The following is a 144,179-nucleotide window of genomic DNA, read 5'->3' on the forward strand; positions in this document are numbered from 1 at the left end:
ATTTATCCAGGACTTCAACAAATAGTTATACTCGGAACGTGCAATTGTGACGAGGGGAGGTATAGATGACCCGAGCACAAGTTTTAAGCGGCTTCTTGAAGCTAATAATGAGCCTTTCACTCGGGAACGGGTTTAACTCATTATTACTTGAAGGTAAAACACTTTTAGGTCTCTTATTGCCTAAACCATCGAGTGCAACAGGTGGGAAAAATTAAACTTTTTCTGGCCGCCACGTACTCCTGCTACTCCACTGATTTCAATAAGAAATTTCTTACTTTTATAAGCCTCGATCACCTTTCTCTTTCACAATTGTTTTAATAAGTGGCAATAAATATCTTTAGCTTAGATAAATGACAATTTATTAAATGAAACACTTGTTTAGCACTTTTCTCCCATTTCATAAAGTATTTATAAATATTTATCCTTTTTCTGACTATTTTTATCCTGAGAAACTACAAGCAAATTTTTTTCTAAGTAAGAAATTTGCTTGTAGTTTCTATTTTGTCATAAATTAGTGAGAATAATATGATGAAAAATGAGAAAAATTTATTGCCTAATTATGAATATTTAATGTGCCGCAGAAATCTATTTCTCAAATAAACCATGAAGAGTTTTTAGAAAATATATTTTGTAATGTAATCTTGAAGTGATGAATTTGTTGCATAGCATTTTAAGAGCATATTTAGAAACTCAATGCTTCAGTCGAAATCTTCATCGCAGCACTATCTTTTATAAATTCCACACATTATCTAATTATTTATTCCACACATTATATAATACAACAAACGGAATTTCACCCGAAGTTCACTCTTCTGTCCTCTGACAAAACATTAATAAATGAAATCAGAGCAGAAAACTATGTTTGAACCATTTTATTAAAATCTTGCAAATAAAATATATTTTACTATTTTTTCTACTTTTTATAAATAAATACTTCATTTATCAACTGTTCTTTTCTCACTTATGCGCATTAACATTCCGAAGTTACTTGATAAGTGGGACTGAAGACAAGCGCATTATTTGGTCTCTTTTATATCGGAATCAGATTTCGGTATTCATGAACATTTTAATTATTTAAAAGCAAGACATAAAAAGAGTGTTTCTTGGTATAAAAGTATGCAATAAAGATATCAGTTTTCAAAGGCATCAATACAAAATAAAATAAATTAATATAATTGTTTCACAAAACGGATTTATTTCTATGTTGATGACTTTGTAAAATCTAACAAATTCGTCTGACAACTTCGTGATTTTTTTACGTAAAATTTCATTACATGCTAAAAAGAATTTCTTGCCTTCTAGAATATATTTCTTACTAGAATCTATTGTTTCCAGAATTTGTCGCACTTTCTTAAATTTAAGTGGAAACATCTGTCAAGCTCGTATGTGTCATTTGCTTTTTAGGTGGATCTGGCTCTGAGATATCCACTTCTGTTCGAATTTTGCATTTGTATTTTGTTCTAAAATCAGAAAAACAATAACGGATGTAAGGGGAAATAAAAGAACTGTGTAACTTCAAGTTTATGTCAATCGGCTGAGTAAAAATAATTCTCATTCACAGATTGAGTAAGAAATAATTTTGCAACTTAATGTTATCGTAAGTGGAGAATTTTTAATAGCCTGGTTTAAAGTTCTTTTTGCTAAAAAAAAAAAAAGAAAAGAAAAGAGCGTAAGAGCTGGGTTGGGTTGTTTGACACTAAATCTAATTCAGCGGGGCAGACAGACTCTTTTGAAATAAACATTCCAGCAAGATTAAAAATATTTTCTCAATGAAAAATTAGTTCGACTAAATACCCATACCCATAGACATATTTGTATATATAAGGCTACTGTAACAGACAGAATTTGAACTGCAGAGAAATGTATAAATAAACGATCATAAAAACGATTAATATGAATGCTGAAAGAATTAACTCTACAGATCAAAAACATATAAAACCAGCAAAACCTTGCATGAAGTTCACCCTCCTGTTTCTGACACAAATGAGGAGCCATTTTTCAAATCTTGCTCATATTATTACAGTACATTTGCTCATAGCAGCATGCAATGACGACTACAAAGGGCTTTCGTAAGTTATTATATCTCCTCAAATAGCCAGAATATAAGAGAATATAATTTGTAGAAAACAATGTAATAAGTCATAAAGCAAATTATGCTGAAAAGGTTATAAAGATAAGGAACGCGCTTTATAAAGTATATTCCCACTTAACATTCGTTTCAGCGAAGAAAAAAAAAATGAAAAAGATGCAAATGAAAGACCTTCTAAGTCTCTAGTTTTAGTCCTATGCATTTGAGTAGGTCAAAAATTATACTTATTTATTTTGTATTTAAATAAATTTATATAAATGACTTTGTCTTATATATTTTCCTCTCCAAAATGTAAAAGATTACCTCTTTTCTTGTATTTTATTCGGTCCTTTTTTTTTCTATTAGCTTAATGAATAAATTTTCAACAAAAATTTAACTGCAGAGTTAGAGACTGTGTTTTTACTGAAAGAGTTGGCCTAATCAAATTTAAATTCTGTCACTCTCCATCCAGCTCAAGATAACATTTGATTTGTGAGGCTTGGTATTTTCCTAATAAACTATCTCTTTTTTTCCAACGAAAATGCAGTCAGTGTTAAACTCTTATGTGGATCTTTAATTAAAATAAATGTGAGGTTTATAAAAATTTACATATGATTTCCGAAATTTTAATTGAATTGTGCAAAATATTCAACTTTTTCAATTGAAAAGAAAGTTGCAGTGATTCGCGCCACCATGTATAAATAAAATAGGGCAATGAAATATTATTTATAGATAAATGCAAGCAGATTTAGTGATAAACGGTGAATGGAAAACATTAACAAATGACTTTGAATTGAAATAATTATCTTAATTATTTTTCCTACTTCTTAATTGAAATAATTATTAATCTATCCTACTATTTTTCCTACTACTAAAAATTCACTAACTTATCATTATAAAGACAATTATCTTTTGGTTTCAGGAATTGTATTCCAATATACCCAACATGTAATGGGCGCAATCTGCTTTTTTGCAACTACAAGAAAGTAGAGAGAGAGAGACAGAATATTTTACTATGTATTTCTTAAGCTATAAACGAAGAACGGTTCTAGGAACCAAAATATGCATTACAGAATTAAGTAAATGTACTAGAAAATATGTCTAGGTTAAATTAACGATATAATAAATTTTGGAAATTAAAAACTCCATCAAAAATTTTGAATTTTTGTTTTAAGATTTTATTGTCAAAATTAACACTTATATGTGAATAAAATGACATTAAAACATGTACTGTTCAATAAAAAGAATAATTAATGGGTTAAAAAAACTATACTTTAAATGTTTCTCAAAACGATATTTTTAGTTAATGAGAAAATTAATTTAAGTTAGTTAATAGAAGAAGCTCTGAGTTAATTTAGAAAAAATAAACTTGACATTAAATTTCGGTTTGAATTCAGTACGCTTGCATAAAAATATATCTAAAAGTAGAGTACTGCTTATTTTTTAAATCAGTTTATTTAACTTGTCATAAGCATCTGTCATAACGAACTTTCATCATTTAGTTAAAATACATTAAAAAAATATATGATAAAGGTGTGTGTGTGTGTTTTTTTTTCTTTCAAATTTTTATGCATGCAAAATTTTAAAACACTAAATCAGAAATTAACAAAAAAAAAGTACAAAGGAGTTCATCTCCCTTTAAGTTAGGTTAAATTAGCCATAACAAGAAGTATTGGAGGTAAAAATGATTGCTTAATATGTTTCTTGGAGAAGAAAGAAAAATATTCATACAATGTAACAATTTTTATCAAGATAATGAACTTCTGAGGTTTCCTGAACAACCAGCTGAAAAATCGCAACTTAGGCAAAGAGTACTCAATGAACCCAAACAAATCCATTATATTGCCTAGAGGTAAAAAACTGGAAAAAGTAAAAGAAATGCCCCTTGTTTTCAGAGAATGAAAAGAGAACCCGCTGGTGTCGCTGTAATTTAAGAAGTGCGCTTCTTTTTGCTTCCTTTTTTTTTAGCTTTATTTATGAACGAACTGTCCGCAGTCTTAGAAACTTCTCTCTGAAGAAGCAATATCGAGCTTAAAAGAAAAAAGAACCAAACTTAAGAAGGAATTATCACATGAATTAGTTCGTAGTGAGAGTTTTTATGGTGGACTACGAGCCCGACAAACTGGAGTCTAATGAATGACCCCAGAGTCCCAGAGAAAGTTTCAGAAAGATTAATTGGCAGCATCAGTTTTATTACTATACAAGCCGTCCAAACCGATTTCATAGAAACAACCATATCGGATTTTTAGAAAAACACAAGCTTCTTAGTTCCCACGTTTTTCTGTTTTGGATGGTTCGGACGATAAAGGCAAAGGGTAATTAGATAATCCATAAAACACAGCTAACTAGAGTGTGGTAGTGATGAGATCTTTACAATAAGCACAATTAAATTGTGGGTATTTCTGAATGAACCATTTCAAGTATTCTTTGTTCATTCCCTACATTTCTGAATAAAAACTAAGTTTAATAAGACTTTCTTATTAAAACGTTGTAAGAATGAGAAAATGGAACAATTATATTTAAATAACACAGCATTTATAAATTTTATTTTATTGATTAAATATTACTAAAATTCAAAACAAATACAAAAATCAAATAATTTTCATAGAATGTTGATTTTTCTTTTTTTTTTTTAAGTGGTAAGACCTATTTTTAAGCATCTCTTTTTAAAAAGACTGCGCATAAAAATTTATACTAATTGGTCCATTAGTTAAATGTACTTCAGTTACTCACTTCCACTCAACTCTGAAAAGAGAAAACCAAGGCACATTTATAATTACAGCATTTTTAGTTGAAAAATCAAAACAGGCTTACTAACTTTCATTACAAAAAAAAATGCTCTAGACGTTTTGAACATCCCTAACTACATTAGTGGTAGCTAAAATCTTAAGGCTTCCATTAAAGAAGATTTACCGCTACATTTTTAGTTCCGACGAGTTGAAAACCGTGAATGAAATTTCATGCCAATCAGCCCATGTGTTATACGATTGACATTCCGTATCTAGAAGAGGGTTAATTGGGGTTGATTTACCCTACAGCATTATAGGCTCGCCAATGAGGAACATGAGTACCAATTTGCATCATAATCGTCTTAGCTGTTCAGAAGAAAGGCTTGAACAGACACACACAGATCCTCATTGCGTTAAATAAAGTTCTCAAAATTATATAGATAGATGATTTTTTTGAAATAACAATTCAAAAATATGTTATAATCGGGAAAATAAGAAAATGGAATCGGAATATAAGTGTGTATAACAAATAATATTTTACAGAATTCTTGTAAAAAAAATTTTTTTTTAATAGACCGTCTCAAAAATATATGGATATTTAGTATTTGCATTTAAATTCAAATTTTGGATCAATTCCTTTAAGTTATCTTAAAACTCCTATGAAGCATGCTTCGAATTAGAGTTTCGAAAATGTGCTGCTGTACTAAGAATCAACTTTGCTCTTCTTGTTACTTTAATTCCTTAATAATTGAAAACTGACAATCATGGGAATACGCTTCTCGTACACGTACTTCCCATATATTTTCGATTGGATTCTGGTCTGGGCTAACGATTCGAAAATCTATAACAGTCTCTGGATAATAGAAGCACATTTGTTTCAACATCAAAAAATGGAACTGATAAAAATTGCTTAAATAAACTTATTAAAATTATTTAAAATCAGAGGAAAATGGTACGACAGTAAAATGAATGCCTCTATAAAGTTAAGAGAATAGTAGAAACTTTTTAATAGCGCAGTTAATCCTTTTAAATGTTAAGGAACATGTGTGCACAATTTCGTTCGAGTCTGTCAAGGGCTGTGAATTTGTACAAACTAACATACTTTCAATTTTATGTTTATAAATTCGATCAACATTTCAAACTCTCATGTTGTAATTATCTCTTCGTATTTTAGTAATACATTCAATAAGGACAGTAGAGTAGTACAAAGCAAGATGTACATAACTTTTCATATTATATTATTTTAAGACATTTGAATATTTTTCAAAAGTATATCCAAAATTTAATATTCCCTTCTTAGGATTGTATTCGAAATTTTAAATTATACTTTTTAAGCTTTTATTTAATTAATACTAAAGAAGATCTATGTCTGCATCATAATTATGAAGAAATGTTACAATCTGTCTTTTCAGGAAATATTTGCTTCATAACTATAAAAGATCCGTTGTAAAATGTTGAAAGTGATATTATTTTATTCAATTTTTGAAGTTTTATACATTTTTATAAAGCAAAAATAAAAGATATTATAAGGCAGAGTAGCAAATTTATCTGCTAGGTATGCATACTGTTGTGAAACACTTGATATTGTTTGAAAAATTACATAATGAGCAATGCGAATCTTTTACACATTCAGTTAAAGAGATGCAGAGAAAAAACAATATTTAAAAAATAAGGATTGTTTCTTATACATGCTTATATACATATTTGATGCTTAAATTTATAAAAATATTTATTACGAAAATTTTTCAGACTTTTTCAGAAGATTTAAAACGTGTTGTTTATATCACCTAAGTAGCAATAAAAGTTTCGGAACTCAAAATGAAAAACTAATTAGTTTTGCAGTAAGGTTGTAACCTCTGCACGAAATCGTCACCAATCGTTGCGGTGTTGAAGAACTGCTGGATTGACCCTCACTCTGGCCGTGCACATGAGCCATCGGGACCACTGAAATGAAAACATATCCTACATCCCGACTATATTGCTTTCTCGGGGGTCCGACTTGGTGCATCTAAAATCCATCAAGGTCAAGTATTCTTCTGGTGTTTGGTGCTGATATGTGAAGAGAGATATGCCAATACAGGTGTCGTCTAGATCCCAATCAAAATTGCCAAGTTCATCCCAAAACAGCTTTATACAATCAAGCTATTAAAAATTTGACTGTGAAATACTTTTTTAAAAATTAGAAACTTTTGAATCCATATAATCGCTAACAAATCAAGAAACACAAGACCGGCAACTGATTTTACAATTCTTCTCAACATAAAATTTTTAACAATGCATATGATGACTTAAACTAAAGTGGTTCCATATATATTATGACCGAATCATTTTATTACAAAAAATGTACACACATTTAATAATTTTCAGTTTTTAAAAATTATTATTATTAATTAACCCACGCATCTCGAGCTCCTGCATTCTGATTCAAACCACCATTTCATTAAGAGCCTCGCTTTTGAAGTTGAAATGAGTTTTTGATTTCAAAGTGAAAACGATAATAGAGCTCATATATTCTGTTATTTATATATATATATATATATTTCCTATTTTATGAATTTAAAAATCGTAAATTTTCATAGAAAAAAACCCAGCTGATTTTCTCATAATATAGTGCATTTTTTGAGATAAGATTTTTAAGAAAGTAATCGAACATGCATTTTGGATAGCTTTTCTAGATAGAGTAGGTCCGAATTTTGAAAGAAATCTAGAGTTTTATCGTTAGGACCATATACTAAATTTTTTGCTTTCTTATTGAGTCATAATTTTCATTTGCACAACAATATACGAGACGACAGACAATAAAACCATTAACGAATTTGATGCAAAACCTGATACAGTTGATTTGGAATAGATGCAGATTGGTGGCTAAACTCAACGCTAAATTACATCCATCTAGCTCGTTGCATTGTTAAATTATCTTGTACTTATGCGCATGAATAGGTAAACACAAAAGACTTCAGGTCAATGAATTTCATTTACAATTTGTTACAGATTTACAATTTAGGAATAAATACTACATTCCAAAATGTAGTCAGTTTTCAGTTTGTACATGTCCATCCAATAATGTCCATGGACAGATAGAGAGATGATATTCCAAGAATGCTTTTTTCGGATTTAGTTCTAAAAGAAAGAAGATTATCACAGTCTCGAAGTTGGATTTTTGATGTTTATAATATTTTCTCTTTGTGTAGTTTATATATATTGTGTAAAGGGGGAACGTAAATGGAACCTTAAAAGGCTGAATGCAATGAAAAATTTTGTATTGAACTTTTTAAGGATATTTTTTTCATTTTATTTTCTTCTTCTTCTCTCTCTCTCTTTTATATATGATGTTATTGCACAAAATAAATTTAATCAAAAATAGTTTTTAAAAAGACACTTTTATTAGAATACTAGACAGAATTATTTTTATTCTAATTAATTTCTAATTTTTATTTTGATATTCATCTATTCCCAAACTTACTATCAGGCGACATTAATGGTATTAAATCAAAATAGAATTTAATTACTGACAAATTGATAATGAAGTCCTGAAAATATTTTTTTAAAAAATAGAGCATTGTCATCGAGAACACATAAAATTTCAAACTTCTAGTACATCAGAAAATAAGAGAAAAATCAATTACATCTTCACAAACATAAAACAAGTCCAGTTAAATTAAACTTTTTAAAATGTTAAAAATGGCCTGATACAAAAGTAAGAATCATTTCAGTTTCCACTTTTGCAATCATGTCCTCCGAAATGGGAAAGAAAATGGCGATTACCGAATGCTTTTGTAGCAATTTATAGCATTTTAACTTGACTTAAAAAGTCTTATTTTATTTGGTGTCAGAAGACAGACAGGAAAAGCAGAACATTCTTTATGGTTAGAGATTACAGTGTCATAGATAATGAGAAGGGGAGATTCTTGATCCTGCTTTTGGCGCCGAATCCCCTAACTACGCGGGGAGGTTTTACATTTGTAGTATTAGATTAGGGCTTAGAACGGCTTCTTAAATTCTTCACTCCCGAATTTCTTTTTCCCCTACTGGAAGAAAGTTCATCGACCCCATGTGTGTGAGAATATTTTTTGGGGGGTGGGTGGGAGGGAGCAGGATTTAGTACAACCTTTGACTCAAAAGCAATTAAAAAAAGTTGGTGAAAGTGTCGAAGTAAGATTTTCTTAAGTCATTTTTTGAAATGTTACAAAAAGAATTTTAACAGATTAGTGATTGTAGGTGCTTTCGTTTAATTCAAAAGCAGCGGCGTCGCTACGCGGGGGCAAAGGGAGCATTGATGCCCCAGATGTTGGTCACTTAAATATCACGTAACAGCGTCGAAAAGCAAATACACGAAGTAGGTAACTACTTACAGGCTCATCTACTTGGGAGGGTCCGAAAATCGCGAGATTATTTATATGTGGTAATTTCTGGGTAATTTAATTTTGCGCTTTCAGTTGAATTATATGGATATATATTAGAACGTATTTAGATTAAAATCTTTTGTCATTTTCAAAACATAACTCTTAGATGTTTTTTCTTTTTCTTTTCTTTTTTTTATGTAGCGAAATTTGTTTGCAGATTACTTTTTTTCTCTTTTGGATTACGGATTCACAAGTCAACAGATATAGCAATTTTTGAATTAAAGTACTTAAAATATGCCGATTTTTTTTTTTTTTTTTTTTTTTTTGCAATTTATTTCATTTAAAAAATTGCACGATAAATACTAAAAGCAGCATTTTTGAAGGGCACTCGCAATTAAATGTCTTCTTATTTTAGCAATCCCCATAACATTTGCTACTTAAAAACAGCTTATATACAGATTAAATAAAAATCAATAAAACTGTACGATTTTTACAACTTAAGGGAGGAGAAAGTGGGCATCAGATACTTTCATTGTTTACACGCTCCTACAACGCTTTATCCGGCCCTGACATGTAGACAAAACGTTGATGCGTTTACGTCACTTTTTAAAGGCAAATATGATGAAGAGGTGAAAAAATAATACTATGCCCAGGCACCATATACCCACGCTACACCACAATTCAAAAGAATGAATTCCTTCCAAATTTTGCTAGCGATCTACAATTTTGGCGTAAAAACTAGTATCAAATTTCATTCGTTTTAGCTTTTGCCGTTTTTGAGTTACGCGTTCGTATAAAGATATAATTGCAAACAGAAAATTTTCAAAATTCGAGAGATTTAAAGTGGGAAGAATCATCAAAATATATATTTAGTTCGAATCTTCTTTGATGATTGTTATATTTTCTTCTGCATACTTCGCACACTAGAAAAGTGGAAAATACAGAATTCGATATTATACTGTGAATGGAACTGAATGAATTTTGCTGCACACTAGCATGAGTCTGATTTTAGAATTAAAGCACGCTTCACTGCTCACTAGACCACCTGGTGCACAGAATATGCCTTATATAAGAGCGCAATTCTAGATTATTTATGAGTAATAAAATCCCACAGGGAAATATCGACATGCATTCATTGAAGGTTTTAAAAGAATTCCCTAAAAAAGTTTTTTTTTTTTTTAAACCGAATACCTTTATACTAGTCATTTTCCTCTTTTCATTTAGAGGGTGACTGAATCTCGAATGCAAAATACATAGCAACTCTACTAAAATTTTAATTTCATTGCTTATAAATGAGTAATTTAATTCAATAAATTAATTTTAAAAAGGATAATTTCACAAAAATTTAAATAAAATTACTAAATTTTCTGAAATTTATTTCAGAAGAGAGGTAGGTACAGGAAGTATTGAAAAAAAAAAAAACTGAAAAAATGTGCAAATAAATGTATAAAAGATATCATGAAATAGTTAACTATTTTAAGTAGTAAAAAGAGATTTAAAAAAAATATTTTGCTATTGCTTTTAATACTTTTTTTAGATCGATTCATTCACTTGACTGTATTCTTTGTATGATAAAAACTGAGAAGGGAAATTCTTCTAAAAAGTTAAACTTTTTTTAAAAAAATAAATTAATATTTTAAAATGACATATTTATTAATAAGTAAAAAAAGTGCACATTAAATTAAAACTGAGAACACTTTCCAAATTCAAGATAAAGACTTTTCTGTCAAATCCAGGTCATTGGGTAAAAGCAAAAATTATGGATTTGAAAATATCTTTTTATCTAATCTTTTAAAAATGAAATCCAGTGAATATCCTTTTAATATGAGTTATTTGCTTGAAAGGGAAATTCGAAATATTCCGTAGCATTTAATTCAAATTCAGGATAAATATGAATTATTTGGGATTATTCCAACTAATATGAAATCTTTGGCAATCTTAATTAAAGCCTCATAGATTCTTTTAAGAATCAGTATAACTGAAAGTCCTCGACTTAAAATTTCCATTCTTGCATTTAGTATCAATTTTCCAGTTATGAAATGACAGGAGATAGTAAATTTCATTTTAAAAAATTTGAAAGCACATTTTATTAACCATTCTGCCAAACGGCCGAAGTCTTTTTATTGTAATTAGTTTTTACTTTTAAATCTTGATATCTATTATTTCTCAAACTTACTTCCAGATGGCGCCAATAGTATAGAATAAAATTAAGTTTAATTAATATTTAGTTGATAATTAAGACTCAAAATAATAAAAACGATTGAGCACAAAAGTGCACAAGCTTTAACACAATCGCACACACAAAGTGCACAAAATTTGAATCCTTTAACACATAAGAAAGAGAAAAATCAATTATAGAATCATCTTTCCAAACATGAGACAAGTTACGATTTTTTTTTTAAAAAAAAGGCATCATTTGCGCCTTCTAAACCTTAAACTTGATCAAGAGGGAAAAATTTTATACAGATACGATTACTTTTAACGACATAAAAAACAACCTTTTCCCTTTCTGATGAAATAGCATTTCCTGCACAAGTAGAAAAGGAAAGAAAAAAAAAAAAAAAATAGAGAGAGAGAGAGAGAAGAAGAAGAAAAGAAAGGAGAATGAAGAGTAAATATTTCAACTGAAAACAGTTAATTCGCACAAAATAACAATTTTCTTCCTTTTGACATTTTTTCCTGGAAAACCTAAAAGCTTTACAATTTTTTTTCGATTTGATAATATATATATATATATATATATATATATATATATATATATATATATATATATATATATATATATATATATATATATATATATATATACATTAAATTCGGAAAAATACATTAGCAAAGTTGTAGGATTGCTATGAAAGCATAGTTTCTCTTTTATAAATACAAGTGTTGCCAATTATTGCTTATGCACAAAAAAAAAATCCGAATAATTAAGTATATTTCCTATATAGTTTTTGACCTTCAGAAAAGTTACCATCATACGATATAAAAATAATTACATTTATTTAATGAAATAAATGATTGATTAAAATTTATTAAATGATTATGCAATATATTCTTTGCACCAGCTTTAAAAATACAACATTTTACTTAAATTGTTATGAAATAAAATTTTTTTAGAATTCTAAATTATAATTATATACTTTGCCTGAAAATTTCTTTTAGGTGCCATTATTTTAATGTCTTCTTTGACATAACTTGTTTGCAATGAGATGAAGACTTATTCAAACCTTCATAAGTTATGGTTGTTTTTTATTTAGTGTATTTTTTCTCTCTCTCAAGGTAAACATCGTAATGTTGAAATAAATATTTTTGGCATCTTTCTTCATAAGCTAGGAATGTTTTAAATAAAAAGAATAAAATAATTGAAAATTACAGTTTACTTTTATATGCATTTCAAACTTTATGATTATGAACACGCATTACATTAAAATTACAAAAATTTCAAATGGAATTGATTCACGTGAGGTCACAGTCGCATAACAAATGTGACTGCTTATGCCATTTAGTATTCAACTGCGCATTGTCTTTCAATCTGATCCATAATGAATTTACAAATAAAGCTGGGGTTCCCATTTGACTTCGATCATACTACTATTGTCTGATTTGTTTTCCCTAAAAAAGATTGCACTATTGCAATTTTACAAAGAGACAACTTATAATTTTTTTGTCTTAATTATAATTCATTGAATAAATAATCGCCAATGAAATAAAAAAATACAATAAAACTGCTAATACTTTCTTCATGCCCAACACAGCCTGACTTGGTAGACATTTTAAAAATTATTAACTTATTGAAGTAAAGGCAATGTATTCTTCGACGTGCAAAATACCTATTACAAGCAAAATGCTAATGCATGCTTTTTATGTCAATGCAAGGTCGAATTTTAAATAAAAAAAATGTATAATACATATGCAACTAATACATAAAATAATAAGTGTAAGATATGCTTAAGTTTCATGCATACAGATACTGCATTTTTTTAAATTCCAGTTGGAATAGGATTTTTCATATTAACTCATTTGTAAATGATCTAATTTTACATGAAAAATATATTTTAGAGAGAAAAGCTTTACAAGAAAATCGTAAGTTCTATTTTCATGAATAAATTACACAAAAAATGAATTGATTGATCTATCTTCGGCTCGAAGTCATTCGTGAAATTTCGATCGCATTATTCTGGCAACAACAACAAAACCGGATACGTAAATGAATTGTCGAAAATTACATTGAACTGTTTTAGCTCAACGTTTTTAACCAGGTGACATCTCTATAAACTTTTTACTACTCTTAAATACTTATAATCAAAAAGAAAATGACAGAATTTTTCAAAGCAATGACGACAAAAAAAAAAAAAAAAAGCAAGAATACGCATTTCAACAGGGCTCAGGAGTAGACGATAACTTAAAAAAAAGAGTTCCTCTTATCAGGGCATCAACTCTATGTCAGCCCTCTAGTTGAAAGGTTTAAGTAACTCTGAATAGGCTTACTTGTTCTCAGCCTTGAGGGGGGACACAAGAATGAAACCGATTTGCGGCTTCCTCTCTTGCTTAGGGGAAGCCTTACTGCAATTTAAAGTACTTTCATAAACAAGTCAAAAGACAGAATAAAATAGCACCATTTATTATGAATACTGATTTCGGTGGCTAAGAAAAAGCTGCTTTTACAACGTGTGAATGAGAAACTGTTTTGCAAAAAATGAGGAGAAACACTTCAGGAAATGGAAAACTTTCAAGTTTGAGTAATAATTTAACCACATTTACTGTAGCTATGGACCAATGAATTTGTTGATATTCTGGAAATTTTGGAGAAAGCAAGCAGCAAATCAACACAGAGTGATAAAGAACATCTTTTTAGTGACTCCCAAAAATTTAATTGCTAAGTAAGATTTATAGAAAATATTAGTAGATTTCCGCTTTTGTTAATCGTCAGTGAAGAACTTGTGGATTTTTACAAAATAGCTGTTTACTCTTTACAAATCCATTATAAAAGATATATTTTTCCCCTTTTCTATCAACAAGAGTTGAAAAGGGCTGTCGAAAAAAAACGGAAAAGATAAATAGACACAATAAGACCTCCTACACATGATACTTTGTTTTTGAAGCGATTAGACAAAGACTTTCCGAAATTTTTACTCTCTACGCATGCAAATTGCTGGACAATAAAAGCCCACAACTGAATAAAATTTTTTATTTTTTTTAATAAACGGTTTAAACTAAAGGTTTTTATTTTATTTCAAAGAATCATTCACATGACCAATAGTGAATGATAAAGACTCGAAGAAGATGCGATATTAGAGATATGCTAATCTTTGGAACTAATATCGATACTGCATAGCAGTTATCTTTATTACATTGGTAATAAGTGCTTACCTCAGGGCAATATTGAAATAACCTAATAGTAGTAATAATCTAATAGTAGTGACTTTTTGTACCTTTACAGCGAATGATTACACAATCTATAAAATTTAACACACAACTGTGTTTGCTTTCATTTTCTTTTTTCCCTAGCAATTTATATACTTAAAATAAGTTCATTAAGGAATCGATTCATCTATCGTATACACTTTGTGAAAAATGACATAAAACATAGTGTTAAAAAATTATTTATCAAATACTATATTTCGCATCATGATAATAAAATAAAACATTATAAGAAAAGTCTTAAAATTCGAGAAAGGTTTACTTAAAATAATATTTAGATAACTTTGAACTGTACCTGTAGAAACAGAAAAAATCCAAGATTTCACAGTAGTTTAATTGTGTAATTCAAAGCGATCTTATCATGAAATTAATTAAATTATTAATTAATTTCATGACAAGATGAAATTAATTAAATTCAGTGGATAAAAATATTGGAAAAATATAATGAATTAAAAGTATCACATTTGTAGAATTATTAGTTAATAAATTCTACGAATTTCATAAAAGAATAGATTCAATATCCAAATCTTCAACAAACTGGAATTTTTTTATACATAATAGTATTTTCATGTCAGCATATTTTCTGTAAAATACATGATGTAAAAATCGTATAGACAGAATCCGCGTAAAGCACAGATTTTAACACTCTATTGAATTTGGAACAGAAGAATGAACCTAGAACTACCGAATTCGACTTATACTTACTTCTTGGGAAGTAAGTATTCACTAAGAAATATTTTTAATTCTAATTAAATTTTAAATAAATTAAAAGTTCGGGAAATTTCATAGTTTTTCCTTAATAACTCCGGAGCATATTCCAAAAAAGCCATTTTACATTACTTTATAATTTAAAAATAATTAGCTTTTCAGTGACATCAATTTTTATTTCCCGACAAATTTACGTCTAAATTTAATTAATTTTCCAACATTCATTTTAAACACAATATGCAGTGACAACTTTTATTTTTTTAATGAGATTCAAATCAATTTCTTCGTTTCATCAAATTTTTCATTCACGCTTTTTGTCAGTATTAAATTAGGGTTAAAAAATGCTTTGTTTGGACATTAACTTCAAAGTAGAGAGTTCACTTTCGCTGATTTGAAAATTGTTACTCACAGAAGTTTCAGTTTCAGTTTAGTTATATTAACGTCCCGTTGTAAAGCAACACTAGGGTTATTTTGGGACGGACCTCGTAATTTTGAACCGCGGTCAGATGACGAGGACGACACCTGAGCTGGCGCCCCCTTCCCCACACCACACCACACCAGCGGAAGGACGGTTACACACAGAAGGCAACGGCTAATGCCATCAAGTTGATGACAATACAGCGTCAAAAAGCCTAAAACAACATCGGGCCGCGGTTGCCTGGTGGTAAGGTCTCGGCTTCGGAACCGGAGGGTTTTCAGGTTCGAGACCCGATTCCAACGAAGAACCGTCGTGTAAGGGGGTCAGTTGCACGTTAAATCCATCCTGACCAAACGTCCTCCCGCTGGTGTGGTGTGAAGATGAGGATGCCAGCTCAGGTGTCGTCCTCGTCATCCGACCACGGCTCAAAATTAAAGGGTCCGTCCCAAAATAGCCCTAGTGTTGCTTCAAACGGGACGTTAATATAACTAAACTAAACCTAAAACAATATCAAGTTATGAGGTTTCAAATTAGAGATTTAAGATTTAATCTTTTTACTTTTTCATATACGCAGTATGCAAAGAGGTATTCGAATTCGAGATTTTGATGAATTTCCGTATTTCAGACCTCTCTGAGTTCGAGAAACACATTTTTGGAATCACTTCTGTCTGTGAATACGATAACTCATAAAACGGTTTAAGCTAGACAGATGAAATTTGACTCCTGGACTTGACTTCAAATTTCTATATTTTTATCAAATTTTAAATGAAATGCATTCCGAGTAAATCCGGTTGTCCGAATGCAAGCGAACACGTTAACTAGAACTTGTAAACTAGGTTGAACATCTAAATTGTAGATCTGTATCGTATTTGGAATTAAATCTCTTTGTTGGTCGTCTGTCTGGCTGCACTTTTGCAGGCATGTAAATGCGTTCATTCAAAAGCGCTACAACTTATTTGAATGAAATTTGGTTCACAATTTTAGCGCACCATTTAAGTATAAATTCTGATCAAGATTTTAATAAGCCCCTTTAATTAATTGACCATCTGTTGATGTATACATTGGCATCCATATAAACGCAGTGACTTAAGTATGTGGAATTGGTATGTGATCGTGTTACTTCATATGCAATTTTATGTTAAATTTTTGTTTCAATTAGTCGAAAGAAAGGCGTTCAAAATACATATTTGATTTTGTGATACTTCTGTATGAATTACATATCAGTGATTAATCGCCAAAAAAAAATGATCGTCGCACGCAGGGATCAGTGAAAACACTAGAATTACGCCAAAGATCAATATTTCGTAACTACTGATCTCCAATGGGATGCAAATAATGCACACAGATTTTTATTTCACTACGAAGCACACAACTCTCAGGTGTGAGACTCTGAAAATAAAAATCTGAGAGCTCGATGAATTCAAAGTCTTCCCCAAGATCCACCGTTGTTTGAGAGTAAGAGAGGAAGTTTTTGGAAGATCACAATGTTAGCACACCATTTAACACCATCCCGCTGGTTTTCTACAATAGCTATATTTCGTTGTCATTTAATGGTATGTTTTCTAAAATAGGTCTTTAAAGCAAATACTCCACTAGCAAAAATTAATTATTCGCTTTTAATATTTTGGTGTCATCTATTTAAGACCATAAAGAATAAAACAAATATGTGTATACAAATTATTCCCAAGAACTATAAAGTGTTCATTTTATTTCATTTAAGATCTGGTGGGGATTAGACACTATTACAAGAACATCACATCACATCCCTATTCCCAGAGCGTAGAGCCTAGTCAGTTGCTGATGCTCCTGAAAAAAAATCCAAATTTTCATAAATATATGCAAATATAAAAAGTTCACCTACAACTTAAATATGTTTTATGGAATAATGTAACCAGCAAAAATGGAAATTTAAATTTTAAAATCAATTGAAAATCAAGAAAACGGAAAGATAAGTAAAAAGAGTGTGAACTATTTAAATGAATAAATATTGATGTGAATTGTAGATCCAGTGACGGATTTCCAGCTAGACAGACTACACAACTGCCTACAGCCACTATAAGCTGAGAGGGGGCCACAAGCAGGTGGATTAAAAAACTTGTTTTCCCTAGCTGCCAAATATAAAAGTTTGTAAAAAATACACATTCTATGAATGATAAAATATTTGGATAATATTACCACTTTATCAAGTATAATTTATTGTTTTCTTTTATGCTTCATTGTATTTACTTCTTATTAGAATATTTATGAAACCGAACATCTTCTTTAATAATATTGTATAAAAACAAGGATGCCGGATAGACTGGACAACAATGAATAAATAAAAACATATAAATATGCATACATTTAATAAAACAAAAAATATTTACGTAAAATCAAAAATATGTTAAAAATGTGCTAAAATCTGAAATTAAATAGATCATTAAAGGAAGAATCTCATAATGTGAATCTCATCCCCCTAGAGCCATAAAATATCGAAATCCGCCACTGTGCAGATCCCCAATGAATGATTACAAACATAAAAAATTCGTTAAAAATTTTTTTTTCTTGTCATTCAGATTTGTTCTCGGTGTTGTTCCATTTAGCCTTACCAAATGGTTTCCAAACTGGAACAAAAATAAAATAAAATAAAAGTCTAGGCTATAGTCCAATTATTTAAGAAAAATGAATAGCAACATAACATTTTATAAACTAAAAATAATAATGGATGTATTTGGATGACATGTAATAATGAAACATATTGCAATACAAATTTAACCTGGTTGTTAAAAGACTGGATAAAAAAAAAATTCAGAATAAATGAAAATATAAATGGAATGAAACGATATTTATTTTATTTTATTTATATTTCTATGATAAAATGTTTAAAAAATAAATAAAGTACCGATTCACTATATACGTAAAGTGATACATCTCTCGGAATTTCTAATGCTGCAATAGTCTAATATTAGGGTCTCAGATTCGAAAACCAGAAAAATTGGAACTGATACTAGAATATATTAATGATCAACGGCGTATACAGGCCTGGGGCACTCTAAATTCGTTAGGAACAAATGTCCTTCCATTGGTATGGAGAGGAAGTTAAGAGAGAGGTAGTCACCTAAGGTGTCTTAATCACATTCAAAACCTTGAGAAACATTTCCCAATAGCCTCCATGTTGTTTTAAAAAGGGATTCGACTCTAAAATGTATTGTGTGATTTGAGACTGTTTCCTTAAACAATAAAGAATATTTTTATTCTCAAACAAACAAGCAAAAAAAGGGAGAAGAGATTTCCTATACTTTATACTATTCACATTCATTCCTTCTCATTTAACAGCATTTAAACAAAGGTTATTAAAATAAAAAAAATTAAAAAAACGAAGAAGCAAATATCTTTTCAAAACGAGAATAATAATAAATAGCATAAACATCGTAACTGCAGATCTTTAAAAATGTTGCAATATCTTTTTGCATCGTAGTTAAAATCGTTGCAATTAAGAGTAATTGATCATACTCTCGTGATACATCAAATTCTCTCCGCCACGGATTTTCCCTAAATTCCCTACATCCTAGTGCTTTTTCCCATCTGTAAGGTCATGTCAATCTGTCTGCGGATCTCAACTTAATTCTGACACGCATGCGCGGTTCGAGTTAGAAAACGGAGGCCTACGCAATTTGAGGAACTTGAAAATGTTGTTTGGCTGCAGTGAGAGTTGCTTTTAATTCAAACGGTTTTGCCGCTGGAACCGGTCTATTAACAATGACAAAGCGTGAGGTAAGATTCTTTAATTAAGCATATCTTTAATTGATTTATGCATTTTCCTTTAATTGTATAACGAATTGTTTCGCATCTAGTTGTCTCTATTTTGAAACCAGTGTTTAAATGTTTTCTAACCCTCTCTTGGTTTAAAATTAGATAACTGATAAGAACATCATCCGTTGCACTAGCTGAAGTTGATTGAAAAGAAATACTGCAGTTGCTATTAACGAATCCCCTTGTTTTCCGAGATTTGATGTATATAGCCGGTTATTTTCCTTTGTTTGCATGAGCGTACTGTGTGCATAAGATTACAATTTGCTAGTTGAATATGAAAACATTTGTTTACTTGAACACAAAGCTGTGAATGTTAAATGAGTTGATATCAAATTTTTACTGAAAATTAGATAAACAATATTAGGATATGCTTATCCCTCAGACTTTCGCTGTTCTCAGTTATTAGTCAACTTTTTTTGAAGATCATTGTCAGTTTTATTTATCTTCTTGTTTTGCTGTTTGTTTTTAGTTTAAGTTTATAGTCGTAAGGCTGTATATACAACTATATTTGTGTAAATGTATCCAATTTCACAAAATATCCAATTAAAAATCCGGTATGATGTTAATTTCATTTCTAACTAAATTGCATGATATTGCTTCCTTTCATATTTTATTTTCTAGTGTATCGATAAAATGAACAAACCCCATGATATTTGTTGATTTTGTTAAAATAATCGTGTTTTGATAATTATGATAGTACATTAAAAAAAATAAGATTTTAATATCATACAATCGTTGATGGTTGTACTTAAAATGCATTCATTAGTTTTTACAGCTGAAAAACAGAACTTGCAGGAACTATTATTTTATGACTGGGCAAGTCTTTCAATTTTAAATTGCGTCCCAGTATGGTATCGAGAATGGAAGTTTTGGGGGGCGTTTTCAGGATTTTTCAGTATTTAATGTACTTAAAATATTAAGGGAAGCCATCTTCAACAGAAAATTTCATTTTAAATTTATCAAATAATTGCAGTTTCTGTTTTACACCAATTTATGCTTTAACTTCTCCATATTTCTATAGGCGATAAATATATAATATGGGTTTGTGTGAAGAAATTTCAAGTAGTCTTAGAATTTTATGAGCAATAATTACTACTTATGGATTACAAATTTAAATTCATTCATAATTTCTCCTTATTTTATAACTACTTCGATTTTGTTTTCACAAAGATTTTAAACGATCGAAATATTTTAATTATTATTACTTATCATAGTTTTCAAAGTTCCCTTGCTAATGTTTACTGACGTATAACACTAAAATTACATTTAATTACTTCAGAGTAATTCCTGAACAAAAATTTTTATTTACACTTGAATTGCCCTCTCTCGATGTAACATTTAACCGTTTATATCGTTCAAGTTCGGAGCGGAGAAAGACTTGGAATTTACCCAAATGCTTCTTCAGGGGCAACTTAAGGGGAGCCAACATCCTTCCCCGTCTGAAAATAAACGTTTCAGTGGGTGGGAAGACAAGACGGTCTGTTTATTTATCTCCGCCGTCGCATTCAAATTCCGAGGACTTGATTGTGCATCCATTACCGGTAGATCTGCTCGAAATCGTTTCCAAAACGAATTTTGACTGTACGAATGAGTACTGAACCAGAATTGCTATTCAGAATGCAAGTAAGTATTTTTGATTTTCGAAAATGTCATAAATTATTGAACTGATAAATCTCCTTGGCGAAATTAGATTTTATTCAAAAGACAAAATTGCACATTAATCGTACAAAATTCCATAACCAGCTTGTATAATACAGTTTTGGACTGATTTTAACCAATTCAATGATTTATTCTGAATCATGTATGCAAAATGGAATTAAATTTATTGATTTTTTGAAGAATTATTTGTATTATTTGTGGAAACCATTAGCGCCCCCCCCCCTTGCATTCCTTACAATAGCTGTCACACGATGCGGTTTGAGTTCCGCAATTTAAGAACGGAACAAGAGCATTTTCTTTCTTGTTTCCAACCACCACACTTATGAATATGCAACTCGTTAAACCATTTACCCATATTGGGGTAGTGTTCCGTCCATAAGTATTTTTACATCTCATTGTATTGGCATTTTACATAAAGGAAGCCTTGATTTTTCACGGTCGAAAATTTCCTAGAAGAGTACTTTCAACCTTGAAGACAAGGGTCTGTAATTATGTAGTGTCTGTCTGCTTTTAATTGATAGGTTCGAATTATGAAAAAAAATCTTTGGTTTTTCTCCCGAGATAACTATTATAGTTCCAGCGTTTTACTGGAAAATTTGCTGAAGTGCATATTAATGTATTTTTAAAAGGTCTGGCGTATTATAAAGGAACAATTTTGTATTTAAAGCTATTAATCGTAGATTTCCGTAAACGTGTTATAATTACTTCTTAAATTATGTTCTATAAAATTGGATAGTTTATAGTTTTTTTGAATACTGAAATACTTTTAACCTGATCTTGTTTCTATGAAAATTCCATTAAAAACATTATGTGAAAGCGAAACAAAATATTGGAAACTAAAATCTGTGGCGAAAAGAAACATAATCAAAAGTCACGGATTTAAAAATTGCATAGAGAAAGGGGAGTCATCTTTTACGACTTCTGTATGAATTGTTCTAATGGTATAATTATTGAAAGAAACAATTATTAATACATTACTGAAGTATAGATCAATAATGTTGAGATGTCATTTTTCCATTTGTATCGAAGGAACTCATGGATTTTCTTGGATAATGTGATATTCTTATGGGAAGTGCATTTAAATCATTATCAGTAGATGTGCAGGAAGTGCATGCTAAGGTGAAAAAAAAAAGATTTCTGAAAAGATAAAATTTAATTTCGCGAACGAATGAAGGTCGCTGTTCTAGCCTGGTAGACTACAACTAATGACTACTAACGATTTACATTTTTTCTTACGAACAATCGTTTATTTAGTTGAGTTCCTGGAAAGGCTCCTTATGTAAAGGGTAAATGCTTTTTTCATGTTAGAATGTAAAAAGTTTTGTATAAATTTCACTTAAGAAATCATTATTGGATAATTAATTCAAGAACTGTTTTTCAATATCAAATTTCTCTTACTTCGTTTGTATCGTTTAAGTATCATTAAACTGTATCTGTGTACGTGAAAATATAGATAAAAAATTAGAATGGAACGTCACTAGGTTTTGGAATCGAAAAACTTGAATATTTCATTCAAATATCGCACGAGTTTGAATCAAGGATTTGCAATGAGAAAATTAACTTCATAACCTGCAATTCCATTCAATAATATAGTCTATGATTTGTAATAGATAATAGATAACGTTGTAATGAAAAAAAATTTTTATGGCCATCTTTTTATAAGGTTCTTTTAGAAATTTCCTTTGACGAAAACGCATTGTTAACTTGACTCGGCGTTGAATTTACGACTTTCTTTTTGAAGATCTGAAACCAATTGCATTGAAAATAGAAGGAAAAAGTACAACCATTGACTTTTCCTGTGAAATTGTTTTCATTTCCTTTTTAAAAAGAACAAAAGTATTTGTACAGTCGTTTCATTTTATCAAGTGTGACAAAGACTGGTATGGAGGGGGAAGAGAATTGCAATGTTAAAAACCTTGAAACTATGAAAAGTGACGAGTTTTTTAAAGAGGAACGTTCTGCTAAAATGAAATGCACATCAGGTTTGTTGGCACTGACAGTGGAAGTTTGCGTGACTTAATCAAATCATCTACTAATTTTGCAGATGAACTCACAAACTCGATGTATTTTAATGAGACATTTTCTAGTAAAGAACTAACTTCATTCTTTAAATTTTGATTGTTGAAATTTTGAATGAGGATCCTTTTATGTTACTTTCATCACATCTGATAGTGTTTTAAGATAATAACGTGCCATTCTAAAATAATTTTCTGTTTTGATATATTAGAATCGAATGTTGCATTAAGTAAATCATGTCAACATCATACAAAACTGTGTAATTTTTTTAATAAGTGAAAATTTCTTTTTCTGTTATACAATTCCATATTTTCCGAGGCAGCTTCAAATTTTTCGCAGAGTTTCAGTAAAACTTGAAATTTATATTCTAATGATGTTTCGGCTTAGATATCAATATTTTGTCAAATTATAGAAAATATTTAGAAAAGAGACAATCAATGAAAATCGCTTGATAGAAAAGAGTGGAAACTTCTATCTAAAATAATGAAAGTTGACTACTTTCTTCTATATCAGAATTCTTTAAACATTTTCCCTCCGATTCTTAACTCGAACATAATATATTAAAAATCCAAATGGAATTCATTTAAAGAATAGTTAATTAGCAAATTTGAATAAAACATGGAAAAATTTTTAAGAAATAAAGATTTTAATGTTTTTTTATGACAGATCACCGCCTCCTATTTTTCTTCACTGATTCCCAAATCTGGCATAACTTGGCTCGATAAATTTTCAATTGTGTGGTAAACCGTTTTATTAATGGTGAATTTAAATTCTAATTATATATAATTTATGCATATTTACCTTGAAATGTTGATTTGATGATAGATACAAATTTAAAATTCAAATGATTACACAATAAGAGTAGATAAAAAAAAAATGATTGCTGAGAGTTTCCGGAGTATGAGAGAAGATATTTTCCATTTCTGTTCATTTTGAGTTTATATATTTAAACTGTATTCGCCGTGTTTATATCAGTACAATAACCTTAAAGTTGCTGCATCATAATATAAAGTTTTTAAAACTATTTTTTCTCTTTAACGATTACTTACTACTGTGCCGGCAATACCATACTTATGCTAAGGTCTCCAAAAATGGCTCCCGTGTTGCTCCAAAATGGACGTTTGGTGTAATTAAACTTTTTCTATCGGCACATCTATCATCATGGCTTAACCCCTGAACCTATTCATTTAACATCCTGATCTGATAAAACATCCTATTTGGGACATTTATTGTTCTTCCCATTCCTATAATAATAAAGGGTATTTGAGATATTTAAGGTTCCCTTGAGATTCTTATAATTTATATTGCTTATGTCAATCTGACATTTAATTCTGAATGATCACTATGAGAACTCAAATTTCCAACTCTTGACCATGTGCATTTCATTATAAGCAGCACATTTTCTTCTGTATTTAATAAACATAAAAATGTAGCAAAAAAATGCTTTTGTCATATTTTATTAAAATTGTGGCGATTTAGCGGCTGTATCATTTTCTTAAAACGAAATCTCCCGTTCAAGACCCAATTTCAAATGGTGTTCGTTGAATCTTGAATCGAATATCATGTTGATGAGATACTATTATTCAAAATATAAGTTTCCGGCTTTAGTTCAGTTTTCATTTGATCGTTAATCAAAATAGTGAGCACTGCCTCGTTAGTCTTTATTTCACTCTGAAACAGGGAATTAATCTACGTATGAATCAAATATTTTTAATAGTAGCATTTCAATGAAACAATACTTACATTTGTTGCCACTATTAGAAATATTGTTTATTGGGATGCTATATGCGACAACGCACTATTTGTATTAATATAACTAGGTAAAAAGTGGCTGAGAAGCGCTGATTTGGTGCAACTCTGGATATTTCCCTTGCTTTCCCAAAGAGGTAAGTGTATTAACCTTACCTCCTTGGGTTACAGAAAAGATTCTTGCGTTTGGAAAGAATTTAATTAGCTGAAGCGCAACACTCCGTCCACCTTATCTGACAGATACACGATTACTTCTGTATTCTATAACTAGATGATGCTATGTATGCGAGCTTTTTTTTTTTTTTTTTTGCTATCTCTTTCTAGTTTGTTTTGAAAAAAAAACGTGTTTTTGTTTGTGTATCTTAAATTATATTTACTAATTAGTAAATAATGTAGCTTAATAGCTATATTTATAACTATATTATTTATTAATATTAAGGTTACAATGCGACCACATTTGCCTGGAAAAAACTAAAACGCTCAACTAAGGGAGTAATAAAGGTAGATTTTGTGTGAGCATTTATTTGAGTGAAATGATGCGCATATTAGAATTGTGAGGAAACGTCCTCTTATAGATTGATACCAATTACTCTTTCCATGTCCAAGAATGTTTAATTTTGATCTAGTTTGAAAGATGAATTAGACTCGCCATCCATAACTTAGGCAAAAAAAGTACATAACGAATCTCAATCGTCAAATATCCCCAAGAGTTTAACTCTCCAAATCCTTGAAAGTTGTCCGATTTCATATGTTTTGTCTTTATAATTTAGATGCATTTCTTCCTAAAAAAGTTAGAATATGCAATTATTATAAGAAAGGAATGAAACATCTTTAAAACTTTTTTACAATTGCATTAAATACGTCTACCAGTTTTCAGAGAGAATTTTCAAAAATCTGTTTAAAAGTTACAAAATTTGCAGAAGAAAGGCGAATCATACTCCTCTTTGCTAAACTATTGACCTTTGATTCAATCTTGGCTAGGTAATGATTCATACCCACTGTAAAAACCGACGAAGTTGCAAGGCAATAATTTCCACTTACTTGCAAGAACAGGTGAAAGACCCAGATCGTGTTTGCGCGAGTTTGATTCGAAGCCGCCGATCTCTTGAAAACATCCCACACTATGCTATGTTGGGTTGACATGCGGAATGGATATTCCGGCTGCTCCGTTAACTGGTTTTTCCTTTTTTATTAGATCGTAAGACAATGATCCCCACCTGTAGTGACACATGCTATCTCCTTAGTGTACATTCAGAACTATTTAAGGATTCGCGAAAAATTCATTTTTTGGCTGAAAAGCTTTTAAGTGGAGCATCAATTATAGCATTATAATATAAATCTGATTAATAAATACTGATCCAAAGGAGTCTTTCTTTTCCGCGTTGATCTCATATGAGAATACTACATCAAATTGAAGCACGTATTTAATGAAGTTCGACGCTCTACGTTCATTGCAGCATGTCATGAAATTCAGCTAAGGATGTTCCGTTTTCTACGTTTGTGCAAGGGTTACCGCAAATTTTGGATAGTATAAATAAGTTTTTAATATTCCATTGCCATAAATGCGCATCAAACTAGATTTGTTTTTTTGTGTTATAGAGCTGAATATGTATGTAACCTTTTTTTTATTTCCTCATTTATTACCAGATTTCATGTTTTACATAAAAAAAAAAAAGTAGAGGACAGTAACAATAAAAAAAAAAAAAAAAAAAACCTTCAGAAATTGCCGTTTTTGAAATAGGCATAGAAATGAGAAAAGTGTGGAAACCAAGTTCCACGATATGAACACTATGTATTAGAGACTAAATGACCAGGTTACTTTGTCACTTCAGTTCGCCTATAACCATTTTTGACAGTTAATCTCGACGATTTCCTATTTGCCCACTTGCTGAGGTAGGTATTTCATTATTCATGCAATTTTTAAAGAAAGAGCACTGTTTATATATGCAGCTGTCTTAAGGGGCGATAAAATTGCCGATATTTTGTTTCGGGTAGATAATCGATTACAAGCGGTTAACCCCTTGAACTGATATTTATTTAAACTTGCAATTAGATGTCACATTTTATTTTCGATATTTATTTCCATCCATGAAAGTACAGAAAGGACCCCTGACATAAATATGTCCGAGTGATTTTTCTTTTTAAATTTTTTGCTGCTTTTAGTTAAATACAAAATTTAAGTATGAAAATCTGTAATTCGATGCTGTACGCAGTATCATTTCAGTACAAGGAGTTAACATGCATATAAATGCATAAACCTATCTCAGTTACGAAAATGAGAAATCGCTCGAATTAATATGAAGTTTGATTTTGTTGTCATCATAAGTGTTTTTGTGACTTTAATGTATCGTAAATCATATAGATTTAAATAGAACAGTTCTACGGGTGATAATTTCAATTCGAGTGTAATTTTAGAACAAAGTGATGGAAGAAAATTACGTTTGCATGTAAATTGCTCTTTATATGATTAAAAAAAATGTAGTACTAAAAGGGTTAACCTCTCTGGGAGGTAAGGCACCGGTGAGATTCGAACTCACGATCTCCTGTTTACTAGACAGGCGCTTTAACCAACTAAGCCACGGCGCCACTTTTTATTGCCTTGTTAGTTCATATTGTATGTTAAAAGATAATATACTTGCATCGATATATAAAGTGAAATTCTTATATTGAAAATCTAAACAGAAATGCTTGTTTTAAAATTCTAGAATTGTATGGGAAGCATTTTATAAGCAACCATAACAAATGGAAACAAAGTGCATCCTATTATAGAAGATTTAATAAAAGGGCAAGAATGAATGTGTTTTAATATTGGTAACGTTATATATAATGCAGGAAGCTTTCTAAATCTAATGAAGTAAATTTCAGTAAAAATAATTCGTCTGGGTTTCAATTTCGGAACTTGGCTGTTATTCAAAAACCATAAAATTCTTTGTAGAAAATATCTATTTCTTTCTCTGGGAAGAATTTCTTGGAAACTTCAGCATTCTCAAGTAGTAAAAGATGTCTTCATGGTGTGGTGTGCTTAAATTTTTAATTTCTTGTATGCAAAGTATAGTAATCTTCAAAAAAAAAAAAAAAGCGAAATTTTAACTAATCTCCACATTTCAAAACTCTCTGAAACATGCATTTGGCACTATCTGTCTGTCCGTCCGTCCGTCCATCCGCCTGTCTCTGAACATAACTTAAGCACTCTTTGAGTCAGACGAATGAAATTTGGTGTATGGATTATACACCAAATTTGTAGTTCTCTAAAATTTTGAACGAAATTTATTTAAAGGAAGCCTGTCTGTCCAGCTGATGGAATAGAAATGAGCACATTAATTATAAAACGTAAATAATTGGATAAAAATTTAATGCACAGGTTTTGCATTTGAAACCTACATTCTTATAAAAAATTTGCACCAAATATGTCAAAGTATTGACCATTTGTCGGGTTTTTTTCTCATGCATGTAACTGCAGTAACTTGCAAATGCAATGATTCAAAGAAATAAAATTTGTTACAGGATTTTTTTAACTACAAATGTAGTTCTATGTGAAATTTTGGTTTCAATCGATGGGAAAAAAGGCGTTCCAAATGCATATTCAATTTTCGTGCATTTTTTTAATAACCATATTTCCAAGATTAATCTCAAAGATCGCACGAAAGATTCAATAAAAATGTTAGATTCACGATTCAATATTTCGTAGGGCCGCGGTGGCCTGGTGGCAAGGTCTCGGCTTCGGAACCGGAGGGTTTCAAGTTCGAGACCCGATGCCAAACGTTCTCCCGATGGTGTGGTGTGGATGTTTGGTGAGGAGGTGCCAGCTCAGGTGTCGTCCTCGTCATCTGACTGCGGTTCAAAATTACGAGATCCATCCCAAAATAGCCCTAGTGCTGTTTTAAAACGGGACGTTAATATAACTAAACTCCATGTTTGGTAACTGTTGTTCGCCAATGCCATTCGAGACATTCACAACCTTAACAAAAGTTCATAGTTTTATCGGGGGGAGATAATACTTTTATTGGAGAGTATGCTAGAAAGTTTTGAGAAGACCGCACTCTCTGGTTTTATCAAAATATCCTTTTACGTGAACAGAACAAAGACTAGTAATAATTTAAGCAATTGCAATTAAAGGAAGTCAATAAATTCTACATGTACAATCGGTAGCTTCAACTGTAACTGACAAATCAGGGAAATCAATTATCTCTAAATGATTACTGGACTATAGTTAACGGCTCCAACACCGATGATGGGCTGTAGTTCTCTAGTAAAGATTTAATGCATAAAACATTTTATTTATTTATTGCTTGGTTTATAGTTCAAATTAATGATTAACGTAGTCGCCAACTCAAATTATCGTATACACATTTGGGGAGGGGGGATCGAAAAAATTCTTTACAATATATGTAGATATTAAAATATATATTAGAATATATATATTAGAAGGAACTCGACAATATAGAGCACTGCAGTGATTCTTCCAGCCTTTTTTTTTTCCCTATTCTGTACACTTTCAGGCTGATTCATTTTTAATCTCAATATTAAATTACCTGCTACTTTGATATGTTTGTTGTTGCTTTTGAAATGAACACCCTCTGATCATTATTTTTTTCATGTGTTCATTTGTTTTTTATTCTAGCATACGATGTGTACAAAGAGTCCAATGTCGTGCTCGGGGTAGGAGGGGCATGTGCCTTGGGTGCCATTATTAGAGAGCAAAATTGAGGAATCGAATTTTGCCTTTAGGAGAGAAGTATTTTACTTTTGATTCTTACATTCTTAAAAATTAAAGCGATTCAAGTGAGGAGAAACATGATAGTTCTTTTTAAAATATGAAAAGGAACTCAAGCCAAATTTCTAAAAATAAAATAACATAAGAATTTTTAATCGAAATCTATTAATAAAAGCTTCATGTCTGAAAAGCTAAAGTACTTTTCGAAGATTTAAGCCCCAATGGGAGAGGGTGGGGGAGGATATACTTGATAATCATAAGGTATTTTAGAAAAGGAACTGAATACTTGGACATCCTAAAAATTCCTCAGTGTTTTTCACAATATAAGTAACGGTAAACTGTTATAACCTACAGTGGCGCACTGGGTCTGAAAATATTGGTTACCAAGAGAAATAGGGGGCTCCATTCATTCCTACAATGTCATCCAATTTTTGTAACGGAGCCGATGAAATTTTCGAAAATGTATGAATGAATTGAAAGCAAAAGTTGCTAATATAATCTACTATATTAAATTGTTATTACTGTTACTATATTAGTATTTTTCACTTCAAAATAATTTTTGAAAAAAGTATTTAGATGCATGTGCGTTAGATCAAGTGCTATTAACTCATACATTCTTACTTTTTTAAACGATGCTTGTCACGTACCCAACTGCAGCTGATATAATTATCTTTTGTCATGCTATATGTTCTTAATATTAAATTGCATAAAAATACAAAATCATTATTTGGTGAGAAGTAATCAGATTTAGTTATTGGCAGTAAATTATGGGAAAATTTTTAAAGTTTATTCATGCAGTTGTTATAACCAAAAAATGGATTTCAATTTTTTTATGATTAATTTTTTATTTTATTTTTATTTTGATATTCTCGATCGATCCTGGTTTTAAGATACGCCGACGTGAAAAATTGAAAATTCTGAGAAGAAAAACAAAAGGAAGCATTGTTGTTGGTATTACAGAGAAAATCTCTATGTTGCCTTCCGATTTCGGCCGATTGAAATCAAATTTTGACACTGAAATAATTGTAGTAAGAACGCATACAAAATTTCATTTAAGTCGTTGCGTTTTTAATGATAACAATCGCGTATGTACGAAACGCAGATCAACACAGTCAGCCTTGTGGCAGATCAAAAGTTGAAACGAATCTATATTTTTAAAGAATAAAATTGTATAATTCTATCCTTTTAGCTTTTCACGCTTTGTAATTATTATTTTCACTTGCGCTGGAATAAAATTCATCTAAATGGATTTAGAGCAAAATTTGAAAGAAATCTATAAATTTGGTGTGAAGACTACATCCGGAACTTCATTTATTTAAAGCGTTTTCGTATTCAGAAAAACTTATTACTGAAAATGTTTTTTCGAACTCTGGGAGGTTTAAAACGCGAAATTCGTCAAAATCTCGAGATAATTTTTTTTTATGACGATTACAGTATTTTCTGTTTACATACTTCGTTCATGAGAGAATAAAGACTTATTTGATTTCAGCTTCATTTCTTAATTAGAGGTCCCACAGAAAATCGCATTTGTTTATAGGATGACTAACTAGCACGCATTCATAACTGCAATGTAAACACTGACATTCACTAAGTGAATCTTTTGATAAGTCATCTAAACATTTGTATGAAACTGAGGCTGAAATTAAGTCCTTTCTTTGTAAAAGCCGAGACGATCTAATTTCAGCGGAAACGTAGCTTTTCCGGCTTCATCGGATGTCGAAAACCGTAATAAATATATTGATGCGATAATATTTGACTTACTTACACAGGATATCTTACGTAAGCTTCGAGTCCTTGTCTTTTTCCTATTTCAGAATACAATCTGATTATATTTACTATGTTTGATGAAAGATAAATTTTAACTTCACAATTTGAGCTATTTGTGGACTATTCTGTTGAAGCTTTTTATGCATTTGCAGAGCTTTGCGAGAAGAGTACTTTGTTGCAGTAACATTGTAGATAAACATTTGCATGTGATTGCCTAATTTTTTTAATAAATATATTATTGCGCTCTCAGTGAATAAGATAATTTCTAATAATAATATGTAATAAAAAAAATTCTTTGACTTGTTTATATTTTATTCGTCTTTGTAAAAATGACTTTTAAAAAGATTTTCTCTCTAACACTTAGCAAAATGACACCAATATTATTTTATTATACATCCTCTTTTAGCATTTACAAACCTTTCCCAACATATAGGTGTTTTTTTCTCGTTTCTGTACGATAACTAGTGGGAGTGGTATACCCAAAACTAACTCGCATAATCTCTAATGAATTTATATTTTGTATTTTAGAATGTGCATTTTAGACACGTTTTTCCCAACTGATTCCATATGTAGTTATGTATCAAATTTCGATTTCAATCAAAAAATCAAATTTGATATTGCGTTTTCGAATGACTGGATTTATATGCTTCTGAAAGTATAGATCGTTCAAACCCTTGTTGGATTTGTCTCAAAATTTGTTAGCTGTCTACAATATAGATGTTAAATATGTGTACCCAATTTTATTTATCTAGCTCTCTTCGTTTTGTAGTTATATGGGAGATCGAGTTTCGCTCGGTAGTTTTTTTTAATTGTATTTTTTTCGGAGAAAATATTTGGATACAAATCGCATACTAATTACATATGACTATTTTTCAATCTTACTTTCATGTGAAGTAGTCATTTAAATAAAAATCAAGAATGTTTACATGTTATTCGGACTTGTTAACACAATAATTGTACTGTTGCTATTGGATGTGAACCGGGACTTATTTGTATTCGGATAATATCATATAGCGCCATCTCACAAAATTTTGAGGTATACCATATAGTTATCATTCTATGGCAACAATGCAAGTACCACAAAAAATTGGAGATGGTGCTATATGACATTGTCAGCATGAGAACAGATAGAAAAAGGCTATAATAGTAAGTTATAAAGTTTTTTCGTGCGTGTGTGTAAAATCGCTTTTGTTCAGGAAAGATGCCTATATAAACTTAAAAAGCAAAACCTTATCTAAACATAAAATTTGATCCAAATCGTAGAGCCATTTCCGAAATTTTTATATGTACAAGAATCACTCGTTTAAAGTTATAAGATTCGAAAAGCCGTACAGTCCTCTGACTAGATTTTGTTCAAAATTTAATAGAAATCTAATTTTGGTGTAAAGACTAGGTACCTAATTTCAGCCGTCTAGCTCAAGGCATTTTTGAATTATCTTTGTCATAGACGGATAGACATTTTTCAAAAGTGTTTTTCGAACTGAGGGAGGTCTAAAGCGGGGAGATTCGTCGAAATCTCGAGTTTGAATTTTTGTGATAATTACAGTATTTTCTCTATACTTCATATACAAGAAAGTAAAAAGTCGGATGGACGTGAAGCCATTTGTGCAGAAATTAAAATTCAGTGAATGAAAATTTTTCTTCTCCGAATGCTTTGTCGAAGAGTCAAAACTAATGACAATCCGAAGGTGCTAAATCTGAACTATAGGGAGGATAAGCTAGTGCTATCTAATGAAATTTCTTTGTATCATCGCGAAATGTCTTGTCAGCTGATATGCCACTGTAACCGCCTTCAACAAAAGTTCATAATATACAGCATTGTTATCTTCCATTAGGGCAATCACGTATTCAATAACTTGTGAATACCAAAAAGCAGCGAGAACTTTTCCCGAGTTGAATGGTGTAAAATTTCTGATTTCTTCACGCCCATTTTCAACTATCCTGTGCAATTTGCATACTTGGAACCTCAATATGATGTTATTACTGAATTTTCCTTGTCAAATAGACTAAACACTTTTTTAAACAAAATCAGTTTATTCTCCGGAATTTCTAAAATTTAAGTATGAATCATGCTTTTTTTTTTAATAAAAAATTTCAAACTATTTTTATTTTTAATTTTTTTTTGTGAAACTTATCTGCCATGTGGTGCTTGATGGTTATCTCGAATCTAGAGAGGGAAGGTTAGGGCTGTAGGTTTGAGGACCGATTACTTGATAGATCCGCCTCTACGCAGGCCTGTTGTACGTTGTAGCTATCGATTGCAAGTATCTTGCGGTTGATATGGTGTGGAAATTTAGAGGGAAGCGCGTTCCATGGGTCTTTCAAGAACACTTGTTCAGGGACTTCAAAATTACGAAATCTCACTCAAAACAAACCACTTGTACCTTCACAATAGAATGCTAGTTTGACCGAACTAAAGTTTGGAAATTTTAATCACTCTAAGAAAAGGAAAATTTAAGATTCGAATCCGCCCATCCGTTTCCATTGTTGTAATTTGTTTGACCCTAAATATTTATTCGCTATGCCAGGAATTCTCTTCAAAAAATTCCAGACTGCCTAATAAAATAAATTTTAGATTAATTTGAAAAAAATTGGAATGAATGAAAAGATTGACCTTGAACTTGCTGAAAAACACAGTTTTCAGTGCTTTATTCTTGCGAGAAGAATGTAAAAAGGGAGGAAGGAATGTTAAAAAAACAACTCATTCTATTAAACTTTATTTAAATAAAAAAAAAGGTAGCTAATTTACTGTCTTTCTAAAGCTTATCAAGATTTAGAATCAACTATTTCAAGGTTTTTGCTGAGTCAGTTTTCACGATTCTTTGAAGAACCTAAAAATATCGTCGCGATTCAGAATTTTCAAGTGCTGACAAAGTAAGAAACTCTAAAAGCCTTTTTTTCAAGCTTTGACTTTAAAAGAAAGATTTCTTTCTGAATACGGGGGGGGGGGATTCGTCATTGTTATAAAACTTAATCTTATTTACGGTTATTTCATTTATACATAGATAAGTTTTGCATCGAAAGCTTTTAACATAAATGCCCTGTGCTTATATATAATATTAAGGTGGAATATTCATAAAAACGATTCCATTTCATTTTTATTGAAATGTGTGGAAACTGATTTTAGGAAGTTTTTGTGTTCTCTAGGAAAAAGAAATCGTTCTTATAGATTGAGTAGAGTGGAAGACCAGCTATAAATAATTTAAAAGAAGCTATAAATAATTTAGCACGAAAATATGTATAAATGGGTTTAAGTTTCAAATTTCCCGTGATAAAAGAAATATCTAATTTATCAAGTAGTGAGCTTTTATCTCTAGAAATAATAGCGAAAGTTTAAGTACATTTGGATGAGAAAATGTATATTCTTGGCGGAAACATGAAGGAAATGCATAAAACAAAAACATTAATATATGCCAAACCTGACAGTTTTCCTTGCTTGAATATTGATATGATAAATAAAATCAAAACAGGTAGGGAAATTGGAAACGTTGGTAAACTTGCTTCTGATCTAATGCGGCATATAAGAGAAAATGTTGCTGATCCAACGTAAAATTCAGTTGCGTTGGATCAGCGAAATTTTCTGTTGTATGCTGAATTTTACGCTGGAGAGAAGGAAAAAGAAAATTCATTTGTTTGGATGCATTCGGACGAATTTTTACCCGCAGTAGATTCATCTCCGATCGGCTGTCTTATTATTATTATTATTATTATTATTATTTTTCTGCTGAACTCAAATAAATGGATTATCACTTATTAGCAAATACATTTTTAAGATTTCACGTAATTTTTTAAAAATTGTTGGGTTTTTTTAATAACATGCAGAGTAGTTTTGAAATATTATTTAACAATTTCAGAATTTGATATTAATGTTTGTTATCCTAAAAATATTTCACTTCAAAATGATCAGTACTTAATGACTTGCAAGCAGAGCTTTAATGTGTTGACATCTCTAATGTGTATATTTCTGTTCGAATTTCAAACATAGGGTTTTTACCATTAGTTTTTTAGCATATTTTCTGTTAACGTATTTGAAGCCGTGTATGAAATTTGGTATATTTGACAGTCAATATATCTGTTAAATGTATAAAATAATTCATGCAAATCTTCACCTGCTATTACTTTCAGTAGCAGATCAGCATTTGTAGACCACGATTTAACAAAGTATATATAATCTGTGGGTTGTAATAAATGGCAAGATTTATGTATTTAACTGTATTGAGTATTAAAATTCACCAAGGAAAATTTTTGGTGCAAATAAAAATAAGCAAGAGGAATCGGTAATGCATACTTTTCTGTTGCGAAAGAATTTTGGAAATAGGGTTGATCACTTTACAGTCGCAAATATCATATCGTTTAGTAATTCGTGACATCCAAAAATTGAGAGATCACTAAAACTGCGAATGCCGCAATTTCTATCCTGGATTAGTGTATTTAGAGTTACAACTTTTTTCAATTTAATCTTCCGAGGTTAATTTCTCCTGCTACAACTAAAATTGCTTCTGAAAAGAAAGATTTTTTCCTCGCGTCGGGGGGGGGGGGAATATACCTTTCCTTTAACAGTGCATTTAGAGCTTTACAAACTGTTGCTTGCCTGATTTTTTGGAATTCCTTTAAACTGTATTAATCGGTTTTACACCCCAGACTTGCGTATTTAAAATTTAATTGCATCATTTAATACATTGTATACGTTTTAACTGTTACATTAAGCTAATCCAAATAATATGCAAAATGGACTTGACTGATCTATGATGTATTATAGTTATTTGTTAATTTGTTAAAATTATCTGATAATATGTACTAAAATATTACTTCTGCGATATTTTTTCAGTTTCCTAATCTATATTTTTAGTTCAGTAGTTTAAAGTGTTCTGTAGATTGTTTGTAAGAAGAATTTTCATAAATTGATGTTTGTAACTTAATCACCTTTTCACTTTCTAGAGAGAACGTGAACGAGAAAGAGAGCGTGAACATGATCATGATCACGAAAAGTCATGTCCGTTGGATGCCAACATCTATGCTACTCGCAAGACAGTAGCTCAAGGCATGATGGACATAGCTTTACTGACAGCTAACGCTTCCCAGCTGAAACATGTTTTGGCTACTGCTGATACTCACGATTATTATCTCATTAATCTTGTTCTCATTGGAAGTTCCATGACTCTACAGGTAACTAGTTCTTGATTTTTAGATTTATTAAACTAATTTTTCTAAAAAATTTATGAAAAATAATAGTGAATCGTTTTTAATATATATAAATTTTGTCATATTGGTGAAAAAAATATTGAAAAATTTTCAGCAGTTCTTCTCGATGTCCAATTTGTTACACAAACCATCAAGTCTTTTTTTTAATTAAAATTTTACCAGCTTTTTGAAATCACTGTGGAACCTTGATTCATGTTCATTTACACAAACTAGATTAACCTGTACCAAATAAAAATTAGAATAATTCGAACAATGCATGTAGATATTAAAATACGAAATTCAAGTTGCATATTAATTTAAGATGAAATTTAATTCTAAAAACTTAAGTATTTATCAACAGTATCTTTCAGATGTTTTGCTTATACACTGCTTAAGAACCCAGTTTCTATACTACCTTTATGACTAACACATACATACTTCCCAAACTATTTTTGTCCCTTGATGTAAAATGGAGGCGAGGTGGCAATAGATTTTAAAATGTTGCGTTTATGTTTTTGACATTCTTGAGTAGAATTTAAAAATTTTAATTTTAAATTTAGTTTTAATTCTACTTTTAGCTTTGGACAAAACTGTTTAATCGATTGTTTTCCCCGTTGTTGCTCATGTTTATTTAAAAATCATGTTAAATATTCTCTTTAATATTAAAGCTGGTTTCCAAAGATGATGTTGGTTGCAATTTTACGTATCTTTTCGTGAAAACTTTTTTTTTAATAATTGAAAATGTAAACCTCTCCTGTAGTTTTCTTTTCTGCTATACTTTATCAAAGTGAAATTAAAGACTATAAATATAAAAATATTTTTGAAATTTAATCTTTCTATAATGCAATTCACTTGAATCCTCAATTATAAAGTTGGTTTCAAAGCAGTGTGCATAAGGGGAAAACTTCAGAATGCCTTAATTTTTTTAAGTGAAGTTTAGATTATCTACATTACTTTGCCCCAAGAAATTATCCCAATTTCACTTCCTTTCCTGCTTTTGTTTTTTATTCCAATATTTCATCGCATTTATAGGTAGGAAATTATAATTAAAACCATGAATGTTTATTTCTGTGGAATGTTTATTTCTGTATTCCAAGTTTGTCGAAATCGTTACTGCGAGAACGAATTCGAAATGGCTTTTTCTGCATATATTTGTTCCATGTTTTAACTGTCTAAACGGTGGGAGGTGGGGAGTCCCATAAATTTTAAACCCCGCCTTAGAGGTAGTCCAGGCGCATAGGTCAGAAGGTTGATAGTCTTCCTTTCTGTAAAGCGGCACCCATGTAAAGTATATTTTAAGTTTTCGGTTCTAAAAGTAAATGGGGTACTGGCGGAACCGATTTTATTCTTCCTATCTCTCTAATCAGTTAGGTCTCAGAAAACTTGCACGGATTTCCTATTTTCGAACCACTTTTATCTGTCCATCTGGAAAACGGCGTTTAGCCATTTGACTGGAGCCATCCGTCCTACACTGAAGGCATGGTGTAGCAATGAGTTTGCTTTGTAGCTTTCAAGATATAGATCCCGCTATTCCTCATGCGCATCAATTTACTGTTAGTAATTAAGGCTTGAAATATTTTTCTCTTTACCAACCATGGTTGTTTTTTTCTGAATCTGAATTATACTTAAGGCGCCATTTGTGATGTTTCGAACTTTCTTTCAGAGTGGGTACTTCTTTTAGTAAACAAAGCAGTTCTTTTTAAGTCTACATTTTATCTTTTACCTAGCAGAAAACGGTCTGACAATACTTTTAACTGGCTTTTTTTGTAACATTCTGCAAAAGTGGTAAATATATTTAAAATTTTCTTTCCACACTGCACTTTTTAGTTTGATCTTTGCTTCAACTTGACCTCTCAACCTTTTCAGTTTTTTTTTTTTTTTTGCCCTGCAATTTTTTTTATTAATTTTGATCATTTTTCTTAGAAATTGATTATTTTTCTTTAATAAAACATTATACTCGTTATTTGAAATGTTATTTTAGCCGTTGGTTTTATGAGAAAACATAGGCCGGTACATAGTACGTTTCCATCCCTTTCGGTATATTTGGTTTTACGGTGAAATAAATGCCTCGATACCTGTTCTTCATTCATTGGGAAATTTCATTTTGATTTCTTACAAGTTATTAAACGACAATAAAAGGTACCAATTTTTCTAGAATTAAATTTCTAATTCTTTGCTTTCTGCAGTCCAAGTATTTCAAATGGGCGAATTAAATTTTTGGAACTTATAAACAAATCAAGGGCCTTCTATCTCTTCCCCAATTTCCAAAGACAGATTTTAAAAATTTAGTATAGATATAAATAATTTTTATGTAGTAAATATAATAAAATGCCATAACAAAATATTTCATTGAGTCACTTCTGAAAGAATAGAAATGTTGCTTATAAAAGATTAAATGAGCCGCTCAGAAGCCAATGCGGTTAAGTCCATTTTTTGATATTTTCTGATTTTGGAAAATTTTGATGAAATAAATAATAATCTTCTTAGTTATTAAAGGATTTACTCGTTGGTTACTTTTTTCTAGGTTAGACAGCCCTTTTTTTAATAGCTTCTGAATATATTGTTTAATAATTTCAGAAGCCATTGGGAATAAGTCCACCTTTTATCAATATTTTTTTTTACATAAACTTTGAAATAAAAATTAAATTATTCTTCTTTCGATATTTGTTGGTAACACTGAAAAACAAGAAATTCATAGTAACTGTAACAGTTACTTCTAATTAGAATTGTTTGATATACACATAAAACTTGGACAATAAATGTTATTTTATTATTTTTACATAAATTTCTAATCTTTTTCAGCTGCCAAAAGGTATAAGTCCTAAAATTTTTAAGATGCTGTCATTATTTCAATAAATACTTACGTTTTTATTTACACATCCTGTGCATATCTTGTTTTTTTGCAGAGTTTACACCTTGGAAAAAGACTTTATACACTTTTCTAATTAAATTAATAAACCAAGAATTTTAAAAACTAATGTATCAAAAAACATTAATTTTCTCAATTTTTGTGTTTTGGACTTAACCGCATTGGCTTCTGAGCGGCTCAAATTTGAAAATAATTTGAGCAAAAGGTTAAAAAATTGCAGTTCCTAAATATTCGAATATGAAGTTCCCTAGGGTTGTTGATTTGTGAGTCAATTACGTAACAAATAGGATCTCGATAATTTATAAAGAAATTTAGAAGCATGAAAATTGTCCAAACAAATGTTCTGAAATTTAAACTATAATCGATTATTATTGGAATAATTTCGAGTACAGAACTGCTGTAAATAAAACGAAAGCACTTATTTGCATTTACCTGAAAACAATGCAAAAAAATATATATATCTCGAGACCCATCCAATATTGCGGAGACTACCTCCCCCCCTCCCCCCCCTCAATCACTTGTCTATTTGATAATCCGGCCTGTTGATGACATTCGGTTCTGAGCAATGAACTAATGGATAAATAGTATTTTTTCATTATGTGTGATCGATTCGTTGTAAACGGGTTGACTTCTTTTAAAACTAATTGCGAAAAGAATCGAATTCAGGGCCGGGCCTACTGGAGAATTTTGAATGAGAAACTGAAGAGACATTCTACTTTTTGAAGAAGTCTGTTCGCATCTTGAATGCAAAAATAAAAAATTGCAACAAAACTTTTATTTTGGATGGTATATTTTTTTCATGACAATTATTAATGAATGAAATTGACTAAAACTGAATTTCGCAATTTTCAAATTTTAATGCCATTAAATACGATTTAAACTCCCTTAATACAAGAAATTTATTTTTCTTTATATGAACAGAATTAAAATATAAGTTTTTGTATGTGCGGAAGGAAATTTTGTATGAATTTTCAAATGAAACATTCAGTATTTTCCAAAATGAATATTATTATTCTGTGTAAAACATTAAAAAAAAACATTATCGATTTTAAAACTTTAATACTATTGAAATACGGGCCATGTAACTCAAGAAAGATTCAAATAATTATTTCATGTGAGAAATCGTCTGTGTAAAACAAGTTCACTTAATAAAGTGTAAAGTTCGCTTATACAAGTGTTAGTTCACTTAATAAAATTTAAGTAATGCTGATAGCAATTAAATTTGACGTACGAGTTATGCAAATCACTATCAAGCAACAAAAATATGCTCAACTTGCAGAACCCAAGTGGAAATTTGTATAATTTGTAATTTGTTGCAGATGATGACATTTTCTAAGAAACTGCTAAACAATAGTTTTCATGCACCTTCTAGTGAGAGATAAAAATCGACATAAATAATATGGAATTTATGCATGTAGCGTTTGAAAAATTTTGGAGAAATTGTAACATTGCCGATTGAAACTCTAAGCTATATTATTGTCAACAATTTAACTCGTTCCTTTTTTAGCATTTATATTGTTATACGTATTGTATTAACTTTTACAGCCTCGGTAGTTAGAGCAGAGAACATTTTCAAAACTAAAAAATAATTAAAAGTTGCCTGAAATCTGTTTAGGATCATGGGTAAGGACAAGTCTTGCAATTATTATTTTGTAAATAAAATTTACAGGAATTTGATTTTTTTTTATAAAAAATTTTGCTAAAAACAAAGACCGAAAATTTCTGTTACTATTAACTTTTAACAAATGCTGAAATTATTTGGCTTAGAATTGTTTCAGCTTATTTATTATATGCTTGTTGTATTTTTTAACATGACTGAAGACAGTTTATGTGAAATTATATTTAATGTGTTTATATAATTAACCGTTAAGTAAATAACTTAAATTATTTACTTAAGATTAAAATATTAATCTACACCTCTACATGTCTTTTTTTTTTAGATGTATATTTTTCAAATACTTATTAAATATGTAAATAAATTTGTTTTTAATTGCAAGATGGCAGTGATAAGGAGTATAAGTAATATTAAATATATATAGTGTATTTTTATTTGCTATATTATCTTTTTATATGACAAATCTATGTATGATTCTTCAGTAAATATTTGAGTGTATACTTCATTAAAGAACAATGTTTACACATTTTGAATAAAATTAAAAGCAAAACATATTTTCATACTTTTATGTCAATAAAACTTCATTTCATATGTTAACCATAGGACATTACCCCCTAATAACGTGACTGCATACATGAGCTCATTTGCGCAATGGCCTCGATTAGGCTTTGCACTGCCCTGATTATAATTTTTAAAAAAAATCGAGCTTCTGAATGGGAATCTAGGAATTGCATCTGAATTTGTCTTATCGGTCAGAATAAGTTAGGAATTGGAATGAAAGGGGAATTCCACGAAACCGAGAAAATAAAGTGAATGCATTGAGTACTTTTAAATACATTTATGTATGTAATACATTTTTACTAACAATTACTATTTTAATGCTCAGTATGAAGAAACTTCAACGAATCTAATCATTTATAATTTTTTGAAGGAATTGTATTGTTATATAAGATTTTATGCGAAAATTTAGCTACATGTTAATAAGAAAATGTCTCTTTTTGTTGCATTATTTGCCTCTTGCCGAATAATGGGGTCTGACACGTGAATCGAATTATTGATTTTAGTTTTTAAATATGAAATTTATTGAAAGTATTGCGTCCCTTAAAATATAAGTCACTTAGTAAAGCCTCAATATCTCAAATGTCCGTTATGTTCTTATAGTGATTGGAATAACAAATGTCACAAATAGGATGGTCGTCGAATCAGGAGGTTAAATAAAATAATAAAAATATAAGAGGTTAGCTAACTTTATAAACAAGAGCATGCTTTGAGTGTTGCTATTTTTGCTCGGTCTCCCAAGTGGAAAGTATTTTTTGATATTTGAAATAACGCTCATTGTTAAAAAATGATATATTATTATTATTATTTTACGTGAACGCTTACAGAAAAAAGAAACACCTCGATTTTTAAATCGTCCTTAATAATTCTAGTATGGACTTTACTTAATATGGATATGTAATCTATTGGCATATGCCACCTAATTATGCGTGAATTATGTCTTACAAATATTTTATATCTGTTTCAGTTAAATAGTCTTATCCATTGTATTTTATTTTCAGATGCATTTATTTGCATCAAATCTGATTTTTGCGAGAGATACGGATTGAACCAGATGGCTGCGAATCCATCTTCAGTATCAAATTAATAAATGACGATGAATTGCTTTATTTTTAAAGTCCTGAGCAAAAAGAATATAGCTGTGATCAATACTGTATCTCGGATATTTGTCAAAATACTTACAAAAGATTGTAAAATGTTCAATTTCATTCTGCAGGTTTTTTTTCCCCTCATTACTTTTAAATATATCAATGTATCAGTCTTTTTTTTCTTTTCCAGATTTTGGTTGGAATTTTGTTGGTAGTTGTAGGTCGATGGAATATAAATAAACGAAAAGAGCAGAGTGTCGCCAACGTCACGAATAATGTAATTGTCATCTTGATTTTTCTAATCACCGTGGTTAATGTTCTGATCACTGCATTTGGAGATGAAGAACCAGATTATGTTATAACTCAGAAGCAATGGCAAGAACCCAGAAAAGAATATTTGAGTGACGATATGCATCGCCTCGATCGAGAACTTAAATCAGCTTCAAACAGTACAGAAATGTAATATCTAATCCATACTTTGGACTCGGTTCTTAAAATTGTTTTGTTAATAATTTGAAGACTAATCCCTACGTCTTCAAAGAAATATGAAGTTTGAGATCTGAATTCTAAAGACGCACATTTTTAATTTTGCATTTTTGAAAATTAGAAACATCTTCCCAAATGTCAGTTATTTTCAGATGTTACTTGGACGCTGAATATTTATTTTTATAAGTATCAAAAATGTTTGTACTTAATTCTAGTAGTAATTGTACTTATAAGCTTTCTAGTTTCAGTATTGAGAACTTTGTATTTTAAAATGTCATCATAAAATTTGAATTGTATACCTGTGATTTGTATTAAGAGGTCTTGGTACGAAAAAAGTGCTTGCCACGTGTATATTTATGTGTTCAGTTTGGTGTATAGCACTAATATTTTTACTGAAAGTAGCGCCTTTTGATGTAATACTGTGTTAAGTTGTTTCAAACTACATTTTTTAATAAACTTATTTATTCTTAGTCTCTTTCTGCTAATTTTTTATTTAGCACACACCATTTTTAATTACTGAAAATTTTATTTTTTAAAAGATTAATCTTAAAATTATTTTAAAAGATCATTCATAACAATTTTTAGTTGATTATTGCAAGTACATTGTTAATCCTTTGCAGACGTTGAGAAATGCATGGGGATAGAAATTTTAAACAGAGATTGAAACTCCGAAACGTCTCTAATAAGTACTTAGATATAAATTTATATTTTTAAAAAAGCATTCAGCAAATTCAGTGAAGTCATAATTATAATTACACTTGGGCTTGTCTGTAATTTTAAATTGCACTGCATTTTATGTTTAAAAAGAAAATATTTAAAATTTTCAATAAGACATTTTAAGTTTTTACACTGATTCATTAATTGCTGCAATTAAATAGAGCCACTAGAGATTTTTTTAAAAATCAAAGCATCATTAAAATTTAAAATCTTATAATGAAAATATTCAGTGCGAGTCATTTAAAAGTAGTATTTTCTGCAGTATATAGATGAAATATGGAGCAGTACCATGTGTTAATATTCATTAGAGGCACACTATAATTCCATAAATTCCTTATAAAGTTTAAGTACAGAAATTGGCGAAACATTCTCTTGTCCATAAAGTAAAGAACAATAAGATTTGTTTATTTAATAAGCCTGCTTTATTTTTATAAGGCACAGAGTAAAAAATATGGTGCATGCACCGTAGTACCTAATAAAAAATAAGGTGTATGCTCCCTGTAACAAATGAGAGAAAAAAATCCGCGCGCGAGCAAAAAGAAAAAGTAATTGCAGACGGTTTGTATAAATGTTAATATACTGTATGTTTGCCATGGGCTGCATTACATTACAGTCGGCATGGGCATGCTGAGCATCAAATTATTCAGGCGATTTCAGCGAAGACCAGAGAGCATCGATTAACGAGTAGAATGTTCTCTAATGAATGTAAATGATAGTTTCCAGTTAGAACGATATTATCCCGATGCATATTTTTATTGTAAAATTATTAAAAATAAAACTTCTGCGTTTAATTACATTCTATTCACTTACTTGTTCGAGGAGCAAAGTTGTTGTTTTTTAAAAAAATTTTTTATGTGGTGCTTTAGATGTTGATAGTGCAATACTTCTAATTCAATTGACAAGATAACTATATTAGTTAATCTTAAATAATTTTTGATCAACTTCTATTTTGAAAAGCCTCTCTCACAGCTGGCACTACTTATGACAATTGAAAGATTCGGAGCTTTTTTATAATATTGGATTTTATAATATCTTCCAGTTTGGATTTCACAATACATTGTAATAATGCAAGTTGATCCACAATAATTATTTAATTTTCATTACCTGTGGCAGCCATGAAAGCTTGTTATCGAACTCGTTCTATCTTGACGTCCTGTTCGTCAATTTCGACGGATGCGTATTCTAGATTACATTCGGTATCTTCAGAATTTAGTAGTACATCTGGTAATAGACACACGAACCTTTCCTCAAAATTTTGTAGCGGCTGAAATCTCCCACGAATTCAATTATTCTAACAAAACAAAACAAAAAAACTTTCCTTCTGAACTCATTTTTATGGGTCAAGTTAGCATCGTTACATCCGTGGTCAAAAATGTGCCTTCTCAATTTGCACATTTGAGGTTCCACGAAAATGCCAAGGTCTTCAAATATGTTTTTTTGCATAACTTGTGATAGCATTTTTAAAAAACAGAGGAATTGACAAACGGTGCTATCTGCAAAGCATTTACTTTGCTTGTAAATATTTTTCCTATCGTTCACTTCATGTCGCTTAGATTGTCTGAAGTTCAAGAAACAAAGACAGGAAAATGACTGCATCATAACTAGCAAAATTAATGCGTTTAATCTTGTGTTTTAGCTTTCGTTTGTCCCTGCCATTTTTTTCAGGGTGATAAAATATATTTATTATGACATTGTGTCATTTACGGCATCGCCTCTTGTGCTCCACAGCACATCTTAAATCTTTTTAAAACTTTTTATTTTTTTTGGCTATAGCTGCGATCAGAACTTCCCAACGATGCATGGACTTGAAAAAAAAAACTGAACAACAGCTTTCTAATGTGATTTCTTTGGCTGTGTAGTGCACTTGATTCGTGATTTGAAACTCAAAGTTTCAGTTTCCAGCAAGTACTAAATCCAGCTGATGAGCAAAACTTTGATCTATTCAGTATATTTCCGTCCTCAAACAAAAGACATCAAAAGCAAAATAGTGATGCTCTGGAATGAAAATAAGCCATCCAGATTTGCAAAGCTTTTCCGCAGTTAGTCATTTTACCCTACATTGTTACCCAGTTACTCTGCCTTGTCTCTTTTGCTGTTAAAAAGCACGATTCTGAATGTACTACTGTTGACGCTTCGGTAAAGTTAGAATTATAAAGATTAACTTCATATAAGTACTATTATTATATGCTAAACTATTTTCTTTGTCTTGTTGAATGAAACAACAATTGCATGTTTCCATCTATACACTCAGACCATTTTCCGATAGTCTCTTAGTTTCGTAATTCGGCAGCAGTTGATATTAATACTATCTCTGCCTTTAAATTACAACATAAATAATATTTATTTTGAAATTCTGCCATCCCCTCTAAGCTACGTCAATGCCTCAAGGGTTCATGTTTGCTCAAGTGCATAGTTTCAGTATGATTCTGAAATGTCGTTAATTTATGAACTTGTTTAAAAATTGATTTCTTTATTAATGAATCTAAAATTTTGGCCATTTGTAGGATATGATGCTAATCAACCTGGAATATCTGAATCTGATAAAAGGATGGCCATAAAAACAATGTTCCAAAATTTTAAAATAGAAAATGATTTTTTTTTCTGAAATAAATACAAACGGCGTGATAACTGTAAAGAAAATGAGTTGAATTCTTATAAAATCCACTACCAAAGACGACTCGTGAATTAGGGCTGGAGTAACCGTTGAAATTATTTTTAAAACTTCTTTCCTCGTTTTTAATCACATTCTTTTTTTTTTTTTACATGAAGAGATCGATAAACAATGAAAAAATAATAATAAAAAGACAGAAAATGAATCAAGAAATAGGAGCTGCTCGGAAACCAGCTATCAGAAAGCATTAATATTCACTCACTATACAATATTTCTTAGATTTAGCTTTGACTGTGGCTGGGCTGCTCTGCTCACAGATCACATTCGTCGCACTGCTAACTATGCTATGCTAAGTTTTCTCCCTTACACATAAGGCTCGCGTTTGTCCTCTTCATCTGATTTTTTCCGCTTTTTACCTTGGTTTTCTTCTCCGATTTGATGTATATCCGTTTTCTTTTGTTAGTTGTCACTCATAGAAAAAAAGATACACCGATGATTTTTTTTAAATGCAGTTAAAAATTTTGATTATTTCGAAACAAGGGCGTTTTCAAAGAATTTTCTTTTAAAATTATATATATATTGCAGCATAGATCACTTTTGAACCGACAAAACGTTGCTAAGTTCATTTTTACATTTTTTTTTTTTTTTAGATACGATATTCAGAAAAAATGCCTATATCTCAAGCTTAACCTTTTTGGAGAATAATTATATCCCAAATAGACAACTTATTATCAAATAGACAAGTTTTTTTGGGAAGGTTGAGAGGAAAAATTCGGATTTTTTCCCCCCAACTCGATATTTTCCGAATAATTGATTTTGCACTGTTATTAGATTTACAAGGGTCTTGCATTTGAACTTAAGGAAATGAAAATTAAGAACCGCTCAAATTGCATAATATAATTTTTAGGAGGTTTTTTTTTTTTTTTTTTCATGTTTTCAAATTGTAACGAACAAATTCAGAGAAACTATAAATCGTAATTTTCTTTGCTCATTTGTTCCAACAGTAAATGGAATATTATTATTTTATTCTTTTATTTTCTATACTTTTATTCCCAAAATGAATTAAATTATTATTACTTAAATATGTGTGAAAGAACAGCTTATTGGATACAAAAAAAAAAAAAAAAGAGAGAGATAATTGTAACACAGCTTTATTTTAAAACAGTTAATACATATAATACATGTATACAACAATACATATATTTTATACTACTATACTCAAGAAATAGAATTGGATGCAATGCAATATCTTACAAGAAAGGAATTAATATTTTTAAATGAGCAAACAGTCTGCTTAAAAAGGAACAAATCAGAAAAATACTACAACACTAGTGAAAAAGGATAGAGGAATAACAACTCTATATAACAAAACAAATTAAAATAAGAAAATATACAAATAACATCACCGAAAATATATCGACATACCGTAAAATGGTAATTTCCCCAAAAATAGTAAATATGCAAATAGTATCAGTAAAAATATATATGTATCACGCAAAAGCTTAAAAATTATCGGTTAAGAATATAACCGAAAATTCTTTTGCAGCAGTTTTAAAATCATAATACCGTACAGGAAAGCGGTATTTTTTTTAAATATGAAGAGTTTATCCTAAAGTAGTAATAAATTTTAAAAATGCATAGCATTCGGTAAGAGTTATTACAGGAATAGCAACTGAATATCACTAAATAAATTTTTAAAAAAATCGGCCTGGGTCATGCAAATATTTCTAAAATACCATCTGCATACTTATATACCTTTTTAATGCAATTTTAAAATACTCTAAAATGCAAGGCATATTTATATAAATGCAATAAACGACTAACAATATTAAATATAGACTAGAAATCTCAATCTGTAATAAAAAATATATAGATTACAAAACAATTTCTTATTTAATATCGCATAAAAGATTTTCATAAAATTTTTGACTTCGAATCTTATTAAAAGAAGGTTCTCATTTAAAAGGCGGCGAATTTTCATAGGAATAGATAATTATATGCTGAAAATGTACTAGAGAAAAAGCATTTAACATTTTTATTAAAGAAAAAATATATAAATTTTTTGTAGCTGAGTACTTAAGAAAGAAAATACACTCAAGAAGAAAGCATCAAATAATAAAATAATAATCAGATAACATCAAATAATGAAATACATATCAATCTTTTGAAAGGTCTTGAATTATTAAATTTCTAGCCATATATTATAATGAGATCTGTTTATCTATAGACCGTATTATTCCATCATATATTTTGAAGAACTTTCAAATGAAATAATATAACTATTTCAGATCAGAAATTTAGATGGAAACAAATTTTTCAGCATTTTGGGCATTACTTTAAATCAATTTGAGATGGCTTTAATAATCACTAATAAACATAACTAAATATCAAGAAAATTCAATATAAAAGTTTCAGACTAACAAAAGAATTATGGGTTATAATAAAGAAACGAACAGCTCATAGATTGTGCAGCCTCTTTCATATCAAATAATAATTGTAATAATAAACAACAACTTTATAATTTCAGTTTCACAGATTAAAATATCACCGAACATGTGGTTCAATAGTTAATAGTGGTTCAATAGTCAACAACTATTTAAATTAATTAATATGTTCATATGAAACAATATTTAATATTTTTTTTAGTAATATATCCATCATGACTAGGAATATATATTTAAAAATCGTTTCTCTCATGCTTGCATATGTATAAGGTATGCAAACGTTTACTAAATCTTTGCACATATAAAATTAAAAGAAAAAAAATAGTTTAATAGGAACATTTTAAATTATTCAACGTTGTAAAAATAACGAAACATTCAATTACAGCACCAGCTTTTCATCGTATAAAAAGTATACAAAAATTCTTACTAATCCCTCATTTTAAAACTTTGCTTGCATATGTACAACGTATGCAAACAGTATAAAGAAAAAATTGTGCAATGTCACATACATTGTAAAGAAAATAATATGGCTTTATGTTAAAACATTCAAAAAAAATATTCATCACATTGAATCAATCTTCAAATGTTTAATCCCTGAAAGAAATCTTTACACTTTCTTGCGTTTACTTAATGGTGAGGAACGCCTTGCACATAAAACTTTTGGTACAGGAATCGGCTTCAAGGCATTGAATTCACCAAAATTAGGAACATTTGACATTCTGTAAGAAAAAAAAAAAAAAAAAAATTCTGCAATTCAAAATATTACGAAAAGCAAAACTGAAAATATGATAAAAAGTTTTAAACACACTTTCTTAGAAGAATTTTAACGAGTAAAAATGATTTTTAAAGATTCAAATTGTACATAAATAGTAACTACATCACCAGATATCGTGAGACAAATATCTTTCTGCCAAGAAGTTCAGATATTGATAAATTTGGTGTTATCTATTTAAATAAAATTGTAAATGTTCGTTTGTTAAAAATCTTAAGTTTCCGGAATTTCTGCACCGATTGTTTTAAAATTTTGACACAAAGTTGTATTCGAATACGCGCGTGTTTTTATATACTTATTATATAGATACAATGCTTGTGACAGGCAAAAAAAAAAAAAAAAAGAAATGTTTTAAAAAGCAGTGCTTCTGTTGGGCATAAAAGCAACATACACTGTATCAAATATTTTATGATTCCATTTTAATGTTTTTCTGATGAAATTTCAATGTTTCCGATTACATTGTTAAGTTACATTTCAATAGATTTCGATTTATTTTCGTTTTGATTTAATTATTTTGTGTGACAGTGCTTTGAATGTTTATCATAGAGCTATGTTGTTTGTCATAGTGCTCATTTCGAGTTTATTTTTAACTGTTTTTCGTATTTTGTAATGCATCTGGCTGTGGAATTGAGCTGTGTTGATTGGCCTACGTTTGAATTGAAATATTTCGTTAGTATATATATAATTTTAATTCGTGTTTTTTCCGCTTTTTTTTAAATGTTTTTCAATTTTATGTTACAACCTGGCATATTCAAAGAAACTATGATACGCAAATTGTATACCGTGCTACCAAATCAAGACGAAATAAAAGACAATTTGGAATGCCATCACCGAATCGATCTGCTAATGCTTTGTTAAATAAAGAATTGCGGAGGGAATAAAATTACAACAAGGGTAAAATTCTGCCATATGTACAATCAAATATTCTTAAACTAACACTTGAGCAAAAAGATATTTGCGATCAAACAATTCAATCTTCCAGTAACGGGGTTGAAGAGAGATGCGTCAGAAAAAACTGATAAAACGTTCTTAATTACATTGATTCTGACAGCATTTATATCCCAAATTGACATAACCATAGTCATCTGGAATAGCTACCAGTGAAGGAACTGCTCATTCCTCTTTGAAATTACCAATGAACAAGCAATTTATTGAAACTCCCAAGTGCTACGTTTCCAAAGCATCTAGCATGTGAAAAGAATTGTAAAAATGCAAACGTATTGTTTGGAATGAATACACAATGATGCAGAAAAAATGTCTTGAGGCTTTTGAATCGATCATTACTGGATTTGTATGAAAACCTCAGAACTTTTGGGAATTCATCAACATTGATTGCAGGCGATTTCTGGTAAACATTACCAGTAATTCCTCGTTCGACACCAGCGGACGAAATAAATACTTACCTGAAATATTATTTGTGACGACACGTAAAGACGTTGAAATTAACTACAATTACGCATATCCTATTTCAAAACCACTGATCAGTGAGATGTTCTCACATCAGTTGCTGGAAATCAAGAACGGAAAGATGACGATTGATCTAACCTTGGAACGAATTTCATTGTCTCATAATTTCTGTAATTTAATGACGTCAAAAGAAGAATTGGTTAAAAAAATATTTATCAATATTCTGACTTATAAGAATCAGTATTGGCTGAGTGAACAAGCTATTTGCGCGGCCAAGCACAAAGACGTCTACGAACTTAACAATATTATTCAGTCTAACATTCAAGTGAGGCATTTACATACAAGTCCATCGACACTGTTGTGGAAGATGATGAAGTGATTAATCATCCAACAAAATTTTTGAATTCACTCGATCTGTCAGAGATGCTGCCGCACGTATTGCGATTGAAAATCCGCGTGATAATTATCATGTTACGAAATATCAACCAGCCAAAGCTTTGCAATATCACGCAGCTTGCCGAAAAAAGAGTAATGAGCAACGTCATAGGAGCGACAATCTTGATAGAACTTTTGATGTCTTCACCAGAATTTGCGGTTTAGATCTAGACACGGATTGCTTCTCACGTGCACACTTTAATACTGCATGCTTTTGAGTCGACAAACCAGATAACCCCTACTACTGCAAAAGCAATGAAGCAACAAAAACTGTATACCCACACTCACTGTGAAACCAAACATATTAGAAACATACGCTTTTTTTCCTACTTAACCAGACTGAGTCACAGCCACACAAGGCAGTGTGCATGAAGTAGTCAATAAAATTAGAATTTTATTTAAAAAAATTACTAGGTGAAAATATTTTAGTAGTGATTCAGTGGATTTTTCAAATTGATTCTGCTTTCTGGGCTTAAATTCAAATTGTGACTTTCTGGTTCTGATTATATGATTTTCCGAGAAAGCCAAAGGTAGTGTTGAGCAGAATATATCAGAAAAAATAAATAAATAAAGTGATTGTATATATTTCCAGTCATAATATCAGCCAGAGCATGAAAAAACCGAAGTCCTGATCAATAGCATACAAATGAGATATTTGCAGTTGACAAATGTCATGAATGAAACTAGGGAGAGCACCAGAGTTAGGGCCTAATTTTATATTACAGCGGCTGATCAGTCTATTGTTCGTTAAAAAGTTCCGGTTAATCCAGAAATATTCTGTCACTCTACTGTCCAGATATTTAGACTTAAAGTATGGGCCAATAAATCCTGGAACGGATACCTTACTGTCAAGGTCAGATTAAGTTCTGTTGGATCTCATAATCAATGCAAGTTTTAGGGTCTATTTTCACAACCTCAAATTTTTAAAATTTAATTTAATATGCATAAAATCAGGTTTCAAAAACAAAATATTATTGCTAACTAAAATGACAAAACATTTAAGTACGGGCAGAGGCGGATTTTCGAATAGGAGCTAGCTGCCTAGGGCCGCTTATACTAAGAAGGGGACGAAAACAGGTTGATTAGTCTAGTTTACACATAAATTTTATATATATCAAGCACCTGTTTAAATAATATTGAGCAAGAATGTGGATGCCTCGCAGACATAAATAAGATATTCATTTTCACAAAGTTAAAAAAAAATTAAGCCACTAATCCTTTACATATTAAGTAAAAACTGATGTAATTTGTTACAATAAAATGACATATTGAAACAGGGTCTCTTAATATGAACTGTCTAGGGATGCAAAATGCCTAAATCCGCCATTGAGTAAGGAACACCTTCGAGAAAATTGGTTGCTAAATCTCGGGGGGGAAAAAACACATGAAGGTTATTTTCAACAAAATAACGAAAAGATTACAAGATTTTTTTAACGCAATCTAAATAGCTAAACACAATAATTTGGACACAATCTAAGTACCCAGTCAGTCAACTAAAAAAAAAAAAAAAAAAATCACACTAATCTAGAAATAAATTATGGAAAAACAGAATAAAAAATTACTAATAATAATGCTATGATATTTAAACAATAACTGATTATAATTTGAATAAGTTATCTTGTTAGTTGTTTAGGTTTTTTTGCGCAAAAGCTATATCTGGCCATGCTGCGCCAAAGTTATCTTGTAAATCGCATGCAAGCATTAAATTAACCTCAAAATGGAGGAGGAAAAACATTAAGCTTTTGTTTATTTGATAATCCGGTTCTAATTACTGCTGTACTTCTTACTAATAATATGGAATCACTTTGATTTCTGATCTAAGATAAATTAATTTAGAAGCTCTGGTGTATTCCATTCTAAAAATTTAGAAAAAAACAAATTTAAAGAGTTGATATCTTCGGTTTGTAATAAATTAGAACTGTAAGAATTATATATTAATTTGAGTCAATAAATATATTGCTGAAACAATTAAGAAATTTAAATTTTTATATAGCAATATCCCTCTCCTATTACTCATTTAGCAAAATATTCTTCAGACAACATTTTAAACGCATAATTTTCACTTCTTCGAATAAAATTGATTGAGTCTTGGCACTCTGAATATCTGTTTTATTCCAACCAGCAGTTGTCACCCATTCATTAGTGCATCTTTCTACAAAGTAGCCACTGAAACTGTCTAAAGTCGTCTACAACAGTGATATTCAAAGCTTCACAACTCAATCAGTTTTAGTCGCAGAGGTAAGGAATTTTAAAAAATCCAGAATGACAAGAATATTTTACTAAATATGGTTAATAGAAATGGGAGCTGTACAAAAAAAGAGTAAGATTTCATAATTTTTTCAGCCTGCTAGCTGACTTGAACAACGTAAAATATGATTCATTGTCATTCAAAGTATTTTTTTCTCAAATGGAAGTATATGCCTATCTCCAACGATTAAAAAATTAACTAATGAGCCACGATAGGAGTGAACACCTTCATTTTAAAATAGAGCAATAGAATTTCTAGAAAAAAAGCAACTAGATTGTATAATAAATATAAAAATATTAAGCATACATTTGAAGCAAGCATACAATTTGAATACAAAATGACATTGAAAATCTTTTGAAAGAAAAAATATATATGTAAAACAAAGACAAAAACATTTTTTAAACAAAAGTAAATAACAAGATCGCGTGAAATTTTAAAATATATAAAGGTATAGCATAAATACGAAAACTAAATTATGTTACGGAAACAATGTTGCAAAATAAAAATATTAAATCACAATATTAGCAATTAAATAGGCATTTCTTTTCCTATTAAACTGGAGCCTTTCAAAAACCTACATTTTTTTTCAATAAAAAGTAGCGAATATAAAATACAGTTGCAAAGAAAGTAAAAAAATTGCAGCAAATATAAATCCTAAAATGAATAGTATCACAGAGTACAAAATGGAACCACGGAATCAAATTGACTTCGCTCATAAGCCATTGAATGAAAACGTAAAGTCATTTTCATTCTTTCATATAAGCAGTGATTGGAAAGGTGGAGTCCAACTAATTATGTCGTACGTTCTGTATTGCAAACATTGAATTAATTTGACTCATCAAGTTTTGAAACTTACTATCTAAAATGAGAACATGGGTACTATATAGTCAATACTCGGTCCTTTAATAGGTAGATAGCATAGCTAGCAAAAGGGGAATTTCCTTTCTTTAGCAGTAGCAAGATAACAGTTTCAGTGGAGAGAGGAGACAATTTGACACAAGTTTCAGTTTCAAAACCAAAGAATTCCCGAAAATGCCATGTCTAAATAACTATGTCATTTTCATTTGTATTTAAAAAGACTCTACCACCTTCAATGCTTTATAAAGGTAGCAGTGAAATACATTTTATATATATACTAGCCACGGCTGAGTTATCCAGCAACTGCATATGGACCTTGCAATTATAAGGGGTCAGAGGCATCAAGATTTATTTTGTGATATATTCAAGATAATCTAATTTTGTGCTTTCATTTGATTTACGAAGGCCATGTACTCGAATATCTTCAAATTAAAATCAAGCATTATTACATGTTTTCTTGATTTTTTCGTTTAATGTATTCAAATTTGATAGCAAGATTGCCTCCAAACAATCTATAGTCTTTGGTAGGTTTGATGACACAACTTTATCAACAAATCCTAGCAAACTTTGTATTATATATTTAGATGTGAAAAAAGAAAATCGACATCTTATTAAAGATTACTTTTATACATAATTTATTTATACTCAAAGAGTAAAAACTAGCTTTCTTGAAGGTAACAGCCAATTAAATGTGTTTTTTTAATTCAATTTATCCTATTATTTGTTTCTTGAAAACTGCTCACATAGATATTAAATTCAAATCAATAAAAAACATCTCATTTTATAAGGAGAAAAATGGCATTACCGAAATTTACATTTCCCAAGTACCCTTTTAGAGCTTAATCCGTCCCAATTTCAAATTTTATATGACATAAAATATAAACGTAATTTTTTTTACACAATGAAGCATTGAGTTATATACACCAATCTTAATGAAAAATAATTAAAGAATATATTATTACAAAGCCAATCAATATTATTGAAAAGATTGAGCGAGATTAATAATCCAAGAATGTAACAGAGATAACTGATCAAGTGATTAGCCAAGCGGTCAAAACTGTTTATCGAACTGTTTTACTCCAAAGAATTGATCAACCAATAGAAATAAGAAAATCAAAATTTAAACTATCCTCAACATTATACAACAAAAGAACAAACAAAAATTATCATGCTTGCAAAATTTTGCTAGAAAATAATCAGACAAATAAGAGTATAACTTCTCATTTGTACAAAAAAAAAAAAAAAAAAAAGTTATGAAAATTGATGCCCAGCTTTTCTGCAGTTATCAGTACAACAGGAATTGCACTTGGAGAAATTTTTTTTAGAATTTTTAGAATAAACAGACATTTAATAAATTTTTACACACTGAAAACTTAATAAATAGAATAGCAAACAAATAATAATAATAATAATAAATTTCGCGGACATACTTTTCTTGTAAGCAAGCTGTTATTTCCATCTTCCATTTATGTATATTAGGATACAGATTATTGTCAACGGCCTTCAAGGAAATATATATTTCCTCGTCAAGATCTGACAAAAAAGACCTGAAACATAACAGCATAAATACGATAATTTTAGTAACATCTACTTTTAATGTTAAGTTGTTACAAGACATCTGTGAATAAAAAAATATAATTAAAGAGTAAAATTCAAATTATTGAAATTTTATAAAAATTATGTATTAAAATACCAATTATCAAATTAAATCAATGAAAAATTAACAAAATAAAGGACTTTATTTTCAATGATAATATAAGTCAATATTCTGTACTAAACAAATTTCAAAAACCACATTAATTTTGTGCATACCTTTTGAACTTTGAGGAAAATGATATAATTATTTATAATTATTTGAAAAAAATTTAACAGTAAAAACACTATCATCAAAGGGAAAAAAATTCTGAAATTTCCATAAAAATCCAACAACAAACTTTACAATTAAGTTTTTGGATAAGAGAATTAGTTAAATGAAATGATCAAATCTAAAAACCGGTATGACACAAAAATTCGAAATATGACAGAAATGAATTTGTCAGCATTGTTAAAATCTTAAACCAGCAAATCGTGTAAAAATAAAAACGTCACAATAATCTTATTGTGATGGTTCCTGTACTTAGCTGTTCACAGCTCATGACTTGTATCACTAGTAGTTGAATTCAACTGTTCTTCCAAATGTTCTTTGTTTAAACTTTTAGCAATGTAGTAATTCCAATATATTATTGTTTTTTATTACCAAGTTTAATCTTCCAATTTAATTAATTGTTGTTAACAACAACTACATGGTTATTTTTTCTAACTAATTAAATAATAAGAGTCAAAGCTGAAGAGAAGACTTAAAATTGTGCAGAATATTTTCGCTTTCATTGCATGTAAAGACAGCAAATTGTTGCTACTAAATTAGCAAATCCTTTATTATTTTGAGCTTCAGTACTTTAATTCATATTGCAACTTTTTCCTTGAAAATTAAAGTTCTTCCCGTCGTACAAAAGGTTATATATTAAAGACAAATTATGCCTTATGTGTAAAATGTTTTTTATATTCAACTAAATAAATTTTTTTACACAGGTTGAAATAGATATATTATTATCACCTAGTTTTATCAGCTGGTAAAATATATTAAATTGAATTACTTTTGAATATTGTCAGAGTAGTAATAATATAAAGAGATATGAAAGTTTAAATTCCTTACATTTTAAAAGGAAACAATTATAAAGTTTTGAATAAAGTATTAAGATCAAACGACAAATAAATCTATCTACACATGCTGTTCTCAAAATTACTTATCCATTAATATTCTAACATTTTTAATCTAGTACTTAAAATTAATAAATACCCATTAATAAACGTTTCATTTTCACCAAGTATTTCATACTGCATAGATCTTCGGTGTAATCCAGAACACGGTTCCACATCAACTTCAACCATATCTTCAGTTACATGAGAAAAAAGAAAACTTGATTAATCTTCTTAACAAAAATCATAATATACAATATTATGTACAAGCCAAAATAAAATGCATTCTTTTTACCTTCGAAAAATTTCTTATGATAGCAATAATGGGTATTTGCTTTGTGCCTGAGCGGATTGTCTTGAGGCGGGTACAGACCAGCTAACATTATTGATGTAATGTAGGGTTCAGTACTAACTGATGGTAATGGATGATAACGAGTGCACTTGTTCCATCTTTGGTCAAAAAATTTTTCCAAAACTTGGAGTCCTTCCTCAGTAGCTAAGTCTGTATAAACTTCGAGAATTGGAAAAAATTCACTCCAATTTATTTTCAGCTCTTCAGCTAAGCTTCTAAGACAAACAAAAAAATCCAGTTATTAAGAAAAGAAATATTCAATAAAAATTATAACATAAAATACGGCATTCGAAGCAATCAATTATAAAAATGGAAAAGAAAACAGGTGAAATGTTTTATATTAACATTAGAAGCAAAAGCCTACTAAGTAAATTTTGCTTATGTTTTAATTACAAGCATCTGATACTATCTGTAGCTTTATTAAAATAAATCAATAAATAATTTGCTTAAAAGCTAAATAGTACAACGAGAATAAGTAAATAAATATATACTAGTACATTAACGGAACAGATAAAAATCATTTCGTGCTGTCACTTGACATGAACCTCAAATGGACAGCTTATGCAAAACAGATTTAATGGTTAAAGTAAGTATGCTTAAAAGGTTTATCATTTAATGAAGCTGGCTAATGAAATCATAGGAAATAGCAAAATAGGTGCTATGAAATATGCAGAATTGATAACATTATGTGTGTCATACGTCTCCAATCCTCGATAGAAGTACTCCCACTCATCAGGATCGATAGGACTGTGAACCAGTCGATACGATCCTTATTGCACCACTGGAAGAATGGAGAACCTACTTAGCCTATTTACAGAAATTTATCATTCTTGATTCTCCCGGTGACTGTAGAGTTGTCCTAGTGCAATAATAATACTTTAGGGTTTAAGATCTGTAAAGTTTGATATGGCATGAAATATGCCTTATTTCTTGAAGAGAATATTAGAATAAATCACTAAGTAAAGGAGCAATTTCTTTCACTAGATGCCAAAAGCTGACATTTGCGGAAATTTTGAAAGAAAGTCATATCACATAATAAAGAAACCTATAAAACTATGGAAGAAATCATTCCAATCATTAATACTGAAAACAAATTGAAAATCGATCTCTGAATTTTTTAGCAATATAAAGAATATGGATCATGGAAGAAGATATGAAGAACACTTGTGAGAAACAAAAAGAACGCCCTGTTTACGAAGAAACAGTTAATTTGCATATAACGAAAAAACAAAACAAATACGTTTTTACATCTCTGACACAAAAGATATTATTATATATATTTCTGAATACAAAGATACAAAAGAAAAAGAATGCAATTCAGACTAGAAACATAATATTAAAGATAAAATAAATGTAAGAGTGTATGGAACGGTACGAGATGACAGGAAGTGAAACTCCTAACATCAATCCATAAATTTTATATGTAATAAAATAATGTTGTGCAGCAATGAACTAGCGACAAAAGATAGACCTTCTTTTTCTCTCAGGCATTATTTTGAGAAGTATTCCAAGTAATGTTGTCCAAAATTTGCAACTTCCTTTATTTTCTACTTGTATCGAGTGTGGTATCAATGGATAGTAAATTTACTTATTTTAACCCGTATTCTTTTTGAAGTAATTCAAGTATGATTGTATATGTATTTGTCTCACACCAATGAATTTAATATGAAAAGTCCGAGAAACACAACACCAGAAAAAAAATCTGAAATAATTTCATATCTACACCTCTGGCTACAAACTACAAAAATTCATTAACATATCAAAACTTAAAGTCATAGTCAAAACTTTTAAAATTGTTTTTCATTTTTCTCATAACATAGAACATTTCCAGAGTAGTAACAGCAAAATTTCAAGAAACAAATCTAACTGCATGTCAGTACAAAAAATAAATACACTTTTAACATTTAAAACGAAATAAAAGAAAATTATTTTAATAGTTTTAAGTATACTATATTTAAGCACCGTAACAGATGGCTTACTGCAAGCCAATGCAACCGAAAATATTTCGTAGAAAATGTTTACATGTCAATAATTAGAAAATTCTACATAAAAACCATTATATTAAGGGATACCTGGAGAATTATGCACCCTTAAGGAAAAATCCTTTTTAATGTTATAAAATATATAAGAATTTAAATTAGAGGACTACTCAGTTTTACATATCCTTATACATTGGACAAAATGTTTTAACAAAGGCTAAAAACGTTCTGAATATTATTTAAAAAAGGAACTTTCAAAAGCTTGGCATAGTGGTGCGATTATCCCAGTGTCGTAGTAATTACACCACTCTCTCGAAGTCATACTGCTATTCTCTTGCAAACTATACACAATGAATTAGAGATAAAATTATAATAAACATCTGTCAAATTCGAAATTATTTTATTGCACAATTATTTTTATCAATATATTTTAAAAATAAATGTTTTTCAAATTCCTTAAACATAATAAATTTATTTTAAAGACAGGTAATAGTTTTATTAATCATTAGGAAAACCATTTTGTCTGACAAATGTCGCATATATAAATAAATCTGATGAATGAAATAAACTGCAAACTGTACGAGTCTATTTGCCATTAAAAGTGCATCGGTGCCTCGTTTCATCTGTGGATACTCTTCACAATATATACAAATCTGAACAACTTTTGGCAAAACATCAAACGCATCGTCACTTGACTTTTCAACACATGTAAATCTTCATCTAAATTGTCATTATTAGTATAAGATATATCAAGTGTTAATAGAGTGCTGGAAATCTCCTTTCTTAAATTTAGCTTTTCAGAGTGCCCTTATAGTATAAAACTATAAAGCCAAACTTTTTATTGACTTCTCCCCCAAGATTTGCTTTATAATTATTTTAATTTCCTCCAATGTCCATTTTGCCTTTTCAGTAGTTCGTTTTCTTGAGCGAGACATCTGAAAAGTTAATTCAAAGATATTTAGATGAATAGATTTATTCTATTGTGTCTTTACTACGATGATATACCAACGTCATTAATTATGATGGCGTCATTATCCCGGAAAAACTATACGGCGGTCAATCCAAGTTCACGACAAATGAAGACGCTTATTCATAAAACTTTTCCTCCAGAAATATAGGCGAACATTTGTAAAATGCATACATATACTAATTATGATTATAAATTTACACAGAATCTTCCCACCAGGGTCCCAAGAAAACTTTTTCTGCTCCTAATGAGATCACTGGAATACATATTCGTTTTATGATTTTCCAATATATCAAAATTTTCACACAGATAACTATATAAGTTTCTCTTTGAAGGGTTTTTTTTCTTCCTGTTTTAAAGAATAAATATATCAAGCATTTCCTGAGCACATGAAACAAAAATTCCTTTAAATTTTTCGAAACCATTTATATAAGATGTTAAAAACATTTATGACATATTATTATGATGCTTTTCAGAAAAGAAATAATTGTCCATATTTAATGTCTATTATGCAATTGCTCTTTATATTTTAATATTGAGCTGAAGATTCAACAAGGGTAATTTCTACTGGAACCCTTCTGGAGCACAATTATTAAGGAAAAATTAAGAACATTATTCGGAAATATTCGGAAACATTTTATATCCGATTAAATTTAAGAAAATAATTCAGCAATAGATGCCACATTCATACATTGAAACGATATTAAAAAAGTGCGTGTAAATTTTTAATTAAAATATATACCTTTTATGCTAAATAATAAAGTTAAATTAAGTTTTAAAAATCCAATAAAATTACTTTCAAGTTAAATGGAGAATATAAGATTACAATTCTGCATTTTTAAGAAAATGAAGAATTCGGCACTAAATTTCAATACATGAAAATGCTTCAAATTTTCATTAAATTTATATGCAATCTGGAGTTTAATAAGATTATGTAACTGTAGAGAAGTTGTTCGATTAATCATTCAGTGTCAAGTACTCTGTAGCAATTAAACGATATAGGTTTAAGAACTCCAACTCAAGCAGTTTAGTAATAATGCAACGTCAAATGTAATTCCAGCATTTTTAAGTCCTCCGCAAATATAAAAGACAAAAAAAAAGTAAATTTCTTTCTTGATTCGAACTTCAAACGAAATAAATTCATTCATCTAAAAAAAAAAAAAAAAAAGCAAAAACATCCGATTAATAGTTCGTTAGTTATGCATGCTATCTTTTATCAGGTCGGTAGTTTTTTTTAAATATATATATTTATATATTTGGCATTTTTATTATTACTGAAATTTATACTGGCTTTCTTGTTTGGTGTAATTCAAGCAATTCTAAATATTCTATTGGTCATTTCAAAACACTAATCTGTTTTTTGTTGATTGAAAGAAATATTTAGTGAATAAAAATGACTTTCCGCATTCATTTATATTCAGTCCGATTTCACGTTGAATCTAATTTTATCAAACATTATTCGCATGATTCGCTTATATTATGGCAATTTATCTGTCTTTGCTTATTAGTCGCAAAATATTTTCAATCATTCATGGCTCGATTGACAGTCAGATGCGATAGTTGCGTACGAATAATGATTTGAATGTGGGAATTTTCGAGAATTCAATAAGATATTAAGATATTAAAAAATAAAAAATAATTTTTTTTTCCCACAAGAAATTTTATTTTAGTTTCCGAGAATAAGAACTGAAGGAAAGTAGTTCTTACTTCCACGCAACTTATTCCACAATTTTGCGCTCCTCGATAATGTTACCCAAGGCCCTGCCTCTCCCTCTAAAGTTACACCATTGAACAAAAGCAAACAATCTTTTCAATTTATTCATAATGGTTCAGTGCACTGAACTAAATGTCAAAAGTTAAAGAATGTTATGAGCTTGAAGAAACTTATAAAAAATTATCGTGCAATATAAATGCCAGAAACAATAGTTTTAAATAATATTTTTTAGTTCAAGAAATTCAGAATAAGAGCGAGGAATTATGTAATTCCCAATGGCTCTGAATTTCGTTGAAAGCCAAATTTTACACAGAAGTAAACAAAAACGCTTACCTGCCAATTCTCTCTAAACCTCTGCTTGGCTCTTGCTGCTTAATTAAATGAATGTCCATTACTTCTTCATATGTGAATAAGGAGCTCGATGAAGGTTCATTCAGTGTAACGTAAAATTTGTTAGCCTAATGGAAGGACACAATTTGACTTTAATTCAAGCAAAAGATTATCACTTACAGCAAGAAAAGTTGCATACAAATATAATACTTATGATTTCCAGAGATTCAAATATAAAATTTCCAAATAGATACGAGCTCTACATAGAAAGAATCTATAAAATATTTTCTAGAAAACTAAAATTTTTTTCAATAATTATGGAACATATCTTCTTTTTTGTTTGAACCCTTTCAAATATGTCTACCATTTTTAGCACTGAGAAATAATTATTCAACTTAAGCAGAAAAGAAGAACCTCTGCAAAATACATACATTTTTATTTATTTTTACCGAATATAAAATCTTATTCAGAAATTTTTGAAGAATAAGAATGTTTACAAGCTGAAATAAAAATGCTTCTGAATTCCGTAAAAATAAATAAAGATGTATACCTTTATAGGTGTTTAAAAAATAGAAGCTAAATTAAACAATGTTTCACCGACAATTTTTTAAATTATTAGCCTCATTCTAAAATTACTTTCATCTCTGACTGAACTGAAACTTTGACAATTGAAACATTTTAAACAATATAATTTTTGAAAAAGTAAAAGAATACCATTTCAGATGACATTGGTCCAGCAAAAGCATTCAGAAAATAAAGTGAATGCTTTTTGCACATTTGCTCCGTTCCAAAATCCTGGAAATTTTCCAATGACTTTAATTCTTTACAATTAGTAGGTCTTCCTACAAATGGTTGTAAATCTTCGTAGGAGCGAAAGATGGGTACATACAGCAAGCCTATAAATATATTAAGGCATTAGTATAATGGAAAAAGTAACTTGGAAAAGTAATACAATTTGTAATAAACGTTAAAACAATCTGCATTTTTCCCATTTAATTCCACTACAGTACAGCTAAATTCTATATATTTTAAGAGACTGTTTGCTTGTCTGAAGAACAGGATGAGGCATTTAGAGGTTGATAATAATTATAATCTCATTTTTTATATTTAAACGTACTTACTTTGAAGATTATAATGTTCGTTAGTTCAACGGAGAAAATCATACTTTACTGTTCTTTTTATTTTGCAATGAAATGAGCAAAGAATTTTTTTTTTAAAAATTAGCCTTCAATTGCCCATTTTCCAAAGCAAATAATGCTGAGTACAAATCAAGCAATACCTGTGTTTACATATTTTTTAGAATTATCTTTTAACAATAATTTTTTTTTCATTGGTGAAATGCTGGGTTGGAAAAGTGTCCTGTGAAATTTTACCCATTAATTGGGTATGACGAAACATTTCAATGAGAAACAAGTTGAATATACGTTAATTATCCAGTCAATACGTTAAGAAGTGTTTCCTTTAGCACATTTTTCATCACTGTATAAAAAAAAAAGCAGGAATACAACTTTCAATAAATTGGAGTTTATATATGTGAAAAGAGAGCAGCACCTATCCCAGGTACCGTAAGTACTAGTCACATTACTGATTTCAAGGCAAAGAAGGATAATTAGCCTTTTAAATATTAACAGTTCGCTAAAGAATTTCATAAACAAGGCTGTTGGTTTATTGTTGAAGGCAAACATTTTTGATAGGTTAAACAGCACAATTTTTTTTATCAGTGTGTTTATCCATAAAAATTCAAACCAATATTACAGAAGTTTAAGATAATACTTCTCAATGATAAAAACAAATATTCACCAAAATGATCTATCTTTAAATTTCCATTGCAAAGCAACAAATAAATAAATTCCTTTTTTTGTTTTGTTTTTTGTTTTGAAGGACTAATTTTCAATCTCAGTTTATTATTAAGTAAAACTGATTGTAAAGATTACACTTACTACAGAGAATTTTACTGTCTTGAATTTCTAGATCTGAAGCATTAGCATCGCTCAAGAAAGTATGTACTTTAATGAAAATGATAGATTGATTTAAATAAAATCTTATTTCAATTCTACATGATATTATTTTGAAATGGATCTTGCCATTGTAAAACTAAAGCAGGACAGGAAAGCAAATAAGCTAGTGCCCGCACTTTTCAAACTCGCATCACGCAAGCTAAAGTATGTTGTGTGACGCAAGTTTGAAATTAACAGATTCTTAAATGCCTGGCAAGGAAATAAAACAATTACTAAAGTCGTCGAGCTGCACAGTATTGCAACACGTACCTGTGTGTTATTTTGTGTGTATGTGCATTCATTCTAATTAATCATTACTGTAATCTTCAGAAGAATGTAATTTGTTATATTAATTTGAAATCAAAGCCTAATTTAGAGCATGGGAGCCTTCCATTAGCTATATTACATTTCATATTAGTTAGGCCATCCTGGAGGTATGGTATTTTCATAATTTGGCAATTTTCAGATGCACAAGGCACAACACAGACATGTACACATACCTCCTATGTTTCTTATTATAATCAATCCATTATTTAATTAGTATCAATCATTATTATAAATAAATTATTCTCAAAGATAGTTGATGTTTTGAATTTGCAATAAATTTTGGATACCTGTGCATTTAATACTTCATGCAATTCATCATGGCTTACAAAGCAATTTTAGGTGCATTTGTTTAAGACAAACAGTATTTAGTTAAATTAAGTTTTAAGACAACCAAAAATACTTTGCAGTAAAAAAAAAAAATATTTTGGGAAAGTAATATTAAATAAGAAAACTTTTCTTTTCACCTTCACGGTCTACTTAAAATTTTTGTTTTAAGGTCTAAATTCTCACTTCTATTACATATGCACTACTTAAATAAGGATAAAAACTAAACACAACACAAATTCATTAAAACATCAATAATTATTTTGAATTTTTCTTGAAAACCAGGAGCATTTTATATAGATTATATCTCTTCATTTAACAAAATTGAGCACTTTATTTTTAAAAAGCCAATAATTAATGAATGCTATTATAAACATGAAACAATATATAAGTTTACACCAGTTAAAAAAACCCAATTAATTCCTTTACTGAATCAGTATATATATTAACATATATTTTGTTGAAATTTCAAAATTAGGTAACTAATAAGCACATCATTACAAAATGTTACAATAGTAATAGTAAAAATTACCATCGGTAAGTACTTTCTTTAACTGATTAGAATCTTTCTCAAACATCAAGCTCAAAGGAGTAAAACCCGAATGATTGATTAGTGTTTTACATAATGGATTGGCCAACAAAATTTTGCAGCAATCCGTATATCCCAATTTGGACGCATAATGCAGGGGAGTATCTCCGGTCTAAAAGAAATAGAAACTATTAATCCAACAATTAATCAAAAGAAATAAGCAGAATATTAGTTATCTTTAGATTAAATTAACTGTAAACATTATAATTGATGAGCATTTTATATTACCATCATGACATTCAAATCAAAATCATCACAGTCAATTAACATATAACAGCATAAATAAGAAAAAAAGAATGTATGATTAACCATTTAAACTCATTAACCCCATCTGAACGCAATGCAGGGTGTTCCCAAAAGACTGAAACGCGGTTTAATTCTTTACCCATTAGCGATAAGTGTACGATGCAAATTGCAAAATAGTTCAAAATAAGGTACAAAATAATAATAAAAAAAAATCGCCGTTAATTTTTCAAAAAATTACACTTTTTTAATTTTTATGTGACTCCTCTAGGCAAATATGGCCAATCCGAAAGTTTCTCTTTTCCATTTAACAAAATCAAAAGAAAAAAAAAAAAACAGCTTAACTGTATCTTTAAAACCAAATAAATTGTGATACAGAAAAATAAAAATGACTTATGCCAGTTTTTACATCACGTAAAATGCTGTTCCTACGGTGGAAATAGGGACGATACACAAATTTTTAGTGGAAATTTTTAAATAAAAAATGCGATAACGAGCATCAAAAAAATCCTAAATGACTTTAAATAAAGTTTTAACAGGCATAGATAACACTCTACCTTATGCGTGAAGCGAAACGCATGCGGCTCTCAAATTTATTTAATGTAGTCTCGCAGTTGGTGCATATAATAAAAATAACGCATACAAGTAGATAGACATTTTATAAAATGTATTTTAAGAAAGATCCTGTGATAAAAGAAAATCGTCTATATTTCACTATGCAGTTAAAGATATTTTAACATAAACATTTGAAACGGCTAAATTACAAATATATGAAGAAAAATAAATAAATGTCTGAATTAATTTGTTAGAATGTCGTTTTGAAAAACTATGATAAATTTAACAATAATTTACTTACAAATATTTATTTTGCATTTTAATTTTTAGAAATAAAAATGGCAGTCTGAACATAAAAAAACAAGAATATGCTCTAAAAGCGCCGCGAATATGCTCTAAACAGGCAAAAAGGATTTTAATGAAAGTACTACTATACATTTTATATTTTTATAGTATGTAACCAATTTTATTTCAAGTTTGATATATGATCCCTAGGCAGCGCATTCAATTTTCAGTTAAGTATAACTCACTCAATTTTAAAGATAAGAGTATTCGATTTTTATTTGTAATAATGTTGTTGCATAAAAAATTAAAGCTTTCTAATTAACTAAATCTGTCTGGAGGGGTATCATAAAAATTTAAAAAGTGCAACTTTTGGAAAATTAACGGGATTTTATTATTATTATTATTATTAACACGGTCTTACTTTGTAATTTACTTTGTCCACTTATCTGTAATTGGTAAAAAATTAAATCGCGTTTCAATCTTTCCGGGACACCCTATATATTGGAATAATGTAAAAAATATCTTGAAATCAAGTCGGGAGCACGACCGGATTATAAAATAAGCAAAGTAAGCAACTACCTATGGGCACTAAAATTTCTGTATATTTTTTGCGATCCTTTCTGAATATGATAATCTTACACTTTCAGTTAATTTACAAAGGCTGTGTACTCTCGAACTTATTAAAATTAAAATCTTTTAAATGTTAGAACATTTTTTTACCATTCCTAATGAATTATGTTATATAAATTTTTATATTATGAAAAAATCTAATTTTATGTCGAAAACAATTCCAAGATCAGCACCTGAATCGTGATATCAGAAACTAGCAAAAAAACATGAGTATCAGATCAAATGAGTTTAAACAATTTTATATCATCAATTAAAAGATATTCATAGAATTTTAAAATACCACCATTGTCATTAATAAATGAAATAAAAAGCAGGAGTCCACGATTAGATCCTTGCGTTAGGTTCTTGTAAACTGATGAAAAATAACATTAAAAGAAATACAAATTATTAAAATTAGTGAATTAATAAAATTAATATAGAAACCAATATTACACACTTTCTTTAAAAGAACATCCAAAATCAGTCAAGTCAAAAAAGTCATAGAAAAATCAGTATAAATAACATCAAATTCTCAATGATTTTAAAATAAGAATATAATACGGATATGTTTACAATGACCAATTCTATAATTAAATAGTATTTAGACTGTGTTCAAAGTCTTTTTTTAATTGCTTTTAAATGCAAATCTTGTATTTTGCACTCACTCGAAAAAGATTCATTGAATGCTTTGCCAGTTTATCAAAATTTGCTATAGGAAACTGCTTATATAAAGATTAAAAACGATAAAAAATATATGATGTAGGAAATCAAAAAAGAAAAAATTGGGCTCTCGTGACGTGCATTGCTTAAGGAGTACCTTGAAGGTTTAGAACTGCCCTGGCAGAACAGGAATACCTTAAATATTTAAGAACTGCTACAAACAGCGAAAATAATTTTGCACATAATATTATATTATATATACACATTATAAAATTTACCAACTTCTTTTTGAAAATATTTCTAAGCTCTGACGCAATGAAACTTAAAAACGGTCTGCTCTTCGCGTCAATAACATATGGATAGTAAAAAATCTATTGTGAATCTTCGATCTTTTAAAGTTGAAAGAGAATTTTGAGATGTATCCCTTTTGCAGTTCAGAATAGTTTGAATCTCATCTCGCAATTGTTTACACAAGAAGAAATTATATATTAATAGAGAAAAGCATCATTTCTATATTCTTTCTGGAACTGTAGATCTTTACAACCGATCTTTTACCCCTTAGGTACGGATTTTCTTGAAAAGATTTTTGGGGTTGGAATAAATTTAATTTGGTGATGCGCCAAATATTATACAAAAGGTTTATTAAAGAATAAAATTTTATTAAATTTATTATTATAAAGATGAATAAAGTCATCTTTAACTTAATTCGTCATCTTTAACTTAAGCTAAGAGGTTACATGACATCAAATGTACCAAAAGGGCAATAGTCTGGGAAATCGGAAATTAATATTCTGATTTTAGCATTTTTTTTTTTTCTTTTGCTTTTGCATGTGTCTTAATTTGCACTTCAGGTGTTATTTTTTAAACTTTTCACTTTAATATTCATGGGGGGGGGAGACACCGCTTTCTAGCATTATCTAAGATTTTTGCTTTGTTGGTCTTGTTATAAACCAATTATTCGGGCAAAAATAACTGTCATAAAAGAAATTTAATTTTTTTGAATAAACGTTCAGATCAACGCAATTTTATTAACTAGAAGCAGAACATACAAAAAACCTCAAACATTACTAGACCGAAATTTTTTTATTTAATATGTAATAGTAAAGGCAGTTTCAATTTCCCCCCCCCCCCAACACTGCTTGTTTCTCAGTTGGGGAATCCCACTGTTATAATGCTATTACATAAATTAAAACGGCATCTAGATTTCGCCACCGGCATTTCAAACAAATACAGATTGCCAAACATGAAAGACAACACAGCTACTAACTAAAATATTGAAATGAACATATACAACTTTTTACATATGGATGGTAAATATATATATTTGTGGTTTTTACAAACAGATAAGCAAATTACTTTTTTGGATGATTATTTTACCCATTCCATTTATCCCATATGATTTTATCGATTGATCTATACGGCACTTTTTATTTATCTTTACACCTAAATTTTACTTTTGATACAGGCAGGACATAATATATTTCAAGTTGTTTGAATGATATTTTATCACGGAGTAAGAAAAATGGACGTTTCATCATATTTGACTTTTATTTATGTTCACAAAGAAAAGAAAGCTGTCGTTGAACGTTAAAGAGATAGGTAGTACTCCTGATAATCATTAATCACTTGTTAGTACTGGTTCACCATATTTCATTTTATTGATTTTTTTTCACTAAAAGATGACCAACGTTTCAGTTCACCAAATAAAGTTGAGGATGGCGAAATGAGCACGGCTACGACTTGCCTATTTGATTATTCACATCACTCTCAAAGACTCAGTATTCTTAGTATCTAACTAGGAATATTAATATCTACTGATCTATAAACATGGAACAGATAACTTACAATGGGCAATAATTAAAAAAGTAAAATTAACAGTCTAACAATAGATCTAAATTTCATTATAAATATTTTATACTTGCCTCGTCTGAACCCGAGTTCAAATACATGTCAATTAGTTTGGTGATTTTTTTTGAACGCTCGTCATCTGTTTGATTAGGAAACAACCGTCTGGCAAAACGAGGGTGTTGCAATATGTCTAAAATGACCTGGCAAAATAATGGCGAATTTAAAACGGTTGCGAGTTGAAGAAGATTGTACTGAGCATCTTCCTATAAAACACAGGTAAAACTGATCAATGACTGTTTAATTAGAGATAAAGTTTAAAGAACTTCAGAGAAAAATTTAACTTACATGCGTCACTGTCGGAAGTAAGTCTCCACAATAAAATATACCTGGGCAATTCCAGATAAATTGGGAAAAATTTTCTACTTCCCCATTTTTTATAAATCCTCGCATCAGTAGCATATCTTCAGAAGTTGCTGCATAAACAAGAAACATGATTAAAACTGATAAATATTGTATTGAGTAAAGCTCTCTATAATTACATAGGAGCTTAGAATACAAGCTTAAATATATGAAATCGCATGAAAACAAAGATTATTTCAGCTGTTCAGGCTGCACCGAAAATAAGCATTTTATTGCAGAAAATCTTTCAAAGGAGGATTTTATTCTTTGAAAACAAATATATTTATTTTTCATAATGTTTTCGAAGAATATTTTTACTTAGTTTGTTATTACTTTTCACTTTTAATTTTACAGAACATAGCAATACAAATTTTAAATTCACAAAAATATCATAAATTCAAATTAAAAACTATCAAAATGTTTCACTGGACTCCTTAATCAGAAATCATTCAAAATGCTACCGATATTATAAGATCGGCAAAATCACACGAATTTCAATTCATAAATTTTTAATGAAAAATGCGAAGGTGATACCTGAGCTGGACCCATCTCTATAAACTTCCCCACTACACTTACATGCTCATTAGAAATATTTAGAGTTTAGAATTTTTGAGTTAGAATTTTAGAGTTTAATGAGGAGTATTATTCACTTTCACACACCACATCATTTTTAATGGTTTCTAAGGCAATGATACATTAACAAATTTATCAAAATTCAATGCAACAAATTTGAAGCAAGAACAATATTATTTTCATTCATTTCAAATTGAGCGCATATTTTAGATGCTTATGCAAGATTCTGCGACTTGCGTGTAAAAAATATCTATTTTCATTAATTATATTCCAGTTTTACTCTAAGAAATTTGAAACATCTTGAATCACAAAATGACGATTTGTACAGAAGAATAGGTTTGTTGTAGAGATAAAACACAATATCTTTGATATATCTATAAAAAAATAACTACTTTTGCAGAAAAGTCCCTAGCTCTTGCGCTAGTAAATCCAACAAATTAACCATCTAGTCACAATTCTAAATATTTGAATTCATTTGCTCAGAGGACAGATTAGCCAAATATTTTACTATTAAATAGTTTTGGAAAAGAGAAAATGACTCAGAAGTAAAAATAAACCCTTCTGGAATAAAAAAAAAAATTATTTATTCGTACCTGAATATTAAGGGAATAGGAAACTAATTTAGGATTCAAATTGATCAAAAGCTATTCGGTTTCTCAAAATGCGGAATATTAGGTGCAAATAATTTAGGATTCAAACTGATCAGAAATTATCAGGTTTTTTTCAAAAGGGGCTGAAAGGCTAGGATAGTGACAGGCGTCTACTCTGTGGAAAGATGGAGAGCATTGTTGAAAAATGCGGCATTTACATCCGTTTGAATCGTAGCTGTAGCTAGGAGTTCTCATAATTTTAAAGTGATTGAGATAAAATCCAACGCTTTTAGATACATCCCATCTGAAAAGTGAGGATGAAAAGCTAATTATTAGTTTGACTGGCCTGAGTTGAGTGTTGAAAAAAGTTGATTAAAATAATATCCGATCCATTAATTAAATAGTATTTAATTTTCGCTAAAACAATTTTTTTGTATTTTTTTCGCTATCATTTTAATATTACTTTTAAACATGAATATATCTGTGTGAACATAATTTTGCAGATGCGTGGCCGAAAAGAAAAGAAATTTGGAATTACCTTCAATTTATTTTATTAATGGGAGGGCATGGGTTGCACCCGGGGGCGACAAACAGAACACGTCTGTTCGCGCCAGACCACAAAAGAAAAGCGAAGAAAATTTTTTTCTTAATACGTTTGCTAAGAGATTATTTTAGGCATGTTGATTTAGGAAAGAGAATCTTAGATATCTTCGAAGATATGCCATAGGCGTTAAGGATTTTTATCCGTTCATTTTTAGCGTGATAATTGCAATAGAACGCGTATTAGAAATAATTAAACAATACAGTGGGGCTTGGGTGAGGAAACTAGCGAAGATTTTAAAATAAATAAGGACTAATTTAAAATGGAAATTAGGAAATTAATAAGGATTTAAATTTGATTGTTACATATAGAGCTAGTTTAAAGAGCAGCAGAAAAAAAGGACTTCCCATGCCTAAGAGGCCTTACATGACTTAAGTCCCTATATACGGAAGTCACAAAATCAAAATTTGGAAACTAAATGATAGTATTCTGAAGCAGACAGAAGCGATTTAAATTCTACGTCGTTTGAATAATAGAAAGAATAAGAAAGGAAAATATATATATAAAAACTTTCTCTGAAAATGAGATATGCCTGATGTCGAATTATTGACAAATGCATACCGGAGTAGAAAAAAATATTTTCTTTGAAGAACAAATATCCTTAAATATTAGATCAGTTCATACTTATTTCATTTAAAAAGTGTGCTTCCTCAAAATTAAGTGCGTTAAAGAGGAACGCATGTAATGATTAAATGAGAACTAGTCCAAGGTCGCACTAAGAAGACAAAACATTAGTACATTAATTTAACTTTTGAAAGCCAAAATGGTTACGAGACGAAGTAATGAACTATGCCCTGGGGACCATTTACATTTGTAAGTCAATGAAGACGAAAGAATAATATTCTTCTAAAGCTATCGTTATGTCACTGCCCTAATTTAAAACAAGAGCATAGATTTAATAAAATTATCGAAAGCAGGGGAAACTTTTTCCTCCGAAGACTAAATTGAAATTCGAAAGTTAGATCTCAATATTTTTTCTGTCTTTCATTATCAGTGCTCTTGCATAAAAATAAAAACGAAGGAAAACAAAACTCTGCGCAGTTTTCATTCTATATTTATATCATATTTGGTCGAAAACAATGAATTTCGCATTTCGCCAAAGCCCGAAGTTCGGCCAATTCGCGAACTGGCCAAGAAGTTTGGCCGAAGTCCGAAGTACTTGCAATTAATATTGTATATTCTACTTTGGCTGGCCATTTCGCAAAGTGGCCGGGAATCCTTGGCCAAAGCCCGATGTTATTATCTGTACTTATAAATAAAGCTGTGTGTGTGTGTGTATTGGCACTTTGCAGACCAAACCGTTTGACATACAGTTATCAAATTTGGCATATATATATCTTGGAGATCGGAAATGTGCACCTTGAAGCTATTTTTTAAATTTTTAATTAATTAAAAATTAAGTGTAATTTCGGCGTTTTGTCACTATAACTTCAGAAAATATAACAGCACAAAATCGATTTTTGCATCAAATTAAAGCTAAAAAAATTATCTTTTCAATGATACTAATGTTTTAATTTATAAATTATGCTTTGATTTTTAACGAATTTTTAAAAAATATTTTAATAATATTTTTCAATAATATATTTCGCACAAAATAAAAATAAAATTTAATCTGCAAGAGCACGTCAAAATAAAAAATAAAAAATTCATTAGGAAATAAGTACTTTTGAATCTCCATCTATGCGTTATGATAATAGTAAAAGCTAAAAATATTCACTTTAGTGATTAGCTCCGTCTAAAAAATAATGTATGGAACGTTATCTAAACACTCGCTCCCGGTTCTATAGATATTAAAATTGGCGCTGAAAGTTTTATTGACCGATCATTTGTCATCCTGCACAAAACTGGGATTCCATGTTCATTTTACGTTAAAGTAAAAAGTCTAATTTTTTTTAAACCGAAACTATTCAATTTTTAAACTGTAGGATGGTTTTTGCAACCCGTCTTATCCAATGTGCTACTTCCTACAGGCGCCAGTGATCCAAAAATGCCTAAAAATACTTTAAGCTGATTTTAAGTTTGATAAATTAATAAGTAAATTTTTTTCTCCCAAACTCAATAATATAAAGTACTGTTTAGATGTTGAAATATTAATATAATTTTTTTTTTCATGTTTCCAGATTCACTTGTCGATCATGACGACCCAATATTCACAATATATATTACAGCTGGTTGAGTAACTCAAATCAATAACCCAAGCTGTCATAAACTGGAAAAACCTACATCAACAGTAGTGTTAAACTAACCTACAGGTTTTGCAATTATCTTATGCCCGGTTATTGGAAATAGATCTGCTCATTTCATGCAAATTAAAATAACTTTATTAACACAAAGGACAGAGACAGACATAAATATAAGCAACAGACATACAAAACAGAACTACAGAAGCGTATTTTACATCGGATATTATACAATGACAGACCAATCAGATCACCTCATCACATCACTTCAACTTCTCTTGCGTCGTAAGGACTGTGAAGTCACAGTTGCGATCAAAAAGAAATAATGCAATGGCGTCGCAACAAGGAGAGTAAAAAATATTCACTTACTAAGGTTGACATTTCTTACGTGTCCGAAAACCTGAGAGACATTCCCCCCAAACCAACCCTGTATTATGGGGACGAAACTGTTTTGAAGAAAGGTCTGTACATAATAGTGTAACTTGGCGACTTTCAATAAATCAGTGCAAAAATAGACTGATCCTAATAGATTTATGTCCAGGAAAATTCAGTTGTGTTAACATAACAGAAACTTATCAATTTCGAAAGCCCTCAACTTGCCCTTTCTACGCGTTGGTAATTGCAGACAGGGACGGATTAAGCGTGTTAGGCACGGAATTTCTTAGGAGGCCTTCTAAAAGAATCCCACATATGAACTAATAAATTTCGATTACAACAATACAATGTTTTAACGTAATTTCGCATATTTTAATAATTAGATTTATTAACAATAATTTCGTTTCATTATTGTTTTATTTTAATTACCTAGTTGATTTGTTCAATTAATCATTATTAATCATTAATATAATTTTAAATCAGTTGATGAATTTATGAAATTTATATCCATAATTCGTATGTATAAATATCTATATTATAGCATATTGTAGCATCTTCATCACTTTGTCAAGTGTTTTTTAATTTGTCAAGTGTTTTTGATGATCTAAATGCATTTAAATTTTTAAAAAAATATTGAATATTCCTAAATTATGCTTTGTTTTTTCTAGAAATATTTGCAATTTTCGTCACAAATAACATTAAAAATATTATAAGTGAATTTTTTTATGAAACAAAAACGAATTTTCAATAAGAATTCTTTTTCATGCATGTGTTTAATAAATATGATCCTTGAAAGTTAACACTGTTATTTATTAGCTTGTTCTTTAATTGAAAATTTCAAAATTGCTAATAAAAATTCTTAATGATTTTAATAAGAAGTTCTTTCAAAAAATGTGCTTTCAACTGACTGTAGTAATTTGTTTCATTTATTATCTACAAAATGACATTCCAAACTACTCTCATGAGCACCATTTCACTCTTAAAACCTTTTCTAAAGTAAACCTACAGCTTCAGCAGGGTTTCTTTCTGCTTTAAATGCTTTTATTCTTGATAAAGCTTCTATAATTATGTTAAAACCAATTTTTAAAGCAGGTATTGCATCATCCGCATCTTGTGTCCGATAGTTTATTAATAGTAAGTGAATTTTTGCAATTCGTCAGATTTTTATTTAACATTTGCCAGCGATGAGTGGATGCAGATAAAAAGACAAAAGAATAATTTTTGTACAAATATAAATTATTGAACTATTGTATTACAACTTTCTGCAGCAACGTTGTCACCTATATTTAAAGAATGAGCTGCGCAAGGAATAAAACTCGCATTTGAACTGTCTTCTATAATTCCCGAATACTGTCTTACTATCTTTGTTACATTGCTTAACTTTTTTTTCTCAACAAAAATCAATTCCTAAGGCTATTTCTAATTAAAAATAAGTATTTTATCTTCCAAATGTAATGATTTATACTCTTGAATAGGAATCAAAAGAAATATGCTTCATGTATTTAGTACTTTATTAGTTACTAGCCGCTTTTGACGACCAACTGGTTTTATGTGATTAATGCTTGTTAAAAGTTAAATATTTTGTGAAACTATGTCTTAATGATTTTTTTTTCAAGAAAATATTTTTATATTACTAAACATTTACGAAATGAAATTTGCACATGCCATTCTGATGTTCATTTCTAGGTAACCGCAATAATTCTGCTATTTATTATTTTTAATTATTATTTCTTGAAATATTTAATTAAATAATAAAAATATATGTCAAGATTTAGTACTTATATGCTCGACTTTCACCCTATTTCATCAGGCAACATCTGAAATAATTGTTGCGAAAAGTGTTTTATATGCCAGTTTAAAATGTAAATACTTATTTTTCCAGACTTTGGCTTAAATATAATAGGATGCATTGTTTAATTATTTATCATTTTGTTTCATTGAATTTTAAATCGCCCTTGTTAGGGTAAGGTCACGTAATGTTACTAAATATAGAGAGGATATTCATTATATTTCATTTCACTTAACTTGTTAGATATAGCTTCATGTTTAAGATTCCCTCAAATAGTGTTATTTTAATTGTTTAGCATACACTCCACTTGCTGTGTACATAAACATTTTTAATGGAGATCAATCCCATGACATCATACCACTATTAAAAACATAAATGTACGGTTCATCTAACTTCTGAATTTCAAAATATCGTTTTTTCAGTTTTTTCATCTGTCTCTTAAACAATACAGAAATTAAACAAAATCCTTCTTTTTTACTCTTCAATAATGCTAGAAAATCACGCGATCAGATAATTGATGAAACAATGAAAACGGTTAAAACTTCAAGGTAACAATGTAATCTATTGTTGGGAATAAAGCAACATATTAAAAAATTGCCAAAATCCAGGAAAAATTCGCACGATTATTAAATTGATTTAAAAAACATTTTTTTAAATTTTGAAACGGTGCAAAATTTATCTATGTACGGTAATATTTTCGATAGCTATCGCAGAAAACACCAAAATACAGCTTAGTTTTTAAATAAAATTCTAATTAAAGATTTACAAAAATTACTCCGAGGAGCGTATTTCCACCCTCCATAGTAGATATATGAAAGATTTAGCATCTCCAGACCAAATGGTCAGACCTGCAGAGCGCCTACACTAACCCATTCATCTTTATTACTTGTAGAGATAGATAAAAATTCAGTTCCCAGTTTTGCTTTCAATGACGTAAATAATGTTTTATTTCGGATAATAAGTATACTTCGGATAATAAGTATATAAAAAATTACGAAGTTTAAATTTTGCACAGACCTTTGGTCCTAAGGAATCCCATTCTGCGAAATACTCTTGAACGCTTCCACTTTTAAATAAAAAAATATCTTCTAGAAGTTCTAAATTCTTAATTAAAATTTTAATTTAAAGTTAAAAAATCATTCTAAGATGCACATTTCCAGCCTTCAGCCTACTTATGTGCAAATTTGGTAGCTATAGACCAAACGGTCAAGGATGCAGAGCGCGAGCGCCCCCCCCACACACACCTTTATTAACTACTAGTACTGCTTCAGCTATTCCTAGTAATTGGAATTATCATATTATTCCTATTAAATCTATATATCATTCAGTAATCTGATATCGCAATCACTGCCAGAAAAAAATGAAAAGAAAAATGGCAAAAATTTTATGTTGAATTTAAATAAAGAAGCAAATTATTATTTTGCAATTTATTTAATAAAATAGCGAAAATGGTGCTAGACTTTTCAGGAAATTTGTTTATTTTCTTTTCTAAAGCACGGTGGACATTGTTAAAATATAAAAAAGTAATTCCATTTATTATTTTAGGTCAAACATTATCCAAATCTACAATGACATTAAACGATACTTAGCTTATTTCTTCGATTCCGAAGTGAAAGAAAAATCTCTTTTCAAACGTTTATATACAATACATTTCTCGAATGAATCAGACAGGGGGATTTACATCTATTCAACGTATACCGCAGTGTTATTTAAAAATTGAAGTAATTTACCAACGGCAAGTTTCTGAATTGCAGCCTTGTTCACGGAAAATTAAAATTACCCCTTTTTCTTAAAAAAAAAAAAAAAAAAAAAATCAAATGAATGAATGAACAAAAAGAGCCAAATGAAATGCAGTATTTATAAGCTCCAGCAAACAAAAATATAATGAGAGAATTAAATCCACAAATGATTTTAAAAGTAGAAATATAAATAATAAATATAAAAACTATAAATATTTTTAAAAGAGATATTATTAGATTAACAACATCTTTTAAGCCGAAAGACTAAAAAGAACCATCATTGAAAAAATTTTACGTACTGTTTAACAACGGATTGTAAAACCCTCCGCGTTTTTGCGCATGCCTTAGGATGGGTTTAATTCGACAAAATAGGGGCGAGAAGAAAGATGAAAGGAAGAGATGTTTACATTTAAAAATGAAAACTTGCGATTTTATGAGACGTAAACATTACACAGCAATTTTTATTAAATGTAAGGGACAAACATTAAATTATGCAGAATAAAAAATTTCTGTTCCTAAAATTTGGTAATTACTTATTTACAAAATAATGATCTTTTTTATATTAAAATGCTTCCTTTTTATATGTTATTAAATTTTTTCAACAATATTTTAATTCCCCTTTTTCTGCTTCTAGGTCACAATATTTAATGATATTATGTAAAATTTTCTTCATACCACGCCTGAAAGCTTTTTTTCCCACTTGAACTAGCCATATCAATACGAAATTTTGAGTTAAAATAAAATGCTGTCAGAAATAACACAATACTCACATACAAGTGAAAAAAATGGAACTAAAAAGTATCCGATGGGGGAAACTGCTAGATTTTGCTCCAGCTAGATGGGCTCCTACAATTTGGCCTGTTTGAAAATCGAATTGGTTCGACATTTTATGCTTTTCAAAAAATCCAGGAATTGCAGAACATCAATAAAGCTGACACATATTACCAGAATTTATACATTGCCATTTATTAAAAAAAATGGTAGCTATTATTATATTTTAATGCTTACCAAGCACATTCAAAAATGTCACTTTTATTCACAGGCATTTCCATTATTTTGATCTGTATAACAAAGCATCCAACTGTATAACAAAGGTTTCATGAAACAGGACAAGAAATTCTCATCCTGTTTTAATTTTTAGAAGCTTCATAAATTTTTTGCGCACTGTTAAATTGCCAACTGATAATTTTGTAATACAATTTTAACTTATATTTACCCAAGATGAAAATAAGATTCATAAAACTAAATTAGTAGAAACAAAATATTTCAGTATTTCTTGAGGTATAAAAATAAATGTAAATATGAGTAATAGTCCAAAAACTGTTATATCAAATACCATATATTAAACAGATTATGAATAAACCCCTCTCCTCGTACACTCTAAAATTTCTCATTACTTAAAATTAATTGATGCTCCATCCAATATTTAGAGATCCTATATTAGTGCTTAATGGCAAGTTCATTCAACACATAGGCTATAGTTCAATTATAACATGAGCAAAACTTTTGATCAAAGGTTAAAAAGAAATATATTTTATAATAAAATTATGATGCAAACAAAACAAAATATTCTTACCCAAGCATGAAAATCCTTCATCAGATTGAGCTGAATAATCTGATTTTGCACTTGGATCCAGCTCATCTTCTATACAATAAGAATAATACAGAATATTTAATTAAGTTCAAAATTAAGGGGCCAATACAGACAAGAACCTCATATTTAATATAAAACAAAAATTAAAAATATTATTACATACTTTATGGTTAAAATTAAATTTAGAATTATATTTATTTCAATGATACACATTAGCTTATCTTAATAGCTAAAAAATTGATCTCAAACATAATTTGAATAAATGTGATGTAATTATCTAAAGGCTGTTGGACAGTTAAAAAAATAAATTTTAAAACAATATATATGTAAATACTGTTTTGTGAATTTCATCTAGAGAATTTTTTCTTTCACGAGAAAAAACAAGATTCATCTATTATAATTAAAATGGAATCAGTTTATAAATTCAAAATTATGATATGCTTGAAGCAGATTAATTTCAGTTAACATCTTCTATAATTAATTGAAGTAACTTGATAAGAAAATTTTTTATGTTAAAATTATATTTAAAATTGAAAAACAAATAATCTTTGTATACCTCTAAATTTGCTGCGTGATAATATTGGAACATTTTTTTAGTGATTGCATTCTTAAGTAGCCTATTTTATAAGTAATTTTCAGATGGTGCTTTTAAGTAAATTCCTTTTTTTTTTCCTCCATATTCTAGTTTGGATATGCAACTTGTCATAAAATCTCTGAAATGCTTGAACAGTTTATTTTTTTTCCCATACTTATTTATCCCCAGTTAGCACAAAAGGTAATACAATATCTCCAAGATGTTGTTCAAATGATTGTGTAAAGATATTGCAACAACAGTTTGAAGTATTTTGTAGTAATAGTCTATAAGGTAAGTTTGCTACTTATATGTAAAAAAACGAGAATGTGAGAAGAGATTGTGAATCCATAATGAAAAACACTTAATAGTTTTTATCAATAATCACTCTAAGTATGAAAGCACACAACTACAGCCAACTATAGTAAACAATAGCACTGAAGCATAAATTTTATTAAAAATTTCCATTTCGTAAGTATGTATTTTTATGACAAAAAAATTCCAGACTAAGGAACGTCCACATTTTTAAAAATGTATAGAATAGTGAATTATAGTATATAATTCACCATTATATATATTTTTATATATAGAATAGTGAATTATTATAGTATATAATTCACTATAATATATATTTTTATATAGAATTATTTGTTATTATATGTGAAATATTATAGCGCATATAATAACATAATAAATTAAACCTTAAAACTTTATTATGTTATTATATGTGCCATTTCTATTTATGCTTTATTTTTTGAGTGAAATGAATAATTATTTCTCTTAGACATTGTTTTTAATTATATCAAAGCTTACATTTCTTAGAAAGGATCCTATTCAAATAGAGCAAATATTCATAAACATGCTTTGAAAAATATTTTCATTACATATATACAAATAAGAAAAAAAGAGTTTAATAAAATAAAAAACAAATTGAATAGGATAGTTCAAACTATAGGTTTAAAAAATTACAATAGCCTTCTCATTAATATTTACTAATACTGAAGTTCTATTGCATACAGAAACAATTACGAAAATCACTTAACAATATCAAAAGAACTTAATATTTAAACTCATCTAACTCTTTAGGAGTACCTATTTAGAGTTAAATTTCAACTTATGAATGGAAACTTACCACTTCCTGATTCAGAAGGAGTCCCATCAAAAATAAAATCTTCTTCAGGTATTATAACTTGCTTCAGGCCCAGTAACTGTTTCTTCTAAATTTTCAGAATTATTCTCTGGCCTAAAAAGGAAATATAGTACTTAATATTATACAATAAGTTATATAAATGTAAATTAGATAAGAGTAGTATTTTAAAAGAATAAATAATCAGTAAATTTCTACCTGAAAGAAAAGTCAGATTGATAAATTAAGCTTTAAATAGGTAAATTTAAAAAACTGAAAGAATAAAATTTAATTTTAAATCTTGAAACGGAATATGAACTTTACAGAATAAATAAAATGTATTTTTAAAACACATTAAAATCAACAGTTTCCACGATATCCGATATTAAACAGATGAAATTTTAAAAGATTTTATATTAGAAATAATTATAGATATTTAATATAATAATTATTATATAAAAATATATAAATACCTTATAGAAATTAAAAATATACACAGTTCCTTTAAAGTTTGACATTTAAAACTTTGACAGGAGAAATACAAAAGTGGTATAAGATGTCTTGGATTAACAAAGCTGATTGGATTTTTTAACACTAACCTGCACTTATGAACAAAATATTAAATGCACAATTTGTATACTTCTGTTGAATCATTTCTTGGGTGTAGTTGATAGAAATTTAAAATTTTATTCATTCCTTATATTACTTTGTTTTGATTACCTAAGAGAACCTTTCTTCAGAATTATTACAAATCTCCTTTTGTGAATGTAGTAATTAAAATCTAGGTATCTTCCTTACAACATTCACTTTAGGTCTTGATAAAACTAATACATTTTTTACTAGATATCTATCTAATAATCATGTTTGAATCTTAGTGTAGTTTAATATAGTTAAAATATAGACAATTTTCAAGTGAAGAAAATAAAACGTATCTAATTTAGAATACTAAACACTCCTTGCATAAAAATCCTTAATATCATATATAAATATAGTTGGAAGATTACTCTCAAAATATATACATTTTTATCATATAGAACAATCTGAAAGTAAGAAGTTCTGTTCATATTCACTTTCTTAATAACACTTTACTAAAATATTCCATTTTAAAATGTATTTCTAAGTACATTGTAGCAAAATATTAAGTTTCATTCAAGGGTCAATATTCATTACACTTTTGTTTGCTAATAAACTAAAAAGCAAACTTACTTAACTCACCTTTGAAATATACAATCGTTTAAAAGGAAACATTTTTAAATAATTAGATTTTTAAAAAAACACCTAGCTAAATATTTCTAGATGAAACTCTAAACATATATATACAAGGCAATATTTATAGACATGGCTAACAAAATTAAATATCCATACTCATGTGGTTCATGAAAAAACTAATATATTTTATAAGTTCGACAATTTGTAACTTATACAATTCAAGACAGAAAAAAAAAAAGCAACATAAAAATATTAACTATTAATGAAGGAAAAGGAAAACATGAAGTCAAATTGTTTAGAAATATTAATAAAAAAACAAACCAATAAGTATAATGGAAATTCTTTTGACACAGCTATGCATGTCGTGATAATAGAACTCATTTTTATTTTTTGTTCTTTTCTCATCATTGAGGATAGTGAATATAGACACAACTTAAATATAATGAATTTTTTATAATTTCAACAAATAAAGTAATTTAATTCTAAAATATCATCATGTAAATACATTAGAATGCCAGCTGAATATTAAGTGTATAGTTATATATATATATATATATATCCTAGAGAGTAAGAAAAGTAACTCAGAACTTAAGTGTTTAAAATTAACACAGCTTTCACTGAAACCATAAGCCAAAATACATAATTTCAAGCCATATTACTTTTACATGTATACACCAGGTTGGAATGAACATATATGTACTTGAAAAGCAATTCTATAATCCAGATTTCAGAATTAAGGCACATTGGTTTTTAGTAAAGGTGAGTGCATAGTCATATAATAGAGAATCAACTATCATTTTATAAATCTTAAGTTCATTATTATAAATTGTGCCACAGTGCATGTGATTAGTTCACAAAAATTGAAGTTAAGGGAAAATTGAAATCAACAGACTATATGAAGTTCAATAGTTTTAGAAAAATTCAGCACAACAGCAGCTTTCTTTAACATTTTACATATAAAGGAATATCTTAGAATGTTGCTTTTCAATTGATAACTTATTGCAAAACTATACCCAAATTATCATACTGCACTGTTTTAAGGGTTAAATGAACGACATTTTTTGAAACCGACAATATTATTTGAAATAGAAAATCTAATGGCAATTAAACAAAAATTAAATAACAATTGGCATTGTTATCATAGAGTTACCTTATAAAACATAAAACTTTCGGAAATCCAACCACAAAAACAAAAAGCTTAACACTGTCTTGCTTTTTGAAAATTTTGTAAATAGAAATTTTTTTTTGGCAAAACCACCAAATTATGCCATGTTGCTGCAAATATTTAATGATCACAAATCTCAAGATATTATAAACAAAGTAACAAATTCGTTGGGTAATAATCATTTCAGAAACAGATAAAAACTTGAATATTATTTAAAAATCACAAGAGAAATTCTAAATTACTTTCAATAATAAAATTATTCTCGGTAAGTGTTTATGAAACTTATAACTTGCTGCTGGATTTATTTATTCAAGCAGGAGTCAAGAATCATTATGGATTTCAGATTTGCTATAGAAAACTATGAGTAAATAATTTACCAATCAAAATCAAAGATGTTACAATGCATTACACAAGTGACTACTAACATAATGCAATAATTTATTTTGGGAAAAGTGGTTTAGATCAGATTTTTTTTTTTTTTTTTTCTGTATTTATAAAAATAAATACATTTTCCCTGCAACCTTATTCTAGTAAAGTAAAATTTTTTCAGGTCTCAAATTTTATGATAGTTCAAAAAAATGTAATGATCTAATCCTTTGGAAACAGAAAATGTAATAATGCAAATTAATGATAGAAAGAAAACACGTTAAAAAATAATTAATTTTGTTGAAATATTTTATATCAAGATTATTTCAGGTTGTATATATTTAAAGGATTGTTCTAAATATTAACACTCTTAAATTACATACTATTAAAATTATCATGCCATTCCAAGTATAAACCAAAAATTTTTGGACTTTTTAAAAATTTATTTAAACTAAATTGACAGGTTTAGCTTATATACAGATACGCTCATCCTGGGGGAAAAAAAATGAGGTGTTTTTCATTAGCTGGATGCAAGAATATTCCTGGGTTGTTAGAATATTGCACAAAAGCCATCATTTATAGTTTGAAATCTATTATATAAGAATTTCATTTCCAGCTCATCTTTTCAAACAAACCAAAATAGTAATGAAATAGAATGGTACCAAGAATAAGAACTACCAGAAATATAATAGATTTTATACAAGATGGCAAAAGAATAGAAAAAACATGCAAGCTTCAGATAACATTACTGAAATCAAAACTATCATGATTGGCAAATGGAGTTTTATTTTAAGATGATTTGGTTGGAAAATATTCTACCCAATTTACTTGCTTGGCATTATTTTGTACCTTCACGATAATGTGTTTGAATGTCAAAAGATTAAAAAAAAAAAAAAATTATTTTATCTTATACATGGGTTTTGAATTTTTGGTAAATCTTTAAAGTGAAAACACACTCTCGGCATATATTTAGAAGTATACAATTCTGCAAAATAGCATTCCCAAAGCTTATTCTTCATGTAAAAAGTTTAAATAAATATATTAAAGAAGTTTATGATCTCATTTCTTTTAAAAATATATAATCCAAACCAATTTTTATTGGGAAAATATGGAAAAATTCTAGCCAGATGTTTTAAGCTTAAACAATTTTCTTAGTTATATTTTCCAACAAATATTATAATTATATTAAATATTAATATCATTAAAATTAAATTAAACTATATCAAAATAGTTTATATTATATACATACAAATATAGTTGTAAACATATATGTATGTATGTATTTTCATCTCTTGTGAATCCACAATTAGAAAATAAGTTTGAAAACACATCAATCAAATTTTTTAAAAAAAAAGGAAATTTCAATTAATTTTTTAATAAAAAAACTAGAAAGTAAATAAAATGCAGCATTAATTAATAACAAAAAGATGAATTTTTAATAAGATTAGTCAATACATTTTAAGTAAGTTTAATTTTTAGTAATAAATAAAAAGATTATGTTGAATACTTAAGAATTGAATACTGAGAATGTTGCCATTAAGTTGTAAAACTATTAATAAAAAGATTCAAAACCTTTCATGTCTTCATTTTCAATTATTAAAAATTATACAGCCAACTTTTTTTGTTAGGGGAGAAAAAAATTCTACTTCAACCACTTACATATGTCGAATGAAAATGAAATATGTTCTCACTATTGAAAGTGTCATCTCACTAGGTAATAGAAAAACCAGTAAACAAAATGCACGATTAATTCTAGTCAAATGTTTTAAGCCTCGATGATTTTCTTAATTATACTTCATAGCAAATATTATTATGATTATGATAAACACTAATACTATTAACACTAAATGATAATAAAATGAATCTATATCAAATATATATGCATGTATTTTCATCTGTTGTGAATTAACGATTAAAAAGTAAATTTGAAAACAGAACACTCGCTGATAAAAAAAAAAATGAAATTCCAATTAATTTTTTAAAGCTCAGAATATTTTTAATTTAATTTAAAAATATTTAATTACGGATACTAGAAAAAAAAAATGCAGAGACAACAGCGCTCCAAACTTTTTGCGAACATATTATTGGAGGCCTGCTATACACGATACGTTCAATCAACAGTTTCAAAAGCATGACTCAAAACCGAAACATCTAAAAAATGAGCCGTAATAAATAATTATTTCTAAAATAGACTCATTTCCATCCATAAAGAAATTATTTTTACCTGTTATTTTCCATTTTCTTGCAGGATGATCAGAAAAATCGAAAAAAAGATGGAGCAATAAATCCCGCAACCTTCCCCGGCTGCAGATCTTCACGAACTGACGCGCTGCGTACTGCGCTACCAAGTCTTCGTTCCGAATTCTCAGAAATTTTCGAATATACCGAATCGTAGTATATTGCCAGATTCTTTGAGGAGAACTTTTCTTGGTTTATTATTTGTTTGTTTGATTGTTTTGCTTTGACATCCAAATTATTACCCTATTGCATAATAATGCCTCATTAGAAAAAATGAAAAAGTAAATAATGGAAATTTTACGAAATAAATAATGTTTTTAATTCAAAAATATTAAATGCATGTGGATTGAGATTTAATACATTTAAATGATCACTCTTTCTGTTTTGCAGAGCTGATTTACAATTATGTAAGAATCTTAAACACCATGCAGCTACTCTTATCAATTTGCTGAAGGAGAATATCTTTTAATCAAATCTCATCTAATGGATTTACTTTTACTATTGTTGAACTTATTAGAACATTCTTTTTCAATTCTAAATTGTCTGCATCTTCTTTGATATTTGTCTCATTATTTATTTTACTTAATTTAGGCCATTTACATTCATTTTTTAACAACCAATTTGGCCCATACCACCAGAAGTTAGAGTTTTTCAGTTCATGTACCGTTAACCCTCTTGATATTAGATCGGCTGGATTATCAGTTCCAGGAGTGTGATTCCATTCAGTGGGACTGGTTAGATTTTGGATTTCTTTAATTCGGTTTTTTACGAACACTTTAAATCTTTCAGGGTCACCCTTCATCCAATAGTAAACAATTGAAGAGTCAGTCCAGAAGAATCGTGTAACAGGAAAGTTAATGCACTTAACTATTTTACAGCCTAGCCTTGCTGCTAAAGGAGCACCCATTAGTTCTAATCTTGGGATCGAAAGCGTCTTTAGAGGGGCCACTCGACTTTTTGAAGCGACTAAATTTGATTTGATTTCTCCATTTTTCAATAAGACTCTAATGTACACTACAGTTCCATATGCCCTCTTAGAGGCGTAGGAAAAGCAATGTAGTTGAGCTTCAGCTATTTCATTGGTTTTAGCTTCGGCAAAAAAATATCTAGGTATTTTAATGAGATGCAAATTTTTTTATTTCTTCGCACCATTCATTTATTTTAGTGGTCAGTGTTTTCGGGAGAGGGTCATCCCAGTCTAATCCCAAACACCAAATGTCCTGTATTAGACATTTTATCTTGATGGTAAAAGGTCCTAAAAACCTCACTGGATCAAAAATGCGTCCAGCTACTTGAAGAACATATCGTTTGGAATTTATCTTTTTAGACAGGAATTTCTCTAAGCTTCGAGTGTCAAACTGGAATACATCTAAATCGGAATCCCAGGCCAATCCTAGCACTTTACAAGGAGTTAAAGCAGAGTTATCATTAATTGAATATTTTTCTTCATCTATTTCTAAACCCGCCTCTCTCCATTTATCACGAAGCTCAACTGAGTTAGTTTTCCATTTCCTTAATTCCATGCTCGCTTCTTTAAAGATGTTATAACGTTCTAGACTTATTTTAAAAGCTGAATCGAAGTCTCTTTGGCTACAGATTATATCGTCGACATACAATGATTTTTCTAGCATTTGACATGTATTAGAAAATTGTTCTACATACCTCTTTAGATGGTGTTGTATTGTAGCTGCAAGGAGGAAGGGGCTTGATATGACACCGAAGAGAACTCGAGTCAGCTTGAAAATTTCATTTTCTTCCTTTTCCGAATCTTCCGTCCAGAAGAAGCTAGTACAATTCTGATCTTTCTCGGCATTCTGTATTTGCAGAAAGGCCTTCTTTATGTCGGCAGTTATGGTAATAGCCTGTTCTCTAAAACCTATTAAAATCTCAAAAAGATCTGGAATGAGATTGATACCAGTATGCAAACAATCATTTAACGACAACTGTCCTTTGGCACGAGAACTCGCGTCAAATACCACTCTCAAACGAGTGGTAGTTTTATCTTCCCTTATTACCGCCCTGTGAGGCAAATAAAATGAAGGTTTTCCTTCTTCACATGTTATGACTTTCTTAATGATACCTTCTTTTAAATGATCTTCAATAACAGCTTTATAATCTAAAAATAGCGAATTATATTTAATAAATTTTGATTTTAAGTGTGAATACCTCCTTTTAGCCACTTCAAAGTTATTAGCTAAATATTTTTTCATATTTGTTTTCCACGGAAACTTTACAGTATATTTTTTATTTTGATAAACAATAGTTTCTTCAAATTGTTTTATAATTTTTTTTATCTATAGTATGTTTTTCTAAATCATTCTCTTCAACCCCTTCTATCCCTAAATTCTCAAGATCCCAAAATTGTTTAAGTTGGTCCGAAATATCCTTTTCATCTACTACAATCTTCATGGTCATTAAATCATTTGATAAACCTAGGTGACCTTGCAAGCACCATCCAAAAATTGTTTCAGTCGCTACCAGTTTGTTGTTTAATTTTTTTATTCTGCCTGAAACTATTTCATAATAATAATCTACACCAATTAATATTGAGATATTCTTGCCTCTATTATCAATATTATCAGCTAGCTGTAAACGCTTCAATTTATTGTACGTTTTAGTAATATTGTTGTTAGGTACAGGAAGAGTAGTGGCTGAAATGTTTTCTGTAACCAAAGTTTCTACTTCAATACGTAAAGAGGGATCCTCACGTTTTTTTAATTCTACTCTCACTATATTGTAAGAATGTTCCTTTGCTTGTTTAGAGCCAAAAGTGTATACCGATAAAGATTCTTTTCTTATTACTTTTAACTTTAATTTTTCTGAAACTTCACGTGTTATAAATGTTCTCATACTTCCATTATCTAACATTAGTCGTACTGTTTCAAATTCGTTTGTTTCATCATTGCGCACGAGGGCTGCACATGTTTGAAGAAATATATTACCGCGAGAAAAGCTTGTTTTGTTTTTATCGTAATGTGAAATTGCGGTAATTACGTTCTTATTATCTTTATTTAAATCGGGCATGTTAGATTCTGCTTGAGAGCAAATAGATTTATTATGCTTCTTCCCGCATATTTCACATGTCAAATATCTTCTCTGGCGGCATTCATTAACTCGATGTTTTGGCTTCAAGCATAAAAAACATCTGCCATCTTGTTTTAAAACACCGAGTTTCGTTTCCAAGTCGGTTTGAGAACATAACTCCGATCGATGCTCGCCTTTACAATATAAACAATTTTCGTTTAATGCTGACGCGGAAAAACATTGAAGATCTTTCGGTTTTACGCTTGACCTTGGACTTCGCAATATATCATGCGAGCTAGCTGTGTTTCGACTGAAGTTGTTGAAAGGATTCTGTTTCGCTTTCGGGAGGGAATTTTCTTTGCGTTTATCGCCTTTTGCGGTATGCATAAATGCAGAGGATTCTCTACATTCAATTTCAATTCTTAAAAAATTTAGTAATTCAGTTACATTAAATTCGAACTTCACTTATCAACTTTTATCAACTTTTTTTCTATTAAATTCAAGGACAAGATCTTCGGGAATCAATTTAATTAAAATGGGATAGAGTAAATGCCCATACATCTCTGAAGTAACTTTTAATGAATCTAAACTTCTTAAGTTTATCTCTACGGTATCATACAACTTCCTAAGACCATAAATATTATTTGAATCAGTTACTGGTACAAGATTTAGTAATTTTGACATGTGTGCGTTAATAACCAGTTCTTCTCTAGCAAATCTTTGTTTCAACAATTTTAAAGCCTGATCATAATTCTCGGCTGCACCCACTAATAAGGACTTTAAATATGAGAATTTATCAATTTTTGACAGAGATTTGTTATTATCAATAGAATTTTGAAATTGATTCCAAAATTCTAACCAGCAACAGGGGTCTCCATTATATTTTTCAATTGTAAGTTTAGGCAATTTTATGGTCTTAAAATTATATTCGTTTACAGGTACGATGGCTGAACTTTCCTGAGTGTTGTTTATTGCATCTAAATTAGGATTTCCTGTAGCGCCTAATAAGGAAACATTTGATGATATTGATTGGCGCTCTGATTCGTCTTGTAAACATTTTAATTGCGCTGATAACTTGGACAAACAAACTATGATTTTTTCATTGTATTCGAAAGTCGACTCAATTTCGGTTTCGAATTCCTTATCATCTTTGATTAGATTTTGTATAAGTTTATCATAGTCTTTTAACTGTGTAGACGATATATTCAAATAATTTAAGTTCTTGCAAATCTTTGGTGGTAAGAGAATCTATTTTCTCTTCCAAATCGCTATTAATCTTGTTAATGTACTTTGTAACTGAAGATCTATGCAAACCTCTGGTTTTTCTCAATTTAGAAAGTTCATCCATCATTCTTATATTTAATATTCAAAAACTCCAAATTAAAATTGTATTTCTAATACATCAAATTTCAATATCAATTTTAGATTTATTCATACATTATCAATCAATATTTCAATAGTATTCTATCAGTAACCAATATCTTTAAAGCGAATATATATTATCAATATGTAACGAAAATTCAACTTCAAATATAAAAATCAAATTTCACTCTATTGATACATTCATTCCTTTTAACATCGGACATTCAAATCGATGAAATTAAATTATTTTAAATGTCCGAGTTTCTCTTAAATAAAGGAAAATATTCTCTCACCTTTCTGGTTACTGATTCCTTTCGATCTTCATAGCTGCTTTTCCATTAGATCAGGCCCCACGTTGGGCGCCAAAATGTTCGTGGGTAATGAAATAAAAGGGACCTGATCTGTCTTTTTTCCATTTATTATACATAAAGCAGCTACTGAAGAAGACATCTAAAGCACATCAACATAACATCACAAACGCACACCCACACAGCGACAGGAGACACACCTGTTCTCGCGCGGTAAAGCGAAAGTATTCTGGCGGGAAAAAAGTTGTTGTCAGATCAAGAGAAAAAGTTGTTGCCAGATCAAGATTTAAGTTCTTGCGCTGGCTATGCAACAGGAAGTGTTAAAAGGAAGTGGCATTTTAATCCCAACAATAGTACGACATTTGGTAAACTAATACTACGCAATAGTGTTTTATGATATTGAAACAACATAAAATAGAGGACTTTTATTAGATTGGTTCGGTATTGTGTAATATTATTCCCAAAATTGTACAATATAATCTTCCCAGTATTCAATAAATTAGTTCTCAATATTATAAATATTTCCAAAATTAATTCTAATTACCTTTCAGAGTTTTAAGAAAGTCACTAAATTCTAAGCACTTTTTTTAATTATTTTTAGCCTAAATCTGCTACACTTCCTTTTTTCATTTAACTTGAGATCCAAACTCGGGACTCTTCAGTTAGCCCAATACGGCTTAAAACTAAAAAAACCGGACAATGCAGGTGTTGATTATAGTAATTACTATAATATTCACATAGGAAGCACCGATCGCAATCTATATTTTAGTCATAAATACAGGATTCAATTCAACTGAAACCAGATGTTTTGTTTCTAACTTTTACACTAATGAATATATTTTAATGAAATTTTCAACAGTGTTGCATTTATTTAAAACAACCCTTTAATGTACAGAAATGTATGGTCTCAACCGACGCTAATAAGAAATAAAAAGAAAGATAAAGTGTTTAATGACCTTGTCATTTACAAGTGCAATGTATATAAAAGCTGATCAAAACTACACCTTTCAATACTGATGCATTCTTGACAGCATGGCAGCGTCGGTGGAGCGACTGTCGTCACGACCTTCGTAAAACATTCTTAATATATGTATTTCTTAATATTTGTTTATTAAAGAACATTTTTTTTCTCCTGAAATTTCCAATACAGAACCCTCACAGATTGTAATAGGTTATCAATTTAAAAAAAAATATCAAAAACAATGTAGTTCTCTTTTTGGTTTAGCATCCTAATATCTTTGTTATTCGTAATGGGGTCAATTCATGTGACGTAAAAGTCACATGTCATGAGCTATCCGCGCATGGCATTTAAGTTTCATCCGCACCGCTTTCGTTGATTAGTCTGCCATTAACGTTCTCCGCCGAGTATGAAGCGGATGTTTTTTTGTTTACATTTGAAGTTATAATTTTTGAGTCATTTTCTTTCCTGTTATTATGTGTTATAAGAGGAAATACTGGTGTGCTGATGGATGCTTTAATGCGAAACACAAGAGTGACTGTCATGATAAAATGTTTTCTTATTTTCCTTACAACAATCCTGCCTAGGGTTGCTACCTTTGGTATAGATTTTTTTTCAAGCCTTCGAAGTCGGTGATATGCTTCGATCATTTTGAAGAATTCATTCAGTGTGTGTTCATTTATTAAATCGAAAATGGAATTCCAGTAATCGCAAATGTTTTAGTAATTTTTTAGAAAAATTCTTCGAAAAAAAGAATTTGGTAAGCGATTTGCCAACAAAAGCAATCAAACAAAATCGTGAGAGCATTTCTAAATCACTTTATTCACATTTGATGAAATTTCTGATGATTTTGAATATGCTTAGAAGGTTTTAAAATATTTACATGAATATTACATTGCATTTTCTAAAAAATCTTATCTAAATTTAATTTATGTAAGTAAACAAACTCCTGTTGCAAAAATAACTACTATAATGCTAAACTTTGGTGGAAGTGAATAAATTGCTTAAAGATTTATTTAATAAGTGAAATCTTTACTAACTACTGAAAATTGAATTTTCTTATTGACTGTTACAATATATATATAATTGATGTATTTTATTAAAAGTGCTCTTAATTTGATAAATTGAATGCTATATATAAGAAATATATATATTTATATTTTGAAAACATATGTCATTTAATTAAGTATATAAATTAGTTGTACAAAAACCATTAATTAACATCAAATAATTTTTGCATTTGATTTTTAGTTTTTGGCATTATAATAAAATGCATTATGAGGTTTTACATTTTTTATTATGAACCTTAAAGTTTTCTTTATCTTTTAGTAATTCATGTTATTCAGTTATTGCTGGGTAATCATGCTTAATAACAAAAGAGCAAAATGGATTGCTCAAGAAAGCATTATTACTAGTTTTCTAATTACATTTGCAGATTTGTGATGGATTCAAAATGAATTTATATCAAACAACTTTTCTATTGGTAAAAATGAAATGTCAATAGTTTATTGTATTTAAACTGAAATTGACTGTTATCATAATATCATATTATACCATTGTGCACCTCAGTGATTTCTGTTTTAATAAATACAGGTCTTTTCATTGAAAATCAATTTCCATATCAGCATTTATTATATAGTTTTTATTACCAACTTCATTGCTACATGCATGTTTCACTCTTTTTTTTTTTCTTTCTATCTTTTTAACATATCAATTTTGAATTATAAAATTCTGTACAAGCATAAAAGTGCTTCTTCCAACTCATCTTTATATCCTATTTAACTTCTCTCTCTCTCTCTCTCTCTCTCTCTCTATATATATATATATATATATATATATATATATATATATATATATATATATATATATATATATATATATCATGATCTTATTCTTGTTTATTAAATTTACTGTATTGTATGTTTTATTTTATGATGTTCATTCAATGTAATTTTTATCAATGTAACTTTAACATTAAAAAAAATTTCATAAATGTTCTGCTTTAAAAGTATATTGTTCAACGTAATGTTTTTATTCGTGATAAAAAAAAAAACTGTTGTTTAGTATTTAGAATGTTTCTGTTGAATAAAATTGATTTAATCATTTACATTGACATTCTTGACATACTGTGTTTATATTTTTTCTAAGTGTCTAGAAAAATAAATGTTGATAAATAGTTTTTTGAATTAGTGAATACATCAAAACATCCATTTGATCATATTTTTTCAAATAATTATCATATATATTTTATCTATATTTTTTTTGTAATGTGTAAATAAAAAATATGAAAGTGTAATTTTGTTTGTTTTCCTTTAATGATCTCTACAAATTAAAATGAAATAACTGATTCATAAGTTGCATAGATTAAAAAAAAGGTATCTATACCTTTTATATTTCATAATTTGAAATTGTAAACATAATTTATTCAATATATACTAATTTGAATTTCATGTTCTTTTCTCTGAGCAAACTGAAAACATCAAAGTCTCAATATTAATAAAATAAGAAAAAAAATGTAATAATTTTATTAGTAAGCTTTAAAATATTAACTTATCTAAGAGTAAAAAATTATTTTTAAAAAGAACTATATTTATAAGATTCAAAATTCAATAATATTTAAATAATATGTAAAATAGAACATGTGTAATTTTTCAAAAACTCTGCCATAGTCATTTGTCAACATGTATCCTTTGGATTAAAAAGGATATGGTAAAGAATAAAGCAGCACCAAACGAATTAAAAAGCGACGTTAATTAATTATGCAAAAACAATAATTCCATTGAAAATACTAATTAAAATCTTAAGATGAGAAATAAAATTATATAACTACGAAAATTTGGAAAAAATAATTCAAAATAATATTTTTTTTAAAAAAATCAGAAGTTTTTGATAATCGATCGGCTAGCGTAACATTTACTAAACAACGGTTTCATCAACGTTATCGGCAGACATCCCGACATGCGCAGAACGGTTGAAAATTGGACAAAAACGGTTTGTTTGGTACCTGACACGTGACCGTGAATTGACCCCATTGTTGTATACATTTCAAATAGATTAATTTGTTTTAATAATAGCTTTCTATTCTTTCATACAGTGTGCCTTTCATTATAAAATGACATTTATTTAGAATTTAGTGGGAAATTATATGTTATCATTATTGGAATAAATTATAAAGTATGTTAAGCATTTTGAAGAATAGTGTTGTAAAGCAAAGCGAAATGTAACCGCCACCCGGGGCGATGTTGTGACGTCAGCCTGGGAGCTGCGTGATATATTCAGTACGGATTGTGATCTCGGCGTAGCCGTGTGATTTATACAAGTGTATCTGTGTTTGTGTCGTCCATTTGTCAATAAACGTTATGTGTCTGAAAAACCTTTGAACTTATTTTGACTTAAGTACCCCGTATCTGGTAGATGCAAACCTATTTTAATTTCTGAAAGATTTTATGTTTAGTTTGGTTTCCGAACAAGTAGTCCCATTTAAATGTCTTAAACCGAAATTTCTGGTATTAGTGGGCTGTATATAGTTTTAAATATTCTGGTGATTAAGTGATTACTTATTCTGGTGATTAAGTGATTTTTTGGTCAGTTATATCAAATGTAGATTGCTTGTTTTTAAAAATGAAACAAAGAATGAATTCAATTTTTGGAAATTTAGCTTATTGTTTTATCTAATTTTGAAGAAGTTGCTTATGCAACGTGAAATCTTATTGGGATAATGAATGAATGAATGAGCTACCATCATAGCTTGGTAGAATTTTGGTGGTAATTTTTAAGGTAGTAATGGCAATTAAGCTATTTAGTTGAAGTTAATTTTAAGTTTCTTCAACTTTCGAGTTCTAAAACTATTTTTGTGTTTTAAAACATATTTTTATTACTGCAATTTATGTTTTCAAACTAGATCTTTTCTGCCGTTACCTCTTTAAGTACATCAAGCTAATGGAAAAAGAATTTTAAAAACTGAAATGTTTAGGAGCTTAATATGAGGTGCTTATTTTTTAAATACTTCTCGTTTAGTATAATTCTTATTATTAAAAATAGTTATAGCTGAGTTAGTCTAAGGACTTAAAAAACACAGACTTCTATTAAAAATGTTCATGTTCAGAAATTTAATAGAAAAATATGTTTACCCCAAAAATTAAAAATATTAAAAAATTAATATTAATACTTTGATTTTTTATTGAGAAATCGTAAATTTATTTTAAATAGGTATCTAATTATTTCACCAAAAATAACAGTAATAATCGTGCTTGAATATGAACAAAATAAATTAGATTTTGAGAAGTTCTTTAAAATTTAATTTAATTGATTTCACTTCATATAGTGTCAACATAAATTTAAATAGCAGCAGTTGAATTCTCAATGTATTACGTAATATACCGGGTGCGGCATAAATTCGTGCAAACTTCAAAAAATCACAATAAAAAAAAAGTAATGCTCGAAAAAAATTGCGGTTTGCGAGAATATCTTTAGAGAGCCTTTGGATTTCGTTATTTCCAATAAAAAATGTATTTAAAAATGACCGATAGATGGCGCTCACATGGTCATACCGAGACGGTTTATGCAAATCAGGAAAACAGAGCACAGTAACTTTATAGTGCATTTTATTTTAAAGCAAAAGATGCTCAACATGACCACCACCACAAGGTATTAAGCAAGTGAGACTCGTAACTACGCCTATTACAGCTGCGTGTAACATGTCGGCATCGATGCCACTAACTGCCAATGGGGTCAATTCATGTGACGTAAAAGTCACATGTCATGAGCTATTCGCGCATGGCATTTAAGTTTCATCCGCACCGCTTTCGTTGATTAGTCTGCCATTAACGTTCTCCGCCTAGTATGAAGCGGATTTTTTGTTTTTTTTTTGTTTACATGTGAAGTTATAATTTTTGAGTCATTTTCTTTCCTCTTATTATGTGTTAAAAGAGGAAATACTGGTGTGTTGATGGATGCTTTAATGCGAAACACAAGAGTGACTGTCATGATAAAATGTTTTCTTATTTTCCTTACAACAATCCTGCCTAGGGTTGATACCTTTGGTATAGATTTTTTCAAGCCTTCGAAGTCGGTGATATGCTTCGATCATTTTGAAGAATTCATTCAGTGTGTGTTCATTTATTTAATTGTAAATGGAATTCCAGTAATCGCAAATGTTTCAGTAATTTTTTAGAAAAATTCTTCGAAAAAAAGAATTTGGTAAGCGATTTGCCAACAAAAACAATCAAACAAAATCGTGAGAGCATTTCTAATTCACTTTATTCACATTTGATGAAATTTCTGATAATTTTGAATATGCTTAGAAGGTTTTAAAATGTTTACATGAATATTACATTGCATTTTCTAAAAAATCTTATCTAAATTTAATTAATGTAAGTAAACAAACTCCTGCTGCAAAAATAACAACTGCTATAATGCTAAACTTAGATGGAAGTGAATTTCTTAAAGATTTATTTAATAAGTGAAATCTTTACTAACTACTGAAAATTGAATTTTCTTATTGACTGTTATAATATATATATAATTGATGTATTTTATTAAAAGTGCTCTTAATTTGATAAATTGAATGCTATATATATATATATATATATATATATATATATATATATATATATATATATATATATATATATATATATATATATATATATATATATATATATATATATATATATATATATAAAAGTTTTGAAAACACATGTCATTTAATTAAATATATAAATTAGTTAAGTATAAAAGCCATTAATTAACGTCAAATAATTTTTGCATTTGATTTTTAGTTTTTGGCATTATAATAAAATGCATTATGAGGTTTTACTTTTTTATTATGAACCTTGAAGTTTTCTTTTTCTTTTAGTAATTCATGTTATTCAGTTATTGCTGGGTAATCATGTCTAATAACAAAAGAGCAAAATGGATGGCTTCAGAAAGCATTATTAATAGTTTTCTAATTACATTTGCAGATTTGTGATGGATTCAAAGTGAACTTATATCAAACAACTTTTCTATTGTTAAAAATGAAATGTCAATAGTTTATTGTATTTAAACTGAAATTGACTGTTATCATAATGTCATGTTATACCATTGTGCACCTTAGTGATTTCTGTTTTAATAAATACAGGTCTTTTCATTGAAAATCAATTTCCATATCAGCATTTATTATATAATTTTTATTCCCAACTTCATTGCTACAGGCATGTTTCACTTTTTTTTTCTTTCTATATTTTTAACATATCAATTTTGAATTATAAAATTCTGTAAAAGCATAAAAGTATTTCTTCTAACTCATCTTTATATCCTATTTAATTCTCTCTCTCTCTCTCTCTCTCTCTCTCTCTCTCTCTATATATATATATATATATATATATATATATATATATCATGACCTTATTCTTGTTTATTAAATTTACTATATTGTATGTTTTATTTTATGATATTCATTCAATGTAATTTTTATTAATGTAACTTTAACATTTAAAAAAAATTTCATAAATGTTCTGCTTTAAAAGTATATTGTTCAACATAATATTTTTATTCGTGATAAAAAAACTGTTGTTTAGTATTTGGAATGTTTCTGTTGAATAAAATTGATTTCATCATTTACATTGACATTCTTGTCATACTGTGTTTATATTTTTTCTAAGTATCTAGAAAAATAAATGTTGATAAATAGTTTTTTGAATTAGTGAGTGCATTGAAACATTCATTTAATCACATTTTTTCAAATAATTATCATATATTTGTAATGTGTAAATAAAAAATATGAAAGTGTAATTTTGTTTGTTTTCCTTTAATGATCTCTGCAAATTAAATGAAATAACTGATTCATAAGTTGCATAGATTTTAAAAAAGGTATCTATACCTTTTATAATTTGAAATTGTAAACATAATTCATTCAATATATACTAATTTGAATTTCATGTTCTTTCCTCTGAGCAAACTGAAAACATCAAAGTCTCAATTTTAATAAAAATCATTACATAAGAAAAAAAAATGTAATAATTTTAATAGTAAGCTTTAAAATATTAACTTATCTAAGAGTAATAATTTATTTTTAAAAAGAACTATATTTACAAGATTTTCAACATTCAATAATATTTAAATAATATGTAAAAAAAGAACATACATAATTTTTCAAAAACACTGCCATAGTCATTTGTCAAAATGTATCCTTTGGATAAAAGGGGGGGGGAGGAAAGAATAAAGCAGCACCAAAAGAATTAAAAGCGACGTTAATTAATTATGCAAAAACAATAATTCCATTGCAAATACTAATTAAAATTTTAATATAAGAAATAAAATTATATAACTACGAAAATCAAAGTTATCGGCAGACTTCCCGACATGCGCAGAACGGTTGAAAATTGAACAGAAACGGTTTGTTTGGTACCTGACACGTGACCGTGAATTGACCCCATTGAATGGCATCTTTCAGTTTCATCAAAGTGGCAGGAAAGCCCCGGTAGACACGAGGCTTCACGTATCCCCACAACTAAAAGTCCGTTTCAGAAAGATCTGGCGATCGTGAGGGTCATTCATTCTTACATCCTCTGCTTATCACTCTGTCCTCAGTGAATGTGTCTAGAAGGAACGTCTTAATGGAACTAGGAATGTGGGGCGGGGCACCATCCTAAATGAAGGTGACGGAACAGGTTTTCCAACCGGATACAGGTGATCGTTTTTCAAAAAAGAAAGGGCCTAGAATGAAGGACGCAGTGAAACTGCACCAAACAGTCACATGTGGAGAATGTAGTGGTTTGGTCGTGTACGCACGGGGGTTTGATGCTGCCCAGACACGACTGTTTTGCGTATTGACGTCACCATGCAATGAAAAGTAGGCTTCATCTGTCCACATGATGTTCAGTAACCATTGTGGGTCACGTTCCATTTGTGCGAGTACCCATGTTGCAAAGACTTGTCTTTTCTCACAATCTGCTGGCAACAACTGGTGAAATTCCTCCATCTTGTACGGATGCAGCTTCAAGATATCGTACAGAATGCGTCGGATCGACCTTTCCGGAATTCCTGTTATTTTACCTGCTTCACGTGCACTGGAACTCCCCGTTCAAGTCTCGGTTGCCACATTTCTCATGACCCTTTGGACAACAGGGTCGCGGTCAGCGCTGACGGATGGTTTGCCACTTCGTGGACAATCCTCTAATCTTCCCATTTCCTCAAAACGGCGAACTAAATTTAATATCCCATTCAATGAAATTGGGTTTTTCTTCGACTTAACTCCTCTCACCGTCCGTAACCGTCGTAATGCTTTAGTCGCGGATTCACCGTTCTTATAGAACAGTTTCACCACTAAAGCTCGTTCCGGTAGCGAATGCATGCTACTGGCGTCGAATGACAGATCCATTTCCAGCCTTGTGTTTTATAGCTATACTGATTTGCATAAACAGTCTCGGTATTACGTTTTAGCGCCATCTACCGGTCATTTTTAAATAAATTTTTTAAATGGAAATAACAAAATTCAAAGGCTCTCTGAACATATTCCCGCAAACCGCAATTTTTTTCGAGCATTACTTTTTTTTATTATGATTTTTTGAAATTTGCATGAATATATGCCGCATCCGGTTCAATAGCCAAGTTTAATAATAATAATTATCTTCGCTTGTTTTGGCTATTATCTTATTTTATTATAAAATTTAAATAATGTGAAAATTCGCTTCCCATATCAGTGCAATATATTTAATTCAAGATTATGTTACTATTCTTCATTTTCTATTTTACTTTGTCGTTCTATAGTGCAATTTTTCGTAAAGAAATAGTTAATATTTGTAAAATAATGATTTATTATAATTAAATTAAATATTAAAACTTAATTTCACTGATATAAATATGAAATTGATTATTGTGTGCTATTTTTAGGTAAAATTAGAGAAATTTTCTTTACCCTCCGTCGGATTATTTCTGCCACCGCCACTGCTGCAATAACGAGAATTTGCTCTTTATTCTAAGATTTTTATTCGTGAGGTTTTTAATTTATGAACTTGTTTAAGAATTGATTTCATTACTAATGATTCGAAAATTTTGACAATTTGTAGGATATGATGCTAATCAATCTGGAATATCTGAATCTGATAAAAGGATGGCCATAAAAACAATGTTCCAAAATTTTAAAATAGAAAATGATTTTTTTTTTCCTGAAATAAATACAAACGGCGTGATAACTGTAAAGAAAATGAGTTGAATTCTTATAAAACCCACTACCAAAGACGACTCATGAATTAGGGCTGGAGTAACCGTTGAAATTATTTTTAAAACTTCTTTCCTCGTTTTTAATCACATCCTTTTTTTTTTTTACATGAAGAGATCGATAAACAATGAAAAAATAATAACAAAAAGACAGAAAATGAATCAGGAAATAGGAGCTGCTCGGAAACCAGCTATCAGAAAGCATTAATATTTACTCACTATACAATATTTCTTAGATTTAGCTTTGACTGTGGCTGGGCTGCTCTGCTCACAGATCACATTCGTCGCACTGCTAACTATGCTATGCTAAGTTTTCTCCCTTACACATAAGGCTCGCGTTTGTCCTCTTCATCTGATTTTTTCCGCTTTTTACCTTGGTTTTCTTCTCTGATTTGATGTATATCCGTTTTCCTTTGTTAGTTGTCACTCATAAAAAAAAAAGATATACCGATGATTTTTTTTAATGCAGTTAAAAATTTGGATTATTTCGAAACAAGGGCATTTTCCGAGAATTTTCTTCTAAAATTATATATATATTGCATCATAGATCACTTTTTAACCGACAAAACGTTGCTAAGTTCATCTTTCCTTTTTTTTTTTTCTTTTTAGATACGATATTCAGAAAAAATGCCTATATCTCAAGCTTAACCTTTTTGGAGAATAGTTACATCCCAAATAGACAACTTTTTATCAAATAGACAAGTTTTTTTGGGAAGGTTGAGAGGAAAAACTCGATTTTTTTTTTCCGCCGCTCGATATTTTCCGAATAATTGATTTTGCACTGTTATTAGATTTACAAGGGTCTTGCATTTGAACTTAAGGAAATGAAAATTAAGAACCGCTCAAATTGCATAATATAATTTTCAGGGGAATTTTTTTTTTTCCCCCATGTTTTCAAATTGTAACTGAACAAATTCAGAGAAACTATAAATCGTAATTTTCTTTGCTCATTTGTTCCAACAGTAAATGGAATATTATTATTTTATTGTTTTATTTTCTGTACTTTTATTCCCAAAATGAATTAAATTATTATTACTTAAATATGTGTGAAAGAACAGCTTATTGGATACACAAAAAAAGAAAAAAATGAGATAATTGTAAAACAGCTTTATTTTAAAACAGTTAATACATATAATACATGTATACAACAATACATATATTTTATACTACTACACTCAAGAAATAGAATTGCATGCAATGCAATATCTTACAAGAAAGGAATTAATATTTTTAAATGAGCAAACAGTCTGCTTAAAAAGGAACAAATCAGAAAAATACTACAACACTAGTGAAAAATGATAGAGGAATAATAACTCTATATAACAAAACAAATTAAAATAAGAAAATATACAAATAACATCACCGAAAATAAATCGACATACCGTAAAATGGTAATTTCCCCAAAAATGGTAAATATGCAAATAGTATCAGTAAAAATATATATCTATCACGCAAAAGCTTAAAAAGTATCGGTTAAGAATATAACCGAAAATTCTTTTGCAGCAGTTTTAAAATCACAATACCGTACAGGAAAGCGGTATTTTTTAAAAATATGAAGATGAGTTTATCCTAAAGTAGTAATAAATTTTAAAAATGTATAACATTCGATAAGAGTTATTACAGGAATAGCAACTGAATATCACTAAATAAATTTTTTAAAAAATCGGCCCGGGTCATGCAAATATTTCTAAAATACCATCTGCATACTTATATACCTTTTTAATGCAATTTTAAAATACTCTAAAATGCAAGGCATATTTATATAAATGCAATAAACGACTAACAATATTAAATATAGACTAGAAATCTCAATCTGTAATAAAAAATATATAGATTACAAAACAATTTCTTATTTAATATCGCATAAAAGATTTTCATAAAATTTTTGACTTCGAATCTTATTAAAAGAAGGTTCTCATTTAAAAGACGGCGAATTTTCATAGGAATAGATAATTATATGCTGAAAATGTACTAGAGAAAAAGCATTTAACATTTTTATTAAAGAAAAAATATATAAATTTTTTGTAGCTGAGTACTTAAGAAAGAAAATACACTCAAGAAGAAAGCATCAAATAATAAAATAATAATCAGATAACATCAAATAATGAAATACTTATCAATCTTTTGAAAGGTCTTGAATTATTAAATTTCTAGCCATATATTATAATGAGATCTGTTTATCTATAGACCGTATTATTCCATCATATATTTTGAAGAAATTTCAAATGAAATAATATAACTATTTCAGATCAGAAATTTAGATGGAAACAAATTTTTCAGCATTTTGGGCATTATTTTAAATCAATTTGAGATGGCTTTAATAATCACTAATAAACATAACTAAATATCAAGAAAATTCAATATAAAAGTTTCAGACTAACAAAAGAATTATGGGTTATAATAAAGAAACGAACAGCTTATAGATTGTGCAGCCTTTTTCATATCAAATAATAATTGTAATAATAAACAAGAACTTTATAATTTCAGTTTCACAGATTAAAATATCACCGAACATGTGGTTCAATAGTTAATAGTGGTTCAATAGTCAACAACTATTTAAATTAATTAATATGTTCATATGAAACAATATTTAATATTTTTTTTAGTAATATATCCATCATGACTAGGAATATATATTTAAAAATCGTTTCTCTCATGCTTGCATATGTATAAGGTATGCAAATGTTTACTAAATCTTTGCACATATAAAATTAAAAGAAAAAAATAGTTTAATAGGAACATTTTAAATTATTCAACGTTGTAAAAATAACGAAACATTCAATTACAGCACCAGCTTTTAAAACGTATAAAAAGTATACAAAAATTCTTACTAATCCCTCATTTTAAAACTTTGCTTGCATATGTACAACGTATGCAAACAGTATAAAGAAAAAATTGTGCAATGTCACATACATTGTAAAGAAAATAATATGGCTTCATGTTAAAACATTAAAAAAAAAATGTTCATCACATTGAATCAATCTTCAAATGTTTAATCCCTGAAAGAAATCTTTATACTTTCTTGCGTTTACTTAATGGTGAGGAACGCCTTGCACATAAAACTTTTGGTACAGGAATCGGCTGCAAGGCATTGAATTCACCAAAATTAGGAACATTTGCCATTCTGTAAGAAAAAAAAATTCTGCAACTCAAAATATTACGAAAAGCAAAACTGAAAATATGATAAAAAAATTTAAACACACTTTCTTAGAAGAATTTTAACGAGTAAAAATGATTTTTAAAGATTCAAATTATACATAAATAGTAACTACATCACCAGATATCGTGAGACAAATATCTTTCTGCCAAGAAGTTCAGATATTGATAATTTTGATGTTATCTATTTAAATAAAATTGTAAATGTTTGTTTGTTAAAAATCTTAAGTTTCCGGAAGTTAATGCACCGATTGTTTTAAAATTTTGACACAAAGTTGCATTCGAATACGCGCGTGTTTTTATATACTTATTATATAGATACAACACTTGTGACAGGCAACATACACTGTATCAAATATTTTACGATTCCATTTTAATGTTTTTCTGATTAAATTTCTATGTTTCCGATTACATTGTTAAGTTACATTTCAATAGATTTCGATTTATTTTCGATTTGATTTAATTATTTTGTGTGACAGTGCTTTGAATGTTTATCATAGAGCTATGCTGTTTGTCATAGTGCTCATTTCGAGTTTATTTTTAACTGTTTTTCGTATTTTGTAATGCAGCTGGCTGTGGAATTGAGCTGTGTTGATTGGTCTACGTTTGAATTGAAATATTTCGTTAGTATATATATATTTCTTTAATTTTAATTCGTGTTTTTCCGCTTTTTTTTTAATGTTTTTCACTTTTAAAACCTGGCATATTCAAAGAAACTATGATACGCAAATTGTATACAGTGCTACCAAAGATGAAGGTTTTTTTTTCCTCACATGCTGTTAGTAAATGTATTCGGTCCAATGTCTTTCCAGCAATTGAGAACTACTAATGGCAAATTGAGGATCAATTGAACTTTACACGTGCCACTTTCCACAGTGCATATCAAGCTCTGAATTTAATGGATAACGACCATCACAGGGATTTATGAATTCACATCGCTTGTAACATATCACATTCAAGTCAAATTTGTGAATTGTTTGCATTGACCACATGTTCTCCATCATCTCCAACAAAATTATGGAAGGAATATAATTAGCACATGGCTAAAGATATTTTCCGTCGAATATGCAAGGGAAATTCAAATGTGAACATGAAATTTTTGGAAGAAGTCTACAATGAAACGTTGAATATGAGTGAAGATTTGTGTTTAGAAATCGCAAACAAAGTTTTCAATCAGTTTGGAATGCCATCACCGAATCGATCTGCTGCTACTTTGTTCAATAAAGAATTGCGGAGGGAATAAAATTACAACAAGGGTAAAATTTTGCCATATGTACAATCAAATATTCTTAAACTAACACTTGAGCAAAAAGATATTTACGATCAAACAATTCAATCTTCCAGTAACGGGGTTGGAGAAAGATGCGTCAGAAAAAACTGATAAAACGTTCTTAATTGTATTCATTCTGACAGCATTTATATCCCAAATTGACATAACCATAGTCATCTGGAATAGCTGCGACATTGCTACCAGTGAAGGAACTGCTCATTCCTCTTTGAAATTACCAATGAACAAGCAATTCATTGAAACTCTCAAGTGTAACGTTTCCAAAGCATCTAGCATGTGAAAAGAATTGTAAAAATGCAAATGTATTGTTTGGATTGAATACACAATGATGCAGAAAAAATCTCTTGAGGCTTTTGAATCGATCATTACTGGATTTGTATGAAAACCTCAGAACGTTTGGGAATTCATCAACATTGATTGCAGGCGATTTCTGGTAAACATTACCAGTAATTCCTCGTTCGACACCAGCGGACTAAATAAATACTTACCTGAAATATTATTTGTGACGACACGTAAAGACGTTGAAATTAACTACAATTACTCATATCCTATTGCAAAACAACTGATCAGTGAGATGTTCTCACATCAGTTGCTGGAAATCAAGAACAGAAAGATGACGATTGATCTAACCTTGGAACGAATTTCATTGTCTCATAATTTCTGTAATTTAATGACGTCAAAAGAAGAATTGGTTAAAAAAATATTTATCAATATTCTGACTTATAAGAATCAGTATTGGCTGAGTGAACAAGCTATTTGCGCGGCCAAGCACAAAGACGTCTACGAACTTAACAATATTATTCAGTCTAACATTCAAGTGAGGCATTTACATACAAGTCCATCGACACTGTTGTGGAAGATGATGAAGTGATTAATCATCCAACAAAATTTTTGAATTCATTCGATCTGTCAGAGATGCGGCCGCACGTATTGCGATTGAAAATCCGCGTGATAATTATCATGTTACGAAATATCAACCAGCCAAAGCTTTGCAATATCACGCGGCTTGCCGCAGAAAGAGTAATGAGCAACGTCATAGGAGCGACAATCTTGATAGAACTTTTGATGTCTTCACCAGAATTTGCGGTTTAGATCTAGACATGGATTGCTTCTCACGTGCACACTTTAATACTGCATGCTTTTGAGTCGACAAACCAGATAACCCCTACTACTGCAAAAGCAATGAAGCAACAAAAACTGTACACCCACATGCACTGTGAAACCAAACATATTAGAAATATACGCTTTTTTTCCTACTTAACCAGACTGAGTCACAGCAACACAAGGCAGTGTGCATGAAGTAGTCAATAAAATTAGAATTTTATTTAAAAAAATTACTAGCTAAAAATATTTTAGTAGTGATTCAGTGGATTTTTCAAATTGATTCTGCTTTCTGGGCTTAAATTCAAATTGTGACTTTCTGGTTCTGATTATGTAATTTTCCGAAAAAGCCAAAGGTAGTGTTGAGCAGAATATATCAGAAAAAATAAATAAATAAAGTGATTGTATATATTTCCAGTTATAATATCAGCCAGAGCATGAAAAAACCGAAGTCCTGATCAATAACATACAAATGAGATATTTGCAGTTGACAAATGTCATGAATGAAACTAGGGAGAGCCCCAGAGTTAGGGCCTAATTTTATATTACAGCGGCTGATCAGTCTATTGTTCGTTAAAAAGTTCCGGTTACTCCAGAAATATTCTGTCACTCTGCTGTCCAGATATTTAGACTTAAAGTATGGATCAATAAATCTTGGAATGGATACGTTACTGTCAAGGTCAGATTAAGTTCTGATGGATCTCATAATCAATGCAAGTTCTAGTGTCTATTTTCACAACCTCAATTTTTTAAAATTTAATTTAATATGCATATAATCAGGTTTCAAAAACAAAATATTATGGCTAACTAAAATGACAAAACATTTAAGTACGGGCAGTGGCGGATTTTCGAATAGGAGCTAGCTGCCTAGGGCCGCTTATACTAAGAAGGGGCCGAAAACAGGTTCATTAGTCTAGTTTACAGATAAATTTTATAAAAACTACAAATTCTTTTTATTATAAAATATAAGTAGAAATATTTTAAAATTCCATTCATTTAGTTACTGCAATATTTATAAATATCAAGCACCTGTTTAAATAATATTGAGAATGAATGTGGATGCCTCGCAGACATAATAAATAAGATATTCATTTTCACAAAGTTAAAAAAAAATTAAGCCACTAATCCTTTACATATTAAGTAAAAACTGATGTAATTTGTTACAATAAAATGACATATTGAAACAGGGTCTCTTAATATGAACTGTCTAGGGATGCAAAATGCCTAAATCCGCCATTGAGTAAGGAACACCTTCGAGAAAATTGGTTGCTAAATCTCGGGGGGAAAAAAACCCATGAAGGTTATTTTCAACAAAATAACGAAAAGATTACAAGATTTTTTTAACGCAATCTAAATAGCTAAACACAATAATTTGGACACAATCTAAGTACCCAGTCAGTCAACTAAAAAAAAAAATCACACTAATCTAGAAATAAATTATGGAAAAACAGAATAAAAAATTACTAAGAATAATGCTATGATATTTAAACAATAACTGATTATAATTTGAATAAGTTATCTTGTTAATTGTTTAGGTTTTTTGGCGCAAAAGCTATATCTGGCCATGCTGCGCCAAAGTTATCTTGTAAATCGCATGCAAGCATTAAATTAACCTCAAAATGGAGGAGGAAAAACATTAAGCTTTTGTTTATTTGATAATCCGGTTCTAATTACTGCTGTACTTCTTACTAATAATATGGAATCACTTTGATTTCTGATCCAAGATAAATTAATTTAGAAGCTCTGGTGTATTCCATTCTAAAAATTTAGAAAAAAACAAATTTAAAGAGTTGATATCTTCGGTTTGTAATAAATTAGAACTGTAAGAATTATATATTAATTTGAGTCAATAAATATATTGCTGAAACAATTAAGAAATTTAAATTTTTATATAGCAATATCCCTCTCCTATTACTCATTTAGCAAAATATTCTTCAGACAACATTTTAAACGCATAATTTTCACTTCTTCGAATAAAATTGATTGAGTCTTGGCACTCTGAATATCTGTTTTATTCCAACCAGCAGTTGTCACCCGTTCATTAGTGCATCTTTCTACAAAGTAGCCACTGAAACTGTCTAAAGTCGTCTACAACAGTGATATTCAAAACTTCACAACTCAATCAGTTTTAGTCGCAGAGGTAAGGAATTTTAAAAAATCCAGAATGACAAGAATATTTTACTAAATATGGTTAATAGAAATGGGAGCTGTACAAAAAAAGAGTAAGATTTCATAATTTTTTCAGCCTGCTAGCTGACTTGAACAACATAAAATATGATTCATTGTCATTCAAAGTATTTTTTTCTCAAATGGAAGTATATGCCTATCTCCAACGATTAAAAAATTAACTAATGAGCCACGATAGGAGTGAACACCTTCATTTTAAAACAGAGCAATAGAATTTCTAGAATAAAAGCAACTAGATTGTATAATAAATATAAAAATATTAAGCATACATTTGAAGCAAGCATACAATTTGAATACAAAATGACATTGAAAATCTTTTGAAAGAAAAAATATATATTTAAAACAAAGACAAAAACATTTTTTAAACAAAAGTAAATAACAAGATGGCGTGAAATTTAAAAATATATAAAGGTATAGCATAAATACGAAAACTAAATTATGTTACGGAAACACTGTTGCAAAATAAAAATATTAAATCACAATATTAGCAATTAAATAGGCATTTCTTTTCCTATTAAACTGGAGCCTTTCAAAAACCTACGTTTTTTTTCAATAAAAAGTAGCGAATATAAAATACAGTTGCAAAGAAAGTAAAAAAATTGCAGCAAATATAAATCCTAAAATGAATAGTATCACAGAGTACAAAATGGAATCACGGAATCAAATTGACTTCGCTCATAAGCCATTGAATGAAAACGTAAAGTCATTTTCATTCTTTCATATAAGCAGTGATTGGAAAGGTGGAGTCCAGCTAATTATGTCGTACGTTCTGTATTGCAAACATTGAATTAATTTGACTCATCAAGTTTTGAAACTTACTATCTAAAATGAGAACATGGGTACTATATAGTCAATACTCGGTCCTTTAATAGGTAGATAGCATAGCTAGCAAAAGGGGAATTTCCTTTCTTTAGCAGTAGCAAGATAACAGTTTCAGTGGAGAGAGGAGACAATTTGACACAAGTTTCAGTTTCAAAACCAAAGAATTCCCGAAAATGCCATGTCTAAATAACTATGTCATTTTCATTTGTCTTTAAAGACTCTACCACCTTCAATGCTTTATAAAGGTAGCAGTGAAATACATTTTATATATATACTAGCCACGGCTGAGTTATCCAGCAACTGCATATGGACCTTGCAATTGTAAGGGGTCAGAGGCATCAAGATTTATTTTGTGATATATTCAAGATAATCTAATTTTGTGCTTTCATTTGATTTACGAAGGCCATGTACTCGAATATCTTCAAATTAAAATCAAGTATTATTACATGTTTTCTTGATTTTTTCGTTTAATGTATTCAAATTTGATAGCAAGATTGCCTCCAAACAATCTATAGTCTTTAATAGGTTTGATGACACAACTTTATCAACAAATCCTAGCAAACTTCGTATTATATATTTAGATGTGCAAAAAGAAAATTGACATCTTATTAAAGATTACTTTTTTATGTAATTTTTTTATACTCAACGAGTAAAAACTAGCTTTCTTGAAGGTAACAGCCAATTAAATGTGTTTTTTTTAATTCAATTTATCGTATTATTTGTTTCTTGAAAACTGCTCACATAGATATTAAATTCAAATCAATAAAAAACATCTCATTTTATAAGGAGAAAAATGGCATTACCGAAATTTACATTTCCCAAGTACCCTTTTAGAGCTTAATCCGTCCCAATTTCAAATTTTATATGACATAAAATATAAACGTCATTTTTTTTTTACACAATGAAGCATTGAGTTATATACACCAATCTTAATGAAAAATAATTAAAGAATATATTATTACAAAGCCAATCAATATTATTGAAAAGATTGAGCGAGATTAACAATACAAGAATGTAACAGAGATAACTGAATCAAGTGATTAGCCAAGCGGTCAAAACTGTTTATCGAACTGTTTTACTCCAAAGAATTGATCAACCAATAGAAATAAGAAAATCAAAATTTAAACTATCCTCAACATTATACAACAAAAGAACAAACAAAAATTATCATGCTTGCAAAATTTTGCTAGAAAATAATCAGACAAATAAGAGTATAACTTCTCATTTGTACAAAAAAAAAAAAAAAAAGTTATGAAAATTGATGCCCAGCTTTTCTGCAGTTATCAGTACAACAGGAATTGCACTTGGAGAAATTTTTTTTAGAATTTTTAGAATAAACAGACATTTAATAAATTTTTACACACTGAAAACTTAATAAATAGAATAGCAAACAAATAATAATAATAATAATAAATTTCGCAGACATACTTTTCTTGTAAGCAAGCTGTTATTTCCATCTTCCATTTATGTATATTAGGATACAGATTATTGTCAACGGCCTTCAAGGAAATATATATTTCCTCGTCAAGATCTGACAAAAAAGACCTGAAACATAACAGCATAAATACGATAATTTTAGTAACATCTACTTTTAATGTTAAGTTGTTACAAGACATCTGTGAATAAAAAAATATAATTAAAGAGTAAAATTCAAATTATTGAAATTTTATAAAAATTATGTATTAAAATACCAATTATCAAATTAAATCAATGAAAAATTAACAAAATAAAGGACTTTATTTTCAATGATAATATAAGTCAATATTCTGTACTAAACAAATTTCAAAAACCACATTAATTTTGTGCATACCTTTTGAACTTTGAGGAAAATGATATAATTATTTATAATTATTTGAAAAAAATTTAACAGTAAAAACACTATCATCAAAGGGAAAAAAATTCTGAAATTTCCATAAAAATCCAACAACAAACTTTACAATTAAGTTTTTGGATAAGAGAATTAGTTAAATGAAATGATCAAATCTAAAAACCGGTATGACACAAAAATTCGAAATATGACAGAAATGAATTTGTCAGCATTGTTAAAATCTTAAACCAGCAAATCGTGTAAAAATAAAAACGTCACAATAATCTTATTGTGATGGTTCCTGTACTTAGCTGTTCACAGCTCATGACTTGTATCACTAGTAGTTGAATTCAACTGTTCTTCCAAATGTTCTTTGTTTAAACTTTTAGCAATGTAGTAATTCCAATATATTATTGTTTTTTATTACCAAGTTTAATCTTCCAATTTAATTAATTGTTGTTAACAACAACTACATGGTTATTTTTTCTAACTAATTAAATAATAAGAGTCAAAGCTGAAGAGAAGACTTAAAATTGTGCAGAATATTTTCGCTTTCATTGCATGTAAAGACAGCAAATTGTTGCTACTAAATTAGCAAATCCTTTATTATTTTGAGCTTCAGTACTTTAATTCATATTGCAACTTTTTCCTTGAAAATTAAAGTTCTTCCCGTCGTACAAAAGGTTATATATTAAAGACAAATTATGCCTTATGTGTAAAATGTTTTTTATATTCAACTAAATAAATTTTTTTACACAGGTTGAAATAGATATATTATTATCACCTAGTTTTATCAGCTGGTAAAATATATTAAATTGAATTACTTTTGAATATTGTCAGAGTAGTAATAATATAAAGAGATATGAAAGTTTAAATTCCTTACATTTTAAAAGGAAACAATTATAAAGTTTTGAATAAAGTATTAAGATCAAACGACAAATAAATCTATCTACACATGCTGTTCTCAAAATTACTTATCCATTAATATTCTAACATTTTTAATCTAGTACTTAAAATTAATAAATACCCATTAATAAACGTTTCATTTTCACCAAGTATTTCATACTGCATAGATCTTCGGTGTAATCCAGAACACGGTTCCACATCAACTTCAACCATATCTTCAGTTACATGAGAAAAAAGAAAACTTGATTAATCTTCTTAACAAAAATCATAATATACAATATTATGTACAAGCCAAAATAAAATGCATTCTTTTTACCTTCGAAAAATTTCTTATGATAGCAATAATGGGTATTTGCTTTGTGCCTGAGCGGATTGTCTTGAGGCGGGTACAGACCAGCTAACATTATTGATGTAATGTAGGGTTCAGTACTAACTGATGGTAATGGATGATAACGAGTGCACTTGTTCCATCTTTGGTCAAAAAATTTTTCCAAAACTTGGAGTCCTTCCTCAGTAGCTAAGTCTGTATAAACTTCGAGAATTGGAAAAAATTCACTCCAATTTATTTTCAGCTCTTCAGCTAAGCTTCTAAGACAAACAAAAAAATCCAGTTATTAAGAAAAGAAATATTCAATAAAAATTATAACATAAAATACGGCATTCGAAGCAATCAATTATAAAAATGGAAAAGAAAACAGGTGAAATGTTTTATATTAACATTAGAAGCAAAAGCCTACTAAGTAAATTTTGCTTATGTTTTAATTACAAGCATCTGATACTATCTGTAGCTTTATTAAAATAAATCAATAAATAATTTGCTTAAAAGCTAAATAGTACAACGAGAATAAGTAAATAAATATATACTAGTACATTAACGGAACAGATAAAAATCATTTCGTGCTGTCACTTGACATGAACCTCAAATGGACAGCTTATGCAAAACAGATTTAATGGTTAAAGTAAGTATGCTTAAAAGGTTTATCATTTAATGAAGCTGGCTAATGAAATCATAGGAAATAGCAAAATAGGTGCTATGAAATATGCAGAATTGATAACATTATGTGTGTCATACGTCTCCAATCCTCGATAGAAGTACTCCCACTCATCAGGATCGATAGGACTGTGAACCAGTCGATACGATCCTTATTGCACCACTGGAAGAATGGAGAACCTACTTAGCCTATTTACAGAAATTTATCATTCTTGATTCTCCCGGTGACTGTAGAGTTGTCCTAGTGCAATAATAATACTTTAGGGTTTAAGATCTGTAAAGTTTGATATGGCATGAAATATGCCTTATTTCTTGAAGAGAATATTAGAATAAATCACTAAGTAAAGGAGCAATTTCTTTCACTAGATGCCAAAAGCTGACATTTGCGGAAATTTTGAAAGAAAGTCATATCACATAATAAAGAAACCTATAAAACTATGGAAGAAATCATTCCAATCATTAATACTGAAAACAAATTGAAAATCGATCTCTGAATTTTTTAGCAATATAAAGAATATGGATCATGGAAGAAGATATGAAGAACACTTGTGAGAAACAAAAAGAACGCCCTGTTTACGAAGAAACAGTTAATTTGCATATAACGAAAAAACAAAACAAATACGTTTTTACATCTCTGACACAAAAGATATTATTATATATATTTCTGAATACAAAGATACAAAAGAAAAAGAATGCAATTCAGACTAGAAACATAATATTAAAGATAAAATAAATGTAAGAGTGTATGGAACGGTACGAGATGACAGGAAGTGAAACTCCTAACATCAATCCATAAATTTTATATGTAATAAAATAATGTTGTGCAGCAATGAACTAGCGACAAAAGATAGACCTTCTTTTTCTCTCAGGCATTATTTTGAGAAGTATTCCAAGTAATGTTGTCCAAAATTTGCAAATTCCTTTATTTTCTACTTGTATCGAGTGTGGTATCAATGGATAGTAAATTTACTTATTTTAACCCGTATTCTTTTTGAAGTAATTCAAGTATGATTGTATATGTATTTGTCTCACACCAATGAATTTAATATGAAAAGTCCGAGAAACACAACACCAGAAAAAAAATCTGAAATAATTTCATATCTACACCTCTGGCTACAAACTACAAAAATTCATTAACATATCAAAACTTAAAGTCATAGTCAAAACTTTTAAAATTGTTTTTCATTTTTCTCATAACATAGAACATTTCCAGAGTAGTAACAGCAAAATTTCAAGAAACAAATCTAACTGCATGTCAGTACAAAAAATAAATACACTTTTAACATTTAAAACGAAATAAAAGAAAATTATTTTAATAGTTTTAAGTATACTATATTTAAGCACCGTAACAGATGGCTTACTGCAAGCCAATGCAACCGAAAATATTTCGTAGAAAATGTTTACATGTCAATAATTAGAAAATTCTACATAAAAACCATTATATTAAGGGATACCTGGAGAATTATGCACCCTTAAGGAAAAATCCTTTTTAATGTTATAAAATATATAAGAATTTAAATTAGAGGACTACTCAGTTTTACATATCCTTATACATTGGACAAAATGTTTTAACAAAGGCTAAAAACGTTCTGAATATTATTTAAAAAAGGAACTTTCAAAAGCTTGGCATAGTGGTGCGATTATCCCAGTGTCGTAGTAATTACACCACTCTCTCGAAGTCATACTGCTATTCTCTTGCAAACTATACACAATGAATTAGAGATAAAATTATAATAAACATCTGTCAAATTCGAAATTATTTTATTGCACAATTATTTTTATCAATATATTTTAAAAATAAATGTTTTTCAAATTCCTTAAACATAATAAATTTATTTTAAAGACAGGTAATAGTTTTATTAATCATTAGGAAAACCATTTTGTCTGACAAATGTCGCATATATAAATAAATCTGATGAATGAAATAAACTGCAAACTGTACGAGTCTATTTGCCATTAAAAGTGCATCGGTGCCTCGTTTCATCTGTGGATACTCTTCACAATATATACAAATCTGAACAACTTTTGGCAAAACATCAAACGCATCGTCACTTGACTTTTCAACACATGTAAATCTTCATCTAAATTGTCATTATTAGTATAAGATATATCAAGTGTTAATAGAGTGCTGGAAATCTCCTTTCTTAAATTTAGCTTTTCAGAGTGCCCTTATAGTATAAAACTATAAAGCCAAACTTTTTATTGACTTCTCCCCCAAGATTTGCTTTATAATTATTTTAATTTCCTCCAATGTCCATTTTGCCTTTTCAGTAGTTCGTTTTCTTGAGCGAGACATCTGAAAAGTTAATTCAAAGATATTTAGATGAATAGATTTATTCTATTGTGTCTTTACTACGATGATATACCAACGTCATTAATTATGATGGCGTCATTATCCCGGAAAAACTATACGGCGGTCAATCCAAGTTCACGACAAATGAAGACGCTTATTCATAAAACTTTTCCTCCAGAAATATAGGCGAACATTTGTAAAATGCATACATATACTAATTATGATTATAAATTTACACAGAATCTTCCCACCAGGGTCCCAAAAAAACTTTTTCTGCTCCTAATGAGATCACTAGAATACATATTCGTTTTATGATTTTCCAATATATCAAAATTTTCACACAGATAACTATATAAGTTTCTCTTTGAAGGGTTTTTTTTCTTCCTGTTTTAAAGAATAAATATATCAAGCATTTCCTGAGCACATGAAACAAAAATTCCTTTAAATTTTTCGAAACCATTTATATAAGATGTTAAAAACATTTATGACATATTATTATGATGCTTTTCAGAAAAGAAATAATTGTCCATATTTAATGTCTATTATGAAATTGCTCTTTATATTTTAATATTGAGCTGAAGATTCAACAAGGGTAATTTCTACGGGAACCCTTCTGGAGCACAATTATTAAGGAAATATACTCCAAGAATTCGGAAACATTTTTTTTTATCCGATTAAATTTAAGAAAATAATTCAGCAATAGATGCCACATTCATACATTGAAACGATATTAAAAAAGTGCGTGTAAATTTTTAATTAAAATATATACCTTTTATGCTAAATAATAAATTTAAATTAAGTTTTAAAAATCCAATAAAATTACTTTCAAGTTAAATGGAGAATATAAGATTACAATTCTGCATTTTTAAGAAAATGAAGAATTCGGCACTAAATTTCAATACATGAAAATGCTTCAAATTTTCATTAAATTTATATCCAATCTGGAGTTTAATAAGATTATGTAACTGTAGAGAAGTTGTTCGATTAATCATTCAGTGTCAAGTACTCTGTAGCAATTAAACGATATAGGTTTAAGAACTCCAACTCAAGCAGTTTAGTAATAATGCAACGTCAAATGTAATTCCAGCATTTTTAAGTCCTCCGCAAATATAAAAGACAAAAAAAAAGTAAATTTCTTTCTTGATTCGAACTTCAAACGAAATAAATTCATTCATCTAAAAAAAAAAAAAAAGCAAAAACATCCGATTAATAGTTCGTTAGTTATGCATGCTATCTTTTATCAGGTCGGTAGTTTTTTTTAAATATATATATTTATATATTTGGCATTTTTATTATTACTGAAATTTATACTGGCTTTCTTGTTTGGTGTAATTCAAGCAATTCTAAATATTCTATTGGTCATTTCAAAACACTAATCTGTTTTTTGTTGATTGAAAGAAATATTTAGTGAATAAAAATGACTTTCCGCATTCATTTATATTCAGTCCGATTTCACGTTGAATCTAATTTTATCAAACATTATTCGCATGATTCGCTTATATTATGGCAATTTATCTGTCTTTGCTTATTAGTCGCAAAATATTTTCAATCATTCATGGCTCGATTGACAGTCAGATGCGATAGTTGCGTACGAATAATGATTTGAATGTGGGAATTTTCGAGAATTCAATAAGATATTAAGATATTAAAAAATAAAAAATAATTTTTTTTTCCCACAAGAAATTTTATTTTAGTTTCCGAGAATAAGAACTGAAGGAAAGTAGTTCTTACTTCCACGCAACTTATTCCACAATTTTGCGCTCCTCGATAATGTTACCCAAGGCCCTGCCTCTCCCTCTAAAGTTACACCATTGAACAAAAGCAAACAATCTTTTCAATTTATTCATAATGGTTCAGTGCACTGAACTAAATGTCAAAAGTTAAAGAATGTTATGAGCTTGAAGAAACTTATAAAAAATTATCGTGCAATATAAATGCCAGAAACAATAGTTTTAAATAATATTTTTTAGTTCAAGAAATTCAGAATAAGAGCGAGGAATTATGTAATTCCCAATGGCTCTGAATTTCGTTGAAAGCCAAATTTTACACAGAAGTAAACAAAAACGCTTACCTGCCAATTCTCTCTAAACCTCTGCTTGGCTCTTGCTGCTTAATTAAATGAATGTCCATTACTTCTTCATATGTGAATAAGGAGCTCGATGAAGGTTCATTCAGTGTAACGTAAAATTTGTTAGCCTAATGGAAGGACACAATTTGACTTTAATTCAAGCAAAAGATTATCACTTACAGCAAGAAAAGTTGCATACAAATATAATACTTATGATTTCCAGAGATTCAAATATAAAATTTCCAAATAGATACGAGCTCTACATAGAAAGAATCTATAAAATATTTTCTAGAAAACTAAAATTTTTTTCAATAATTATGGAACATATCTTCTTTTTTGTTTGAACCCTTTCAAATATGTCTACCATTTTTAGCACTGAGAAATAATTATTCAACTTAAGCAGAAAAGAAGAACCTCTGCAAAATACATACATTTTTATTTATTTTTACCGAATATAAAATCTTATTCAGAAATTTTTGAAGAATAAGAATGTTTACAAGCTGAAATAAAAATGCTTCTGAATTCCGTAAAAATAAATAAAGATGTATACCTTTATAGGTGTTTAAAAAATAGAAGCTAAATTAAACAATGTTTCACCGACAATTTTTTAAATTATTAGCCTCATTCTAAAATTACTTTCATCTCTGACTGAACTGAAACTTTGACAATTGAAACATTTTAAACAATATAATTTTTGAAAAAGTAAAAGAATACCATTTCAGATGACATTGGTCCAGCAAAAGCATTCAGAAAATAAAGTGAATGCTTTTTGCACATTTGCTCCGTTCCAAAATCCTGGAAATTTTCCAATGACTTTAATTCTTTACAATTAGTAGGTCTTCCTACAAATGGTTGTAAATCTTCGTAGGAGCGAAAGATGGGTACATACAGCAAGCCTATAAATATATTAAGGCATTAGTATAATGGAAAAAGTAACTTGGAAAAGTAATACAATTTGTAATAAACGTTAAAACAATCTGCATTTTTCCCATTTAATTCCACTACAGTACAGCTAAATTCTATATATTTTAAGAGACTGTTTGCTTGTCTGAAGAACAGGATGAGGCATTTAGAGGTTGATAATAATTATAATCTCATTTTTTATATTTAAACGTACTTACTTTGAAGATTATAATGTTCGTTAGTTCAACGGAGAAAATCATACTTTACTGTTCTTTTTATTTTGCAATGAAATGAGCAAAGAATTTTTTTTTTAAAAATTAGCCTTCAATTGCCCATTTTCCAAAGCAAATAATGCTGAGTACAAATCAAGCAATACCTGTGTTTACATATTTTTTAGAATTATCTTTTAACAATAATTTTTTTTCATTGGTGAAATGCTGTGTTGGAAAAGTGTCCTGTGAAATTTTACCCATTAATTGGGTATGACGAAACATTTCAATGAGAAACAAGTTGAATATACGTTAATTATCCAGTCAATACGTTAAGAAGTGTTTCCTTTAGCACATTTTTCATCACTGTATAAAAAAAAAAGCAGGAATACAACTTTCAATAAATTGGAGTTTATATATGTGAAAAGAGAGCAGCACCTATCCCAGGTACCGTAAGTACTAGTCACATTACTGATTTCAAGGCAAAGAAGGATAATTAGCCTTTTAAATATTAACAGTTCGCTAAAGAATTTCATAAACAAGGCTGTTGGTTTATTGTTGAAGGCAAACATTTTTGATAGGTTAAACAGCACAATTTTTTTTATCAGTGTGTTTATCCATAAAAATTCAAACTAATATTACAGAAGTTTAAGATAATACTTCTCAATGATAAAAACAAATATTCACCAAAATGATCTATCTTTAAATTTCCATTGCAAAGCAACAAATAAATAATAAATTCCTTTTTTTGTTTTGTTTTTTGTTTTGAAGGACTAATTTTCAATCTCAGTTTATTATTAAGTAAAACTGATTGTAAAGATTACACTTACTACAGAGAATTTTACTGTCTTGAATTTCTAGATCTGAAGCATTAGCATCGCTCAAGAAAGTATGTACTTTAATGAAAATGATAGATTGATTTAAATAAAATCTTATTTCAATTCTACATGATATTATTTTGAAATGGATCTTGCCATTGTAAAACTAAAGCAGGACAGGAAAGCAAATGAGCTAGTGCCCGCACTTTTCAAACTCGCATCACGCAAGCTAAAGTATGTTGTGTGACGCAAGTTTGAAATTAACAGATTCTTAAATGCCTGGCAAGGAAATAAAACAATTACTAAAGTCGTCGAGCTGCACAGTATTGCAACACGTACCTGTGTGTTATTTTGTGTGTATGTGCATTCATTCTAATTAATCATTACTGTAATCTTCAGAAGAATGTAATTTGTTATATTAATTTGAAATCAAAGTCTAATTTAGAGCATGGGAGCCATCTAATAGCTATATTACATTTCATATTAGTTAGGCCATCCTGGAGGTATGGTATTTTCATAATTTGGCAATTTTCAGATGCACAAGGCACAACACAGACATGTACACCTACCTCCTATATTTCTTATTATAATCAATCCTTTATTTAATTAGTATCAATCATTATTATAAATAAATTATTCTCAAAGATAGTTGATGTTTTGAATTTGCAATAAATTTTGGATACCTGTGCATTTAATACTTCATGCAATTCATCATGGCTTACAAAGCAATTTTAGGTGCATTTGTTTAAGACAAACAGTATTTAGTTAAATTAAGTTTTAAGACAACCAAAAATACTTTGCAGTAAAAAAAAAAAATATTTTGGGAAAGTAATATTAAATAAGAAAACTTTTCTTTTCACCTTCACGGTCTACTTAAAATTTTTGTTTTAAGGTCTAAATTCTCACTTCTATTACATATGCACTACTTAAATAAGGATAAAAACTAAACACAACACAAATTCATTAAAACATCAATAATTATTTTGAATCTTTCTTGAAAACCAGGAGCATTTTATATAGATTATATCTCTTCATTTAACAAAATTGAGCACTTTATTTTTAAAAAGCCAATAATTAATGAATGGTATTATAAACATGAAACAATATATAAGTTTACACCAGTTAAAAAAACCCAATTAATTCCTTTACTCAATCAGTATATATATTAACATATATTTTGTTGAAATTTCAAAATTAGGTAACTAATAAGCACATCATTACAAAATGTTACAATAGTAATAGTAAAAATTACCATCGGTAAGTACTTTCTTTAACTGATTAGAATCTTTCTCAAACATCAAGCTCAAAGGAGTAAAACCCGAATGATTGATTAGTGTTTTACATAATGGATTGGCCAACAAAATTTTGCAGCAATCCGTATATCCCAATTTGGACGCATAATGCAGGGGAGTATCTCCGGTCTAAAAGAAATAGAAACTATTAATCCAACAATTAATCAAAAGAAATAAGCAGAATATTAGTTATCTTTAGATTAAATTAACTGTAAACATTATAATTGATGAGCATTTTATATTACCATCATGACATTCAAATCAAAATCATCACAGTCAATTAACATATAACAGCATAAATAAGAAAAAAAGAATGTATGATTAACCATTTAAACTCATTAACCCCATCTGAACGCAATGCAGGGTGTTCCCAAAAGACTGAAACGCGGTTTAATTCTTTACCCATTAGCGATAAGTGTACGATGCAAATTGCAAAATAGTTCAAAATAAGGTACAAAATAATAATAAAAAAAAATCGCCGTTAATTTTTCAAAAAATTACACTTTTTTAATTTTTATGTGACTCCTCTAGGCAAATATGGCCAATCCGAAAGTTTCTCTTTTCCATTTAACAAAATCAAAAGAAAAAAAAAAACAGCTTAACTGTATCTTTAAAACCAAATAAATTGTGATACAGAAAAATAAAAATGACTTATGCCAGTTTTTACATCACGTAAAATGCTGTTCCTACGGTGGAAATAGGGACGATACACAAATTTTTAGTGGAAATTTTTAAATAAAAAATGCGATAACGAGCATCAAAAAAATCCTAAATGACTTTAAATAAAGTTTTAACAGGCATAGATAACACTCTACCTTATGCGTGAAGCGAAACGCATGCGGCTCTCAAATTTATTTAATGTAGTCTCGCAGTTGGTGCATATAATAAAAATAACGCATACAAGTAGATAGACATTTTATAAAATGTATTTTAAGAAAGATCCTGTGATAAAAGAAAATCGTCTATATTTCACTATGCAGTTAAAGATATTTTAACATAAACATTTGAAACGGCTAAATTACAAATATATGAAGAAAAATAAATAAATGTCTGAATTAATTTGTTAGAATGTCGTTTTGAAAAACTATGATAAATTTAACAATAATTTACTTACAAATATTTATTTTGCATTTTAATTTTTAGAAATAAAAATGGCAGTCTGAACATAAAAAAACAAGAATATGCTCTAAAAGCGCCGCGAATATGCTCTAAACAGGCAAAAAGGATTTTAATGAAAGTACTACTATACATTTTATATTTTTATAGTATGTAACAAATTTTATTTCAAGTTTGATATATGATCCCTAGGCAGCGCATTCAATTTTCAGTTAAGTATAACTCACTCAATTTTAAAGATAAGAGTATTCGATTTTTATTTGTAATAATGTTGTTGCATAAAAAATTAAAGCTTTCTAATTAACTAAATCTGTCTGGAGGGGTATCATAAAAATTTAAAAAGTGCAACTTTTGGAAAATTAACGGGATTTTATTATTATTATTATTATTAACACGGTCTTACTTTGTAATTTACTTTGTCCACTTATCTGTAATTGGTAAAAAATTAAATCGCGTTTCAATCTTTCCGGGACACCCTATATATTGGAATAATGTAAAAAATATCTTGAAATCAAGTCGGGAGCACGACCGGATTATAAAATAAGCAAAGTAAGCAACTACCTATGGGCACTAAAATTTCTGTATATTTTTTGCGATCCTTTCTGAATATGATAATCTTACACTTTCAGTTAATTTACAAAGGCTGTGTACTCTCGAACTTATTAAAATTAAAATCTTTTAAATGTTAGAACATTTTTTTACCATTCCTAATGAATTATGTTATATAAATTTTTATATTATGAAAAAATCTAATTTTATGTCGAAAACAATTCCAAGATCAGCACCTGAATCGTGATATCAGAAACTAGCAAAAAAACATGAGTATCAGATCAAATGAGTTTAAACAATTTTATATCATCAATTAAAAGATATTCATAGAATTTTAAAATACCACCATTGTCATTAATAAATGAAATAAAAAGCAGGAGTCCACGATTAGATCCTTGCGTTAGGTTCTTGTAAACTGATGAAAAATAACATTAAAAGAAATACAAATTATTAAAATTAGTGAATTAATAAAATTAATATAGAAACCAATATTACACACTTTCTTTAAAAGAACATCCAAAATCAGTCAAGTCAAAAAAGTCATAGAAAAATCAGTATAAATAACATCAAATTCTCAATGATTTTAAAATAAGAATATAATACGGATATGTTTACAATGACCAATTCTATAATTAAATAGTATTTAGACTGTGTTCAAAGTCTTTTTTTAATTGCTTTTAAATGCAAATCTTGTATTTTGCACTCACTCGAAAAAGATTCATTGAATGCTTTGCCAGTTTATCAAAATTTGCTATAGGAAACTGCTTATATAAAGATTAAAAACGATAAAAAATATATGATGTAGGAAATCAAAAAAGAAAAAATTGGGCTCTCGTGACGTGCATTGCTTAAGGAGTACCTTGAAGGTTTAGAACTGCCCTGGCAGAACAGGAATACCTTAAATATTTAAGAACTGCTACAAACAGCGAAAATAATTTTGCACATAATATTATATTATATATACACATTATAAAATTTACCAACTTCTTTTTGAAAATATTTCTAAGCTCTGACGCAATGAAACTTAAAAACGGTCTGCTCTTCGCGTCAATAACATATGGATAGTAAAAAATCTATTGTGAATCTTCGATCTTTTAAAGTTGAAAGAGAATTTTGAGATGTATCCCTTTTGCAGTTCAGAATAGTTTGAATCTCATCTCGCAATTGTTTACACAAGAAGAAATTATATATTAATAGAGAAAAGCATCATTTCTATATTCTTTCTGGAACTGTAGATCTTTACAACCGATCTTTTACCCCTTAGGTACGGATTTTCTTGAAAAGATTTTTGGGGTTGGAATAAATTTAATTTGGTGATGCGCCAAATATTATACAAAAGGTTTATTAAAGAATAAAATTTTATTAAATTTATTATTATAAAGATGAATAAAGTCATCTTTAACTTAATTCGTCATCTTTAACTTAAGCTAAGAGGTTACATGACATCAAATGTACCAAAAGGGCAATAGTCTGGGAAATCGGAAATTAATATTCTGATTTTAGCATTTTTTTTTTTTCTTTTGCTTTTGCATGTGTCTTAATTTGCACTTCAGGTGTTATTTTTTAAACTTTTCACTTTAATATTCATGGGGGGGGGAGACACCGCTTTCTAGCATTATCTAAGATTTTTGCTTTGTTGGTCTTGTTATAAACCAATTATTCGGGCAAAAATAACTGTCATAAAAGAAATTTAATTTTTTTGAATAAACGTTCAGATCAACGCAATTTTATTAACTAGAAGCAGAACATACAAAAAACCTCAAACATTACTAGACCGAAATTTTTTTATTTAATATGTAATAGTAAAGGCAGTTTCAATTTCCCCCCCCCCCCAACACTGCTTGTTTCTCAGTTGGGGAATCCCACTGTTATAATGCTATTACATAAATTAAAACGGCATCTAGATTTCGCCACCGGCATTTCAAACAAATACAGATTGCCAAACATGAAAGACAACACAGCTACTAACTAAAATATTGAAATGAACATATACAACTTTTTACATATGGATGGTAAATATATATATTTGTGGTTTTTACAAACAGATAAGCAAATTACTTTTTTGGATGATTATTTTACCCATTCCATTTATCCCATATGATTTTATCGATTGATCTATACGGCACTTTTTATTTATCTTTACACCTAAATTTTACTTTTGATACAGGCAGGACATAATATATTTCAAGTTGTTTGAATGATATTTTATCACGGAGTAAGAAAAATGGACGTTTCATCATATTTGACTTTTATTTATGTTCACAAAGAAAAGAAAGCTGTCGTTGAACGTTAAAGAGATAGGTAGTACTCCTGATAATCATTAATCACTTGTTAGTACTGGTTCACCATATTTCATTTTATTGATTTTTTTTCACTAAAAGATGACCAACGTTTCAGTTCACCAAATAAAGTTGAGGATGGCGAAATGAGCACGGCTACGACTTGCCTATTTGATTATTCACATCACTCTCAAAGACTCAGTATTCTTAGTATCTAACTAGGAATATTAATATCTACTGATCTATAAACATGGAACAGATAACTTACAATGGGCAATAATTAAAAAAGTAAAATTAACAGTCTAACAATAGATCTAAATTTCATTATAAATATTTTATACTTGCCTCGTCTGAACCCGAGTTCAAATACATGTCAATTAGTTTGGTGATTTTTTTTGAACGCTCGTCATCTGTTTGATTAGGAAACAACCGTCTGGCAAAACGAGGGTGTTGCAATATGTCTAAAATGACCTGGCAAAATAATGGCGAATTTAAAACGGTTGCGAGTTGAAGAAGATTGTACTGAGCATCTTCCTATAAAACACAGGTAAAACTGATCAATGACTGTTTAATTAGAGATAAAGTTTAAAGAACTTCAGAGAAAAATTTAACTTACATGCGTCACTGTCGGAAGTAAGTCTCCACAATAAAATATACCTGGGCAATTCCAGATAAATTGGGAAAAATTTTCTACTTCCCCATTTTTTATAAATCCTCGCATCAGTAGCATATCTTCAGAAGTTGCTGCATAAACAAGAAACATGATTAAAACTGATAAATATTGTATTGAGTAAAGCTCTCTATAATTACATAGGAGCTTAGAATACAAGCTTAAATATATGAAATCGCATGAAAACAAAGATTATTTCAGCTGTTCAGGCTGCACCGAAAATAAGCATTTTATTGCAGAAAATCTTTCAAAGGAGGATTTTATTCTTTGAAAACAAATATATTTATTTTTCATAATGTTTTCGAAGAATATTTTTACTTAGTTTGTTATTACTTTTCACTTTTAATTTTACAGAACATAGCAATACAAATTTTAAATTCACAAAAATATCATAAATTCAAATTAAAAACTATCAAAATGTTTCACTGGACTCCTTAATCAGAAATCATTCAAAATGCTACCGATATTATAAGATCGGCAAAATCACACGAATTTCAATTCATAAATTTTTAATGAAAAATGCGAAGGTGATACCTGAGCTGGACCCATCTCTATAAACTTCCCCACTACACTTACATGCTCATTAGAAATATTTAGAGTTTAGAATTTTTGAGTTAGAATTTTAGAGTTTAATGAGGAGTATTATTCACTTTCACACACCACATCATTTTTAATGGTTTCTAAGGCAATGATACATTAACAAATTTATCAAAATTCAATGCAACAAATTTGAAGCAAGAACAATATTATTTTCATTCATTTCAAATTGAGCGCATATTTTAGATGCTTATGCAAGATTCTGCGACTTGCGTGTAAAAAATATCTATTTTCATTAATTATATTCCAGTTTTACTCTAAGAAATTTGAAACATCTTGAATCACAAAATGACGATTTGTACAGAAGAATAGGTTTGTTGTAGAGATAAAACACAATATCTTTGATATATCTATAAAAAAATAACTACTTTTGCAGAAAAGTCCCTAGCTCTTGCGCTAGTAAATCCAACAAATTAACCATCTAGTCACAATTCTAAATATTTGAATTCATTTGCTCAGAGGACAGATTAGCCAAATATTTTACTATTAAATAGTTTTGGAAAAGAGAAAATGACTCAGAAGTAAAAATAAACCCTTCTGGAATAAAAAAAAAAATTATTTATTCGTACCTGAATATTAAGGGAATAGGAAACTAATTTAGGATTCAAATTGATCAAAAGCTATTCGGTTTCTCAAAATGCGGAATATTAGGTACAAATAATTTAGGATTCAAACTGATCAGAAATTATCAGGTTTTTTTCAAAAGGGGCTGAAAGGCTAGGATAGTGACAGGCGTCTACTCTGTGGAAAGATGGAGAGCATTGTTGAAAAATGCGGCATTTACATCCGTTTGAATCGTAGCTGTAGCTAGGAGTTCTCATAATTTTAAAGTGATTGAGATAAAATCCAACGCTTTTAGATACATCCCATCTGAAAAGTGAGGATGAAAAGCTAATTATTAGTTTGACTGGCCTGAGTTGAGTGTTGAAAAAAGTTGATTAAAATAATATCCGATCCATTAATTAAATAGTATTTAATTTTCGCTAAAACAATTTTTTTGTATTTTTTTCGCTATCATTTTAATATTACTTTTAAACATGAATATATCTGTGTGAACATAATTTTGCAGATGCGTGGCCGAAAAGAAAAGAAATTTGGAATTACCTTCAATTTATTTTATTAATGGGAGGGCATGGGTTGCACCCGGGGGCGACAAACAGAACACGTCTGTTCGCGCCAGACCACAAAAGAAAAGCGAAGAAAATTTTTTTCTTAATACGTTTGCTAAGAGATTATTTTAGGCATGTTGATTTAGGAAAGAGAATCTTAGATATCTTCGAAGATATGCCATAGGCGTTAAGGATTTTTATCCGTTCATTTTTAGCGTGATAATTGCAATAGAACGCGTATTAGAAATAATTAAACAATACAGTGGGGCTTGGGTGAGGAAACTAGCGAAGATTTTAAAATAAATAAGGACTAATTTAAAATGGAAATTAGGAAATTAATAAGGATTTAAATTTGATTGTTACATATAGAGCTAGTTTAAAGAGCAGCAGAAAAAAAGGACTTCCCATGCCTAAGAGGCCTTACATGACTTAAGTCCCTATATACGGAAGTCACAAAATCAAAATTTGGAAACTAAATGATAGTATTCTGAAGCAGACAGAAGCGATTTAAATTCTACGTCGTTTGAATAATAGAAAGAATAAGAAAGGAAAATATATATATAAAAACTTTCTCTGAAAATGAGATATGCCTGATGTCGAATTATTGACAAATGCATACCGGAGTAGAAAAAAATATTTTCTTTGAAGAACAAATATCCTTAAATATTAGATCAGTTCATACTTATTTCATTTAAAAAGTGTGCTTCCTCAAAATTAAGTGCGTTAAAGAGGAACGCATGTAATGATTAAATGAGAACTAGTCCAAGGTCGCACTAAGAAGACAAAACATTAGTACATTAATTTAACTTTTGAAAGCCAAAATGGTTACGAGACGAAGTAATGAACTATGCCCTGGGGACCATTTACATTTGTAAGTCAATGAAGACGAAAGAATAATATTCTTCTAAAGCTATCGTTATGTCACTGCCCTAATTTAAAACAAGAGCATAGATTTAATAAAATTATCGAAAGCAGGGGAAACTTTTTCCTCCGAAGACTAAATTGAAATTCGAAAGTTAGATCTCAATATTTTTTCTGTCTTTCATTATCAGTGCTCTTGCATAAAAATAAAAACGAAGGAAAACAAAACTCTGCGCAGTTTTCATTCTATATTTATATCATATTTGGTCGAAAACAATGAATTTCGCATTTCGCCAAAGCCCGAAGTTCGGCCAATTCGCGAACTGGCCAAGAAGTTTGGCCGAAGTCCGAAGTACTTGCAATTAATATTGTATATTCTACTTTGGCTGGCCATTTCGCAAAGTGGCCGGGAATCCTTGGCCAAAGCCCGATGTTATTATCTGTACTTATAAATAAAGCTGTGTGTGTGTGTGTATTGGCACTTTGCAGACCAAACCGTTTGACATACAGTTATCAAATTTGGCATATATATATCTTGGAGATCGGAAATGTGCACCTTGAAGCTATTTTTTAAATTTTTAATTAATTAAAAATTAAGTGTAATTTCGGCGTTTTGTCACTATAACTTCAGAAAATATAACAGCACAAAATCGATTTTTGCATCAAATTAAAGCTAAAAAAATTATCTTTTCAATGATACTAATGTTTTAATTTATAAATTATGCTTTGATTTTTAACGAATTTTTAAAAAATATTTTAATAATATTTTTCAATAATATATTTCGCACAAAATAAAAATAAAATTTAATCTGCAAGAGCACGTCAAAATAAAAAATAAAAAATTCATTAGGAAATAAGTACTTTTGAATCTCCATCTATGCGTTATGATAATAGTAAAAGCTAAAAATATTCACTTTAGTGATTAGCTCCGTCTAAAAAATAATGTATGGAACGTTATCTAAACACTCGCTCCCGGTTCTATAGATATTAAAATTGGCGCTGAAAGTTTTATTGACCGATCATTTGTCATCCTGCACAAAACTGGGATTCCATGTTCATTTTACGTTAAAGTAAAAAGTCTAATTTTTTTTAAACCGAAACTATTCAATTTTTAAACTGTAGGATGGTTTTTGCAACCCGTCTTATCCAATGTGCTACTTCCTACAGGCGCCAGTGATCCAAAAATGCCTAAAAATACTTTAAGCTGATTTTAAGTTTGATAAATTAATAAGTAAATTTTTTTCTCCCAAACTCAATAATATAAAGTACTGTTTAGATGTTGAAATATTAATATAATTTTTTTTTTCATGTTTCCAGATTCACTTGTCGATCATGACGACCCAATATTCACAATATATATTACAGCTGGTTGAGTAACTCAAATCAATAACCCAAGCTGTCATAAACTGGAAAAACCTACATCAACAGTAGTGTTAAACTAACCTACAGGTTTTGCAATTATCTTATGCCCGGTTATTGGAAATAGATCTGCTCATTTCATGCAAATTAAAATAACTTTATTAACACAAAGGACAGAGACAGACATAAATATAAGCAACAGACATACAAAACAGAACTACAGAAGCGTATTTTACATCGGATATTATACAATGACAGACCAATCAGATCACCTCATCACATCACTTCAACTTCTCTTGCGTCGTAAGGACTGTGAAGTCACAGTTGCGATCAAAAAGAAATAATGCAATGGCGTCGCAACAAGGAGAGTAAAAAATATTCACTTACTAAGGTTGACATTTCTTACGTGTCCGAAAACCTGAGAGACATTCCCCCCAAACCAACCCTGTATTATGGGGACGAAACTGTTTTGAAGAAAGGTCTGTACATAATAGTGTAACTTGGCGACTTTCAATAAATCAGTGCAAAAATAGACTGATCCTAATAGATTTATGTCCAGGAAAATTCAGTTGTGTTAACATAACAGAAACTTATCAATTTCGAAAGCCCTCAACTTGCCCTTTCTACGCGTTGGTAATTGCAGACAGGGACGGATTAAGCGTGTTAGGCACGGAATTTCTTAGGAGGCCTTCTAAAAGAATCCCACATATGAACTAATAAATTTCGATTACAACAATACAATGTTTTAACGTAATTTCGCATATTTTAATAATTAGATTTATTAACAATAATTTCGTTTCATTATTGTTTTATTTTAATTACCTAGTTGATTTGTTCAATTAATCATTATTAATCATTAATATAATTTTAAATCAGTTGATGAATTTATGAAATTTATATCCATAATTCGTATGTATAAATATCTATATTATAGCATATTGTAGCATCTTCATCACTTTGTCAAGTGTTTTTTAATTTGTCAAGTGTTTTTGATGATCTAAATGCATTTAAATTTTTAAAAAAATATTGAATATTCCTAAATTATGCTTTGTTTTTTCTAGAAATATTTGCAATTTTCGTCACAAATAACATTAAAAATATTATAAGTGAATTTTTTTATGAAACAAAAACGAATTTTCAATAAGAATTCTTTTTCATGCATGTGTTTAATAAATATGATCCTTGAAAGTTAACACTGTTATTTATTAGCTTGTTCTTTAATTGAAAATTTCAAAATTGCTAATAAAAATTCTTAATGATTTTAATAAGAAGTTCTTTCAAAAAATGTGCTTTCAACTGACTGTAGTAATTTGTTTCATTTATTATCTACAAAATGACATTCCAAACTACTCTCATGAGCACCATTTCACTCTTAAAACCTTTTCTAAAGTAAACCTACAGCTTCAGCAGGGTTTCTTTCTGCTTTAAATGCTTTTATTCTTGATAAAGCTTCTATAATTATGTTAAAACCAATTTTTAAAGCAGGTATTGCATCATCCGCATCTTGTGTCCGATAGTTTATTAATAGTAAGTGAATTTTTGCAATTCGTCAGATTTTTATTTAACATTTGCCAGCGATGAGTGGATGCAGATAAAAAGACAAAAGAATAATTTTTGTACAAATATAAATTATTGAACTATTGTATTACAACTTTCTGCAGCAACGTTGTCACCTATATTTAAAGAATGAGCTGCGCAAGGAATAAAACTCGCATTTGAACTGTCTTCTATAATTCCCGAATACTGTCTTACTATCTTTGTTACATTGCTTAACTTTTTTTTCTCAACAAAAATCAATTCCTAAGGCTATTTCTAATTAAAAATAAGTATTTTATCTTCCAAATGTAATGATTTATACTCTTGAATAGGAATCAAAAGAAATATGCTTCATGTATTTAGTACTTTATTAGTTACTAGCCGCTTTTGACGACCAACTGGTTTTATGTGATTAATGCTTGTTAAAAGTTAAATATTTTGTGAAACTATGTCTTAATGATTTTTTTTTCAAGAAAATATTTTTATATTACTAAACATTTACGAAATGAAATTTGCACATGCCATTCTGATGTTCATTTCTAGGTAACCGCAATAATTCTGCTATTTATTATTTTTAATTATTATTTCTTGAAATATTTAATTAAATAATAAAAATATATGTCAAGATTTAGTACTTATATGCTCGACTTTCACCCTATTTCATCAGGCAACATCTGAAATAATTGTTGCGAAAAGTGTTTTATATGCCAGTTTAAAATGTAAATACTTATTTTTCCAGACTTTGGCTTAAATATAATAGGATGCATTGTTTAATTATTTATCATTTTGTTTCATTGAATTTTAAATCGCCCTTGTTAGGGTAAGGTCACGTAATGTTACTAAATATAGAGAGGATATTCATTATATTTCATTTCACTTAACTTGTTAGATATAGCTTCATGTTTAAGATTCCCTCAAATAGTGTTATTTTAATTGTTTAGCATACACTCCACTTGCTGTGTACATAAACATTTTTAATGGAGATCAATCCCATGACATCATACCACTATTAAAAACATAAATGTACGGTTCATCTAACTTCTGAATTTCAAAATATCGTTTTTTCAGTTTTTTCATCTGTCTCTTAAACAATACAGAAATTAAACAAAATCCTTCTTTTTTACTCTTCAATAATGCTAGAAAATCACGCGATCAGATAATTGATGAAACAATGAAAACGGTTAAAACTTCAAGGTAACAATGTAATCTATTGTTGGGAATAAAGCAACATATTAAAAAATTGCCAAAATCCAGGAAAAATTCGCACGATTATTAAATTGATTTAAAAAACATTTTTTTAAATTTTGAAACGGTGCAAAATTTATCTATGTACGGTAATATTTTCGATAGCTATCGCAGAAAACACCAAAATACAGCTTAGTTTTTAAATAAAATTCTAATTAAAGATTTACAAAAATTACTCCGAGGAGCGTATTTCCACCCTCCATAGTAGATATATGAAAGATTTAGCATCTCCAGACCAAATGGTCAGACCTGCAGAGCGCCTACACTAACCCATTCATCTTTATTACTTGTAGAGATAGATAAAAATTCAGTTCCCAGTTTTGCTTTCAATGACGTAAATAATGTTTTATTTCGGATAATAAGTATACTTCGGATAATAAGTATATAAAAAATTACGAAGTTTAAATTTTGCACAGACCTTTGGTCCTAAGGAATCCCATTCTGCGAAATACTCTTGAACGCTTCCACTTTTAAATAAAAAAATATCTTCTAGAAGTTCTAAATTCTTAATTAAAATTTTAATTTAAAGTTAAAAAATCATTCTAAGATGCACATTTCCAGCCTTCAGCCTACTTATGTGCAAATTTGGTAGCTATAGACCAAACGGTCAAGGATGCAGAGCGCGAGCGCCCCCCCCACACACACCTTTATTAACTACTAGTACTGCTTCAGCTATTCCTAGTAATTGGAATTATCATATTATTCCTATTAAATCTATATATCATTCAGTAATCTGATATCGCAATCACTGCCAGAAAAAAATGAAAAGAAAAATGGCAAAAATTTTATGTTGAATTTAAATAAAGAAGCAAATTATTATTTTGCAATTTATTTAATAAAATAGCGAAAATGGTGCTAGACTTTTCAGGAAATTTGTTTATTTTCTTTTCTAAAGCACGGTGGACATTGTTAAAATATAAAAAAGTAATTCCATTTATTATTTTAGGTCAAACATTATCCAAATCTACAATGACATTAAACGATACTTAGCTTATTTCTTCGATTCCGAAGTGAAAGAAAAATCTCTTTTCAAACGTTTATATACAATACATTTCTCGAATGAATCAGACAGGGGGATTTACATCTATTCAACGTATACCGCAGTGTTATTTAAAAATTGAAGTAATTTACCAACGGCAAGTTTCTGAATTGCAGCCTTGTTCACGGAAAATTAAAATTACCCCTTTTTCTTAAAAAAAAAAAAAAAAAAAAAAAAAAAAAAAAAAAAATCAAATGAATGAATGAACAAAAAGAGCCAAATGAAATGCAGTATTTATAAGCTCCAGCAAACAAAAATATAATGAGAGAATTAAATCCACAAATGATTTTAAAAGTAGAAATATAAATAATAAATATAAAAACTATAAATATTTTTAAAAGAGATATTATTAGATTAACAACATCTTTTAAGCCGAAAGACTAAAAAGAACCATCATTGAAAAAATTTTACGTACTGTTTAACAACGGATTGTAAAACCCTCCGCGTTTTTGCGCATGCCTTAGGATGGGTTTAATTCGACAAAATAGGGGCGAGAAGAAAGATGAAAGGAAGAGATGTTTACATTTAAAAATGAAAACTTGCGATTTTATGAGACGTAAACATTACACAGCAATTTTTATTAAATGTAAGGGACAAACATTAAATTATGCAGAATAAAAAATTTCTGTTCCTAAAATTTGGTAATTACTTATTTACAAAATAATGATCTTTTTTATATTAAAATGCTTCCTTTTTATATGTTATTAAATTTTTTCAACAATATTTTAATTCCCCTTTTTCTGCTTCTAGGTCACAATATTTAATGATATTATGTAAAATTTTCTTCATACCACGCCTGAAAGCTTTTTTTCCCACTTGAACTAGCCATATCAATACGAAATTTTGAGTTAAAATAAAATGCTGTCAGAAATAACACAATACTCACATACAAGTGAAAAAAATGGAACTAAAAAGTATCCGATGGGGGAAACTGCTAGATTTTGCTCCAGCTAGATGGGCTCCTACAATTTGGCCTGTTTGAAAATCGAATTGGTTCGACATTTTATGCTTTTCAAAAAATCCAGGAATTGCAGAACATCAATAAAGCTGACACATATTACCAGAATTTATACATTGCCATTTATTAAAAAAAATGGTAGCTATTATTATATTTTAATGCTTACCAAGCACATTCAAAAATGTCACTTTTATTCACAGGCATTTCCATTATTTTGATCTGTATAACAAAGCATCCAACTGTATAACAAAGGTTTCATGAAACAGGACAAGAAATTCTCATCCTGTTTTAATTTTTAGAAGCTTCATAAATTTTTTGCGCACTGTTAAATTGCCAACTGATAATTTTGTAATACAATTTTAACTTATATTTACCCAAGATGAAAATAAGATTCATAAAACTAAATTAGTAGAAACAAAATATTTCAGTATTTCTTGAGGTATAAAAATAAATGTAAATATGAGTAATAGTCCAAAAACTGTTATATCAAATACCATATATTAAACAGATTATGAATAAACCCCTCTCCTCGTACACTCTAAAATTTCTCATTACTTAAAATTAATTGATGCTCCATCCAATATTTAGAGATCCTATATTAGTGCTTAATGGCAAGTTCATTCAACACATAGGCTATAGTTCAATTATAACATGAGCAAAACTTTTGATCAAAGGTTAAAAAGAAATATATTTTATAATAAAATTATGATGCAAACAAAACAAAATATTCTTACCCAAGCATGAAAATCCTTCATCAGATTGAGCTGAATAATCTGATTTTGCACTTGGATCCAGCTCATCTTCTATACAATAAGAATAATACAGAATATTTAATTAAGTTCAAAATTAAGGGGCCAATACAGACAAGAACCTCATATTTAATATAAAACAAAAATTAAAAATATTATTACATACTTTATGGTTAAAATTAAATTTAGAATTATATTTATTTCAATGATACACATTATCTTATCTTAATAGCTAAAAAATTGATCTCAAACATAATTTGAATAAATGTGATGTAATTATCTAAAGGCTGTTGGACAGTTAAAAAAATAAATTTTAAAACAATATATATGTAAATACTGTTTTGTGAATTTCATCTAGAGAATTTTTTCTTTCACGAGAAAAAACAAGATTCATCTATTATAATTAAAATGGAATCAGTTTATAAATTCAAAATTATGATATGCTTGAAGCAGATTAATTTCAGTTAACATCTTCTATAATTAATTGAAGTAACTTGATAAGAAAATTTTTTATGTTAAAATTATATTTAAAATTGAAAAACAAATAATCTTTGTATACCTCTAAATTTGCTGCGTGATAATATTGGAACATTTTTTTAGTGATTGCATTCTTAAGTAGCCTATTTTATAAGTAATTTTCAGATGGTGCTTTTAAGTAAATTCCTTTTTTTTTTTCTCCATATTCTAGTTTGGATATGCAACTTGTCATAAAATCTCTGAAATGCTTGAACAGTTTATTTTTTTTCCCATACTTATTTATCCCCAGTTAGCACAAAAGGTAATACAATATCTCCAAGATGTTGTTCAAATGATTGTGTAAAGATATTGCAACAACAGTTTGAAGTATTTTGTAGTAATAGTCTATAAGGTAAGTTTGCTACTTATATGTAAAAAAACGAGAATGTGAGAAGAGATTGTGAATCCATAATGAAAAACACTTAATAGTTTTTATCAATAATCACTCTAAGTATGAAAGCACACAACTACAGCCAACTATAGTAAACAATAGCACTGAAGCATAAATTTTATTAAAAATTTCCATTTCGCAAGTATGTATTTTTATGACAAAAAAATTCCAGACTAAGGAACGTCCACATTTTTAAAAATGTATAGAATAGTGAATTATAGTATATAATTCACCATTATATATATTTTTATATATAGAATAGTGAATTATTATAGTATATAATTCACTATAATATATATTTTTATATAGAATTATTTGTTATTATATGTGAAATATTATAGCGCATATAATAACATAATAAATTACACCTTAAAACTTTATTATGTTATTATATGTGCCATTTCTATTTATGCTTTATTTTTTGAGTGAAATGAATAATTATTTCTCTTAGACATTGTTTTTAATTATATCAAAGCTTACATTTCTTAGAAAGGATCCTATTCAAATAGAGCAAATATTCATAAACATGCTTTGAAAAATATTTTCATTACATATATACAAATAAGAAAAAAAGAGTTTAATAAAATAAAAAACAAATTGAATAGGATAGTTCAAACTATAGGTTTAAAAAATTACAATAGCCTTCTCATTAATATTTACTAATACTGAAGTTCTATTGCATACAGAAACAATTACGAAAATCACTTAACAATATCAAAAGAACTTAATATTTAAACTCATCTAACTCTTTAGGAGTACCTATTTAGAGTTAAATTTCAACTTATGAATGGAAACTTACCACTTCCTGATTCAGAAGGAGTCCCATCAAAAATAAAATCTTCTTCAGAATATTCTTCAGTGTTAATAGCTGTATTATAACTTGCTTCAGGCCCAGTAACTGTTTCTTCTAAATTTTCAGAATTATTCTCTGGCCTAAAAAGGAAATATAGTACTTAATATTATACAATAAGTTATATAAATGTAAATTAGATAAGAGTAGTATTTTAAAAGAATAAATAATCAGTAAATTTCTACCTGAAAGAAAAGTCAGATTGATAAATTAAGCTTTAAATAGGTAAATTTAAAAAACTGAAAGAATAAAATTTAATTTTAAATCTTGAAACGGAATATGAACTTTACAGAATAAATAAAATGTATTTTTAAAACACATTAAAATCAACAGTTTCCACGATATCCGATATTAAACAGATGAAATTTTAAAAGATTTTATATTAGAAATAATTATAGATATTTAATATAATAATTATTATATAAAAATATATAAATACCTTATAGAAATTAAAAATATACACAGTTCCTTTAAAGTTTGACATTTAAAACTTTGACAGGAGAAATACAAAAGTGGTATAAGATGTCTTGGATTAACAAAGCTGATTGGATTTTTTAACACTAACCTGCACTTATGAACAAAATATTAAATGCACAATTTGTATACTTCTGTTGAATCATTTCTTGGGTGTAGTTGATAGAAATTTAAAATTTTATTCATTCCTTATATTACTTTGTTTTGATTACCTAAGAGAACCTTTCTTCAGAATTATTACAAATCTCCTTTTGTGAATGTAGTAATTAAAATCTAGGTATCTTCCTTACAACATTCACTTTAGGTCTTGATAAAACTAATACATTTTTTACTAGATATCTATCTAATAATCATGTTTGAATCTTAGTGTAGTTTAATATAGTTAAAATATAGACAATTTTCAAGTGAAGAAAATAAAACGTATCTAATTTAGAATACTAAACACTCCTTGCATAAAAATCCTTAATATCATATATAAATATAGTTGGAAGATTACTCTCAAAATATATCCATTTTTATCATATAGAACAATCTGAAAGTAAGAAGTTCTGTTCATATTCACTTTCTTAATAACACTTTACTAAAATATTCCATTTTAAAATGTATTTCTAAGTACATTGTAGCAAAATATTAAGTTTCATTCAAGGGTCAATATTCATTACACTTTTGTTTGCTAATAAACTAAAAAGCAAACTTACTTAACTCACCTTTGAAATATACAATCGTTTAAAAGGAAACATTTTTAAATAATTAGATTTTTAAAAAAACACCTAGCTAAATATTTCTAGATGAAACTCTAAACATATATATACAAGGCAATATTTATAGACATGGCTAACAAAATTAAATATCCATACTCATGTGGTTCATGAAAAAACTAATATATTTTATAAGTTCGACAATTTGTAACTTATACAATTCAAGACAGAAAAAAAAAAAGCAACATAAAAATATTAACTATTAATGAAGGAAAAGGAAAACATGAAGTCAAATTGTTTAGAAATATTAATAAAAAAACAAACCAATAAGTATAATGGAAATTCTTTTGACACAGCTATGCATGTCGTGATAATAGAACTCATTTTTATTTTTTGTTCTTTTCTCATCATTGAGGATAGTGAATATAGACACAACTTAAATATAATGAATTTTTTATAATTTCAACAAATAAAGTAATTTAATTCTAAAATATCATCATGTAAATACATTAGAATGCCAGCTGAATATTAAGTGTATAGTTATATATATATATATATATCCTAGAGAGTAAGAAAAGTAACTCAGAACTTAAGTGTTTAAAATTAACACAGCTTTCACTGAAACCATAAGCCAAAATACATAATTTCAAGCCATATTACTTTTACATGTATACACCAGGTTGGAATGAACATATATGTACTTGAAAAGCAATTCTATAATCCAGATTTCAGAATTAAGGCACATTGGTTTTTAGTAAAGGTGAGTGCATAGTCATATAATAGAGAATCAACTATCATTTTATAAATCTTAAGTTCATTATTATAAATTGTGCCACAGTGCATGTGATTAGTTCACAAAAATTGAAGTTAAGGGAAAATTGAAATCAACAGACTATATGAAGTTCAATAGTTTTAGAAAAATTCAGCACAACAGCAGCTTTCTTTAACATTTTACATATAAAGGAATATCTTAGAATGTTGCTTTTCAATTGATAACTTATTGCAAAACTATACCCAAATTATCATACTGCACTGTTTTAAGGGTTAAATGAACGACATTTTTTGAAACCGACAATATTATTTGAAATAGAAAATCTAATGGCAATTAAACAAAAATTAAATAACAATTGGCATTGTTATCATAGAGTTACCTTATAAAACATAAAACTTTCGGAAATCCAACCACAAAAACAAAAAGCTTAACACTGTCTTGCTTTTTGAAAATTTTGTAAATAGAAATTTTTTTTTGGCAAAACCACCAAATTATGCCATGTTGCTGCAAATATTTAATGATCACAAATCTCAAGATATTATAAACAAAGTAACAAATTCGTTGGGTAATAATCATTTCAGAAACAGATAAAAACTTGAATATTATTTAAAAATCACAAGAGAAATTCTAAATTACTTTCAATAATAAAATTATTCTCGGTAAGTGTTTATGAAACTTATAACTTGCTGCTGGATTTATTTATTCAAGCAGGAGTCAAGAATCATTATGGATTTCAGATTTGCTATAGAAAACTATGAGTAAATAATTTACCAATCAAAATCAAAGATGTTACAATGCATTACACAAGTGACTACTAACATAATGCAATAATTTATTTTGGGAAAAGTGGTTTAGATCAGATTTTTTTTTTTTTTTTCTGTATTTATAAAAATAAATACATTTTCCCTGCAACCTTATTCTAGTAAAGTAAAATTTTTTCAGGTCTCAAATTTTATGATAGTTCAAAAAAATGTAATGATCTAATCCTTTGGAAACAGAAAATGTAATAATGCAAATTAATGATAGAAAGAAAACACGTTAAAAAATAATTAATTTTGTTGAAATATTTTATATCAAGATTATTTCAGGTTGTATATATTTAAAGGATTGTTCTAAATATTAACACTCTTAAATTACATACTATTAAAATTATCATGCCATTCCAAGTATAAACCAAAAATTTTTGGACTTTTTAAAAATTTATTTAAACTAAATTGACAGGTTTAGCTTATATACAGATACGCTCATCCTGGGGGAAAAAAAATGAGGTGTTTTTCATTAGCTGGATGCAAGAATATTCCTGGGTTGTTAGAATATTGCACAAAAGCCATCATTTATAGTTTGAAATCTATTATATAAGAATTTCATTTCCAGCTCATCTTTTCAAACAAACCAAAATAGTAATGAAATAGAATGGTACCAAGAATAAGAACTACCAGAAATATAATAGATTTTATACAAGATGGCAAAAGAATAGAAAAAACATGCAAGCTTCAGATAACATTACTGAAATCAAAACTATCATGATTGGCAAATGGAGTTTTATTTTAAGATGATTTGGTTGGAAAATATTCTACCCAATTTACTTGCTTGGCATTATTTTGTACCTTCACGATAATGTGTTTGAATGTCAAAAGATTAAAAAAAAAAAAAAATTATTTTATCTTATACATGGGTTTTGAATTTTTGGTAAATCTTTAAAGTGAAAACACACTCTCGGCATATATTTAGAAGTATACAATTCTGCAAAATAGCATTCCCAAAGCTTATTCTTCATGTAAAAAGTTTAAATAAATATATTAAAGAAGTTTATGATCTCATTTCTTTTAAAAATATATAATCCAAACCAATTTTTATTGGGAAAATATGGAAAAATTCTAGCCAGATGTTTTAAGCTTAAACAATTTTCTTAGTTATATTTTCCAACAAATATTATAATTATATTAAATATTAATATCATTAAAATTAAATTAAACTATATCAAAATAGTTTATATTATATACATACAAATATAGTTGTAAACATATATGTATGTATGTATTTTCATCTCTTGTGAATCCACAATTAGAAAATAAGTTTGAAAACACATCAATCAAATTTTTTAAAAAAAAAGGAAATTTCAATTAATTTTTTAATAAAAAAACTAGAAAGTAAATAAAATGCAGCATTAATTAATAACAAAAAGATGAATTTTTAATAAGATTAGTCAATACATTTTAAGTAAGTTTAATTTTTAGTAATAAATAAAAAGATTATGTTGAATACTTAAGAATTGAATACTGAGAATGTTGCCATTAAGTTGTAAAACTATTAATAAAAAGATTCAAAACCTTTCATGTCTTCATTTTCAATTATTAAAAATTATACAGCCAACTTTTTTTGTTAGGGGAGAAAAAAATTCTACTTCAACCACTTACATATGTCGAATGAAAATGAAATATGTTCTCACTATTGAAAGTGTCATCTCACTAGGTAATAGAAAAACCAGTAAACAAAATGCACGATTAATTCTAGTCAAATGTTTTAAGCCTCGATGATTTTCTTAATTATACTTCATAGCAAATATTATTATGATTATGATAAACACTAATACTATTAACACTAAATGATAATAAAATGAATCTATATCAAATATATATGCATGTATTTTCATCTGTTGTGAATTAACGATTAAAAAGTAAATTTGAAAACAGAACACTCGCTGATAAAAAAAAAAATGAAATTCCAATTAATTTTTTAAAGCTCAGAATATTTTTAATTTAATTTAAAAATATTTAATTACGGATACTAGAAAAAAAAATGCAGAGACAACAGCGCTCCAAACTTTTTGCGAACATATTATTGGAGGCCTGCTATACACGATACGTTCAATCAACAGTTTCAAAAGCATGACTCAAAACCGAAACATCTAAAAAATGAGCCGTAATAAATAATTATTTCTAAAATAGACTCATTTCCATCCATAAAGAAATTATTTTTACCTGTTATTTTCCATTTTCTTGCAGGATGATCAGAAAAATCGAAAAAAAGATGGAGCAATAAATCCCGCAACCTTCCCCGGCTGCAGATCTTCACGAACTGACGCGCTGCGTACTGCGCTACCAAGTCTTCGTTCCGAATTCTCAGAAATTTTCGAATATACCGAATCGTAGTATATTGCCAGATTCTTTGAGGAGAACTTTTCTTGGTTTATTATTTGTTTGTTTGATTGTTTTGCTTTGACATCCAAATTATTACCCTATTGCATAATAATGCCTCATTAGAAAAAATGAAAAAGTAAATAATGGAAATTTTACGAAATAAATAATGTTTTTAATTCAAAAATATTAAATGCATGTGGATTGAGATTTAATACATTTAAATGATCACTCTTTCTGTTTTGCAGAGCTGATTTACAATTATGTAAGAATCTTAAACACCATGCAGCTACTCTTATCAATTTGCTGAAGGAGAATATCTTTTAATCAAATCTCATCTAATGGATTTACTTTTACTATTGTTGAACTTATTAGAACATTCTTTTTCAATTCTAAATTGTCTGCATCTTCTTTGATATTTGTCTCATTATTTATTTTACTTAATTTAGGCCATTTACATTCATTTTTTAACAACCAATTTGGCCCATACCACCAGAAGTTAGAGTTTTTCAGTTCATGTACCGTTAACCCTCTTGATATTAGATCGGCTGGATTATCAGTTCCAGGAGTGTGATTCCATTCAGTGGGACTGGTTAGATTTTGGATTTCTTTAATTCGGTTTTTTACGAACACTTTAAATCTTTCAGGGTCACCCTTCATCCAATAGTAAACAATTGAAGAGTCAGTCCAGAAGAATCGTGTAACAGGAAAGTTAATGCACTTAACTATTTTACAGCCTAGCCTTGCTGCTAAAGGAGCACCCATTAGTTCTAATCTTGGGATCGAAAGCGTCTTTAGAGGGGCCACTCGACTTTTTGAAGCGACTAAATTTGATTTGATTTCTCCATTTTTCAATAAGACTCTAATGTACACTACAGTTCCATATGCCCTCTTAGAGGCGTAGGAAAAGCAATGTAGTTGAGCTTCAGCTATTTCATTGGTTTTAGCTTCGGCAAAAAGATATCTAGGTATTTTAATGAGATGCAAATTTTTTTATTTCTTCGCACCATTCATTTATTTTAGTGGTCAGTGTTTTCGGGAGAGGGTCATCCCAGTCTAATCCCAAACACCAAATGTCCTGTATTAGACATTTTATCTTGATGGTAAAAGGTCCTAAAAACCTCACTGGATCAAAAATGCGTCCAGCTACTTGAAGAACATATCGTTTGGAATTTATCTTTTTAGACAGGAATTTCTCTAAGCTTCGAGTGTCAAACTGGAATACATCTAAATCGGAATCCCAGGCCAATCCTAGCACTTTACAAGGAGTTAAAGCAGAGTTATCATTAATTGAATATTTTTCTTCATCTATTTCTAAACCCGCCTCTCTCCATTTATCACGAAGCTCAACTGAGTTAGTTTTCCATTTCCTTAATTCCATGCTCGCTTCTTTAAAGATGTTATAACGTTCTAGACTTATTTTAAAAGCTGAATCGAAGTCTCTTTGGCTACAGATTATATCGTCGACATACAATGATTTTTCTAGCATTTGACATGTATTAGAAAATTGTTCTACATACCTCTTTAGATGGTGTTGTATTGTAGCTGCAAGGAGGAAGGGGCTTGATATGACACCGAAGAGAACTCGAGTCAGCTTGAAAATTTCATTTTCTTCCTTTTCCGAATCTTCCGTCCAGAAGAAGCTAGTACAATTCTGATCTTTCTCGGCATTCTGTATTTGCAGAAAGGCCTTCTTTATGTCGGCAGTTATGGTAATAGCCTGTTCTCTAAAACCTATTAAAATCTCAAAAAGATCTGGAATGAGATTGATACCAGTATGCAAACAATCATTTAACGACAACTGTCCTTTGGCACGAGAACTCGCGTCAAATACCACTCTCAAACGAGTGGTAGTTTTATCTTCCCTTATTGCCGCC

General features: G+C 29.0%; 4 protein-coding genes and 1 non-coding gene across 6 annotated transcripts in view; 1 reads left to right on the forward strand and 4 right to left on the reverse strand.

The window, feature by feature from the left end:
* Nucleotides 1-19,283: 19,283 nt before the first annotated feature.
* Nucleotides 19,284-43,651, forward strand: LOC129960722 (ninjurin-1-like). 2 transcript variants are annotated; one of them, XM_056074312.1, is made up of 3 exons: nt 19,284-19,440; nt 36,323-36,550; nt 42,886-43,651. In XM_056074312.1, the coding sequence occupies exons 1-3, from the start codon at nt 19,426-19,428 to the stop codon at nt 43,156-43,158; spliced, it is 516 nt and encodes a 171-aa protein (XP_055930287.1). In that variant the 5' UTR covers nt 19,284-19,425; the 3' UTR covers nt 43,159-43,651. The 2 variants fall into 2 exon arrangements, with proteins under 2 accessions (XP_055930287.1, XP_055930286.1); XM_056074311.1 differs by lacking the exon at nt 19,284-19,440 and adding an exon at nt 20,945-21,102.
* On the reverse strand, nt 27,416-27,489 carry Trnat-agu (transfer RNA threonine (anticodon AGU)). Its single transcript has one exon. It is a non-coding gene; the product is annotated as a tRNA-Thr (tRNA).
* A 5,696-nt stretch (nt 43,652-49,347) lies between the features above and the next one.
* On the reverse strand, nt 49,348-81,776 carry LOC129960663 (ankyrin repeat and LEM domain-containing protein 2-like). Its single transcript, XM_056074217.1, has 11 exons — nt 81,732-81,776; nt 80,011-80,079; nt 70,534-70,661; nt 70,263-70,451; nt 65,932-66,100; nt 63,466-63,647; nt 62,755-62,879; nt 57,705-57,976; nt 57,510-57,603; nt 56,104-56,220; nt 49,348-49,672 (listed from the first exon to the last, which is right to left on the reverse strand). Exons 3-11 carry the CDS (start codon nt 70,645-70,647, stop codon nt 49,561-49,563), a joined length of 1,374 nt encoding a protein of 457 aa, XP_055930192.1. The 5' UTR covers nt 70,648-70,661; nt 80,011-80,079; nt 81,732-81,776; the 3' UTR covers nt 49,348-49,560.
* Nucleotides 81,776-90,605, reverse strand: LOC129959857 (uncharacterized). The gene is made up of 3 exons (XM_056072751.1): nt 90,587-90,605; nt 88,366-88,819; nt 81,776-81,842 (listed from the first exon to the last, which is right to left on the reverse strand). The coding sequence occupies exons 1-3, from the start codon at nt 90,603-90,605 to the stop codon at nt 81,776-81,778; spliced, it is 540 nt and encodes a 179-aa protein (XP_055928726.1).
* A 13,816-nt stretch (nt 90,606-104,421) lies between these two features.
* LOC129959858 (uncharacterized) overlaps nt 104,422-144,179 on the reverse strand; it is a 41,641-nt gene continuing 1,883 nt past the window's right edge. The window contains exons 2-13 of the mRNA XM_056072752.1: nt 143,823-144,179; nt 137,171-137,304; nt 135,450-135,518; nt 125,958-126,085; nt 125,687-125,875; nt 121,358-121,526; nt 118,890-119,071; nt 118,179-118,303; nt 113,140-113,411; nt 112,945-113,038; nt 111,539-111,655; nt 104,422-104,680 (exon numbers count right to left, since the gene is read on the reverse strand). The exon at nt 143,823-144,179 is cut by the window's right edge and continues 97 nt beyond it. Coding sequence (XP_055928727.1) covers nt 104,569-104,680; nt 111,539-111,655; nt 112,945-113,038; nt 113,140-113,411; nt 118,179-118,303; nt 118,890-119,071; nt 121,358-121,526; nt 125,687-125,875; nt 125,958-126,085; nt 135,450-135,518; nt 137,171-137,304; nt 143,823-144,179 — 1,948 coding nt within the window. The 3' untranslated portion in view covers nt 104,422-104,568. The remainder of the gene's footprint in view (nt 104,681-111,538; nt 111,656-112,944; nt 113,039-113,139; nt 113,412-118,178; nt 118,304-118,889; nt 119,072-121,357; nt 121,527-125,686; nt 125,876-125,957; nt 126,086-135,449; nt 135,519-137,170; nt 137,305-143,822) is intronic.

Source organism: Argiope bruennichi, chromosome X2 (assembly GCF_947563725.1).
Source record: "Argiope bruennichi chromosome X2, qqArgBrue1.1, whole genome shotgun sequence".
NCBI classification, from domain to species: Eukaryota; Metazoa; Arthropoda; class Arachnida; order Araneae; family Araneidae; genus Argiope; species Argiope bruennichi.

What these genes read in the sequence shown, in the direction of transcription:
- LOC129960663 (XM_056074217.1), bottom strand. Translation starts at nt 70,647, where the DNA reads ATGCTACTGATGCGAGGATTTATAAAAAATGGGGAAGTAGAAAATTTT. An exon ending in TGAACTCGGGTTCAGACGAG is followed by an intron (nt 66,101 to 70,262) that starts GCAAGTATAAAA and finishes TATTTCTTTTAG; the next exon opens with ACCGGAGATACTCCCCTGCA. An exon ending in AAAGAAAGTACTTACCGATG is followed by an intron (nt 63,648 to 65,931) that starts GTAATTTTTACT and finishes ATATATTTATAG; the next exon opens with GCTTGCTGTATGTACCCATC.
- LOC129960722 (XM_056074311.1), top strand. Translation starts at nt 21,067, where the DNA reads ATGAGTACTGAACCAGAATTGCTATTCAGAATGCAA. An exon ending in AATTGCTATTCAGAATGCAA is followed by an intron (nt 21,103 to 36,322) that starts GTAAGTATTTTT and finishes TTCACTTTCTAG; the next exon opens with AGAGAACGTGAACGAGAAAG. An exon ending in GAAGTTCCATGACTCTACAG is followed by an intron (nt 36,551 to 42,885) that starts GTAACTAGTTCT and finishes TTTCTTTTCCAG; the next exon opens with ATTTTGGTTGGAATTTTGTT.
- LOC129959857 (XM_056072751.1), bottom strand. An exon ending in ATACAACACCATCTAAAGAG is followed by an intron (nt 81,843 to 88,365) that starts GTATGTAGAACA and finishes TTTCCTTTTTAG; the next exon opens with GCCAGAGAATAATTCTGAAA.